Source organism: Chelon labrosus (genome assembly GCF_963514085.1).
Source record: "Chelon labrosus genome assembly, chromosome: 20".
In the NCBI taxonomy this organism is placed as follows: domain Eukaryota; kingdom Metazoa; phylum Chordata; class Actinopteri; order Mugiliformes; family Mugilidae; genus Chelon; species Chelon labrosus.
The window spans coordinates 18,184,192-18,328,370 of NC_140353.1; the positions used below are offsets into that span (position 1 = coordinate 18,184,192).

The following is a 144,179-nucleotide window of genomic DNA, read 5'->3' on the forward strand; positions in this document are numbered from 1 at the left end:
TTTTGTTCCAACTCCTTGGACTTGTCTTCTGTTAAGCTTGCATTGTTACCCTTTTTACAGGATAGCTTCCCTGCCAGCATGTCCACTGCATCAGATATCTAGAGAAAGAAATGGATGGATCCACTGGCATGGATTAATGTCAGCAACTGGACACTAGGGGGTGTCACTTCTCAACATTGACAGTCACAGGTTACAAAAATGATTGTGTTTCAGGGACATTTTGGAGGTACTCGTAATGTAAATTTTAAAAATATTCTGTTTACCCTGTGACTGGTATCTTGTAGATCTTTTGCATTGCAAGTGTCCTGGAAACCATTGCTTTGAGTGGTAGCAGTCCTTTAAAAACAAAATAAAGCAGAATAAAGTCAATAATTATTGAAATTATACACCTGCTGAACAGGACTGTGTGAATGTAATAGAAATGCACATGCTGACCTGTTTTCAGATGTTGATATACCTGGCCCAACAACAATGTATTATAATGACAGAGAACAGAATTGGAATTAGAATTAGAATTAGAATTAGAATAAGAATAAGAATTAGAACTAACACTCTTAATAATTTCATCAAAGTGTATTAAACATCTCTCTTTTTAGTTGTTGTAAAATGTATCAGTGATTAATCAAAGTTTTTTTTCCTTACCTGATGTTGTGTTTGACTGTAATATAAATTTACATTTATATTATATTCAACAGAATATTAGTTATTTATTTAAAAGATTTTAACAGATTCTTTTTTTTAACTTTGCACTGAAAAAAAACACCAAAACAGACTTACGTTTGCTGAGGCCAGTGTCGCCATGCATACTAATAAGGGGATGAGAGATAAATGGGTATATGGATTTTAATTAAAATGTACATATTTTATTCTGGGAAAAATCCTTTTCTAACTTTTGGGGGACACTTACTAACTCCGACAAGCAGAACCTGCACCGACGTCCTGGGGCCGCCCATCTTGAGAGCCCAGGTCTGCTCCCCCTTTCGTTTGTTCACTTCAAGTAATCTTCAGTTTTATTTTATTGGTACTTTAGACAAAAAAGAATAGTAGGCAACACTGGGAAAGGAAAAAGAATTGAAATAAGTCGAAAGAGAGCATTTTAACCATTGCATTGCATTGGATCAAACAATTGTTAATTGTCAAACAGTTTAAATAACCAAAAAAACTTAAATGAGCAAAATAATAATAATAATGGTCTCTTTATGAATGATTAATTTCATATTTATTTATAAACGCCAACCGTAGTCTGCAGATACGGTAAAATTAGCAAAAACAAAATCTATGAAAACAACACCACAAAGCCCTGGTTACCCCTGAACTAAAACTCCAAGGACTCAAATGTGGCCCAGGCAGGAGTGGTGGTGAAAACCAGAAGGAAATGGCATGCCCAGGCTGCCGTGCTGGATGCAGAGGCACAACTGCACCACAAAGATCTGGTGGGAGTGGTGGCCCGGGACAGAGTGAGCCTGGGAATGTTCCCTACACCACCTCGGCACAGGGTTAGGGTTAGGAGAAGGGGAAGGAGAAGCGCAGGCAAGTGCAGGAGGAGGTCAGGACTGCAGTGGAAGAAGGAAGGACAAGCAGAGCGGCTGGTCTGAGGCAGCGGGGCACCTCGACCAGGTGGGAGCAGGCCATGGACCTGTCACCTGGACGGATCTCTGGCAAAGTCAGCCGCATCACCTTCCTGATTTGGGCAGTGTATGATGTCCTGCCTAGCCCAGCAAAGCTCTTCACCTGGGGAAAAGTGGAGACCCCAAACTGCCTTCTATGTTTAGCAAGAGGCACTCTGGAACACATTCTGAGCTCCTGCCAAAAGCGCCACAACCAGGTGCTGAAACTGATCGCAGAATCTATCAGCAAAGGCATCAGCTACTGCAGCCGAGGGCGCGACACCACCCACGCAATTGCTTTTGTTAAGGCAGGAGAGCAGCCATGGGCAGGAAAGAGGGAGGCAGCAGGGATCCTGGCAACTGCTAAGGACTGGCAGAGCACGGGAGGACTGGAGAGCACCAAGAACATTATCATCATGGAGCTGACAGTGCCTTGGGAGGACTGCTTGGGAGAAGCTCACGAAAGAAAGAGGACCAAGTACAAACATCTGGTCATAAACTGCAGAGCACAGGGCTGGAAGGCGAGATGTATGCCCAGCTAGGTTGGCTGCAGAGGGTTTGTGGGGCACTCACTCCACAAAGCCACAAAGTGCATTAGGCATTACAGGGACAGCAAGGAGCCTGCGAGACAGTGTCTGATAGTTGAAAGACCCGAAACACCCGATAACCCCAGGTTACATCAGTGATGATGTGTCAGGTCCATCAGAAGATGTATTCAAGAACCATATATTTTAAACTGTAAATATTTATCTTAAAAAAAATCTCCTAAATGCATTGAAAATCCAGTTTTGTATTTTAACAATGGTGAAGGAAACTCTTTTAAAATTATCTTTCACTTACAGCGACTGCAGGTTAACAGCGGAGTATGTCAGAAGGATAAGATATATTACGCTGTGAAGGAAAAAAAGCTGCAGCAGGTTGAACTCACCTTTCTGAATCCTTTGCTCTGTCAGAGAAAAATGAGCTCTGGGAGAAAGCGTTGAAGCAGGTATACACAGGGTGGAGCAAACAAATCACTGATGAAAGGAAATGAAGATGAACCTAAAGCATGACCTTGATGCTCAACATGTTTTGTAAGATTCCATTTGAATGAAATCACTCCGGTGTTGAGTGTAGCACTCAATTTTAAAATTACATGAACAACAAAATTCACAGAAATAGTAAGAATAACAATAACAATCACTCTCTTCTGTGCCCTTTTTTTCTATTGGGCATCAAGGATTTGCCAAATGACTGATATGATGAGAAACTGAAGTAAAAACAATAATAATAAAAAAAGCATTGATAAGGTGTTGGGCCACCACTTGCCACCAGAGCGGCTTCAGTACACCTTGGTACTGAATTTACAAGTGTCTGAAACTCTTCTGGAACAAAGACAACACAAAATGCCACTGGATGTCCTCACTGAGGATGTCAAGCATTCAGCCCTGTATTGTTCTCTCGGTGAACGGCACACATTCCCCGGGCCACACTTGTCGTGAACGTGGTGAAGGATGACTCTTATGACCGCTCTGAAGATCAACCTATATATCAATCATTGCTCCTCTTAATTGTCAGATGTGCATTCATAAGGGATTTGTGCTCTGCAACCTCAATACAATATCACCCTCTGCATAGTTGTTGAGGGACTGGTCCTTCTACCAGTACGATTCATTTCTGCACTGAAAACTTCAGTCATGTGAAAAGTCTCTCATATCACAGCAATGCATGAGCATCGCAGTCATCAAAATGACTCCTGCCATTCTAGGCGCAATAAAAAAAGCTTCTCCCAAAGTCAAATTTTGGGTTTAAATTAACTTGACCTGCATTTGTATACAACTTCATTCTTCACATTACAAGAAGCACATATTTAGTATGTTGTTTTAACAGAGCTTTAAAGGAATATGTGGAAGCAAAACAACGACACCAGCTCACGAGAAATGAAATAGATAAGCAGCGGGTACAGTTTCTTCTGCTGTAGATGAAGAGAGAGCTAACTTGCCTGTAAGCAATGAACACAACTGTCAGCATTCCTCTGTACTTCTACCTTTGTGATCCATGTAAATGTTATGACTTTGGCACGCCCATGCTAAAATTGCTGTCAGACAAGAACTGCATTTTCATGTGTTTTACAAGTCACTGCTGTGTCTTTATTCCATTGGTGGAAAAGTTATTGTTCTCGACCTCTGAGAAACTCAAGTGTGAAAGTGGCGTGACCCTGTCTTCCAAGAAAATATGGTAAATACCAACAACATCCAGTGATTTATGAATACAGTGACGCAGCTGTCACAGAAGAACAGATTCTTCAAGATGCTTGGAACAACCAACATGCCACGTGCCTTGAAGCGTTGTTTTCATCTCCATGGTACACAGAGTACTCAGAGGGTGAATCCCAGATAGATTACTGAGAAGTTACTGTAAAGTTCATGATGGATGGAAACGCTTATTTCTACTTGAGAGAAATTTACGTCTTTGCAGATGAGTGCCAAGCTGCATTGGACTGTTCTTATATTGTTTGACTTAAAATAATTTTCGTCATCTGTCAGTGATTTTTATGTAACATGACCACATATTGACATCTGTTGCTTGCTCTTGAGAAGGTGTGAACTGTGTGCTAAATATTTGGCGGTTACCATTAATTACTACCTCGCTGTATAGTGTGAGATATCTCTACATCACTTTTCCATAAGGTAGATATTAACATGGGGGCATGTGGATATTTAGAGACATTCTAATCTTCTTTTGGCGTAAATCATTTTAAGCAACAGTGAATAGCAAACTCTCTCAGCAATTATCGTCTGGAAAGAAGGCAACAGGTCTGGCATACTACACCCCCTATGTGGTAAAAAAAACTGGAGATTGGAAAGAATAGGTGCTAAAGGAACTTTTTAACATATAGAAATATATAGATTATTATTATTATTGTTTTGTGGGTTTTTTTGCCACAACATTAGGGCCTATCTATATTCAAAGGAAGCTTTGTCAAGAAGCCGATCATTTTCCTCTGCTGATGGGGTGTGCTGAGGTTAAAAACCGTGAGAAAGAAAGAAATCTAGGGGTGTGGAAGCATCTACAGACTGCTTGAGGCTAGAAACTCAAGACTGCAATAAACGCTGCTGCAAGCATCGCACACCCAAACCACCAATCATTGTGCTGATTGGTGGAGTTGCATTGTGGGTAAGATCGAAAACATTTTCACAAGGAGAAATGAACTGTTGTGTAAATTTGTTTTGATACTGTTACATATACAGTCATGTGAAACCATAAGTACTGTCCATGGAAATCCATGTGGCTTTTCCAACATATCTGGACAAGCAAACATTTAATGTCCTCTGAAGCCAAAGCTACAAGTACAGATTGTGTAATTGGACAACACTAGAAGTAAACTTTTTTTTTTTAATGGTTCAAATAGAAGAGGTTTTTTTTGTATCGAAGCCTCTCTGCTCTTAGGACGAATATGCTGGGGCATCCTGTCCTTGACACACTGGACAATGTTTGAGTGTGCCTTCCTTTACAGTGGGATGATTTCTTTCAAACAATTTGGAGATTTGCAACGCCTGTTGGGTCATACACCCTCACCCAGGTGACCCAGCCAGGACTGATCAGGCCCCTACTTGCGTCCCAGCAGCATTTAATCACAGGTCCCCCACTTTTTATCCGCAGCCACCTGGAGGATTTCTCAGCTGCCTATGTTGCCGTCCTGATTGCTCTTGTCCTTAGTGACCCTTTCACGCCCAACATGGTGTAAACTGTGTGGAGAGAGGAACCTGTGAAGCCTCTAAATCCCACCACCACTGGGTAAAGTGCAGCGGAGGGCCATTTGATCTTACTAGGGCACAGAATATGTTGACTGTGTGGCAAAAGCCAATGATTTCCACACAATGTACTTTTTTTTCGCATTACTTTGGAAATGTAACGTGGAATTGGGGAAGTTGGCGAACAAGCCCTTCAATTTTTAGTAATTAATTGTGTATCAATCATATCTGCTTTGACAAATTAGTTTAGCAGCTGTGGTTATTGGTACGGCCAAGGTCGTAAATGTTTGGAGATTGATATCAAATTGGTATCACTGTTTAACAAACTTTGTTATCTCACAATAACGCTTTTTTCTTATGACACTAAGTTATTTTTATATCTAACTTTATCTCATTGGAAAGAGTTCTGGTTCCCAGACACTCCCTAAATGTTGTCCTCTCTGACTCTATAATTAGGTCGTGGCATACAAAGATCACTCTGTTTTCGTTGTGCTTACATATGTAGAGACAATCAACCAATCAAATGTAGTTGTATGTCCTTGTTGTGGACCTTGGACCTAATTTTCAGTAGCAGGTGGGTTTGATGCTCAGTCTTTGACCATTTTTTTGACAATATTGTCACTTGTTCATAAATGACTCTAAAACCTGTCTAAAGACAAGCACCTTACTAGTGACAATGAGTTGTATGGCATTGGTAGACAGCTTAGCAAAATAACTCAGAAGCCTCAGGACTAATCACATGTCAAAGGTAGGAGTGCACCAAGAGACACAGACTAGTCCCTAATACATATTTACATGAAGATTCACGAACAGGTGCACTCAGGTATAATAATATGCACAAAAAGGGTGGAGGCCACAGACGTCCTCAAACTTGACAGCATATCTTGACAGGGTACATCCTACTTTTGGCTGTTTTCCACCATGTGTCTCCCCACATTTTTATGCTTTGTTTTCTCTTACTGCTGCCAGTGAGTTGTTAGAGTGCAAAGTCTAAATGCTGAGAGAGAAGCCGCATGCATCACCAAGGGGTTGATCAGGCTGCATCTGTATGGAGGGAGGGATCAAGGCTATTGTTAGCATGTTTCTTTTCTTTGTACTCTATGTACCCTCTCTATGTTTAAGATTAGGCTGAAAACCTTCTGTTGTTCTAAAGCCAATAGTTAGGGATGGCTCGGTTGATCCTGAACCATCCCTTGGTTCTACTACTATAGGTCTAGGCTGCTGTGGGACTTTCTATGATGCACTGAACACCTGTCCTCCACTTTCTTCCCTTTCCTGTCCCCCTCCACTCCCACCTCCACTCCCACCTCCACTCTCTCCTCTCTTTCTTTTTGTCTCTACCAGGTTTGCCTCAGGCAGATGGCTCACCCCATCTGAGCTAAGTTCTAACGCTGCTAACCCTTTAGGGCGAGGAACCATATTTGGTAACTTCAGCACATATTTTAAATTGCGTCCCGGTACCTCTCAGTGAGGTTGAGAAGCATGTGGTTTTCACCCAGCCAATCAGCAAAGATCAAGGCAACAATCTCAGATCAAATCAGGGTCAAATGTGGTCCACAATGTCCAAGGGTTTTTCAGGCTCTTTCTGGGCTCTGTAATGTACCTTGAGAAAATTTGTATTGTTATTGACACTTTTTGATTTGAATTGAACTGAACCAAACTGAACCGAACCGAAGCGAAGTGAAGTGGTGAATGGATGACTGAATGAATGAATGAATGAATGAATGAACAGAGCTTGAATGAGTCTAACAAAGTCAACCAGAACTTTTCTTCATTTCAGCCATCAGAGTGACTTTGATCTTGACTTGGTTGCTCTATCATATGCATGAATAAAACTTGATGTTAGATCACAGGATAAATATCAGGTACATCTAAAAGGAACCTATTTCTTTCTTTACAGATCTGTTGTGTGAATGACTTTTTGAAATCCCCAAACACTTCTACCGCTGTCCACCACCACAGAAACAGTGTGAGGAAGTGTGTGTGACGGTGAGTACCCACTGGACATGAAGCAGTTCTTTTGACATCTTCTCTGTCTCCTCTTACTTGCTGCTGTAGAAAAGCTTGCACGTTACAAAAAGGGAAAAGGTGGCAGAAGTGTTTCTCTTGAAAGCCAAGGAATAAGAAAAGGGGGATTTTTCCCTCCAAAGATGGAAGTCTTTGGAGGATTCATTTACAGTATGTGCCTTAGAATATAAAATGGTTTGAACAATGTGTCGCACTATGCTTGGTGAATCGGGTTTCCTACAACTTCTGACAAAAACTAGAACTCCCATACCAGTTTAATATTTTAGTAATATGGTAGTTTTGAAGCTGAGCCTTTACGCTAATTTCCAGCTTGAAATTCTTATTCTACTCCACTAGGGTAGCTTTACAGTTAAAAAAAAACATGATAAAAATCCTTATCAGCTTAAACTGATCCATTATGCAGCTTCTTAGTTTATCTACTATCTGAAACAAACAATTTTAGCTATTCAGTCTTTAAGGACCTAACTCCCTAAAAGTCCACTTTCATCTGACTGGCAGGGTTTACTGAGGCTTTCAGCTAATGGGCGCATGGTAATAGTGTGGACGTTCTTTTCAACCTTTCTCTCAAAATGAAGTGTTTGAGGCATTACAAGCTATTGACACTAGGAGTGCTACTGGAGAAGATAATTTAGATCCTTTTTTCCTTAAATTGTCTGCTCCTATTATCACAAAGCATATAGTGCATATATTTAATCTTTCCATTGTGATGGGCATATTTCCTAGTGCATGGAAACTAGCCCATGTGACACCTTTGTACAAAGGGGGTGATAGAGATGATTTAAATAATTACTGTCCAATCTCCAAATTACCCTGTTTATCAAAGATTTTTGAATCACTGGTTAATAACCAACTCAAGTCATTTCTTTCATGTCATCACATTTTAAATCCACAACAATCTGGGTTTAGAACAAACCACAGCACCATCACAGCTACCACATTAGTTACTAATAATATAATATCTGCCTTAGACGTTAAGAAGCACTGTGCTGCCCTTTTTGTTGATTTGTCAAAAGCATTTGATACAGTTGATCATCCCTTACTCTTACAAAGATTACATAATATTGGTTTGGATGATAAGGCATGTGAATGGTTTTGGAATTATTTGTCTCAGAGGTTTCAGTGTGTGAAGTCAGGAAATGTCAAGTCAGAGTTTTTGCCAGTCACAAAGGGTGTTCCACAAGGGTCCATTTTGGGCCCAGTTCTCTTCACCATCTATATTAATGATATTGTCTCTACCTTAAATGGTTGTCAAGTCCACCTTTATGCTGATGACACTATTTTGTATTGTATTGCTGACTCTGTTCAACTTGCCATGGATAATCTTCAGGTTTCATTTAATGTTCTTCAAGAAGCTCTCATTGATCTTAAATTAGTACTAAATGAAAAGAAAACTAAATATATGCTATTTACTAGAGCAAGGAATATTGAGGTTAATGATGTTGACTGGTTCCAGCATTGATAGAGTTTCTGAGTACAAATATCTTGGTATATGGCTGGATGACAAACTCACATTTAATTACCATATAGCCATCCTAGTAAAAAAAACTGAGACAAAAAATTGGTTTCTTCTACAGAAACAAAGCCAACCTCCCTATGGAATGTAGAAAACAAGTTGTTGAAGCAGTTTTTATGTCAGTTCTAGACTATGGTGATGTGATTTATAGAAATGCTACTGCTTGCTCACTTAAAGCCCTGGACTCAGTCTACCACTCTGCTCTGAGATTCATTACTGGTGATGGCTATAGCACTCATCATTGTGTCCTCTATGGTAAAGTGGGTTGGTCATCTTTGTCTGAGAGGAGACTTAATCATTGGTACCTGTTTATTTACAAAGGTATTATTGGAAAATTACCAGGTTATATTTCAAACATGCTTGTTTGGAATTCTGGTCCCTATCAGACCAGATCAAATGACTGTTTGATGCTCAAGGTTCCTCGTATCCACAATGAGTTGGGAAAGTCGGCCTTTTGTTATGGTGCCCCTACTTCCTGGAATAATCTCCAATGTAACATAAAAATGAACTCTCTACTTTCCTATAATCAATTCAGATCTGTAATCACAAACCTTCCTATGTCAAATTGTACCTGTTTTATGTAAATGTTATTTCATTATTATTATTATTATTATTATTTTATTATTTTACTATTAATATTTTCTGTATCTTTATTTTTCCCTTCCTTCCTCCTTTATAATGTTATGTAGGTTATCTTATTATTTGTTTTATTTTGTTTTATTTTCCACAATTATTATACTATATCTATTGTTATCCCATTGTTACTGTGTAATCTCGGCTTCACTGAAAATGAGGACTACCCTCAATGAACCTCAGAGAATAAATAAAGATTGAATTAATGAATGAATGAAAAACCAAACTGCAAAGTGACATAAGTGTTGGTATGGATTGGAAATGCCAACTTCTCAAATGCTGGCATGTTCAAGCCCAAATCCTTTCTGAAATATGAGAATGAAAAGTTCCAATATATGCAACGAGGATTACACCAGGACATCTGTTTGGTGACTATTGCTCCTGTTAACTGTTTATTGTGTGATATAACAGAGGTTATTGGTATGGTGGAGTGCTTTAAATGCCTATAATCATACTCAGGCAGTCAGTTTTGTGAGAATGAATTTGCAATTTCAAGTTCGCAATTTCTTGGAATGCTGTTGTCATGTCAAAGTCATCACTTCTCCATGGCAGCTTGTGAGCTGTGGCATGTGTGAGGGCCGCCTGTTGCTGTAGGGCCTGTTCTGCATTTTCCCCTCTGATTTTGTTGCTTGTCTGTTTTCTGCAGGTACCTTAGTGGGCAGGTCTCAATTTGGGTTACCTGGAGCAGCGTTGATCTTTTGAGCTTCGCTGTTTTTTTTTTTTTTGGGCCGTGGTGTATGGGTATGTTGCCAGTGAATGGTCATTTCCATGCCAACAGTCTCCAGCCAGCGCATAAATACCTGCCGCAAGTAGCCACATGAAGACTAGGGGTAAGTACAGTTTTAGTTTTTGGTCAGTTAGATACGATTGTGTGCTCTGTTTGCAGTCCTGTTGGGCTTTGTGTTCTGCTGTCACTCACTTTGTCTTGTGTTTGAGAGAAGTGACTGCGGACTTTTCTCTGGTGTGTGTGTGTGTGTGTGTGCCATGCCTGAAGTAGCTGAATTTGTTAAGGCTCCGTCTGAGGAGTGCACAAAGGAGCAGCTATTAAAGATAGCGGATCATTGTGAGGTTGAGATATCCGACAAAAGGTTAAAGGACACCGTAAAGGGCATTTTGAAGGTTAATTTGAGTAAAATGGGTGAGTTAACTGCTGGCGGGGAGCAACCTCCTTGCTCCACTAACGCGGGTGGCTTGGCTCCATTGTTTGTGACTAATCTGAAAGAGCTTATGTGTTTCCTCGGTTTAGTGGGGTACTATAGGAGTTTTTGTAGGAACTTCTTTGAAGTACTAGCACCGCTGACCGACTTGCTAAGATGGAAAGCAACGGAAACTTTTGTCTGGTCTCCTGTGTGTCAGCAGGCTTTTGAGCGAAGATGTGTAATGCTCCGGTTCTTGCAGCCCTGTGGTCTGATCGCCCGTTCTCCTTGCAGGTGGGCGCCAGTCATCTGGGTGCGACATGTGTGTGGGGTCCGGCGTTATGCCTGTGGCGGTCTACACCGTCCACAATCCTTTGACCTTTCTCAATTCTCTGAAGTGTCCATCCGAATCGGAGATTAATCCGGTGGTCTTGTTACAATCATACTGGTTCGACATTAGGCACATTAAGGGCTCTGACAACGTGGTGGCGGAAGGGGTAAGAGCAGTAACCCTTTAGGTGTTTAACTTCCATTGCTGATGCGTGTTTATTTCCTTGTGTCCTTGTTTTTCCCCTTTTCATTCTTAAATTGTTTCCCTTGGTACCAGGTTGCTGGGGGGGGGGGGGGGGGGGGGGGACAGCGAGTGCTAGGGTGTATAAGAGCTTCAGGTTAGTTGTCTCTGATTTTGTTTGTTTACGATTAAAAATGTTGTCCACTGTGGGCGGCACAGTGGAGAGGTGGTTAGCAATGATGCCTCACAGCGAGAAGGTTCCGGGTTCGAATCCATGGGCCGACTGGGCCTTTCTGTGTGGAGATTGCATGTTCTCCCTGTGTCTGTGTGGACTCTCTCCGGGTACTCCGGCTTCCTCCCACTGTCCAAAGACATGCTTGTTAGGTTAATTGGTGATTCTAAATTGGCCGTAGGTGTGAATGCTTGTCTGTCTCTCTGTGTTAGACTGGCGACCTGTCCAGGGTGTACCCCACCTCTCGCCTGATGACAGCTGGGATAGGCTCCAGCAGACCCCGTGACCCTTAACAGGAACAAGCGGCTACAGGAGATGAATGACTGAATGAATGTAGTCCACTGGTTTGTTTTACACAACATACCTTGTGTATAGTCTATATAGGGTAAGTAAAGATTGGATATTCTATAATGTCATAGCTACGTACTTTACTTGGGTTCCGGGGTTGGAATCCGTTCTTATGTAGGGCCTGTTCTGTGTTTTCACCTCTTGTCTGTTTTCTGCAGGTACCTTAGTGGGCGGGTCTCAATTTGGGTTACCTGGAGCACCTGGCCAGTCTCCCCAATCCTTTAAGATCTGGCAGTCGCAGACCTCACTCTCTCGCCTCTCAACCTCCAGCGTCAAGTTTTTGCTGTGTTGGCTTCGGCCTAGTTACTTGATTTTTCCAACAATACGCACGCACACACACTATCATGCACCAATCGACAGACATGCTGATACGCTCACTCAAACCTCATTTGGCTCTTATGGGATGGGTTGCTTACTTTGTTGTTTAAATAAATTTGTTAACCTTTACGTTTAACCTGTGTAATTTTTTTTTTTATGTCATGGTTTATGAGCCAGGACGTGACTCATGCCAAAATGTGCAGGTGCTGTTGTGGGACATTCTTTAATGGCATGTATTTATATACCTTTTAAAGATAATAGTATCCTTAGTTTGGTCCTCAACAGTATCACCCTGGCTGTGAGCCCTGCCCAAGCTGTAATATCAGGTTTGTTTCTCTACTTTTACAGTGTTTTGGTGTCTGATACTTACAGCTGCCTGCCTGCAAATAGAATTGGCTGCTATTTCAGCATCTTTCCTCAAAATTGGATGTGATACTCTCATCTTTAGTTTGAGAGTATTATGATGTTAGTCTCGATTCCTGTCAGAAAGAGTCTGGTAATATCAAATTCATTATGGGGGAAAAAATACTTTTGCATGTAACTGGATAGTTTAATCAATCCGAGCCATTCTGTTGTAAATCATAGGGTTATGGTCTGCCCTGGCAGACCATAACCAGTTCCCAAAACAGGGGCTACAAACCACTCTTCCGCTAGAACTAAAAACTAAAACTGCGTCAGTGTAAAAACATATACTACCTACTGTAACTGTATGATGGACAAAGCAAATAGTGTTCCCAAAGCTTACTTCAAAAAGTGATTAAAAACTCAAAGTATTTTCAGTAGAAAACAAGTTAAAGCTCTCCTGTCTTTTCTGTATCAGTTCAGTATTTGTACCCCTCAGAATTTTCTACATTTCTGCTTAAAAATTCAACACATCAGCAGATTTTCACAAGTCCTGACAGCAAACAAGAGGAGCCCAATCAAACAAATGACACAGAAAAATTATGCTTTTGTGTTTCTTGATTTGGGAAAATGAGACCATATTACATATGTGTGAGGTGCATCTGTTCAGAAGGGTTTCCAATCAATGTACTGAGACTCAGGTCTTGTTCTGTGCTCTATTTTGTTTAAAAAGCCTGGGATTTGTCACAGTCTCATATTCACAATACGTGTTTGTGGAAGATGGCACAGACAAAGGAGCTTTCTGAGGAGCTCAGAGAAAGAGTTGTTATCTGGCTGAAAAGGGTTACAAAGCCACCTCTAAAGAGTTTGGAATCCACCAATCCACAGTCAGACTGTGAACAAATGAAGGAGATTTATGACACCTGCTACTGTCCACAGAAGTGGTCAACCAACGAAAATCAATCCAAAAGCAAGACACAAAATAGTCCAAGAGGTCACAAAGGAATTCAAGGTAACAACAAAAGAACTCTCTCACATTGGCTAATGTTAATGTTTATGAAGCCACCCTCAGGGGAACACTGAACAACCATAGTGTGCATGGCAGAGTGGTAAGGACAAAGCCACTGCTCTCCAAAAATAATATTTCTGCCCATCTAAATATCATGTGGACAAGCCAGAAGACTAGTGGGAAAATGTTTTGTGAATGGATGAAACCAAAGTAGAATTATTTGGTTTAAACAATCACGCATCACGCCTGAAGACCAACCAACGCTGCACTGAAGTGACCAGTGAATTACTAGTGAATTCTAAAAGAAAATGTCAGGACATCTGTCTGTGAGCTGAATCTTAAGAGAAACTGGGTCATGCAGCAAGACAACGCCCCCAAGAAGACAAATTATTTTACAAAAGAATTGTTGAAGAAGAACTAAATGAATGTTTTGAAATGACCAAGTCAAAGTCCCAACCTTGATCCAATGGAAATGTTGTGGAAGGACCTGAAGCAAGCAGTTCATGTAAGGAAACAGACCAACATCTAAATTGAAATGGGCTGAAATTCTTCCTAGCAGCTGTAGACAACTTATCAGAAGTTACAGGAGATGCTTAGTTGCTGTTATTGCTGATACTGAAAACAAGGGATCACATACTTTTGAATCTTACAGATATAAAGAATAAATAAACACAAAAGCATAATATTTCTTTATAATTTGTTCTGAGTGATTTCTATGCAGAAATGCATGCCCTAATTATACCGCATGTATAATGAGTTCTTTACTTTAAAGCTGTGTCCTTTTCTCAATTGATATATTATTTGAAAACTTGCAACTTCTGTACTTAAACAAAAAAGCAGTTAAGTCACTGAAACTAGCTTCACTTCATTTTTAAGTTCTCATTTTGACCTCGTCACCATGTCAGTTGCGAGCCTGTAAATTCTGCAGGTGCACGTGTACATTTCTCAGTGACATGTGTGACTTTTGCTTTATAGTACTTTGGTCCTCTCAGCATCGCCCTGACCGAGAGCCCTGCCAGAAAGCTGTAAAATCAGACCCGTTTCTACTGTTTTGCAGGGTTTCAGCATCTGTTATGTTATCTATATTTGGTGCAGTGGTGCACCTTTCTTAACTGCTGGTGGCGTGCTGTTTTCTCAATGCTTTTGTAATATATATGCATTTTCTCACATGGCACCATCCGTGTGACAAGCCACTTAATTCTTTAAATTGCAACTCAAAGTGGAATCTTATGGCAAAATAACTTGAACAACTTGCTGTCACCAGTGCAGCCCCAGGCACTGTTTTAATTCAGCGCTTTTTTTAGTTTCCTGTCTTGTCACATAATACTTGGACGGCTTGTACTGTTGACTGTTTCACACAGGCTCCTGACTAGTCTAGGATAAAATGACAGAGTGAGCAAGCAAGAGAAATTAAACTTGTCACTTGTCATCTTTTAATCATTTGTGAAATTCGTTTCACAATCTGCAACATGGTTATGTGAAGAGACGTGCAAAGATGACTTCCAGGGCGTCTCTAGTTCAATTGCAATTATGTTAGCAGAAAACAGAGCATGACAACATTTTATAATTTTGGCTGTCTGACTGGGCATTCTGGTTCCACTTCAAGGCAGACCGGTAACTCCATCATGTCCTTATAAACCATTTGATTTTGTTTATGCACGTATTTCGTAACGGGTGGCTTGGATGAGTAACTTGGCCAGATTTCAACAAGGAAATGTCTTTTGTTAATGCTACTTTTAATGCTTTTCCTGCATGAAAGCATCAGCAACTAATAATAGAATACTAATGATTTAGCAAATTGTAGTTGCTTCTAAAGAAATATATCATCAGAAAGGTGACAGCAAGGCTGTAAAGGTAAAACATGTCATGTAAATGTAAGCAAGGACAGCAATGTTTCCCTGAGCTTGGTTCCAGAACTGTGAATTTCTGGGTCTGCTGCATCGCTAACATCTTAAGGAGGATTCACTGGGGGAAAACAAACAAACAAAAGAAACATTAGTCACACAGCACAATAATGACACCAAACATGTAGCGGCATGAACGTCATTCTTCAGAGACTGACTTGTAACACCCAAAGCATCTGTAACACCTACCTTACTGGAGCAAACCAAAACTTATATTGCGTTGGTCTGGTCTTGACATTTTTAAAATGTATTACTGCAGGTAGACTTCCATTTACAGATAGCATTGCATGGGACCAGGGTCCCATGCATTCACATTGAACTATTGAGGTGAAACCTGCCATATACAGTATAATACAGTATATAATGTGACATGCAACACGTCTGAAAACCCACTACAATATACAAGGTTAAACTGCAATTTCGGTGACCATTAGAATAAATCACAGGTGTCAAACTGATCCGTGAAAGGTCCGCTGTGGCTGCAGGTTTTCATTCCAACCATGCAGCAGCACACCTGACTTGGCTCAATCAATCAACTGAACTGCCTTAACGCAGTCATTTCAGGTGTCCTCTTGCTTGATTGGAACAAAAACCTGCCAGCCACACCCACTGCATGGGTGCTGCATGGTTGGAATGAAAACCTGCAGCCACAGCGGCCCTTTCACGGATCAGTTTGACACACCTGGAATAAATGAAGGTGTTTGTAATTTTACTGGATCTGGAGTTCGAGAAATTTGAAAGATTTAGACCTGTTTGCTTCCCCGTTGAGAGTCAGATGAGATGACTGCAACCCCTGCAGTGTCAATTGGATAAATTGAAGGCTACAGCCATTAGATGGGGAGCTTAGCACACAGACTGGGAAGAAAACGGGATATAGCAAGCATGACTCTATCTAAAAAGCCATTCTCATCTGGTTCATTAATTACCACATTTTATTTTGTTTATTTAATCTGCACAAAAACCACAGCGTAAACCACCTACCACTACCAGATATTGTATAAGGCCAGAGAATCCGGTTAGCTTAGCACAAAGACTGGAAGCAGGATCGTACTAGTACAGCTTTGTTCAAAAGTAACAAAATCCACCTACTAGCACATCTACAGCTCCCTAAATGACAAAATATATTATATTTGTTACATCTGCACATAAAACAATGTATAAAAAAGACAACTACTGTTATGTGGTGAATGATCTTTTATATGGCAATTAGGGGTTAGCCAAAGACATTTGGGGAAAATATACTGACATTGCTTTACATTATTTTACAGAGTATTTAAAGGTTGGCGTTCCTTGGAAAGCCCTTGAAGTTCCAAAGTTCAAAAGAAACTGAACTTGAAGCCATGAATCCATGCTGTAAATCAATCCACTTGACAAACTGCTAGAGCACTAACATGAGCCTTGTGTGAATACTCTGAATGACACAAGATACTGGAACAATGCAGACATAATAATGATGGACCCACCTACATTTCATGTACAGACATGTTACATCTCCAACAATGGCTGCACTTTGACTGTTAGGATTACGGCGGTTTCTTGTTTTTAATGTGTGTAACCAGTTTCCTTTAACTAGCAGTGTACTATAATTGGCCTGGCCTAACCCACCAACTGTTCATATGGATCAGAAGTTAATGCAAAAAAAAGTGAGCGACAAAACACAAAACTTAGTAGTCATCAAAGAATGCTTGCTGTGACTTTCCAAGGGATGTGTACAATTACAAGCTGCTTGAACAAGATTATAAAATACAGAAATCACGAGTGAAAGAAAGTCGCTCTTTTCTTTGGTGAGTGCCAAGTTCTCTAAAAAGCCCCTGCCCTTAAATGCAATGATCAAACTTTAAAAAATAGGAGAGAACATTTTGTTTAGTATGATTAGCTGTCCAAACTAAGATGCTAAGTGTCTGGATGGTGTTATTTGTGCTCCTGATCTAAACCACATGAAAAACACTCACAATACATCCAGCTTTTTTATGAAGATCTGATTCAAAATATCCACTTCGGTGATTACACTCTTCATAAGAGGAGTCATTTTCCCACTATACTTGTATTTCCTCCTGGAACACTTCCTTTTCTCCACTAGAGCCAGCAGATAGCAGTAATGCTCCACTCAGACTGGAGCACAACAGCTCTGCATGCCTGAGCATACATACATTTTTCATCTGCTCTGTGATGTTTGTGCTACTGAGGCCATTCCTACAAAGGCAGATTTACATTACACAACATGTTTCAATATGTAGCAGTTCACTCATTGAGCATATGACGTTAATTAATAACCAGCCGACAGTGGAATCTCATAATCATTTTAAAACTATTTACCACAGACAGAACATACAGTGGACAACAGAGCTCATGAAACCCATCCACGTTAAAAATGGTTCATATACCTGTGCATTGGTATATGCATTCCATCACGAACTATTGCAGCAGCACCCTCTAATTTGAAACCATGGTAACAGGAGTACAGAGCAAGCGGTTTGCCAAATATAGAGGACAATATATAATCCCCATTCTTTATCTTGCTTGGAGAGCCACACTGTTGTAAGTCTGGAATTGACTGATAAAAGTTTTTCACTTCAACAATAAAATTCAAAGGAATAAGTTGTCATAATAAAGGGACAAGGATTAGCCCAGCGTTTTCTCTGGCCCACCTCAGTTCTTCTCTTCTCTCCAAGCTTCCAAATTCATTGATGGTATAGAATCACAAGAGACATAATCAGAGGGGTATTTCCCAAATCTGAAAGAATCAGGAAGGACTTCCCCTATGTCGCTGTTGTCACAGATGAGACGAGACAAAGAACTTTTTAGGAGCTCATCCTTTTGTTGCGGGGTGAAGACATCCTCAGCTTCCCACCAAAACCTGGAAAATCAAAGAAGTTAATCTAAACATATTTAACTGAAGCCTTAATTTCATTGTATAAACCGAGCAAATCTTAACGTACCTATCACCGTCACGCAGTGCTTTCATCTGCTTTCCAATCAGGCAAGCAAAGAGTGAGCCTGTTCTTGATCCCGGCAATAAATATTCAACGAGTCCTCCAAGCCATACGTCGATGTTGTCCGGATGTTTGTATAGATTTAATATCTTCTCTGCCACCTTGTGATCCCTCACAACCACTATGAGATCGTCCAGTGTCTCAATGCGCTTCAGTCCACAGAATTCCCTCCAGTCATTGTATCCTGAAAAATAATTTCAGCAGTGTCAGTTGATAAGAGAGCACGTTCATTCGCATTTTGTTTCTTGTCAAGAGTTCAGAGTGAGGATTGATACTAGTTTCAAGTCAGAAAGGGAGAAACGGCTTCCTAGCTGCCCAAACAAAAACCACATGCTAAAGCCTCTAGGGGTTACTAATGTTGTATTTAGTTTGTTTGAGTCTCACAAAAAAATGCAAGATTGACCAGCTGTGGTTACGCAGTGAAATCCTGGCCACTAAGTTTTTTAACTGTCTTCTTGTTAGGACTTCAAGATTGTTTTTACCTTTGGGTATACCAGGTTATCTGTTTCTCCAGTTTCCAAGCTTCTTAACTCATAATTCATAACTGCCAACTGGCACAAAGAAGTCCCTAGCTTGATTTGAACCTATTTAGGGACCCTCAACAACTTTGTTAAAGGCAGCACAGAGATCCAGAAGCATCTAAATAAACTTTTTTTTTTACATGTCACTTCTTATATAAGTCTTATTTAAAAACTTTAACAAGTGCAGTCCCGGCTGTGTTGTGGCCAAAATACAGACAAAAGATTTAATTAGTTCTGTTTCCTGAACACATTAGGTTTGCTAGAGTTCTTTAGTTACTTGTTAGTGAGGAATCGTGTTTAGAGTTTTTAAAGAATGGCCCAAGGTCGCCAGGGACCTTGGAAAAGGGCCTGACTGAAAAGAACCATTCACTATCTGATGCTATGCAGTTGAAATCAGTGTGAAGATAGAAGTTTGTAGGTAAACTGTCGAGGTAGCAGGCCCAAAGTGTTAAACAATTTCTGTCAAGATGCATAGGGGGTGAAATTGAGCTAACTTACAGTATCTAGAGTGGTCTTATTGGAAAAACTGACAAGATGGTGCCCACTGTGTACACCGAGTTTAATATCCTCCATAAATACATTGCCGCCAGACTGGACATTGCTAAGCTGAAGTACAACACAGCATTAATCAGATTCACTGTATTAACCTGGACTTCACTGGGCACCCCAAGCCATGCTCCTTCTAAGAAGGCCTTCCAGTAAACAACTTTGATGAGCTGAGAACTCAGTGTGAAACTTGAGACTGCTGTGTTTTCACCTCCATCTTTATCTGAATGACTACAGGCTCCTTGCACTCGAAACATTGTTAAGTTCTAGCAGAGTGGCTCTAGCCCACATCCACGTTAATGGCACCTGAATCACCGGACCCTCTGCAGTATGTGAACCACCCCAACAGATCCACTGGGGACAATTTCTCTGCAGCTTTTTACACAGCAATCTCCCAACCTGGAAAACAGACACTCTTACACCAGAATGCTTTTCATCGATTACAGCTCAGCCCTTCCCTCCCCACAAGCTTACAAACAAACTGTGCAACTTTGGCCCCACACTCTCCACCTGGTTTCCTCACTGGCAGACTGCAGTCTGTGAGTAATGAAAATCTAACCTCAAACCATGTGGTAATGAACACTAGCACCCCATTACTGTACACACTATTACAGTAGTACAGACCTAGCCTTAATCCAAACCATGGACAACGTCACATGGGATGACTTGGCAGCATAGAAAAGAGGGGTGGCAAATCTGGCTACATGGTATGTCAGCAACTGCACAGATACGATCAAGGGGATGACGATAGACACGTTTAAGAAGAAGAGACACCATCAACCACCGACAAACTGAGTGTGAAGTGCAGAGGGTGAGCAACTTTAAAGTCCTCGCATCCACATAAGTAGCAAAGGAAGGATGAGAGCTGCTGTTCTCTCCAAGGAGACTAAGAAAATTCAACATGTCACAGAGGATCTTCTGATCTGTGATCAGTCCCTGCCTCTGCCCACACCCTAACATACAGGGCCATAGAGGAAGATTCTCTCTGCCCCCACCTCTCCCTCATGCCCATTCTGTACATACGCACACTGATCCACAGAGAGACTTGACAATGCACAGCCCTTTACTTCCCCCAAGATTAGAACTGAACTAAACTGCAACTGACAACGTTGTCCTTTGTAGCTGCGTCATTAAGAACAGTTATAACTTTAGAACATAAACTGTTTATATGATCATTGGCAGGAATTGATGGGAGAAGTTTTATGGGTGCAAATGCCCTATTTTTGGATGGCTATAGATGCTCGACAGGAGGACCTCAACTGAAACACAAGACATTCAAAAAAGACTAATTTTCAATTTGAAAAACTATCTGCATAGGCAGAAATTAATAAATAAAATGAATCCTCCACTACTTTCACTAAGTTTGGGGAATCAGATTTGAAAGAGATTGCCAAGTTTTAGCAAAAAACATAAAATAGCGATTTTTCTTGATAATAACATTGTTAAATAAAAGTAACTTGGCAAACAGACACATGGTGCTCAATAAATCTAAATTTGGTCGACTAAAGGTACTGTCTGATGCAGTCTGTGGCTGGCACAGCTGTGCTCTTGGCATACACTTTGTTTATCCTGAGACAGATCAAAACAGGGAGTGGCAGACACTGGAGACGCTGCAGACAGTCTGGGGTGGGCTGTATCAAACATCAGTACGTGCATACTCAGTAAATGTAAAGGGACGTGACCTTAAGGGCAGGTTGGGGTAATGACAATCCTACATGTCAGCATGCCCTGTAATGCTGACTAGATTGCCTTGTCTTTGCTTGGGTAAATGGGGACTCCGGGTGCCACATAGTTATATTCTCAGTCCCTTTCATCCCTTTTATTTTATTGAATGAAATATCTATCAGAGTCAAGGAGGAAGAGATGTCAATAACAGCACTTTCTAACACAATAGAGTGCCCAGTCTAAGTTGGCATTAAGCATAGGAGCCCCACTCTGTTTAAATGCCAGCCATCCACTCTATAATGGTTTTGTTAAACCTGGAACAAGGCTCAGTTCTGGAGTGGTACATGTAGAGAAAAGCCAGGTATTTAATGGCAACAAAGGGCTAAAATGTTCAATGACTTTTCCTTAAGTAATGACCGAACCTCAGACAAGGAGCAAGAGTTGCAACTCATGGGCTTTGCTTATGGGCTCCATAATCGTTCGTCTCGCCCAGAAACACATATCTATTTTCCAGTGGTGTGGCGCTTGTTTTTCAGACTCTTTTTGTTTGTGCTTGTTGTTCAGACAGTGTCTGTCCAGAGCTCCGGGTTTGATACGACAGAGGTAGAATAGATTAGCCAGTAGCTCATGTACAGGTCCATTGTGGTGTCAGTCTCAAGTGGGCTTGGACCTGACCAGAGAATAACGTCTGCATAGTTGTTGGCATGGCGCTCATTATGTCTGAAAGCTGCTCCACATCAACTTTTCCTGCATCTGATTGTCAGTCTGTTCAGGGACAGCAGCACGGAAAGCAGCAAACAGAGTGTCAATAGGTTTTTCACTTTCTTGTGTGTGGTGGAGTTGAGAGAGCTTGACACTACCGGGAGAAGGAAGAAGAGAAAGGAGGCACTGCAGCACAGTGGAAGGCAGTAGACATGGTGCTTCATGTATGGGAAATATCCTGTAAAAATAGGTTGTCTGAAAACAGCCAACATATGAAGACATTCATGCGGTCCAACTCGTCCAAGCTTCTCCTGGTTTCCGATTAGTGATGAGAATTCCCGTGACTTTTCTTTTCAGTCACTCAGCAATGAGAACCGTCTCATTCAGCTCCCAAACAACTCTTCACTTAGTACTACTTTCGGATTTTATTATTCAGCCATATTTGTCAGTGTTTTGACCAATGCTTGGTAAATATAAATTAAATAGGTTTAATTAACCGGTATACTTGTCAAGACAATGATAGAAAAGGCATGGTCACAGAGGATAAAAGAAAATGGTAATTAAACAAATGTCCTTCTTACACGTACACTCTCAGGCATCCTGGAACACTTCTGGTGCAGCAGTTCTGGAATTTCACACCTGCATTGTTTTTTTTTGCAACCCATAGATACCAAGGTTTATAATGACACTTTGTTCACAGTAACAACATTGTTAATCTCCAAAAGTCACCACTGAAAAGATCCAGGAGGCAGAAGAAACAAACTGAATGGATTCATTGTCATCCACTCAAATAATGAGTACATATAAACAAACCATGTGAATGGTTTGACAGGTAGGTTTGTGTGTAGGTGAAAGACCTTGTTCTTAAGTTTACAGGATTTAACGGGGCATTGACTGGAGATTGTCAGTCTGATTGACAAGGCTTAACTTAGTGGCAGTGATTGAGAGTCCTGACTCCCTGCCAAGACCTTACCTGGAAGGCCGTGATCGCGTCCTCTCTGCAGGTTAAGGGAAGCCAGATCCAGTTGATGTGGTGCATTAAGGACGACCAGCCTCTCTGTTATCTCCTCTGTCAACAGCATATTTGGGCTAACAGCTGATGCTGCAGTACCAATCACACCTCTCAGGATTGGTTCAATCCCACCTGGACACAAAAACAGTATTACTTGCATTTCCATAGCTATTATTTTATGTGTATGCATTTTTGTGGAATGCCGATAAGGCCGTAGCTTTACTTTTTTATTTGCTTAAAAGGTCACACACCTTGTGACGTCGCATTGCAAAAATTGCAATGCAATGTCCAGTCTGTATAAAATCTAGGGGCTTAACCCAATTCACAAGAAAAACAACAGATGGTTGGTGAGTACCAGTGTTTCTCTGGATGGAATACTTTCTTTGTTACTGCTCAGAAAACAGGTTGGTATTTCCTGGATTTGCCGCTTCCCAAGGGTTCGCTGTTGTCCAAGCAATTTAATTTGAGGAAACAGGATGAACAGACGGTTGGGGATAAATAGGCTATTTATCATAACAATACATTGTTTTATAAAAAGTAATGCACTTGGCGCTCGGTGGTAAGAATACTAAACACTGATAAGAACATCAGCCTCAGCAAGTCAGCAAAGCATCTCAGCAAGTTAGTATTTAAAGTAGAATGATTTATTTAAATGTGAAGTGAACAAATGCATAAATGAACTGTGTTTTAATTATATGACTGTAATAGAGAGGCACCTCGATCTGGCACCTTTAACCTCATTTCAAGCATGTTCTCCACCCATCAAAGATTTCTGTTGGTCTGTGATCGTTCTGGATCTGCTGGACCAATCAAATCGTTTGGTTGGGCTTTATAGGTGATGGACAGAAGGGTAACAGCTACGTAGCCATACTGGTCATCTGAGTGTCATGGAGTTGAAGTCTCGATTGGTTGTGTGACTCTCTGATTGCATGCAGAGATATTTTTCCTCTGTATCAGTTGAAACATGACCAAAAAGAAATCCCAATGGTGTGTTACCAGACTCATATTCTGATAAGAATTAAATGTGGCTATGTCAGACTAGAACTGCATCTAACAATTGAGCACCACTGAGACAAAGTGTTCTTTTCTAGAAAAATATGTATATGTATGTATTTGTATACATGTAAAATATCTATCCGTGTGTTGTCAGGCAGCTTCTTATTGCCACATTAACTGCTGATAACACAGTATGTAAAATGGTGATGCATAGCAGCACTGTGAAACCTTTAACCTTGTAGAGAAGTTAGAGCAGTAAAAACAATCTGCCCAGATGACATTTCTCAGCAGGGAGGTTGTTCCCACAGAGGGAGTAGCTCACTTAGGGCCTCTGCAGGGAAAAGGCAACATAAGGCTGGCAGCGCATATAAATCAACTGTAATCAAACTGCCTTTGGATGATGCGCAGATGAATCATAGGCAGTAATTCTATTCTTTATTGCAAGTGTTTGATATTCCTTTTCTCCGTCTCCATTTATTTGCACGAATAATATAACATTCATTTAATGATACTGAAGTTTTTAAGTTATTATAACCATTATTTTATTAAAAAAATAAATCATTAAAGGACAATGTGACAATAAGGTTTCTCAGAGTGTTGAACCTAATAAGCATGTCACAAGGACAAGATTGTAGCATGGTAATGGTACCATGACGGTACTTATTTTTCTGTGGTATCTAGGGCACTGAAGGGACCATAGCATACCGGAGATACTGGACAATAACAACATGAGAAACTGGCTGCAGCAAATGCAGGCGTAGCAACACAGCCACTGAAGTCTCTGAAAGAACAACACAGCAATCATGACGCCAATTATCAAGCTTTCTGGGAATGCTTTACAATATTGGCCCTATACCTATTCTCATTACTTAAAGGGGAACTACTGTTTTTTACAATCTGGACCTTATTTTTGGCATAAAATACGATTGTTTACTCACCCATATAACTTTTGTGTAATTTGTATTCCTTCAGGAGATAATTACATTAGCGTATATCCATGTAGTGGGAGTGACTGGGGCACCGAGATGCAGCCTCTAAATAACGCATTATCTGCAACAAAACTCATTACTTTCACCAATATTTTGTTATAGTATGCTAGTGCTATTCCCCGTTGAGTCCGGAGTTAGCTGTTATCATCATCCGGGGTCTGTGGGTCAATCTACAGATATATTCTGACGCGGATGATGTCGTCTCGGAGCGCCACGCGCACCCGCAACGGTCGGCTTGTTTACCTGTAATTTGCTACTGCTATGGTTCGTCCACAACCTCAGAATCGGAAAAATATTCAGCCATGTTGTAAAAAACTAGCAGTAGCAAATTACAGGTAAACAAGCCGACCGTCGCGGGTGCGCGTGGCGCTCAGAGACAACATCATCCGGGTCAGAAGACATCATCCGGGGTCTGTAGGTCAATCTACAGACCCCGGGCGATGATAACAGCTAACTCCGGACTCAATGGGGAATAGCATTAGCGTACGATAACAAAATATTGGTGAAATTAATAAGTTTCGCGGCAGATAATGCGTTATTTAGAGGCTGCGTTTCGGTGCCCTCGAGGCTGCGTTTCGGTGCCCCAGTCACTCCCATTCTGGGAAATATATATTATGCATATACACTGATCTAATTATCTCACGAAGGAATACAAATTACACAAAAGTCATATGGGTGAGTAAATGGTTGTATTTTATGCCAGAAATAAGGTCCAGGTGGTAAAAACAGTAGTTCCCCTTTAACTTTAAGATTGTTTAAGTTACACAAGATGTTCTAATAGTATGTGCTCTCTTGCTGCACTTTCGGTTTCCTGAATCATATCATCGAAGGTGTAGATTTAGTAAGACCTAAAGTCTGAATGATCACAGGGGTGAGAATAAATCCCAGGTGGTTGAAAAATATCATGACTTCCAACTACAAGTATGCCTTTAACAGCACATCTGGTGCATATGACAGATATTAAGAGCTACATAAGTAAGTAATAAGTAATAAATAATGTAGAGATAATGAATGGAAAAGGTCCCTGCAGCCTCTAAGATAGATTAGCACACCTTTTATAATGAATTTCATGTGACTGGGTTCAGATGGTAAAGTTCGTGCATGAGGTGTGACATATTGGTGCAGGTTTTCATAGTCAGTTTATAAAAATACTGTATGTGAGCAGTGTAGGTTACGAGAATCACTTGAATCACATGCAAGCTGTTATTTCACTAAGACAGACTTTCGATACTGCAGCTGACCTAAATCAAGTGTTCTTTTTTCCTCCTTCCTTGTGTCTTTAGTGTGCTCGCGAGATACGTCTTTAGTTCCAATCGGCAGCTTCTTAAGAGTGCACTGACCTTCTTTGACTATTCTCCACGGACTGAAGGAAGAAGTGTGCAGTCTCAAGTGGGGGAAGTGCTTGTGGTCCTGGAAGCTCTCGTTTAGTCTCCGGGTGATGGGTGAGATGGTAGCATGGCCGAACCTGAATGCGGCTGTGGCAAACACGTTGGAGGCTGAGGGGTCCACAGCTGGATCGTATCCTCTGTAGGTTCCAATGTAATATTCAAAAGACTCCGGGCCAATAATTTTTGGAACATAATCTCTCATGGTTATGATCTGGGAGTCAAAAACAGAGAAGGGGTTCATCACAAGGAAGGAAAAAGACTTTCTCTTGGGCAGCCTTGAAAGATTTTCAGTGTATTTCAATGCAGTCCCAAAATTTTGTTTTAATGAGAATATTTCTTCAGAAAGAAATACAAAATATCCTTGGTGGAAATTGTTAACAATATCTTAAGCATGTGTGTGTGCACAGCTAACAATAATCCCAGGAGGATTCCCAGTGAAATGACTATTTTTGTAATAACCCCTCAGCAGTGGTCATACGATTACACATTTGTTCCCTCACGGTTCACCGCAGCAAATTCCAACAGTCCTCATAACTATTTATAAAGGCCTGAGCTCAGCACCTGAATTTTAAAACATGTCACACAAACAGATGCAAACATACACATTAATAGATTATATCTGGTGTCTTGACGTTTTAATGCAACCTGGAGGATTGGAACAAGATGTCTCTGTGGCTTCGATGAGACTAAATGTACCAACAGCTGCACATAAGAAAATCTGTTTGAGATGATCTTGTTGAGGTGGGAATGAGGGTGAAGATTTTTCTTAATTAGATTGCACGACTCAGATAAAATGAGAATATTAGATCAGGTATTCCTCTCGGGTTTCATTCGGACAAAATCTTTATTTATCCTGACTTGCAGATCTGTTACCACTATGAGCTGACAGTAATAACTAATGACTTGGAAGACTGTATCAACATTCTTATGAGCCTGGATTTTCTTAAATCTGGATTGAGTTAGGAAACACCAGATTTATGTCCATAACTATGTAGTATATGTATAAGTACCAACAGTGGTGGTTCTACATTGAATTGCGCCCCGGGCGAGACCACCTGCGATCAATTTCACACAATTCATAAAAACAAAAACATGCAGGAATTATAGGCTTGTATTTATAATATTATGAATGAAATGTGCGTTATATGGAAGAAAGTCAAGGTGTGACTGACTTTAGCCCTATATACAGTGGACCCCCCGTCCGTCCGTCCGTTCGTTCGTTCATTCAATTTGGGAGAGACCCAGGTGAACTGTCCCCTTCCACCCCTTTCTCACACACAGTTTCTGTGCACGGCACCTTCTCAGCAAGCTAGGGGCGCCTGCAGCTGCAGGGGGCGACAATGTGCCAGTTCCCCACACAGATATGACAGATAATGGAAAACCATGTAGCGGTGCAGATTTATTTATTTTTTATTTTCCAAGTGCTCGTGCCGCCCCCCTTGTGTCATGAAAAAATGACACAAATGACACAAATGATTATGTTCGCCCGTGTCTAAAACCGCTACTGGCGGTAGTCTAGAAAACTGGCGAGTTTTTTTTTTTTTTTGAAGGCGCTCGTGCGCCCTCACATAGATTGCGCCCTGGGCGGTCGCCCACATAGCCCATAGCAAAAACCGGCCCTCAGTACCAATAACACTACAACCGGCCACAAAAGTAACATACTGCCGTAACAATCTAGCACGGAAGCCAGACCAACTTTCCAGCCTACAACATTTTTGTAGCTTGGTTGTGGAACACCACACCACCATTGAACAGATGATGCTCCAGAAAAGATCTGCGGGCCAATCAAGAGAAAATGCAACATAGCCATAAACATCATCAGAGTTGCAGAAGTGGCCTGTTTGGATTCCACTATCGCGACGGTAGTAAAAGATGCAACTTTAAAGGACGAACAGTTAATGGCGAGAATATTTGTGGAGAATGACTCAATCACATTCTTCGTTGCTCTGATTGGTTGCAGGACCATCTAATTACGTGCCGAGGTATTGCTTTCTTCATAGAGGTCGAAACAAAAAAGTGCATAAAGTGCCTTTACTGAAGTAAGACTTTTACTTATAGTGGACCATTTTAAGATTCTGATAAGTAAATGTTCATTGATTGTGATATGCTGTGTGTGCTGCACTATAAATTGTAGCCCACTGACTATAAAACTACACTTTGGGTAAACTTTATGAAGCATAGCGTATATTTTTAGAAAACCTTTCAACTGCTTTCTATTTATTTCAGTTACAGTACACAAATCACCTTAGAGCTGCAGTTTACTACTCAGCTTGTAATACAGTCTCTTTACCTTATAAGAAGTTTAGGTGCCAGTGTTTTGGGGAATGTGATAAATACAGTCCTCAATGCTGAAATATCTCAAGTCCCCAAATTTCATGAAGACGCAATACTGCATTTCTAGGGTGTCCCTTCAATATAATTTTCATATTATTGTGCTCACCTGGTGTTCATGTTCATATTTGCTTGTTTTTTTCCACTCAATGTAATGTTCTGACAGCTGAGCTTACAGATAAGGAGTCTCTCAATTAATGGACTGAAACACACTCAGCAAGGCAGGTCAGGCCTTTTAAACTGTTGTTGAATTGATGTCCTGCTATGTCCTGACACTTTAAAGCTAAGGAGGAAATAATGATATTACCTATCTGCACTTGAGGTTGGTTAAGTAATAGTGTGCACACTTACACACTATGAATGAAATGCAAGTCAGAATGAAACCTGATGTTGTCGGGCAATCATTTTGATTTCTTGTTTCCTGCAAATGTTAGGCTGTCAATCCGTAGTGAAATGGCTCCTGACCTTTGCGTCTGTTTTTTCTACAAGTCTTGCAGAGTGATATTTTGAAGTGGCTGCCCACAGACCGTCTGCTGGAAAGAAAGTATGAACAGTTACTCCAGTTTCTCTCACCGGATGAGCTGCAGATTTACAGTTGGATACTTTTTATACAGCAGAAATATATAATGATTCAAAGAATAAAAAAATGTATCCATAAAGCTGCTCAGTGAAATGTGACCTGGTGATCTTTGTAACAGTTTTCTCCTAATTAGTGTACAGCAGGAGCTTATCTAGGTTGTTGTATGACTCTTATGTCACTACCAGAAACCATATTCTTCAGAGGGAATGAATGATATTTTCTCTGTATTTAAATACAGCTACTGTCTCGATTAGTGCACGGTGAAACCTGGTGTGGGGGAGGCAATGTCTGGGGTTGGGGAATTCCAGTGTCATCTCAGAACCATCCCCAATTCTAAAAGCATTATGAATAGATATTTTTCTTTGTATCATGCATTGCAGACATTGTCACACTCAATTCTTATGAGAATATGAGTCTGGTAACACTCCATTGGGATTTTATTATGGGGTTTCAACCAACACAGAAAACAAACGTAACAAGTATGTGACATGAAGCGAGTAAGGCATTCTCTACAATTTCCTTTATCGCAGTTATTTCACTGTCAATATCTTTTACAAAAGATGTGATAGTGGACTCTAAACAGCTCACTAGTGGCCATTTTGTTGTAAACAAATTGATTCCACAGCGCTGAGGTGCTGTTTCTCTTTCAAAAACATTTGATTGCTCTGGAAATATTTGCAGGAGCATAGTCAGTTCCCAACGGAACGGTTCCACAACAACTTAGCACCACAAAGAAACGTGTGGTCGCGGAAGTTTCCAGACTATCAGAAACAGACATTATGACAAGAAAGAAATAGTAAATATGTTTTTTTTTTTGTTTTTTTTTAGCAGTTTTTCAAGAGAACAAGGAAATAGCCACAGCTGATTGACTGTACGGTACAAATGGTGAAATAGAGTTCTCAAATGTTCCTTTTTGATTTTACTGGGATTTTTGATACTGGAATTATAACTGAATGCTTCAGGAAGTAGGTCAGCTGACAATTAGAGCTTTATTCCGATCTTTGAGAGAATCATCTGCCTGGTTTCTCCACAGCTCGCACACGGAATTCCCCAGAGTTCATTCCTTGGCCCGTTACTATTCTCCATTTATACATACGTTACAGTGTCATTAAGACAAAAAATGCTGAAATCACCATTCCATTCATTGCCTATGTAAATTATTTCTCTGTCGACATTAACAACACCACGGATTGACTATATCTTAGAGTTACCTGCAATAGCGTCCATTGCAGTAGTCAAAGATTTTTCTGTGACAACAAGCTTAGCGGTAAAGTTTTTGTGTAGTAACAACTTCAGGTAAGATTTCTGTATGACACAAATACTTGTATAGCTTGAGTTACAAAATTATTTTCTGTTTATTTAAATATGGTTAATAATGTACAAAGACTGGGGTGGGAGAAGAAGAATGCAGCAGTAGGTGGGCCTTCAATGCCATATAACAGTGTGTTGCTGCAGAATTTAAGATTTAAATCTACAACTGTCCAAACAACTAACATTTCTATATTGTATATCTATAAATGTCATAAGAAGTCTGAAATCAGTCTTCTGTTACAAACCGAAAGGAGGGCACAACCAACCCTACATACAATACTACTAAGCATACTAACAACATACTACTAAATATCTGACACATATGCGCAGTAAACTCTTCAAGTTGTGTTTAGCATATGCAGCAACACATTGCATTAGCAGGTACACATCCACTGTGTCCAACTCACAGCTTTAAAAAAAACCTGTTAACAGTAATGTTTTATTCCCTGCCTAATTGCACATTACCTTTGGCTTTAAGTGTTTTTTCCTATCTTAATGCATTAAAGTAGTGCTTTTACAGTGACTTGTCAAGAATAATTCATACTGAAAACAGACTTCTCCATAATTCTAGTCCTGTGTGAGCTTGTTTGCTGGGAACAGCTGCTGGAGGTATTTAAACGGTTGCTGAGAGCTGTTGGGATTCAACCATATGGACCGAAACCCACAACAAGGAGCTGAAAGCTGCAAAGGGCTGCATTTCAATGTTTTTTTTTGTTTTGTTTTTTTCCAGTAGCATAAAAATAAAAAATAAATAGTAAACGTTTCTGATTAAAGGCAGACATTTAAAATATTATAGAGAATCACTAAAACATTACATTATTTAACCGTGCGAGTCTATGTATATAGATTTTGAATTCATTTCCGGCACTAATGTGTTAATGACTAACATTAATGATGTCTGCATTCCATTTAGGTGATCCAGTTCATTGCTTATTGGGGACGCTTGATGGAACGGAGTCATTTTTAACTAAATGTGTCTCACCTATTACAACAAGTGAAAACATATGTGAAAAGACCCTATGTGCTTAAGTGTAAGGATTTTTCCGTAATCAAAAATTTGTGACATCACCTGAAAGCCAGAAGCATGTTGTCGCAGAAAAGATAACTTACATACTCAGTCAAGGATACAGGCCATCTGTTTGGATTAGTGAAATTCCAATAAGTTTTGAACTTCAGTAAAGTATTGTTAAACTAAATCAAAATATAAGAAGTGTCCTGTGTCCTGTTTGTCAGTTCTCATATGAAGCTAATCACCAACTGATTCAAAGCTATAAATCAAATGTTGGGGTTGAATACTAGACATTTGTACTTAGGTCATTTTAATGAGGAGCAATGGATATGCATAAGGATCTGTGACGTGTGGTTAAACGACGACCTTCCATAAAAGTGCGTGATTATGTTCTGAGTTCAATAATCTTGTCCCAGCTACCATCTACTGGTACTGTTAGTTATAGGCAATAAAAATGGCATAAAAGTCTCTTGAGAAACAAAAACACAAAGCCTCATCTTAGCTGTGACAGTTTGCCTCTGAAAAGTTAACAAAGTTACACTCTGCCGGCTTGCAGCTTGGTCAGACCAGAGAATCCCTCACTTTGCCCTTCACTTCCAATAAAGGATTTTTCCAAACTAGTGGAACATGGTTATAGCTACAGTGTAAATCTTGTACCTGCCTTTTATGCTACAGTCCCACATATTATTTACAGAATCCCTCCATCATGGACCATCTCTTTTAAATATTGTAAATCTTTTCTCCCTTGGCATTGAGTCATCTGAAATAGGTCATTTCTAGAGCCTGGCTGTCATGTGTTGCTACTGAGAGGGTAACGAGGTAAAAAAACAAAAAGCCATAAATCCTGGCTTCATGAATTAAAAAATAGCAAATTCAAACATTTGTAAAAGCACGGAGAAACCAATGTTTTTGTCAACTGATGCGACTGAGTGAGTGTTGGGCAAGAAACTGTTTACACGACGAAGGATTATGACTTGCCAATCTTCGTCACAGTCTCTCCCTGTTAGGAAAACCCTGATGTAATCCAAGTAGAAACAGGGAAAGGGTTTGCACTGAGCAAAGCAGCAGAGCTGCATTCACAGCTAGAGGAGAAAAATACCAAAACAATATTCAAAGCAACTTAAGAAGCTGCTTCTGATTTAAAAAGAAAGAAGGTGAAAAGGCTATGGTTAATATCGTTATGATGCATTATTTGACTCCACTCAACTAGAAACCAAAGGATGGAAACAATGTGTTGCGTGGCTCATAGAGAACCGATGGGAAACAAGGCATGAATAGAACATGACACCCTATTATGACCTGTTAACACACTGGTTTAGAGTTTACAACACTTAAGGAGTGATTAACATTTATTTGAGGTGATGCTTCTTGACCACATGATGAATGTAACTCTGGTTTGGTCTCCACCAACCAAATGTGGACTACACGTCTGTGAATGCTCTCAGTCATCCAGATCATGGTATATTAAAAAATAAAATAAAATACAAGCAAAACTCTCTGAATAGGTTAGGTGGACTGAGATATAATCTTCCATCAGTTTACAACACATCTTTACATCTGTCCCCAAGAAGTTTCAGTCCCCATCCTCACCTTGTGACCGGAGTCTACGGCCAATAATGGGCCGTTGGAGTACTTTTCATTGGATTAGATTCCACGAATCACAGGTAAGTAACAGACCCTAGTCATGCAAGTTTCTGGTTGGCAACACCCACAGATGTTAGCATTTAAACCAAGCTATACATAGGTAAGTGTTGAAATGTCTTTAAGAATCTTTGCAAGTCCAGTTGCCTTCGTTTCAGCTTGTCTTTTTTATTTGAAAATATTACACCTATTTCCAATTTAATGGAGGATTCTACAGGCAAAAACACGGCTGTGCAATGGGGTCACCTGTGTCGCCTATTGTGGCCAATCTCTACATGGAGGAGGTCGAGACCAGAACCCTGAACTCATTCACAGGAAACACCCCCACCCACTGGTTCAGGTACGTGGACGACACTTGGGTTAAAATCAAGACGCAGGAAGTGGAATCTTTCACAGAGCACATCAATGCAGTGGACAGCAACATCAAGTTCACTCGGGAGGACATCAGCGGAGGTAGTCTGGCTTTCCTGGACTGTCTGGTGCATGTGGAAGAAGACCGAAGCCTCAACATTGAAGTGTATAGAAAACCCACCCACACTGATCAGCACTTATTATTTGATTCCCACCACCCTCTGGAACACAAACTAGGGGTCAAAATTCGAAAACGAGAGGATTCCTCTCAAGGGGTTTATCCTATTAAATAAAATTTCTGATGATGATGTTGAGTTGATCTACAACTGTAGGGTCGGGTACAAATTTACCATACAAGTTTTCAGTTTTGGGTATGCTGCTTTGTCAATAAGCTTCCAAGCAGGCTTCACAAAATGTCAGAACAGTGGAGCTGGTAATCAGAATTTATCCAGGTATTGATTTTGTAAAGTTTTTCTGTATGCCTGCCAGTTATGTGCAATTCATAGTTCCAGGAATATATGCAAGAATTCTCTTTCCATGCAACCCTGAGTCACGATGCACTTCACAATGGAACTATTCTCTTGTTCTCTTTAAAAAGCCCCTCTCCACATCACGTCGGTTTGTCTTTCTTTAATGGCATGTAAATGTAACATGCGTGGAGTCCTGGCAACAGTGGATTCTAAAATCACCACCATGCTCATAAATGGTAGATTAGTTTGTTTCCCCTCAGGCGTCATTTGTGTTCCTGAATAGGAGCTTTATAGGTGTGAATCACACTGGCTTTTATTTTCATCATACAGCTCTTCACCCAGAGTATCTAATAATAATGGTGATCCAGTGCAGTAGTCAAGATTGTAGGGCCCGAAATGTCTCTCTACATGAATTGTTCAATATTCAAGTAGTCCTGGCTTCATATCAACCAGAGTACAGCCCATATTTAATTTCCCATCATTATCTGCTCTGAACCTAAATTAGCTTTCATGCTATCATTCTCTAATTTGGTTTTTTAGACCCTTGAAGGTTTTAAAAAAAAATGGGGATTCATATGCATATGGACTCATTATGTTATGCTAGATTGTAAGTATGGGCTCTTTTTTTTGTTGTACTTTGTCACGAAAAACCAGTTAATAATTAAACTTCACGTCTCAGAACAAACGTTTGCTTAAAAAAAAAAAAAAAAAAAAAAAAAAAAAAACAGGAACAAGTGAAACAGTAACAGTAATATTTTAGTCAAATATTTGCATTTGATTTCAGACTTCTGAAGGGATGATGTACCGATTTGTGATCATATAATGTGAACCAAGTATTTCAGCCATCAAGGGTAAATCCGGTTTAGCATGGGTCAGCTGACAGAGAAGCAGCTGTTAGTGCTTGTTTAAAATGACAAAACGGGAACGATTAGAGCTGACTTAACTGATAAAACTTGCGTTTAAACTATTAGTTAAGCAGTTGAATGATAACTGGCAAATATTCATTCATTCATTCATTCATTCATTCATTCATCCATTCATTCATCTATAATTATTCCTGTTAAGGGTCGCGGGGTCTGCTGGAGCCTATCCCAGCTGTCATCGGGCGAGAGGCGGGGTACACCCTGGACAGGTCGACTGGCAAATATTATGAAATTTAAAACCATTTACGTAAATTCACATTAAAGTCAAATACTGACAAATGTGAATGTAATCTTTTTTTTTAGCCTTGTAATAAATCAAAAACTTCCTGGTTCTGGATTGTCCACCAGAAAAATCAATTTGAGTCAAATAAAGCAGGTTATTCACTTTCTTGCTAAGGCCTAGATAAAACACCAATGCCATTCTCTTATCTGTATGCTAACCTTGAACTAGGAAGCATTCAGCTTAGCTTAACATACGACCAGAGAAGGAGGAAACTGCTAGCTTGGGTTAGCTAGGACCATCTTGTCACAGGAAAGTTTCCAGGCTACTCTTAAACCACAACTTGTTTTTTGTTTCGCCCAGGGTTTAATCTCTATGCTGAGCTAATACTAAGGTAAGCTAACTTTGCAGTGATATCACATTTAGTATACCCAAACAAGAGAGTTCTCTTCTTAGTTTAACTTTGGCGAGAAAGCAAATTAGTATATTTCTTGAAATGTTCGTGTGTATTGTGGTGCACTGCTTTTAAATTTGACACATCTCTTAACTATGTGTGCTGGTCACATACCTGGTGCAGAGCGCCAATAATCTTGCGGGTCTCTTGGTATATAGTCTCTGGGCTCCAGTGACCATTGATGTGTTTCAGTGCCTCTGCAATTCGATTGTGTTCCCTGAGCCACAGCGTATGCAGAGTGGTTAGAGGCAGACCCTCGTTGACCCGGGTGTCTCCAGCAGCAAAACACTCCACTCTATCCCCCTGCTCATCCTGGAGGCAGGCCGACGGTAGCATGGCTACAAAGGGAAGGTAGGGCCTCCCTTTTGGATCCTTGAACTTGCCATTGACAGCAAGTTTCCCATTAAGGCCAGAAAGGTCCCGAAGGAAGCTCTCCATGTTCTGAGTGTGCCCATACACGACTGAAGCGTCCATGAACGACGTGATGGCGTTCATCTGCTGTCTTTGCAGGGCCTGTGCCATATCAGACCCAAAGACAACGCAGGCTGGTGCGGAGCGGTGAAAAGGCATGCAGTCTTGTGCACCAGAGAGCATGTCATCAGTCTGTGGAGAAGACAGACTCATTTACAACAAGCTGCTTCAGCTGCATCTTAATCTCCTTTTGCATTATCAAATGCATTGTGTCTTTGTGTATGCTGTCACAGTAAGGGAATTTTAAAAGAATCGTTCACATCTAAGCCTTTGCAATGTCTGTTGTTTTAACATGGAGCTGGAGTTAGCTTAACTTACCTTAAACACTTTAAACGGGTCAACAGAAAGACGGTGTCTTTCTAAAGGTAACAAAATTTACTTACTAGCACCTGTATTTGTTTAATCCACACAAACACAGTTTGTGGATTAAATAATGTTCTTTATTTAAACTAGTGCAATCATGCGATCATGCTCCAACAGGTCACAGCTGACTGAAGGCCAATGTCACTGCCGACAGTGGACGGTCAAGCCTTGCTTTGGGGAGAAAGGGATGGACTGTTGACCACGTCTTGTCAGAACAATGTGAGCCATCATCTGATTTGTGTCTAGATGAACGACTGTAACACCTGCAAGCGAGATACAGGTAAGGAAATTGTACTGAAAATGGGGAGGGCTTTTAGCTTACCTCAATGGGAAAGAATGAGAATGTCTTTTCACAGTTCATTTGAGTCCAAAGAGCAGCGCTGCCACTGCTTTGAGGGGTAAAGGTTATGTCGTGATCAATGTACTGCCCCCACTCCACCAACAGCTGGGAATAGAAACAATCTTCCGCCTTACAAGAGCTCCTCATTATTTCTCTGCTGACCGTCCGAGGCTGTTGAAAAAGTAGGATATCTTATTTTGGATGAGTACAGCGTGCAACTGGCTGTGCGGGTGTTTTTGTTACGTCACCCTTACCAGAAATTAGTGTATTTTCAGGGGAAGCCCTAATTAGGTCATACTTTAATTAATGAACTTGTGTTATAAATAGATAAAGTGCCCAAGCTCAACAAAGGGCTGTGATGTGTTCAAACTTATCTTAATCTCTAAAACAAAAAGAAGTCGTGACAACTGATTAAGATGAGTTATGAAATACGTTAAGTGTCGAGGATGAAAGCTAATCAGTCTCTGTCAATAAGAAATGGAATAATGAGAATCAAACATTATTAATCATCTTTTATATTGTAGTTCTCCTATACGGAGGTAGACTGGAGACTGGATACAACTGATGCCTATTAGATTAGTTCTTCCACTTACAAACCTCGCTCTGTGTAACAAGTGTATAAATTAAGACTGAAATTAAATGCAAGCACCAGTTTCCTCTGCTGTTGGAAAGAAATGTTTATCTGCACGACTGGACACCAACTAATTTCAAGCTGTGTCGATGTATGTTAAAGCCGAGGCTGCAATATTCAAATGCAGCAGCAGTCTGCGTCATCTCGTACATTCTTGTGCTCTTCCTAAATTGCTGTGGACTTTAGCTAACGTAAAACATGTTAGGAAAATAAATGAAATGCTACATTAACTTGGGTTTTGCAGGGTGAGCTCATGAGCTCACTTGATTCCTGCTGTAGTTTCTCTACAGAGACTTTTTGTGTCCATTTGACAAGCATTTTGTAGATTACCAGGGGAAGTTGGAATCCATTATGGAGCCGGCCTCGGTTCCAGCCCTTGGGTTCGCTCTGCCCGTCTTCATATTCAGCTGGAAGCCATCTGACCAAGGCGGTGTTGGCCGCTCCCCAGAGAGGATTTTGCCTGACAAACGGAACCAAGAAGTGTGTCTAAATATACTGCAGTGCAAAACAGTATGTGCCTTCAACCTCATTTATTTTATTCCAAAAGGGTCATCAGGAGTTTAAAATGCAGCATTTTTTACCAACATCAGTATGCTGAGAGGTTTGCTAACTATCTACTTTCATATTGCCTGACAGAGCACAGTCACATCCTAAGCTTTTCTATTTGGGTAATGAAGATGTCAGAAGATCTTCCTTGATCCGGAGTCACACCACTGATTTAGCATGGCACTCCTATAACATTGCCTGACTTATAGCTGACAGTTTTTTTAAAAAAATGAAAGCATTCCAGTCAGTGCAGCAGAATCAGAGATACTGCCTCCCCTAGTCCATGCATTCCAATAGCCCTACATTATACGCAAGGTATCTCGTCAGCTGACAAACATGTCACACTGAGAATGTGCATTAGTAATATTGGTGGATATTTATATGTTTATGTATATATATTTTTTTTTAAAAACAACTAGTTCAGTTGATCAAGAATCGATCAATCAATCAGATGAATTCTGTTGGAAAAATAATTAAAATAATGCTTTTTATCTATCTATAAATCAAGAAGCGTCTGTGTGTCTGTCTGTGGCACGCATATCTCGCGAACCGTTGGCCCGATTGATTTGAAACTGGGCAGGTGTCTCGCTACGGGCACGAAGATGTGCACTGCTAAGTTTGACGTTGTTTGGATAAGAAATGTAAAATATATCCTAATATTTCCACTACTCCGGTTGCCATGGCATCAAAAACAGCCACTTTCAAAAATTCACCAAAAACGGAGAGGAAGAGGCGGAGCATGCGCACAAATCTTGAGCACTGTTTACAAATCGGCTTTAGAAGAAACCAAACTAAAGGAGAAATGATATCTTGCCCTGGTAACCCTAATAGGCTCAATATCTTCTCCAGCAGGAAAACTAGCATGTAGTCCGCCATCTATCTATAAATCAAGAAGCGTCTGTGTGTCTGTCTGTCTGTCTGTCTGTCTGTGGCACGCATATCTCGCGAACCGTTGGCCCGATTGATTTGAAACTGGGCAGGTGACTCGCTACGGGCACGAAGATGTGCACTGCTAAGTTTGACGTTGTTTGGATAAGAAATGTAAAATATATCGGTAAAATAGGTTTTCTCCGCTCTAATATTTCCACTAATCCTCATACACAGCACCTGTAGGCTCCCACTATAGGAATACATAACAGGGCTCTCAAGTGTCACGCATTGAGCGTGACAGTCACTCATTTCGGTCTTTTGTCACGCACTCCCGCCACACATTGAATTTCTCACGCAGAAAAAATATTTATAATATATTTAATATGCCGCAGCGCCCAAAATTTCTCTGGTCGCTCCTCTCTCACTATGGAACCGGCAGAAAGTGTGTGCAGTGAGAGATCGTCAGGTGTGCCGTGGCAAATTATCCAGTTTCACCTAATTGATCTAAAAATATTGGCCTGTATTCCATTAGCGGCCGGGTCTCGCTGTCAGCGGAGGTAAATAAAGGCCGGTCTCTAATAGCGGCCTGGGCTATTATTAGAACCATCTCGGCGGGTCAGGGTTTCAGCGGCACGGTGTGGGAGGATCCCCTCAGCGGGACCTCTCCCCGGCGTCGGCCGGCCCCCGCCGGGCGCATTTCCTCCGTGGCGATGCGCGGCCTGTAAGTGCTCGGGGCGAAGGTGGCTCGTCGGCTCCGGCCGCGAGCTTTACAGCGACCCCCCGCATCTCACCTCACCGCTTCCCTGGGGTCGTGGAATCAGTGCTCACTGCGCCCTCTCTCCCTGCGGGGAGGGACGGGTCCCACTCGCTCCCGGCGCGACTGCCGACCTGCAGCGGACTCACTGTCCTCAGTGCGCTCCGACCGTGTCGCGCCGCTCATTTGTTAATGTTCTGTATGCATACCATGTTATGGTAACTGTACGTTTTTAATAAATGAACCTAGTATTTTATAGGTTCAAATAGACACAAAATCTTGTTTTTATTCATTCTACTCGTAGTTCGTTTTGCTGAAATAGAAATTAAGGCCTGCCTCTAATTCTGGCCTCCTTCCAATAAAAATCGGATATGAGAAGGAATCAGATTTGATTGATTTGGTGGATGTCACTCTTGCCTGTCTTCAAAACTTGAGAGCCCTGACATAATTCCGACGGGCACTGCACTAGTATTAAGTAATAGCCTACTAATCAACAAGGGACACGGTCTCTACACCGACTACTTACTACTTAAAATTTAAGTAACCTTTAATATTTTATATGTGCATATGTATGTACATGGGTTTATGATAAAATATTTATGTCACTGGAGAGACAAGCTGTATGTTGTTGTGTTTACAGTGTACAAAACCTTGTAACCTGACTCTCTTTTGGTTTGGGATGTGGTAAGCTGCTTTAATAAAATGATGTCGTAAAACAACTTTTACATTTGTTTGTTTTCATGAGAAGAGAGAGCTCGCAGCATCTAAGATAGTCTGCAGGTGTTAATCTAACATGGAGATGAGCAGATTACAGGTGCATGGTAAATTTACATCTTGGAAATATCACATCCCCAAAATTTCTTCAAACGTGTGGTCTGTTTCTCCATCCGACCGTGACTCAAATGATAGCACGTTGAGGCTTTAAATATTAGTAGTAAGTGGATGGAGGTTCTCTATAATTCATTACAAAAACTGTGACTTGAGACTCTTGTTAAGATTTTTCAATCAAAAAAAATGTGTCTCTTTTGTTTCAAAATGGAATTTTCAAGAATTAAAACATTGCACCGGTAGTATTGCTTTGCATATGAGTAGTACTATCATTGATTCACTGACATATTGAAGTCATATGTAAAATAGTCAAGTGTAATGTAAAGATCCATGCTTTATCTTAATTTTCACACATTATTACTGCGCACGCTGACTTATCTTTGGCGCTATAAAACTGAATGAACGAGAAGTGGATTTTTCATTTAAAGTTGAGTGCAGAATAGATTTCCTACATTTTCAAAGGCAGTGTTTGCATATTTAACTCGAGAATTTCTTTTCTCAATTTTACCTTTCCACTAAGTGCTCCAATAACAGTTTCTATATTTCAACTCGTAATTTTTGGTTCTTACATTGTATATATTTAATTTTATACATAACATTTGGAGGCTTGGCTCTTTGACTCATTAGAGGTCATTTAGTTACCTGTTGTTGAAGACTCCTGATATGGTGCGGTACTTGCCGAGATGATAGGAGGCTGGATGTGCCACGTGAGGATACTGAGACATCTCTGCAATCAGCTCCAAATCTTCCCAGGACAAAAGCTCTAGTAAAATGTGAAGAAGTGAATGGGATTTCAAGTTGTCAGATCTGGAAAGTCACACACTATTAAATGAGAAACAATGATTAGAATGTCTCTTTTTATTTTAGTCTACTTAAAAGTTCTGACTACTGACATAGAAGTCAGAATAGTGGAAAGGGACCAATTAGAAATGCTGTTTTAATTAAGAAGTTATTTTGACTGCAGTGTCCAACTGTTTTCATTTAAGAAGCGACTGGATTTAATGAAAGAAAGCCAGTCTACCTTGTGCCGTGAAATCTCTCTTATATCTCTGTTTTGCTCTGCTCTTTAGGACTTGCAGAGTTGTTTGAAAAACCTCTGCGGCTCGGGAAATCTCCAGAGTCTCAGGCTCACTTTGCCGAAGGAATGAGAAACCATGTGTGGAAGACGAGTTTGTGCTCCGTCTGTGTACAGAAAGTGGCAGATAAAAGGAACGCTTTGATTCTTTTTGTTCTTTCTTGGACCAGTGGTCTTGGTTAGAACAGAGGCGCACAATTTGATAATTTATCTGATTTAGTACCGTTGTCTGGGGTGAAGTAAGGCTTCTGCAACAATTTGAAGGCTTTCTTGATGTGATGAGATAAGCAGTTCTCTAATAGATGAAGCTGCAGCATGAAAACAAAGAAAATGACATTACATACTCAGATTTTTTAATCAGAAGATCAAAACATTTATTATTCAACTAGAATATTTCACTGCATTTCATGTTACTCGCTTCAAACTAGTATCACCTCAGCCTGCCACATTAGTATAACTGATCTAATAATGTAATTCATTGTTCCTTTATCCTCAATATCACTACGTTTACTTGAGCACAGAATCAGATGTATATTCCCTGTAACTTCTGAATTAGTTTCCTATATATTAAATGTTATATATATTAAATACATACTTTGGGTTGTAAAGGTCTGAGGCCACATGAGTTTTTTCCGGAAAACAATCAAAAAAGTTATGGATATGAAAACGTCATAACAAGAGAAACTATGACACGTGAAATAAAGCAGATATCTTTCAGATGCTACGCTATTTTGGTTTCAGCAATAGCACTTAAGTACATTTTTATTATTCACCACAAAAGGTCAGAATTCCATGAAGCAGTGTTCAGATGACACTCAGGTGGATATGATCGACCCATCAAGGGGTTGTTCAAGTGAATAAACTTGCAGACATCGTTGACTGTTACTCTATAGCTGTGCTTCATACCAGCAGAACACTCCTTACTTAAGTAACTGTGATAGTGGCAACTGACAGAGGAATCAAACTAAGTGAAAGCGTCAGAATTCAAATTGTTATTCTAAGCCAGAATCTTTCTCAGAGGCACATCCGGTTTCTATGACGGGAGAGCAGGGAGCTCCTAAACGTTTTAAGGAAATGGGATCATTTGCATCTAAATCATCCAGATCAGGAGCAGCAAGAGTGACCACGCCATCAGAAGATCAATACATCAAGCTTTGTTTACTGAGAGAGAGAAAAGAACCGTCATAAGAGATGCTCCATTGACTGAATAAAGAAGGCTGTTCTTGGAGGATGAGCGGAATCTCTAAAACACTTCTCAGGAGGAAAAACGAGAGAAAAAAGTCATAATTGATAAATGACAGTTAAGAGATTTGCAGCAGAAGGGTATATGTGAGGAGAAAGAGAAAATAATACAACATGGTTTGGGGAATATTCAAGTCTTGGTTTGCTACCGTGGAGCTGGTAACTGAATTGACCAATGCATTCCATCCTTCAGAACAACATGCTCGCCCTCTGGATCGCATCTCTGAGGAGTAGCTTTCACACTGCAGCAGGACAGTGAGGCCAAACATGGCTCAAAGCTTTGAGAAATGACCTGAAGACCAACAGCCAAAGAGAGACGACTGTCATGAATCATCCTCCGCAGTCACACGACCTCAACCCCACTGATCATTAACGGAGCGCTAGAACACTGGACCATTGAGACATCATGCTGGGATAACATGAGTTATTAATTGAACAAACCTGTAATTAAAGTGTCACTGAAGCTGAAGGAGGACAAACAAAGATATTCTGAAATCCAAGGATATTTTTCCATTCAACTCTTTATTCTCATTTGTAATAAAACATATTTTAGAAAAGAGAAATGAAAAATGGAAGCATCCTTACTGGTGGTCTCACACTTTTGGCATGATATGAGACAGTTGACTAAACAGCTGAGTATAGAGTATATGATGGTCCTGCACATAACACAGCATTCGAATCCATTACTTTAAAGTGTATATTTTAACATTATTATTATTTGATTACTACCCATACATGATGGAACATTTTAGATGGTTTTGAACAGATCATGAATAAAAGCGCATACTTACAGTTGAAACTTGTGTCTTCATCGGCTGAAAAACTTGGCTGAACAATCCAGACAAGCATTATGAAGAAAACTGGACAGAAGTGACGAGCCATTTCTAGGTGAAGTTTACAGCACAAGTGTCGCTTTAACAATCCAAGGTGTATCCGTGTGCACTGTGGAACTCTTCCTTATATACCGAGATAACGCAGATAAACGGCGAGCGCAACGCCAAGGTTAAGTAAACTGTCTCTCTTGTTGTCAGTTGACTGATTTTACTTTTTTTCTCCCCCCCTCCCATTCTTTCTGCCACTTGGATTTTTGGCAGGTCCTTTCAAACACCATGGCGAGACACTCTGTCTCTCTTGCATATAGACACTGATACGGCTTATCTGTACGGGTTTGATTGGTGTTCACAATCTGTGAAATGACGAGAAAAGATGTCCCTATCCACTCAAAAATGTGTGTTACAGGGGAACTTTAGAATGTCGTGGAATTCTTGGCTTAAATTTGACAATGTACTTTGGATGATTTTTACATTTTGTAAGTAAATATAAATAAGAAAAACATTGGACCAGAAATGTAATTTAAAAACGATGACCCATAGGCACATGTATGGCAACCTTTGGTTTGATCACAACATTAACTTCATTCATTTAAAACAGTTGTCCTTGTCTTTAACTCTCTTATCATAGACCTCACTCTAAAAAGTTACTTTTGAATGTACTGTAACTACTTTCTGGATATGTGACCCCAAGGGCAGAATTGTTTTTATAAAACATACACATTATCAGCTGCAGTCACAGCAGATAATGGGCTCACGTCCTTGCTTCCCCTGCTTTCTCTCAAGTTTTAGGCGGAGACTGCAGGGATCACTGACAGTTGTGAAGGTCACAGCAGTGGCCCCGACGTTGCCCTGGAGACATCTCATCACAAATACTTCAGTTAGCACTCAGCTTCCAGTGCCGCCAGAGGAGCCAACTGTGAGAGAGAAGTCACGGCCCATTGACAGCTGAACAGAGCGCTCCAAATTCATGCTTGACGTGGTGCTGATGCAACCTTGTGATGCGGCGTGTGTGGCAGTGACTTAAGCAGCGAGCTGAGGATCATCTCAGCCGTGGCTCTCCGTGCGCTCTTGCTGACACGGTGGCTGGTTTATCTCCTAGTGCGAAAAGAAGGTTTAAGCCCAAACTTCTCAATGAAGGAATCTCTGACTTTGTGGAGAACGTAGCACATCACATCCAGAGGTACAAGAGGACAGACGAAACAATGACGTCAGTGTAACATCGAGCAGCCCAGTAGTACAACACATGGTAGATATCAGAATTTTAGCACTATTCAACTTTTCATTGTGAGGAAGTGTTGAATAAGTATCATTCACTGGGTTTTAGTGAGTCTCTTTCTGACCACTGTTGCTTTCTGCACTTTCCACATTCATTGTTGCGTCCTTTAAGAATAATGGACAATGGACCGGCAGTAGCAGCAATACTCTGGCCTCTTTTTACATTAAATAATTATAAAAGGTGACAATCAAAACGGAAACATTGGTAGTCAACTTACCAAGGCTACAGATACACAGGGTTTTTGGAAATACATTCTTCATGCACGTCTTAGAAAACTTTAGGTGACGCCTTTTTTTAGTTTTTAGTTTTACAGTTTAATGTATACCTTCAATAAGAATTCAGAAATGATTGGCTCTATAAGCTGCAGTGATGTTCACAAATCTGATAAACAATGAATGTCGGCAGCTGACTGACATTTTACTGATGTTAAATAACATACACTTCAGAAAGGATGTGCTGCTCAGTAATGGTTCTACCTATCTAAATCTAGTGATGTTTGCTTTACATTGTCAGGTTTTGTAACTTGGTAATGTAAATACCTTAAGGATTCGGACAAGTCATTGTACAATACAGCACATCTGAAGGCATCTATGGAGGACCCCAAGTGGGAAAATAAATGCACACGTAAGCAAGATGAGACAGAAATATTAATTTGCTGTGGCTAATAGATGGATTAATACCTGCAGTTAATAATATTTGGGTGGTTTTAGTCCTCTATCTAACTTAAAGTGTATTTTTGCTATTTGGTCCATCTTCTAGACACAAGAAATGATTGACGGAATAACGAATCATAAAAATATTACTTAGTTTCAGACCGAATGACCACTGAATCCTTCAGGAAGAATTAAAATATCTTACTTCACTTGTGGGAGTATGACAGACCAGGTTGTGGCTACCTCTGAAAATATCATCACAGCTCTGTTTCAGGGAATATAACGATTTAAACTGCTCCGTTTTCTAGAACTTATATTTACTATACTAAATGAAATATTTTTTTGATCTGGCAATGTTTGAACCTACAGGGCTTTGAGATAGTGTAGACAATTTACAGAAAATATAATTTGCCAAATGGAATAATACAATTTCTTAAGGTGGGCTGTCTGATTCTGGTATTATGACCTGAATATTTTTCAAGTACCCTACAATAATATGTGAATCTCTATATAGTGATGGATTTATAAATGTCATTCTGTGCATCCAGAATCCAAATGACAGTTTAATGTTCAACAAAGTGAAGTTGATTCACGACAGATCACGCCATTGATGGAAATGTCTGAGCCCAAAATAGGCTATTCCAAACAATGGATGAATCATCAAGGAGAATAAAGGCTCCCAAAGCTGGCCCGGCCCACAGGGCAGGAACCTGTTCACAGAATGAAAACTGACGTCTCTGGTCCTGTCATTATTGTCCAATAACATTCCGGGCAGAGGACAGATTCTCTGCATTTCTGTGTGGTTGCCACACCAATGCTATCAGTGCACCACAACAACCTAAAATACACTGCCTCGACAGGTAACACAGGTAAGTAATGAAGCCATCGAGCAATTTGGGTCATAACTGATCCAGTGTCACCATTAATCATTTCAGCTACCTCTTATGTGATTTTTAACTGTCTGGGCCCATGTTTATATGCGACACTAGGTAATGAAACACCACCCATGAATGCTTCTCCACTGTCCCGACAATTCTAGTGATTTAATTCCACATTAGCAATGTAATAAATGGTAATAAGAGTAAAAATATGATTTCAAATTAAATGTATTGGCACTAAAGTTTCCTGCCAACATTTTAACTAATGTCCTTGTGTCATGATAACACTTGGTGTGTAAATATACGGGGGGCTGACAGAAATCTGAAGGTCAAAATAAGCAGTCTCTCCAGCTTGGCTGGACCCCACCTATCAAACACAATCTTCGTTCACTCATCTGCGGGAAGCTATTGATGGGTCATGTCCTTAATTCTACACTAGCAACACATACTGTTGGGTCAGGTTGTATACCTGTATTTTACACCCAGTAGACTGTTGTTATTCGCTTTCATGCCAAAATTCTGGTGAAAAATCAATACATCTCTCACAGCTGCCCTTTAAATATTAACCTTCAGAAGGTAGGAACGTTGGTGGATCGGTAGGTAGTTCAGTACTAGGAAATTAGGAAGGAAGCTTCATAGTTTAGTTCAGTTGTTCAATAGTTTGACAGTTTACTGGCTTGTTTCGTAGTTCAGTATACTGTATAGTTTGGTAGGCTGTTTAGTACTTCAGTAGATAGTTATACAGTATAGTGTGGTAGTTCTCTAGCTAGCCACGTAGTTTGGTATAGAGCGATAGTTCTCTAGCTAGTGTGGTAGTTTGGTATAGCGTGGTAGTTCTCTAGCTAGGCAGGTAGTTTGCTATACTTTACTGTGTGTTAGTTCTCTAGCTAGTCTGGTAGTTTGCTATACTTTATAGTGTGGTAGTTCTCTTGCTAGTCTGGTAGTTTGGTATAGTGTGGTAGTTCTCTAGCTAGGCAGGTAGTTTGATATATGGTATAGTGTGGTAGTTCTCTCGCTAGTCTGGTAGCGTGATATATGGTATAGTGTGGTAGTTCTCTCGCTCTGGTAGCTTGGTATAGTGTAGTCTGGTAGTTTGGTATACTGTACAGTGTAGTAGTTCAGTAGTTTAGCAGATGGGAAGATGCAGTATTTCAGCAGTACAGCAACAAAAAACTTTTACCTGATGCCATGTAGCAAGTGTAATGAAAAAAAAAATCACAACTACTTCATGGAATGAGTACAGGGCCACAGATCATTGTATAACAGCTAATGACTGGGACAGGGTGATCCAGAGGAATCAAGACATCCATCCTGCAGAAACTGTTTGGAAAAGAAAGTCAGTGTATGTTCTGCAAGCAGCAAATACAATGCTAAGATTTAAAAAAAAAGTGAGATAAGCAGTTTAGTTAAAGTCACAACCAAACCACCCTTCAGAAACAGATAATTGACAGGAGCTCTGACATATCTCGTATAGTTGACACGTGTGCTTTGTAGGCAATTTATTGAAAATACAGCAAATATATAATTTAACACCGAAACCTTTACATAAAGCAACTGAAGACATACAGTATCTTTCACTGTATCAGTGTGAGAATTGATAAAAATTGCCTGGAACGATACTTTGAAGTTGTCACTCTTTGCCAGAAAAATTTAAAAATCCAGGACTCTTGGGTTTATTAGATACAAAGATGGACACACAATAGTACAAACAAATTACAGTTTAATCCAAGACAGTAAATATGTCTTTCCACAAATGCTGCCTTTGTGAAGTGTTGTATATTTATTTTACTTGGGTCCCTATGAGATGAGTGTTGACTCTTTATCTTCAGTAGCTACTTGGAGGCTTATTGGACTGCATTATATTGTAAGGTGTTTGTGTATCAGTCTCTTCATGGACATGACTAAACATTCTGAAAAATGACTGTTCACCTTTGAATTTGAAAGAAAGAAAATCCCTGTTGAACTCCTCTGTGACGGTAACCCGCTATTTCATCAGTTAGAAAATATTTACTAGATAGGTAGCCAGAGTCTGAAGTCTTTATATTTTTATGCAAAGCTCACTGGCAGTTACTGTGTTTGGTGTCAAGTGATGTCAAATGTATAGCTTTCGCGACCTTTGACTCCGAGTCACTGTCCAATGAAATGAAAGAAAAAAAACCTTAAAGAAATGGAAGAACTGTGAATCTTTTCCCAGGGTGTTACTCTACTTGCCCAAATTTAAATAACGCTATTTTCCATCAGTAGTTTGTATATTATCTACCTGTAGATTAGTTCATACAAAAATAGCAAGAACAAGATATACATATCATTCGGCTCTGTGCATAAAGTACTGCTGATTTGCTTCAGGTGCACATCAGGACCAGGACGTGTCTTCTTAACTGTTCATGTAATTTCCGGGGAAGCTTTGACTGCACATGAAGTGAGGGTCCATGGAGGCCACTTTGGCAGCGATAAAAGAATGTATACAGTGGAGGACGGCTGTCAGATTAGCAAACTCTAGTTCCTGTATAGAACAAATCAAGAACAAGACACATGTCGATTAGTAAGATGTTCCGAATTTAAATCACAACACGTCAAAAGAATATTTCAGGGTTATTTCAACCTGCCGTACTTTGTATTAATGCAGAGGCTGTAGTGTCTTACCGTGAGTAAATGTCGAAATTAGCTGGATTGGCCATTTTGCTAACGACAGAGAGGGTTACAATCAAGGGATACTTGCGGTTGACCTAATCACGGGTGTATTCTACCCTGTCTGCCAATTTGTTTAAATCTGTGAGGCAGTGTGAGGACAATCTTAATCATTAGAACGATGATCAAAAGTCATTTCAGACTGATCGATATTTTTTGGAATTGGAGTCCACAGATGAGAAGCAACATAGAGTGAAGGACAAGACAGAGAAGACGGAAGCAGAAAGACGAAAAGGAATTTCCCAAAAGGCAACATACCTCAGAAAACTGGTGGTATTCCAGCGGCCATAGCTCTCCTGCTGACTAAGGAAGCAAACCTTTGCTTCAAAGATTGATGCCAGCCTTAGTAATCCCAGCTGTGGGTGTACAACTAACGAACTGGCAGTTCTGATAAACATTTCAGTCCTGGACATGGTGCTTCATCTGCCCAAAATCAACTTGAAGAAAAGATAGAGACCAGCTCTACTGAATGCTTAGCTCTACACGCGGTGAATAAAAGCAGTTATAGAACAAATAAAGCTGTTTTATGTGCTGGATGTGTTGTTTTCTACGGCCTCTGCAGCACAAACGCACATTAACGGCAAAGCTATCCACAGCCTCACACACACAATCTGGCGTGTGAAGAGTCAGCTGGCAAGTATCCCCGATGGAGATTCCTAATGAAGTTAGCAAATTGGCTGTCAAGGAGGCTAACCTCTTGTTGTACTTTGATTCAGACTTCAAATCAAACTTTAATAAATCATTTAAAGGATTGGTATTTTGTAAAATTTCAGGGTTTTTGCACTTGTTGTCCTCCTAGTTTCCTTGAATCTCTACAACAAATAGGAAAGACTTCAAAGCTAGCACGGCCCATAGAGCTCAGAGAAAAAGACTTTCTGGTGTTCTGGATTTATTTAATGAGCTCTAGAAAGAGTACCTCATTAAATGTTCACTCTTGATTTAGTGCCTTGTAAGGAAAAACTTAACACTGTATACGTCATTACATGCCTTGAAATGAAAAACAAACATTTGATTACCTTCATTTCTATTTGATTGCTTTCAGCATTCTTGAAAAGGAGTTTTACCCTGGTTTTCCCATCATCAGAGGAGCCTTTAAGTTGAGAGAACTTATACCGCCACAGTATGATCTACAAAGAAGGAAAGGGATTTTAAAACATGCACAGGGATTTCGATAATAAGCAACACGTTTTACTACATAGAGGCTTGTTTGATCAGGAAGTGACATGTTAATGTGCAATAGTACTTGGAGGAAGCGTATAATATATATTAAAAAAAAAAAAAAAAACACAATGCTACTCTGTAAATGAGTATTGTACCATACTAGCAGTGATTCAGTGATGAATTTTAAGCACTGCAGAGTTAAAAGTTAATTATGAATTCAAAATGTTTAATAAAAATAGCAGCAGCAACATTGGCTAATATTTACATTACTATACAATACAAGCAGCAGTTTCAAGAGCCATTAACATAAGAACATTAAAGGTGTTAACAAGAATTAAACTTTACCTTTGAAGCACCTTCTGAGCAGGTGAACCCTGATCCAAAATCTATGGTGAAGCACAGTACATTCCCCTGGCTGCTGCACATGTAGCTTTTGGACTGGTGAGAGAGAATTGATCATCATTAATAATTCGCATTACATGTGTCTATAATGCCAAACACTACCGACAGTACTATGGTGGATTAAATCTGTATGAGCATTCGAGATGGCAGCCATACTTGAAGGCCACAGGAGTATGTTACTGTACGTGTGTAGTGCCGTTTAAAAGATCAGAATGTTCTACATTACCGTATAAAAATGATTCAAGACATCAGCAAATTTTCATACACAGTAGACAAACAGTATTATCTGTGAAGTGCAAAAGTATGTGGACTCGTTTTCAGGGTCTGGTGCAGCAATAAAAGCTACTAAATGTTTCCGGTAACTGCTGATCAGTCACCTACAGCAGCTTGGAGGAATTTTAGTCCATTCCTCAGAACAGAACACTTTCACTTCTGGGATGGTAGTGGGTTTCCCCACATGAACTGTTTGCTTCAGGTCCTTCCACAAAATTCAGGACTTTGACTTGGCAATTCCAAAACATTCATTTTGTTCTTGTAAAACCACTCTTTTGTAGACTGACTTGTGTGCTTGGAGTCGTTACTTTGGTGCAGTTTCGCTTTAGATTCAGCTCATGGACAGATGTCCTGATATTTTCTTTTAGATTGCTGGTCTAATTCAGAATTCATTGGTCCATCAAAAATCACAAAAAGAATTTAAGCGCCACTGTATATTTGTAGCAAGTAAATGCAGCCCGCTTTCTTGGGAGGAGAATAAAGAACTCACTTAGTATTCACCATACATCTTAGTGTTAGCACTCATTTACTGTCTTCTTGGTGATCAAAGAAAACAGGCTTTACTTCCCGCAGATGTTCCGATTTGTCATACTGAGAAAAGCACAGGTGTAACTAATACCTTTAACAATAGCTGTGTTCCATTTAGGTGTGTCAGTAAGACATGTCACCGAGCCAGACTTCACAAAAGAACCACCACAGGACTGGCACGCTGAAGGGGAATACTGACTTTATTCATGTAAACACGCCATGACAAGTTAAAATAGCCACCGTGAGAAACATTTAGGAGGACATTACTCAATTGTTGAATAATCAAGCAATGAGCACTCAGTGAAAGCAGATAGTCTACAGCCTTAATGGAGAATTTCTATCTAACTTGGGGTGCATTTGCAGCTATTCTGCCAACAGACTGTTGATGTGTAGGTAGTTGTGCCCAGTGGGAGATCTGTATCCAAAATATACTGGGTATGTCTAACTCAGAATAACAAGTCAAGAGCTGATAAGATTTCTCCTAGCCAGCTAACATAAAGAACACATCTTTTGAACATGTACAGCCACACAGTATAGGTTATTTGTCCCAATCCTCTGAGTGCAGTCCGTAAGAGCATCAATTACCGCCCCTTCCAGAAGCGGGAAATTTCGGGTAGACCTATACCTCTGTTTGGGAAGATTTGGGGAATGATCAGAATTTGAGTTTTAATAAAGGACCTTTGCTGGCATGGTTATAACAAAGACAATGGTTAAGACCATGGACTGGGCATGCTTCAAAGAAACATTGAATTTTGGTTTTAAGCAGGAATTAATACCAGTTTCTTTAAATTCCAATGTACTGTCGACCAATTTATCCACCCCAGCCAAATACTTGGAGCCAAGTACGTCACTTTCTCTTTTGTTCCTATTGTAATTCTGCCCAGTACAGGGCTTTTTTTTTTTTTTTGAGTAAAAGCTCTTTATGGATTGTAGTAAGCCGATCGCACAAATGACCTGCAGTGTTATTCTTTACGTTAGCATTACGAAAATTTTGCAAAATGATAGGTTATTTCATCACTGGCATTTCTCTATTAGAGTATGAAGTCCTCTGCAAAGAAATGACTCATGGAAAGTTGTGAGAGACACAAACACACACACACAAAAAAGGGGGGGGGGGGGGGGGGTCTAACTACTGCAAGCACATTCCAGAATAGCCCTTAAATTATCAGCCTTATTGAACTCCATACACTTATTTCACACAGATGCTCTGATGCATTACTTAGTGTAAGTGCAAATATTCTGAAGAGAGAAAAGCCACTGAAGCCCCAGAAACTTAACTTATTCAGATTTCTTATATACTTGCATACTTTACAAGTGTAACTGGCATTTTGTTTGTGGCGTCCTTTTGGTGGAGTATAATTATAAAGCATCATATACTGTCTCACACCCATGAAGCAGTAAGCTCAAGGTTCCAGGTTTTCCTTCTCTGGGTATTGATGATTGATATTATTGTTTTAATAGCTTCTTTTTAAAGCTGCAAGAGTTGGACAGAGAGTGCAAATATTGAGCTTCTTGGTCATTGGAGACATCACAAAACATTCTCATTAAGGGGACATCAAAAACACGTGAATTAATTTTTTATAAAAGCTGGCATGGGCAGTCTGATTATCATTCAATCCTGCACGTGAATTCTGTCTAATAATGCCAAGACACACAACGGAGGAAATCTATTTCAGAAGCTGAGAATCTTTAACATTCTATTTTACTGCTGCAACACAAACAAGCACATGTCTCACAATTCTTTTCACAGGTCTTTTCAAAGCCCTGATGAGAGTTTTTCAGCCTCCGAGGAGCATTACGCCTCTGAAGGCTTTTCTTGCCTCACGACTGCATTTTTCGGTCGTGTTCTCCATTCAGTCGAAATACCAAGAAGTAAATTCAGTTTATTTCTTTTTCTGTTGTTGTTATATTTGCATTTTATTACCACCTCTTTTTTTTGTGCACACAGTTGAGGCTATGTTGATTTGAATTATGGAGTACAGTGTGCAATGAATTTGGCACAGGACTGTACATTCCTTTTACTGAAAGTGTTTTCTGCTCACAGACCTCAACCCCCTCCCCATCTATAGTGGTGTCTGAATTCAGCTGTGACAGGGATGAAGAAAAAAAAGAAAAAAAAGCAGTGGCAGGCCAGCTGCTAAGTTCTTGCTGTCACCAAATGTAAGACTGTGTTATGACATGGTGAGCAGTGACTACACTTGACTAATTGGAAGGGATTATTATTTATTTATTTTTTTTTTCAGTGGGAATTAGCAATGTGAAATATTTTCTGAAGAGAATCTCCTTAGCGAAGTCTGACAGAAGTAAGGGCATGTGTGCGTAATGGAACATAACGTAACAAATGGGAGGATATGTGCAACACGCTGGCACACGTGCAGCGCTGCTCTGTCCTTTTATAACGTGGTCACAAAGAGTGACAAGTGACGGAAAACAGTGGGAGACAGGTCACAGAAATGCAAAAAGGAAGCAACAAACTGTGTGAACACAGCAAGCCTTGTCATTATTTCACCCATCTGTGACCACACCCTTAAACAGTGGCACAAGTATGCTTTGTCATGCTTGGAACTACACCTCACAGTGCGAGTCAATAAGGGCATACAGGATTTCAACCGCAGTACGTCAGCCAAAGATTTTCACCAGGTGTTAAGCTGCTCTTAGTGAAAGTGGTATGTCATAATGTTTTTCCAAAGCCACAAGCTCTGGAACTGTTTACAGGTTGGTTTGATATAAACTTAGCCGCAGACCACATTATGTCAACAATGATTAGATGAGTTGCTGTGACATTTGGTACACACACGAATGTGTCAATCAGGCGATCGGCAGAATGAAACTGGGTATGCCTTAAAAAGCAGCAGTCAGCCTACACTGTACTTGTCTTTAAGTGCTAGATATTAAATGCTTACATGCCAACACACGCAGAGGTGCGGCTTGTCATCAGGCAACACAGGCAACTGCTGGGGGAGCACAGGCTAGTAGTAGCAGTAGGTCTAACAAACATTAAACTACAACAGTGACAGCAGGAGACCTCCCCAAGAAGCCCCCACCACAAAACTGTCATGTACATGACTCTTTGCAGTCGTCATGAATGACAACAGCGCCCTATTCAAAATGAAAAAAAAGTATGCCCCTATGAGTGATAAAAGAATGGGGAAAAAAAGCATGAGGAGACAGCAAAAGAAGACAGTGGTAAGTGAAGCAGATTAATCCCGGGGGCCCAGCTTTAACCGTGGACATCAGATTATTTCGATTCTTCTTTTAAAACAGTAGTCAACTCAGCTGGTCGAACATTGTGTCCAGATCTGGCGTCCAAGGCCAAATCTAGTGTGTGCATCAGCATTTTACCTGCCGTTTATAGGATGCTGGAGGGGGAAAATAAGATAATAAGGACAATTAGTTTACTGCATTCTTAGTTACCTGCCAATTGTTTTGCTAGGGCCCAGATGTAGCCTAGAATAACCTCTAAATCTACCTTGAATTTAAATGAACACGATAAACATGATACACGTTAATGATGTTAGCATTTAGCTTGAAGATGTGCATTAGTCTTTTTTCTAATGCCTAAGAAAAAACAACATATTTTTCATCATAAAATTAAAATTAAACAAAAACTATAACCCGATTTTTTTTGTAGCAAATGCAAACCAAACAGTAATGTTCAAGACAGTTGTACAAAAGAAATTTGAACTTTTTTAAGTCTTGGTGACCTTCGCTGAAACTCCTCATTAATAAAATTAGTTAAATTGCTTAAAAATGTAAAAAAGTGTCACAGATTTATTTTTTGACTAAATCCAATTCATGTTTTTGTCAAAAGCCTACAAAGGACAGCAATGACACTGAGCTCCAAAATTAACAATGCAGTATAAATATTAAATGGTGATTGAAATATAACATAAGAATTTATATAACTACACTATTAAAATCCTAATTGTTAAGGATGATTTATTTAATGGTCACTGATTAAAAGTGCCTGAACCTGGGCCAGTCATTATTGAAAGAAGTTAAAGCAGCAGCTGTACTAATGTGCCGAGTGAACCACCCACAGGCAAAGAAAGTAAAAGTCTTGTTCCACCTGCAGGTAATGTGGGGAAACAACTTAAATGATTTTTAAATTTGTGGACCATATGTTTGTGCTTATAAGATATTGTATGATCTTAACAGGCAAATTAATCAAATAATAATTAATGAAATAAACAACAATTTTTCCACGGTGTCATCTGTCCAGTCGGACTCTAATGCTCAGAAAGGGGTCGTCACAAGATTTTATTTGTCCAAAATAAAAACAAAAAATAGACCAAATAAGGAATAAAGAAAAAGTGTAAACTAATGTGACTTTCATAAGTTCTGTCTTTGGTGCTAAATACTAAAAACTGACTTTGGATAACTGGTTTAACTGACTTACACTGACCTATGTTCAGGACTCACTGCCTTAAAATAAGGACATAGAAAATATCACCAAATTTCAGAACATGTGTGTCATTTGAGCCTCTAGAAAGTCCCTACAGTGAAATATTACTCAACTTTACTGCTTGCTGAGAGCTAAAAGACCCCATCACTACCACGTTGGGTTTCATCATCATCTCCAAAAAAACAAGAAAGGACAAACTGAGAGAGAAAATGCAGGCTGGACATTTTTGTCAGCTATACCCCCTACTTTTACCCCATCAGCAATGTTTATGCAATGCCCAGATCCAGTCAGTTTGAAGGTTAGCCTACGTTGGACTCTGCTGAGAGCTCCTCGGGAGGCCACAGGAGGATTACCTAATTGGCTGGAGAACAGAGGATCACAGGCAAATTGAAATCCTTCATCGCTACATTGGCTTCCCAAAGGATGGTGTCCCACATTTGCATCATTAAAGACTGAAAAAAAAAAAATGCAACATTATCATATTTTCTGGTGTTTGCCTTTATACCAAGGGGATGAAAACTTCCCATGCAGCACTGACTTGATGAGATGTATGGAGTCCATCCTAGTGCACAGACCAGTCAGGAATATTACCTGGTCAGTACTCAGTACTTAGACATCACTTCAAATAACATTGTTTGAGGTGTGTGTCAGTCAGATTCTTAGACTGGATTTCAAACTGCACTGAATGTCACTTGCAACTTGACAGTTGCACTGATCGGATTCAGCCCACCATTAGCTGGCTAGGAGCTAAGTGTGTGACTGCATCATCAAACACCCCTGCATATTATCATCCCCCTTTGAAGCCAATGTTGTCTGGCCCAGCGGTGGAATGAGATATAGTTCCATAAAGAGAGAATAGAAACATGTCCATTATTCATTTAATCTGCAGCTTTGGTTTTTCTTCTGTGCTAGAAACACACACAGCCATTTAATGTAAATGTAGAAGACCACAAGCAAATATACTGTGTGACCTAAACACATAAATTACACCAGTTCACTTGAACTTCATTTCTGAATTTCCTCCTTTTGCTTCAGCACACACGTCATACAGGGTTCTTATCTTGGCTGTGCGCTGACACCTTGGCTCCGTACCTCTTTATCACCCCACTGTGCTGGTAACATCTATCACCGAGCACAAGCTGCACAGAGGAGAAAGAAAATGGGCTCATCCAATTAAGGAGCCACTGCCAAGTTAACAATATAATCTTAATGTGGCATTACTGAATAGAATAGCTTTCACCAACAACGCACCTCGTTAACATTCTCATTAAGATCATTATTTCATAGAAATGTAACCAATGATGCCAGCGTCACGCAGCAACTCCATTTTAGCACATGCAAATTAAAGCAGAAAGTTTCAGCGACATGTATTACTGTATAGCTGTTGTCAGCGTGTAATTTGAAAATGTAACTGGCTCTGCTCTGCTCTCCCTATTTAGTTAGTGTAGCTAAGTCAGGTGGAATTACAAAAACAACAGCTCCTTGAGTTCAGACACTGGTAGAAAAAGCACGATTCTCAGTGATGCCAACGGGAGAAATTATTTGTTGTAGCTAATTAGCTTAGATAGTATCACGTCTATCAGTTGGTTGAAAATTGCTTTTGGCTGATTCCCGAGTTTCCAGCCGATTGGTTACCGTGGAAACCGAGTAAAGAAAGCCATGGTTCGTCCACCACCTCAGAATCTGAAAAATATTCAGCCATGTTGCAAAAAACTAGCAGCAGCAAATTACAGGTAAACAAGCCGACCGTCGCGGGTGCGCACGGCGCTCAGAGATGACATCATCCAGGTCAGAAGACATCATGATGATGATAAGAGGTAACTCCGGACTCAATGGAGAATAGCGCTAGCGTACAATAAAAAAACATTGGTGAAATGAACGAGTTCCGTGGCAGATAATGCGTTTTAGAGGCTGCGTTTCGGTGCCCCAGTCACTCCCACTATATGGATATACGCAGATCTAATTATCTCCCGAAGGACGACAAATTACATAAAAGTTATACGAGTGAGTAAACAATCGTGTTTTATGCCAGAAATAAGGTCCAGGTTGTAAAAAACGGTAGTTCCCCTTTAATAGTTAAAAGAAATGAAATACTTAAAAATTAAAAAAACCCAAAGGTTTGAGTGAGGCAAGTGAAGCACTGCTAGGGTATGGACGGAAGTAGCTCTTTTTGACTGCTCTCAGTTTGAAAATACCAGCTGTGTTCACCAGATGCGCCAAGCCTGCTATCAGCATGCTGAATTTTGCAGTAGGAACCAAAGTCCTGGATGGCGTTCAGTCAGTTGCATCAGACTCTAACATTGGTTGCCACTTCAAAGTTGGGATTAGTTCAACTAGTAGAAACCAAGTATATTCTTGCCTGCCATAGCTAGAACTCACTCAATTTCACTCAAATTCCATTGTCTCTGGTCGACATATACACCGTTCAAAGGCCTTAAATGGCCACTTGAGACTGGCTCCAACAGCGAGTCATTCACGCCCATTTTTGAAACAGCTGGGTGTCAAGCGGAGATGGGCACTACCAAGATGGCAAAAACCATCAACTGTAGTCAACACCAGTCCAAAACTTAAGCACGGTTTATGCTTCTGCAGGACATAGACAGCGCACGTAACCTACACCTGTGCGAGCCATTTATACTTGTGCACTCATCAGTCTGGCTCGCTCTGTAAAAACGCCACCCAAATGCTAGTCGGCGGTGTGTCTTTTTTGTCAGTTGGGTTAATTTTTGTTTCTACTTCCTGCTTCACTTTCAACAATGGTGAATGAAACCTCTGCCGAAATTCAAGTCATACAAATCTCCGAACCTCATCAGTTAACCTTTCCTCAATGTGTTCCATCTGTATTGATACAAAACAAAACAATCAATTCTAAAACAGCGGAGATAGAGAAGCAGCTGGAAATACTAAAGTGGAAATACGCTATGACCGAGCTGACCAGTCACCGCTCTCGTGATCTGCGGCCACGACACGTAGTTACCTTTCTCGGGAGGTGCGCGTCAGGCTATGGTGTTATGGTCTGTGCAGGGCCTAGGCGGTCCCCGTAGCTATGGCGTCAAATTGACGCAGAAGCATAAACCATGCATCACACTGAAAAACATTCCGTCCAAAACATAATAATCACCCCATCATGTGGAGGTTCATCATTTACAGCAGATGTCTGTATCACTGTCATTACGACACAATGCGGCACTGACTCCCAGACAAATGAAAACACAATCTTGAAACAGTCTATATCATTGAAACTGTAACAGAGCTCAGCCACTCGGCACAGCAGGCAGCATCATCTCTTCACATAAAAGTGGCTTTGAACCCTGTGATAAGCTCATTGAAAATATATATTTTCAACATTAAAGACGCGTCCAAGGCCTTTTTGTGTGTGGCATTATATCTTCAAACATTTAACTACACACACTGTTACTAACAAAGCACACTAACGGTTTCTCACTCATGAAATCTGAATTCGCCACTGTAAATGAGCCAGTCTGTGCTCCTTGTCAGGTTTGTTGGCGGATCCCTTTTTTTTTTGTTTTGGCTGTGCTTAAAGAGATGACACTGCGCCGTGTTTAAATAGTGCAGCGCCCACTGAGCCTCGCATAAGCTCAGTGTGCGCTGATTTTCCAAGTGTAGCCGAGAAGTCAAACAAATGAATTAAACATGTTGCTCTGCGGTTCTCCTCGTTACAGTGGTGGTCACAGGTGGAGTGTTTTAAGTCAACACTCACTCCAGTCGTGCACATGTGAACGCCCAGAGAGCGCAGGCACTTGTTAAATATTGATACTGTTGGGTTTGAGCAGTAATAGTTCTAAGCTGGGAAAATGATTCGTTCCTCATACGCGAGGCCAATACATTTATTCATATTAGCATCCCTTTTGTTGGGACTCATTACAGTATATTTATGGTGTCTGCATCTGTGAGCACTGAACTGACTCATTATGTGTATTAAAGACAGGGCCAGATGCTTCTCTCTGAAAATGATCACCAAATAAGCTTTTATCTCTTGCGCAAATCTCCCCTAAAAAGTGAAATAACTCTAAAACTACTAAAATACTCATACAGATGAAGCATGAATCTCATCTTTATAGGGTTTGTCCAGCTTATACCACTTTCAGCAGATCAACTGGCTAATATGTAGTTAGCATGAGGCACTGTGCACTGCGGGAGGCAAGTAATCCTGCAAAGCACATAGTTATTTGCTTTGCGGGATTATGTTTTACTTGACAAGAGCACACTTTTTTTTTTAATTCCTCCCCGTCACTTTTTTTTTGTATGCTATGCAGTGGAGGTCAACATACTTCAGGTCAGATTTGTTATTTACTTCAACTCTGGTTGAAATAACTGTGCATAAAGTTTTACAGCTTAATTTTTCTTGTACTGTAGCTGCCCAGTAGAGCACATTTAGTGGGATCGACTTATCTTTTCTCATCAGCTACTTTAACATATATCCTTTGTTTAGGTGCAATCTTTTAGCTGCCATAATCATAGACCCACTGTGGTTTGGCCTCAAGCACACAGATTAAAGCCTGTCAAGATGAATTCTTGGGTGATCTCGTAATTCAATAATGCAATTTAATGGACGGAATGACTGAACTATTCAAGATTTCAGATTCATATCAGCCAGTAGAAAAGCTGCGCGGTAGCAAAGCCATATGCAAGATGTGCCAACTAGAGTTAAAATAACGTGGAATTCTCTTTGATAAACGGTAATATCTCAAAATGAAATGATAGTGTATCGAATATCGAAACCTTGTGAATCAGACTCGAATCGATTCAGGATATCAGTAGTGATACCTAGCCCCAGCACGAGCACCTTAGTGCAGTATTTTTCCTAGAAGGCCACTGTGTTGCCATCTTTACGCTGTTAGGCCAAATGAAATGTGAAATGTGATGGCGAAAACGTGTGAAAAACCACAGCAACGCCTTGCAAACAGCTTTACAATTTTTTTACGAGGGAAGGGATGAAGCAAAGTATTCAACAAGTTTGTCCAATCTCTGGGGAACTTGTTTTTTTTTTTTTGTGAGCAACCGTAAACGCTCATCTGCTTTCCCACATCCAGCAACGTCTACACAGTGTATGAAACGCTCCCCAACAGCGCAAGCACTCCCACATTTACTGATTGGTGGAATTTCAATCTGAATAGCATCAACAAATAACAAAAGCATCGTGGGTTGCGGGTGGTTCACTCAAACTGCATAACTGTAACACTACGCTCTTTGATGAAACAGGCAGCAACAGAAGTTTCTCAGATAATTTAACCTCAAGTGACGGAAACAATAATACAGCAGCACCTAATGTTAGAAAATGTGAGTTTTGAGTTTCACTTGTGTGGAATACAAATGTCGTGTAGCCGAGTATTAGGCAGTCAGGTCTCTCCTATGTTAAAACTGCTATTTAGGCTTTGGAATTAGCATGCGCTGAATTATGTGGAGAATGTAATGAGTCCAGTGGAATTATGACTCTAAACTCTCAGTGACCACATGAACCTTCCTAACATAAAGGGATTAAACATGGTTCCTAAGACTTCCAGATTGATGGTGTTTGCCTGTGTCAGACTCAACGACGCTCTGTGCTGGTATAATACCCACATGCAGCATCCCATTCCGCTGGTGGAATAAGAAGTCCTTTAATTATATCGTCTTCCCACGTTGACCCGGAAAGGATTTCAGTCTGCGAGTGATTTAAACATCTTGTGACAGGTGCTCTGCTTTGTAATATTTATAAATGTCCCTACTTAAGGGTCCCGAGCACCAAAGCCCTCAGGCTTCATTGCATTTTTTAGCCTTTATCTTTGGTTGGCTGCACCAGAGGGGTGAAAGGCTTGGATTGGGGTAAAATTAAAAAAGACACCGCTGGCCATTTCGTGAGGAGTCCGACCTGACGTGTGGCATACTTTTTTAATTCGGGAACACAATGTGCGATCATGGCTACGTGGAAGGTTTGTGACACAGATAATTGCAATTATGAAGCAGACATCTGCGCTTGTGATTGAGCTTATTTGCAGAAGGTGAGTCTCAGTAGTACAGCTCAGACGAAAAAATAAATCATGAATGAATTAAGCAGAGGCACGTGTCATGCTGTCTGTTATTCAGAGTTTTAGTATACGTTGGCCTCCAGTGATATTTGACAATTCATTGTTACCAGAATTCTTCTTCGGATGATTCATTTAATGTGACCAACTAATTTGTTGTATTAAATTAACGTGGAAACAGGATGACTGGCCTCGTTTTATTCCGCGTTCCATTTCCATGAGGCGAGGAAGGTTTTCAGAGCTGCTGAGCAGGTTTCACTAAACAAATAAATAAAAAATACATGCTGGAGTCAGATGCTGCACACTGTTTAATTTAAATAATGTAATAGCTTATACTTTTTTATCATTTAAACATTAACCTTATTCAATAATTCACAACATGTGTAATATGCAATGCACAGATTGGAGAAAGAGCAAATAATAAGATGAGACTTCCCAGGTCCCAAAAGGGGAAATTGACATAAAATGTAATTTGTATGTACATGGGGCTGCAATAACATGTCACCCTCAATAATGTTATTCATTTCCCCCAGAAAACTAATTCTGAATAAAAATAATTACATATGTTCCTTCTTTATATACAAATAATTAGTTTTTGAATGGCTATTATTTTTCTTTTGTGACTTAATTGTGAAGAGTTTGTCCTGCTGTTACATATGCGAGGAAAAACTCTCCTCTTTTCAGGTGGTCCTTACCTCGTCCATTACAATCACAGCACATAAAGACACAGAAAATACTCACCAACAAAACTCCACATGCAATCAAACTAAAACTCTCAGACATTAATTAAGCTTATTTTATCTTGCTTTCCTATTTTAAACACTGTAAAGTACAGCCCTCTATTTAGCTTGATGCTGCTGGACAACATCTCTAGAAAGAAGTTAATGAGGCTTAGCAAAGAGTAAACAGAATGATTTAAAACAGGAAACGTTTTTCACTGATTGTGGAATATTAGTTGGTTTGTTGAGATAATGGCGACTCTAATTTTTCAGTTTTGTCCCATGAACCACTGGAGAAGAGGATGCAATAAAAGGAAGTCAAACAGTGTAAGGAATACAGAAAGCAAAATGGAAATAAGGCTTTTTTGCCTTTTGTGTTATGTTAATTGCGTTCTAATCTTTGTCTTTTACTAAATAGCTGCTGTTCACCACACTATACCCTTCTACAGTTCAAGCAACCGAACCTCTACCATTCAAAATCTGCACTGAAGCATTTCCTTGATAACCATGGATGAAATATTTCCTTCTTGTGTATTATTTTTATATCCCTCATCCTGACATTTTAAACCATCTGTGCATTTAGCGGACATTTTTTGCTTATCTTAGGAACTATTTGTTGAATTACTATCATTTAATATTTAATACCTGAAGCTATTGACTTTGCCAGACTCCCTGCTGTGTTTACACTCATGTTAAAATTCTTCCCCAGTAAATAATGCCTGGTGAGTCTGCCTTTTTAAAAAAAAAAAAAAAAAAAAATCCCTGTGGGTATCTAACAGTAAAAAAAAAAAAAAAAAAAGGAAATATTTCACATACACATTTACTGAGCAGTCTCAAATCGGATACATGCATATTGTAGTGAGGTGCAAAACGTTGTGCTGAAAGTGTTTTTATGTATGTGTCTACTAAAAAGTAAATGGGAGTTAAGTCAAAATGTTAACATGTTAAAACAAAGAAAATTAAAATTAGGAAACTAAGACCTGGACAATTCCTTTGCATCTTTAACTGGACCCTTAGTGTTGATGCTTGAGCCTCTTGACGGACATAAGACAGTTGCTTCCTAAAATTGCTTAACGAAGCACATGCTACAAGAGCTTTACACTTTAAACATGTTTTCTTAAGAAGCAATTTAATGGCTCATTGATGTGAGGACTAATTCCTTAGGTTCCTTGTGCTAAATGCATTTTAACTTGAAAAAAAAAAAACATTTATGGAAAACAGAGCGCTGGCTGCCCTTTCAGTTTTCAAATTTTAATTAATTCCTTAATAGGAACAAATGAAATCAACAAAAAGAATACTTCATCGCATGCAAATCACTTCTTGCCGCTCAAGCATTAAATTAGTAGGAAGAGGCAGTCAAGTTCTAAAAAATGAAAGTTTTACACTTACTAACTAGAGTTTAACTAACACTATTGTGTTGTTCTGACAAAATCTTAAGTTCACGAAATAGGTTACACGTGGCGACACTGAATAGTTTGTATAGCGGATAGTGAAGTGACTCTGGATGTATATGACAATAATGGGTTTGAATTTGAAATCAAAAGGTGACTGAGAAACAAAAAAAAAAGAAGCCATTATTGACTTTAATGACTAGCCAACCTTTCGCCCTTCATCCTAAAATTGTAAATGCATCCGTGAATGCTGAAGTTATCCATCAGTTATCCATCACGATGAGACCTACATTGGGACACTCAATAAACCAGACGTACCCTTAAATAAAACAATGACTCTACCACCTCCCATTCCAGCTCAGCTACATTCACAAAATTTAAATTAGCAGATGCCAACTCAGTGAGAACTTTTATATCATTATTTTAGTTCAACTGTGTTTCCGTTACAGACATAAAATACAGTTTAAAATCCGTTCAATTTCAGACAAACCCAGTCAGGTTTAAGCCAGTCAAAAACATTCTGAAATCGTAAGCAAACATTATCATGTGGGTGGGCACACTGATGTCAGCTGCGTATGTAGGCCAAGGTGTCCGCTAAAGACCCAAGGTTAGAATTGGGCCTGAGATTAAAACATTTTGTGACCGACAGCTTGGTTATACAGCCCCTTATCAGAATAGTGGCTTATCAGGTGCAGGGTGTGCCAATGTTTCTTCAGGCCTGTGGTTTTGGTTGGCCTTTAGTACGTTAGTGGTGTGATAACATTCCCTCGAGTCTTAGTAGAGTTTCATATTTTTGTTCAGTTAGTGTTGGCAGTGAGATTTCTTACTGAATTTGCCTCTGCAAACAATCCTCCACACCAAATCCAGTGTCATTTAGGGTCTGTTCATACTTTGCATTAAACTCCAATCTGGGATATCCAATCGCAAGTGGCGAGCGTAAAAGACAGGAGTGAACACGCCCAGTTGCACTGAGATTGCTTTTGAGAGATCTGATCTGTGAGCATATTTGGAGTTGGTCTGGGTGGCATGTCTCTACATTTGTCCACATTCTTTTGGTATGGTGTGAATGCAATGTGTCGTGAGTTGCATTAAAGGCCTCCTACTAAACAGGTGCTCCTGTGTCCGTGGAGTTTTGCTTCGTTCATTCAGAAAAAAAAACAACCATATGACCTCCATTATAAATGATCGCCTAAAAGGGAAAAAGCACCAAGTGATGTTTGATCATTAGTAATGAGAGCCTTTTAAAATAGTCTGTCCTTGTAGCTGTTAACTTATTAAATATTAAATGAATCAAAGCAAGAATTTACAAATGAAAGTATTAATATGAGTGCACAAGTGTGATTCTGCCATTAAACAGCATATTAGCACGAGGTTAACTATTGATGCGATCATGTTGATGTATAAGGAGCCGTGTGTGGTTAATTTATATATTTCCTCAATAATTACAGATGTCTTTATTTTCCCTTTAATACCAGAGATAATGGTGCGTATGGAGTTGGAGTTATAATGTGAGTTTTGTGCAGGTCTAGCGTCAGGGTGGAGATCAGTATATAATAACTTACTGGGTGTACCAAAGTCATGACGTACACACATAAAACAGAGCTGTTCTCAGTTCTGGAGCAGCGGTAGAGACCCATTAGACAAATCAGCTGTTAGAATATTCTACTGAGTCCCAGATGATGTTGGTGTTTATATGGATACAGACCATGAAAGTGAGACTGGATCTGGAGCCGCATGTTAATGCCAAGTCTGAAAGGACGTACCTGAAGCTGGTTTATATAGCCCAGGTCTGAACAGGGCCCGAAGACACAACCAGGATAGCGTCAACCTGGTCTGTGATTTTCATCGCATGTATGAAAAACACATGTGATTTCATTGTCCTTTAATATTTTGTGGTTCTGCATCTTGCACTTACCTAGCTTGGCAAATAAACTGTCACAGGACTGCTGAGCTCAAGAGATCACATGATGATCCATCTACCCAGGCTTGTAGCTGATCCAAGCTGATTAAAGGTGTCAGAGTCGTGAGGAACTACAAGCATCTATGGACAGGTTTTAAGTGTATGTGCACGTCTTCCTTCCAAAGACTACTGAAACGCTAACTACATGGCCATCTACAGTAAATGCTTGCTGCGGTTCAGCCTGTCGTAGATAGCTCATCCAATCACCTGCCAAGTACTTTTAGAAGTGCTTTCCATTTTCCGAGAAGTTTCCATGGATCACTTCCCAGATGCTTCCATGAAACAAATCATCTGGTGCATCAGGTTAACCTTGTACACCTTGTATTTTGCTGGGTTTGGGGACACAGTTTTTACGTCGTCTTTTGCCAGTCTTTCCGTAGAAAGGCTTTCAAACTGTTCCCAGTCCCAAACAAAATTGTGGGATGGACAAACACAGGCTGAACACATCATACCGACAGATACTGAATGTATTACAATATAGGAATAAGGCAAGAACACTTCAGGATAATATACTATACAATATAGAGAGTGATATTTTTAATCAGAGAAATGAAAAAAGTGTGATAAAAGCCTGTCTGCAGAATTGCTTTAATATCAAAGATCTGTCTCTCAGTGCCACACACAGAGTAAATACATTTTCCAATAGATGGTCTAGAAATGCACTCAGTGCAACACAAAGATAATTCTCCACTTACATCAGCCCATCTATCGTGCCTCATAGACTCAGCCCTGACCAGTGACAGCAATAGCCCACTGTGGATCAGGGTTTATAATGATCCACTTTAAATATGAAGTGCAGCTCACAGCAGGCATTAGATGGCCAGCGCCGCATAAAGACAAAGCCTCCAATCATCTGCCCTCTGATGAGGCACAGCCGACTACAAAGAGAGCAACAGAACAGCAGCAGGTGTTTACAAAAGCAAAACTAACCCCCGAAGTATTTACTACAAAGCCATGAAAACCACTGTGCTTATGCAGCCCGGTCTTTACACTGCAAAACATTAGCAGTTCATTCACAAGTGGACTTGAAAAATCCATCTACGAAGAGGGGAATATGAAGAACACACAGTTGTCTTTGCAAATGCCAAGAGTGTATTCAGGGCCGTTGTCTTTTTATTAGCAGTATATGCGTCAGTGCTGGGTTAACGGGACAGAGGTTATCTTGACGCTTTGATGCCATCGCAATCATGGCTGAAACACTATAGATCTTGACCAGTTATAGCTTATGTGCTGGGAAAAGCCAATAAACAAGAAAGACAATGACTGGGAACACATAGCATCTATGGGTTGGACTAAGAGGACAGTACAGGTCGTATATCCTTTAAGGATTTTTTTCAACATGTTCTCTGCGGATGATTTCTGCCCTGCTATTGGTCGACGCCACTGACGAAAGAAAGCGGCTTTTTATATGTTTATATGTTTATTTATTGTGACACACTAACACCGATATAATTACAAAAGTTCAGTCACCTTCAGGTTTGTCATTTTAGAATAATTAAAATATGGACAGTTAAGGCCCTTTTAGAGTACTGCGGGACATAGACGCTGTAGCCTACGTCGGTGCGAGCCATTTATACTTGTGAGCTTGTCAGTCTGGCTTGCTCTGTAACAACGCGACCCAAATGCTAGTCAGCACCGTGTCTTTTTTGCCAGGCGGGCTAATTTTTGTTTCTACTTCCTGCTTCACTTTCAACAATGGCGACTGAAACTTTTGCAGTAATTGTGCCGAAGACCAGCCATACAAGTGTTTGTATACCCAAACCTCCTCAGTTAACCTTTCCTCGATGCGCTCCAAAACAATCAATTTGAAAATTGTGGAGATGGAGAAGCAGACGGAAATACTAAAGCAGAAACACGCTACCACCAAGCGGACCAATCACAGCTCTTCCGATCTGCTTCGCCTTGCCGTGTAGTTACATTTCCGGGGAGGTGCACGTCAGTTATGGCGCTAGGGTCTGTGCAGGGTCTGCGTATGCTCTGCGCTGTTGCCGTAGCCACGTCGTAAACTTGACGCAGAAGTCTAAACTAAAAGTCTAAAGAAAAAAGTAACTTTATTGTTATTTAGCAACCTTAATCAAACTATCTTATCTCTGTTCACAGTTGCCAGCTACCAGGGACAAGTGATCAACATCAGCAAGCCAGCTGAACTCACCTGCATCAGTTAAGGCCTGATCATTTTCTTGAGTGGCAGCCAAGGCACTAGCTGGACTGAAATGGAATGAAATCTAACCTAATTATTTTACCAGAAGTACCTGTTCAATTCTTTCACTGGATACTGCATATGCTAGCAAATGTGTGCAAAAAGTGTCTATACATTAATGTATAGATGGACATTATGTCATTCCATTTTTTATTTTTGTTATTGTTACATTAATGTCTATAAGAATGGAGCTGTTGTAATACCATGTTAAATAAATAGACATGATCACAGACAATAACAGGATTATTTACTGTGCAATAAAATGCAATTAAATACACTCCTGCATGAAAACTTGCATTTTGAAACATGTTTGTGTTCTTCAGAGCACATATTAGCTGTCATCCAGGACTGCTGATGGTACTTATCTGCCTGCCGACTCTAAAAACCCAACTAAAAGCACACAAAGTAGTGCTGTGGTCTTAATTTCCACCAACATCAAATGCTTCGTGTCGTCTCTTTGAGGTTGGGAAAAGGTGCTTTGAACTCCTTTAATCCAGGCGGTGTTCAAAACATTTCAAAAAGAGTAACAATCTAAAACAGGGACAGACTCTTTTACTTGAGAAAATTTGCCGTGGTGTATGTGGAAATACTCACTCGTATTCGCTGCACTTCCAAGAAGACAGCTCTTTGGAAGGACTTCTCCCAGATAGCCAGGTCGGTGGCCAGCTCTACCCTGAAGGTGTGGCTCTGGCCGTGGCCGACCAGAATACTGAAGCACAGAGACTCATTGTCCTGCTGCTCAGGTGAATGCTCCAATCCCAAGTACAGCCTTGCCTGGAGCCAGCAGTCCTCTGCCATCCATAGCTGCAACGCAAAAATTATAATTAAAACATTTTGGGGGAAAAGGCTCCGCTGTATCTTCACGTTCTAATGCTTCTGTGGGCAGAATCAAGAGAAAATTCATATGTTCTCTGGTTAATCAGTAAAACATTCACAGTGTTCATATCCTGGTTTTTGGACCGGGTTAATCAGAGTTGAGAAGACTCCATGGTATACTACACTATCTGCTTCGTGATAGAAAAATGTCTTATCTATACAGGGGTGAAAATATCAGTGATAAAAATGTGACACATCGCAGCGCCCTCCTCTTAACGTACCTTGTGAACCTTGAAAAGAACCTCATAGAGGTTATAAGTCGTCTCAGCTTGTCCCCAGTCAGCGGCACTGATCTGAGAAATAAACATCAAGGAGTGTGAGGAGAAGAGGCAGCATATCAAAACAAGCTTTATTGCACTTGTTAGCGGCACCTACTTATCCAAAAGCTAAATGCAAATGAAAGTTAGGCAGGTAGCTTAGCTGAATGAATGGCTGGATGACTGCCAGTGTCAGGGAACAGAATTCATTCATTCTGTTGCACTGTGCAAGGGGAGGAGATTTGCAGTGAGCCTTGTGCCAAGCTTTAATTAGTGGCTTGAAAGGCAACAAATAATGCAGCTAATACACACACGCGCACACACACAGACACACACACTGATAAGCCACAACAATAAAACCACTGATAGGAGAAGTAAATAACATTAACCATCTTGACCAACTTTTGGACCTGACATTCATGTAGATGTTACTTAGACATGTACCACCCACCTAGACCAGACCAGGAACCCCCACCCCATAACAATGACACTACAGCCATCCCCATCCGGATGCAGCCTGACACACACACACACACACAAAAAGCGGTTTAGGAACAACTCAAAAAACATGAAAAACAGTACAAGGTGTTGACCTGGCCTCCAAATTCACTAGTTTCCAAACTGATCAAGTATGTGTGGGATGATCCACAGAGGTCCCTCCCCTCAACCCATAGGACCCAAAGGCCCCAAAGGCCCCCACTAACAACAATCTGTTGCCAGACACCACAGGACACCCTCAGAAGGCCCATGTCCATTCTCTGATGAGTAACAACTGTTTTGGAGACACAAGGGAGACCAACACAATATTAGGAAGGTGGTCATAATGTTATACCTGATCGATGTATATATTTACCCATAATACAGTAAACACAGCTACATTTCTCATATGAGATGGCAGTACAGGCTATAAACTCAAGACCATTTCTTTGGATGGCCAGATCCACTTCTTTTTCAGATTCTTTTTAGGCAGTTCAGCCTGTAATCAAAAGATGCAGCAGAGAGAAACGAGAAATACTAGGACAGAGAGCAGGGAAATGACAAACAGCAAAGGACCAACTGGCCAGTAATCGAAACATGCCCCGACCACTCCGCTTGAAACCACAAACTTTGATCCATGGGTCCATGGGTTTGGGCAAAGTGACGGGGATTTCCATTTCCACATCAAACAAGCAATACTTTCATTCCGGCATTAACAGTTAGAGCGGATCTCCTGTTGTGTCTGGGCTGTGTGGCTCCCACGGACTAAACAGGAAGACCATGTTTATAAAGTAAATCCCAGAGTCACACAACTCGGCTTAAAAAGTCTGCAGAGGGAACTTTGGCTCTCTACAGCATGTGTACCATATGTGGATCCAAACTGCTACACATGGAAGATCATTAGGTATTCTTTTTCGCTTGTATCAGTAGCCACTGCTTTTCTATGCACATTAATATGGCAACTGTATAGAACCTTCATGTTATTATAGATATGGCACTAATTGATTTATCCCTGAGTTAGAGAAAACAAAGATGTGAGGGGATCCTAGATATTCTAAAGTATGTCAGTAAAAGGATGATAATTAGGTGAATTTAATTGCTTGGAATTTATCTTTGTATGACCCAGATTTAAAGTCTGCACCACTCTTTTCACATCTTGATGTGCAAACAAACCCATTTCTCTGTAAGTAAAGTATACCTTTTGCTATTCTTCTTTGTCTCCACTTTTACCAGTTCTAATTAAGCGCTCATACGGTACTAGTGCTGAGTTCAGACGGTGTAGTTTATTTTGAGCCAAGCCCACATACACCTTTCAAGTTCTGTCGATACCAATGTTCCAAAATGTGTTTCAATGCAAACCTCTGAGTAGTCCTCATGGAAACACAATAATCAGTTAAAGGTGCAGTAGGCAACTTTTATAAAACTAACTTTCTGTCATATTTGCTGAAACTGACCCTATGTTCAAGTATAATTGCATAAAGCAGGTAATTTAAAAAAAAAATCGGCTCCTCTGGCCCCTCCTAGAGCCTGTAGCGCGATTTGCAAGACATCCACCGCTCCACATCCAGATGCACCAATCACGTCCAGGGGTGTATCTAACAGAGTGTCAATCACTGCTCATGGACACGCATTACCATTGCGCCCTCCCCTCCCTCCACCACCTCGCACCACTTGGCCGCGGGCGTGTAGAAGGAGCCGGGACGTAATCCTCCTCCGAGCCCTGTGCCTCAGCTTCACTCTCAAACGTCTAACCACATCAACAGGTAGCGGTCATATATCTACCACATAGCAAATTGATAAGTCTAAACTGTGGAATAAAACGCCACAATGAATGCTTCTAACTGTTATTGATAGCAAACATCACAGATGTAGGCTACTTTCAGAAACATCCTAACCTTGGTTTTGTCCTAAAGTTGACTATTGCTAAATATTTTGACCTAAAATTATTTAGCAATAACGAAGGGTATTATAAAAACTATTTTGTTGTTCTTACGTCGGTGTGTTCCATGCTAGTTTGTTTACTCGCTCTCTCTCGGTTCTCTGCTCGTGCACAGTATTCCAGGGCCAATATGCACGCGCTCTATCGTGCACAGCTCTCCCTTGTGGGGGGAGGGGCTTGGGACACCGTTTTGGGCTTTAGCGGAAAGTGGGGAGGGACTGAGAAGTTGTCGATGTAAAAAATTTTTGGCTAAGTCCTGGATCTTCGCAATCCTGCCTACTGCACCTTTAACTGTTGGAGTAACATTTTGGTGAAATTGACAATGCCCAGCTTTTTGTGAAGCTTTGGTTTATCTCAATAATGAACTAAAGGTTTTGAGATAAACGGATTGTTAGTTTTGACATTATTTCGTGAGTTTCGGATTATGACCAACCTTTTTACCTTTAAGTACTTATTTGCGGGTGTGAGAAAAGTTGAGAAAAGTTCCACTGTACTGTCAAGCAAGATTTACAATACATAGTAAAAAACAAAACAAAAAAAACATAGTTTATTTCGTAAAAGTAAGGTCTGGAATGACGTTGGAGGGTTATTTTTATTCAAGGTTCAAGGTGAAAATGGAACGCTAAGATGGAAGTTTTCACCTGCTACTGAGTACTTTTTGACGCATGCTAACCGAGAATGAAAATAGCCAATAGACTTTGATTTCTAGGGTGTGATTTATACAACTAAACGCACTAAAAAATTTTCGTTGCATATTTAAGGCCGCTCTACCTCAGGGATCTTGGCCACTGCCATTATTCAGCAATGGCCAGAGGACTCGTCTGGTATTTCACGATCCACCAGCTGCATATTGCCTTCAGTTTTTGTAGCCACAGCTTCAGTGACTCCACAAAACATCTAATGTAACTCATCAAAATTATTGCTCACAACTTGTCTCGCCAACATCTTGTTAATTTGATTTGTTGGTCCCATTTGATCTGTCTGTTTCAAGTAAGTGTGGATACTACTTTTCATTTTTGTTCTGCAGTCAGGTAAAGTTTACAGCAGCTCACCTGCTCCCGGGCTGTAGATATTTTTCTTTTAGTTAAAGCACTAGGCTTCAAGGTTTCAAAAAGTCCTTTTCTCTACCTTGACTCCACACAACATGCCTGTGGCATGTTCCTGGTTAAAGAGACTTAAGTGACTTTAACTACAAAATGTCAAGAACTCTTGTATCACATATATGGTTTGTGAAGGCCATTCCTTTATGTCAACAACTATCTTTGCAGACGCTTTATGATGCTTTAGAATGAGCAATAATTTGCACAGCAGCCTCAGAACGGAGTATGCACATTAATACATGCCATGTTTTGCACAAATGTCAATTTACATCCATCTATTGGAATAAGTTGTACATAACATCCCTGAGGTCTCTAGAGAAATGCAGGCATCATCCAGAATGTGGCGGAGAAATTTCTAACAGCGAAGGTTCTCTCTTTGTTGTAGTGATGCTCCAAGCAGAATGAAAGACAGCCTGCAACTACAAAAGGCCTGTTTGATGGCATCAACAAGCCCAGTGTGAGAGTCTCCGCTTATACAAGGCCAGACTCTCCTTGCCATGGTAACAAACAGCATGAGTGACCATCACTAATCTTACCACACAGAATCGGTGTAGAGAGGGAATTGCCGACACGTGCTGCTCAGACAGGCGTGTAATATTCTACAGAAAGGAGGTCTTCTCTAGGTCGTGCTTGAGCACGCAGGAAGAGACAGAACTGCAATGCACTGGTCTCCAGCAGACACATAATCCTACGCTATAAATGGCTACAAGAGTTGCCAAAAACAGCCACATTGTGCTGGACGGATACAGCATTATTTCTTTAACAAGACAGTGAAGCAAGAAAAGGAAAATGCAGGAAGGGACATGGTCATGCAGTAAGGACTGTTGGCATTTATGCCCATGTGGTATGCATAGGTTAGCTTTATTTGGTTAATAATTATTTGGTTGGAGAGGTGAAGCAAACTTCTGAAGTTTTCACATCACCATGAAGTGGTCAGGCAACTAGTGAAGACTTTAGGAAGACAATGCCGCTTCACAAGAAATATGGACGAATGGAAGACACTAGAACATGTTGAGCTGCAAGCCTTAGAGATAGACCGATCTTGTAAACTTTGGTTAGCCAACTTGGGCCCCTTCAAGCAGGAACTCCACATTTATTCAACAGGAGAGAGCAGCATCGATCTACTCATCTAAAGGTGTGGTATGGTCAGAACTAGTTCCTTAAGATATAAACACACCAAACTGACATTGTCAATGAAGGCTGACTACGATACCAGCACATGACACCTGTGTCTGAGCCAAATAATTGCCCTTGAACACACCAAAAAGACTACAGTCTTCATTTGACAATCTTGTGAAAGGAAAGAACACCTCTGGGAAGAGCTACTATTTGCTGGGAGGCTAGGTAGAGTTACAAGCCATCGTACAGGGCTGGACTCTCCTGAATCAGGCAAAGTTGGTCAGAATTGTATTCATTGTGGATGATCAGGCCAATCACAGTGATCTCTCGCAACATCGTGCAAAGCTTTGCTCTGTACAATCTGAAGAGTCAGTCCTGTTACATGTGTGCACAACTCTTTACAATAGTTAGGTATGTTGTAGGTTATGGCTCTGGGAGTGAAAAACATAAAGAAAAGGGGAGAAGCAAAAAGCAAGATGAAACAGCTAACCGACTGTGGGGGAAAGATAAAACGAAAAAAAAAACTTCCTCTAGCATCCCATCACTTTGTTTGTTCTTTCTGTGACGGTTAACTTCACTTAAGTAGAGCGGTGTGTCCAGCTCTGGTGTCCGTGACCAAACCTAATGTGTGCACCACCAGCAGGGGCCGAGACCATGCCGACACCAGACATGTTAACTTACTTAGCTAGGAGGCTGAAAGAAGTAGACACGTTCCAGGGATTAGATAACACTGTATTATCATAAATGTTTCAAGAATTTATGGCCACATATGTTCACACACATTAGATTTAGACACCAGAGATGGACACACCGCTCTACTTAACTGATATCAACCGTCACCGTCAGAAAGAATAAATCCGTAAACATGAATCTGTAAAATTGAACAATACAAGAAGTATACAAAAACATAAATAGTGATGGTATCATTTTGCTGCACTCTGTTTGAGATCCAGTATGTGTAATAAGGACATACTAACACCCCCAACAATTGCAATATTTGGAATAACTCCAGGAGCGACTGCACTTATAGTTTGCACAGTGTCAAGTTTTAGACTTGGCCTATCATTACCGGCCCACCAGTAATCACACTGTAAATGGGTGCCAAGTGCTGTGGCACATCTCAAGCATGAAAGCTCACACTCCACGCAGAGACCAGCTAAGACATTTATATTTTTTTTTGGTCTGAAAACCTTTACTCCACTATTTTGAACAAGTATAAAAGTCCCTTTCGTCGCCCACTGGCAGCTTTGTCTGGGTTTCTGATGGAAAATAAGAAATCAGAATATTCTGGTTTTTCTGCGTGTTTAATCCAGCATTTGGAGATGGGATCACAGTATGGACAAAGCATCAAGCACAGAGAGTGGCAAATGAGGAAAGAATATACAGTGTAGATCTGCTTTATACTTCATATCTACTGGAGGTCACACTGTTAACCATTTATGGGTTCAAGCAGAAGCTAAACCATGTGTATTGATTGTGTGAAAGACTTCCATTCTAATCCCTTCTTGGAGCACTTAATGCACAAGTGATTAAATTTATCACACAATGTGAATTAAACACAATCAGAAAGATTTAAGACATAAAATGTAAGAATGAAAAGACAAAAGTAAGTATGTGAATGAGCATAGCAACTACATGTCACATTTAAGCTGTAAAATCACTTTCATCATACCGGACGAGCCCCCACAGAATAGAATAGATCCCAGAACTCATTCTGGGGAAAGTGTAAGTATTGTCCCATGACAGAGTTAATCACTGCATTGGTCAGGACTTTCAAACTTGGTAGAACAAAAAAATTAAACTCAAATTACAGCAATCAGACCGAACTCTCATCAGCACTTAAACCACCAGCTCCATCCTACAGAAGTCTGTTCTCTGCTTTTCTCATCATGCAGCAGATCATTCAGAGGAAAGAACATGTTGTTCTTTGAATCTACACTTCATCAATCTGTATCAAATTCCCAGCAAATATCTCCCCTACTGACACTCTCCAGTCATTGGAGCCCTTTACCATATGAGGCACATAATAATGAGCATAGTTAGAGTGATAATATGCAAGGTCAGACAACATTGTAAATGAAGGGAAAAATTTAGCAAGGTAAAAATACCAAGCCATCCCGATAAGGCCACAGTACTAAAGATTCAGTTAAACAATGCATGTATGTTGATACTTGCATGTGTGCGTTCATATGGTCCCTTCCTTTGCATGTGGCCTAAACTTTCTAGTCACAGGATGATTTGCTTGGTGTGTAACTGTCTCTTTTCTTTTCTTGGATTCGTCGTCCCCCACAGGTTGTTGAACTTTCTGGTTCATTATTGAAGATACATTCCAGAATCCAGCAATAAACCCTCCATGGATTAGTACTAATATTGAGCAAATTAAATTCCTCTATCGGGTCTTTTATACAACGATAAAACTTCTAAGTTGTACGAACTCCACGGGGACGTTGGAGAGGATTTAACAACTCTCATTTGTTCTCTTCCAAGCAGTAGTCAGACCAACAACTGTCCTCAGGTCATCAGTAAGGTTGTTTGGAAGCTTTTCACTCTTTGACTTTTTTGTAACTGGAACTATTTGGGGCATGCTGTTGTTAATCATCTATCAAGTTTTCTGGTCGTGCAAGTCTATAAGAGAGTAAAAGGAAAGTGTTGAACTTTCCACCGTCGGGCCACAGAAGTGCTCATCTCTCTCCGTCACCAGTCCTTCACCAGCCTTGACATACAGCCTATTGGAGCTCAGAGTGCAGGCAGAGCCCAATCAGCACTCCTCCCCCTTCTTTATCTCAGCTGTCACTTTGTCCAAGCTTGGCAAGCTCGGTTGTCATGTCAACGGGTTCAGGAACACGTCTGCAGCAACCATTTACTGCCGTCTCTGGTCAGCAGTGTCACCTAAATTCAGGTCATGCGGTTTCTTTTTTCTGTGGCCTTCACAAGAGTGTCCTTCACCTGAATATCTGAGAGCAGAGAGGACAGCTTTGCACAGTAATGCAACATTTCATCCTCATACTGACTGCGTGAGGATGGAGTTTCCTTTTACCAGGTTCAACTCCTGTTGCAAAACTTTTTTTTTTTTTTTTTTTTTTGGGAACAGACGCATCTGTCACCATCCCTCCAGATGGTTTGACTGTGTGTCAGCTTAGCATAGTGAAAAAGGAGACACAAGCATGGCTTACCATTTGAACCATACCAAACTTCCTCAGTTACTGAACAGCGATTTCTTCCAACGAGTTCTCATTTCTGCAGCAGTTCCCATTTGTATTTCCCGTAGATAGTTGGAACAGGATCAGGAAAAGAGACACATTGTTCAGTGGGACTGTTAAAGGACTGTTTTGTAGCCGCCTTAGCAGCTTTGTTTTGGCAGCAGCAGAGCATCAAGGAGAGCAGCAACCAAGATATGATGAGCAATAGGCTAGCCTGTCGATGTTAAAAAGTTCCCGTTGACCCAAAGGCAGCCAAAACCATGCACAAGGCTTATCTGCCGTCTGCGAAAGAGCTGCCGTCCCTCTGCGTGCTTATGTGTTTACTCTGATATATTTGACAGTGACGTCAGTTACAAATGGAAACAACCGTAAAAACGTGAGAAAAAAGTCTTTTTTGTTTGGAGGTATACGTTTCTGTGCTCTAAACGCCACATTCAGGAGAGGCTCCACAGATCTGACTGCATGTGCCATAGAAGAAAATAATTTTCAGGAATCTCTTAAGGAAATCAACTTCAGGGTCTGCAGTATTTTCTTAGCACACTAATTTAATGCTTTGACCCAAGGTTGCAAGTCTGTTGACTGATAAAAATTGTGGATGCATTTGTAAATTGACAAAAACTGTGTGAGGGAGCTATCTTTGTTCTGACTTTCTCTGTACCACTTGTTCTTATCATTGAAGTCTGCTTCCAAGGAGACATGTGAAGTGCAACATTTGTGTGGTGTGAACTTTGTGCTTTGTGTACCATAGCATTAACAGAACTGAGAGTCACAACTTGAAGTTTCATTGGTATACTGTACATTCATTCCTTAATCCTATATGTTACAAGAGAGCAAATTTCAGTTCAGAACAGTTATTGTAACAACCAGGACAATGATACTTTGTAGACATCAATACAATGACTGATTCACACAATGGACCTTAATTTAATCATGACATTTCAATGGAGCGGTGTATCGGTTGCTCCAACAGTTTTCATGTTTCATGAATGTGTAGCTCCAGAAACTACCAACAAGGTGACGTTTCTACCATTTCCAGAAAGTGTAAGACACATCATTTGTTTATCTGCTTCATCCGAGCATGTAGTATAAAGGTCAACAATCTTAAGCAGATTTTTATGCAGATTCAACACCTTCAATTGTCTGATTAATCAAGTGTACAAGAGCATAATCAGTGTTTGTACAGGTGTCCTCACGTGTCTGATGTGTAGGTTGATTTCTCGTCTCCAGCTCTCTGTCACAACCAGGTAGATCTTTCCCCGACCCCACCGCTCAGGCCATCCATTGACGATTCTCTGGACAGTCCCGCGCCCAGTGTCCCACCTTTCCGCACTTGAAACAGGCTTTAGTTCTTCCACAAAGTCTCTTTCCCAAGTCCAGTCTGTTCAGAGGAGTCTCTTCTATTCTTCTACACGGAGATCTTCCAACGCATCTCTGTATAGACCATTATCTCCATGACTACATACTGGTATACATACGTATTAATTCAAGAAATCGCCTTCCACTCTGGCTCACTGCATCTCCATCTGGCTCTTCAGAAGTCTTTGCAGCTTTACAGCTATAGGTCTGGGTTCCTTATATTAAAGCTCCAGCTTTTCAACAGCTGAAGCCTCATTGTTGAATGTTAGTGGAGCCTTGATGTCACCTGTGTTCAAATACAGTCCTTCAGCCCTTTCCTGAGTGTGGATGGAACGGTCCAACTTGCTGTGCTGGTCTTCTGGGTGGAGCCGAGTCCAGATCTAGATCTAGTTTAAGACACTGAGATGGAGAGGAGGGTAAAGCTTCTCGCGCTGTCTGAACCTTTCTGTCCCTGATGTTTGCTTCTCGCTGCCAGACAGAAAAAGCTTCCCATTCTGCTTTGAATACATTTTTTTCCCCAATTTCTCAAAAAAAACTGTATACAAAATAATCATGAAATTATCATAAATTATGGGTTTGAATCATCTTCATCTTCCAGGTCAGATGTTGCACCTGACATAATACCATACACCTTTCAGTTGAAATTCTCATCCTCATCATCCTCAAGTCATGCTTGCCACAAGGTGAAAGTTTGTCCTCAAACACAAGGTCTTAAAAATGTCACGAGACATGACTGCCAGCCTCAAATTACGCTTACCAGTAATTTGAGGCAGCAAATACACAGGCTGAAATCTTCCTCCAAGTGCCACTTAAACATGATTGAAAGCCCGTAGCAGTTTGAACTTTAAAAGACAAAACAGAAAACGTGAGCCACAACAGCTTGTCGGAATTGGTTTAAAGAGCCGCAACAGGCTCATAGTGCAGCTTGTCCACCCGACCTTGGCATTGAAAATCCCAGCCTCCAGTGAGGAAGAGCGAATAACCTGCAGGAAGTCTCTCTACGTTAAGGAAGACGATGAAAAAGCAATATTTTAGGCTACAATAAGAACAGAGCTTTTCACATGTCACAAACAGAGATAACACAAAACGCCAAATCCTTCATTCCTTAAACCCCTGATTGTCAGGAAGGAACATTTCATGCCACTACTGGACACTGAACCTGCATTAAACATGACCTAATGGCTGATTTCTTTTTCTCTCAGTTTATTTTCATAGCACATCAGTTCTTTTTTTATAGTTTGCTGTTGAAATCTGTAGTTTAGGCAACTAAATTATGCACCACCTCAGATGACTCATGACAGTATTAAAAATGTTGTGAAGCACAGTGCTTCTTGGATGCTGGCAGGTTTTCAAGAGCACAGAACACCATATGTATATGTAGTGTACATATGGATACAGTCACATCGACACTCGTGTCTGGTGCATGTCTTGGAAGAAACTTTAATGTATTTTACATGTGTTGAAACCTTCTGGGGGACTAATGTTCTTGAGGGCATTAATTAGCATGACTCTGGGTACTCTGATGATGCCGATGAGCCGCACGTTGCACCAGTGTTGCCACTGTCACGCTGGGGATTGGGGTTATGAATGTCAGTAGGGCTGCATTCGGTTTGAGTTGAGAAAAGAAACACCCTTGAGCTCATTTGAATGGAACCAGTCCATGGTTGCCCATGCAGCAAAAATGTCAAATCGGTACCGTTATATCAAAAAAGCATATGAATGGGTGCACTTGTATTCCAGGCATTGTTAGGAGCGAGCTACATGGCTATCCTTTGCAATTCAGCATTGGATGGAAAAGCTTGAAAGAGAGCTCGGCTGTGATTTTTGACTCCATAATGCACTTCATACAACAGCTGCAGATAAAGCTTTGTCCAACCGTAACAGCAGCGGTGGGATTACGCAGTCAGATCTTCAGTCCAACCTTTGTCACGCTTATTCTCAGTACAATGGTGTTGATGAGATGAAAGGCTGTTGAAACGCGGTCGAAGATTATTAAGTGGTGAGCAAGACAATACACAAAAGCAGCTGATAAGCCATTAGAAATTTAAGCCTTGTACATGTCCCGATCAGAGACGTTTAAGGTGTTACTGGCAGCAGATGAAGTGATGCGCATTAATCCGTGTAGCACAAAGAATGCACATTTAAAATAAGTCATGACTAAAGGCTGTGTAATTGAGCGAGGTTTGGAGAACTCTATGCTAGACTCTTAAGATGTGTCTTGTTGCTACATTTAATGCGCTGCTTGGCTCAAGCAGATCGAGCTCCCACACCATGCCCCTTCTTAAAGCCAACCACCCGAAGTCTGTGTGTGTGTGGAAATGATTTGATTCATTCTAGAAGATTTAAATGAGGGAAAAGTATGGTATCTTTATGTTTAAAGGATTGGACATACACCGATCAGCCACAACATTAAAACCACTGACAGAAGAAGTACATAACATTGACCATCTTGTGACAATACAATGTTCTGCTGGTAAACTTTTGGACCTGGTATTCATGTGGATGTTACTGAGACATGTACCACCCACCTAGACCAGACCAGGCACCCCCACCCCATAGCAATGACACTCCTTGATGGCAGCAGCCATCCCCAGCAGGATGCAGCCTGACACAGGCACACACACAAAAACGGTTTAGGAACAACTCAAAAAAACATGACGAACACCACAAGGTGTTGACCTGGCCTCCAAATTCACTAGACCCCAAACTGATCAAGTATTTGTGGGATGATCCACAGAGGCACGTCCCCTCAACCCATAGGACCCAAAGGCCCCCACTAACAACAATCTGTTGCCAGACACCACAGGACACCCTCAGAAGGCCCATGTCCATTCTCTGATGAGTCACAACTGTTTTGGAGGCACAAGGGAGACCTACACAATATTAGGAAGGTGGTCATAATGTTACGCCTGATCAGTATGAACAATGAAAATAACCATGTTGTTGACAGCAGCACAGCTCATTTCCCTGGCACTTACCTTACTAGTCAACAACTACCACAACAGATACACACTCATCAGCAGTCACTGCATGCATATCTTCTCTTACTCAGTTTTAACAGAAGCATTCCGGATTTTACAGATGCTACCAACTTGTTTTAAAAACATGAAACATGGAGCACGGTGAGGGACTACCACAGATCAGTGAGCAGCAGCATGAAATCGTCCCAATTCTTATGTACAAAAACACATTCTGAAAAAAGGTCCTGAACCATTCTTACGCTGAGCCGAGTCCAGACAACTAATGAGTCACCTGAACCTGATTTCTGAGTGTGAGCCAAGGGGGCCGGAGAGATTTTTCTTTAGGTTTTCAACAAAACCATTTCAAATGAGCTTGATATCAAACCCTTTTATTTCTTTTAAATGGATTTCTAAAGAGCTGAATGACAAAAGAAAAGCATTCTGAATGGGGAAATGATGAAAGACTAATTACCGGGGGACTTCTGAAGATATAAAAATATGGTCCTCTCAGGGCCAGGAACTTGAATGTGGACGTTCGCCCGGCGGCACTGCCCTCGGGGCTTTCACATGCCCAACCCATGTGAACAATCTGCAGGGATGGAGAGAAGAACATTAACACAATTTCACTACTTGATTTAAAAACACAGCGAGAAAACACACACAACTGTATGTGAACTGCCCAAATAATTGAATTAAGCGAGGAACGGACCGCATCTGAATCCTCCTCACTACAGTGGTGCTGCAGTCTCAGCTGCACTGCAACAATTTACCTTTGATCTACACTAGATTGACTTGGGGTGTTTCTCTGCTCTCATCTGAGTTGAGGGAAGCAGAGAGGCATCCCAAATAATACTGAGCTGCACTGCTTCATCCACTACACTCACTAAATCATGATTTATGATGATTCAGCCTGTAGAAATCCATTGATTTCTACAGGCTGGTCTTGACTCTTTACTGGCAGCATCGTCTCATTTGCTGTACTGCATACAGTGATGAAGATCTGTTCCAAAATGTTTCCAGATGGCTAATTGGCCTAAAGATGTATCTAACTGGCACATTGCCCCATAGATTTAGCACAGAGCTACTGAAGCAGCTGACAATTGTATGCAGATGAACAGATTAGTGCCATTTCTTCAATGATAGTCTGAACACCAGACATTTGGAGAGAACTTAAGAAAAATAAATTAAAGCAGTCTCAACGTGAGTTTGGCAGGGTCGTGTAGCGTGATACAATAAACTAGAGAGTACTAACAATATATAGAGGAAGGCCATGGCGAATATCAGCGTCCAACAAAACACTGTCAGTTATCGGAAGCAGTCTCCAGCACTTCCTCACAGATCGCTGCTCTTACAGCCAAGATACAAACTGGTGTTGTCCGAGTGGTTAAGCGGCACATGATAAAACCGCAGCATTTTCAGCTCGATTCCGGCCTCTCCCGCTGTTTACTGTTCCGCTTCTCCACAATCCCTTTCAACTGTACTGACAGAAGTGATTTAATGGGGCTACTGGGCTTGCGGCAATTAGGCACCAGTTCTCAAAAAGATATGTTGGGTTGGAACGCGGAGCTCAGCCAGTGGCAGCGTACCTGATCATCCGAAGAGCAGTATTTGTTGACGATTTTTATCTGTGGGAGAAATAGGAATAAAAGAGTGATGAATAATTACAAAAGGTTATTTCACAGATTTTATTACATTTAATATCTCATAGCACACAGACTCAACCTTAGATCGACCTTATGTATACAGATGGCTGTATATTCCATATATCTGGAAGGTTTTGGTCAATTAACCATTAGAATACTATACAACTGAGATACAGTAGCTTGGAAGCCAGACTGACTTTATTGATCACAATTCGTTTGTTGCGGAAAATTGCTCTGGAATCTCTCTGCTGGGAACTGATAATGCTCCGGCAAAGACCTGGTAGGCCAGTCACACAGTTTTACTGATGGACAGAAGAGTAACTGTGTCGTAGTTGTACATGTCATCAGTAGAGTTGAAATAGCTTACTACAAATGACTCCAATTGGTTGTATGACTATCCAACTGCGTGCAGTTGTAGACTTCTTTTTTTTTAATTTCCACCATCTGTGTACAGGTTGAAACATGTGGCATAATGAAATCCCAAAGGCGTATTTCATCTTTTCTATATTCTGATAAGAATTCAGCCTGGCCAAGGCAGGATACAGCCTACAGCAAATGAACATCAATAGTATAACATTTAATTATTAGAAATAACAAATACCCCTTCAACTGGCAGTATACCTGGGAAAGTACAGTATGTTTCACTATGTTTATTTTTCATTAATTTTTATCTGTTCTCATAGTAACTGCGTGGACTTCTTACAAATCACACTGAATACACAGAAATACTAAATACATGTATAAAATATCAGTATGTATAGAATGTCTGATTCAGTCCCATGTCACATAAATGTTTTGGTTAAAAACCACCTTGAGAGAATATAGTTTAAAAACGGTTCCATGAGACGCTAAGCCTGTTGCCATATGTGCACCCTTCTCTGGAGGGTTATCACTCAGCCAGAAAAATATTGCAAACCAGTGCAAAACATTTTCTTATTGAAAGCACATCTGGTGTGTCAGCATATCACACTCAGCATGGTGCTTGCTACTGGCTCTTTCCCTCTCAGCTACACTGAAAAGGTTCGTTGTCACCTGCAATCTGTGTATTACAACTAACAAGTTGTTAGCGTTGAGTCCTTCTAAAAGAACATAAAAAAACCCCGAACTAGTTATCCTCCACTATGGCAGGCGACACTCCTCCACATGGAAACTCATGAGGGACCCCAAGGGTGTCACGGAATCTATTTAAAGGTTGTAGGTCATCAAAACAAAAGTTCTGCTATCTCCCAAAGCGGGCACACAATTACATCCTGATTGGCCATTTAGCAATCACACTCCACGTCCGTAATTAGGTGATGCAGACATGAATTAATCACACTTTTTAAAAAAGGCAGCTGTGCAATCGACGAGCACGGGCAATACAGTACATCTGCACCCTCACCAAAAATGCTCCGCATCATCAGCGTGATAATCAAAGTGGAATAGGAGGAAATGAGAGAGAGAGAGAGGGAGAAGAGCACATGGCGAATGACTACTTAGCAGTCATTAATTAGGTACGAGAGAGCCTCTGATTTTTGTCAGCATAGGGGGAGAGGTGCCACTGCGAGTCAATGAGTGCTTGTCAGGAAGGGTCTATTAAAACCATGTTAACGTCTGTGAGGGGAAAAATACATCCAACTGTGGGCAAAACATATCCCATTACAAGTCTCAATGTTTTCTTTATTAAGTTGTTTTTCTGACTTTTATTAAGATTAGTTGGTAATAATTCACTGGCAGAATTTTTAAGATTCCTTCAATAGATACATTGAAATTATTTTAAATAAACTTGCAAATACAACCAGATTTCAAGTTCAAATTACAGGTTTTCTTTTCACCCCAGTTTTAAGTAAGAAGAAAATCCAGCCAAGCCTTTAATGCTCAGAGACGGACTTACGTTCTCCTGCGTCAAGTCATTGATATTTGTAGATATTGCTTGGAGCCAGTCTGTGCTTTCTGCTGCAGTGCAAAACTGAAGAATATTGGTGCTGGCTCCGTCCAAGGCAAAGACTTCAAAACAGTTGGACCTGGAGGAGCGCAGAGGACAAAATTAGACAGAAACAGAGGAGAAGATTGAAGGTGAAGCCGGAGCAGTTTGCTACTTCTGTCAAGTCCTTAAGCTGCGAGGCTTGTATTGCTCCATTACATACAGTAGAGCATCCTCCGTGATGTTCAACTGACACTTAAGTATAAAACAACAATGCTGGGCACATTTGTGTAGGTAGATGTTTAAATTAAATGGACCTGTAATATAAAAAAACACAACTCTGCTAAACGGAAAAAAAACATTGGCAGGGAACACAATAAACAAAGATGGGAAAAAGAATTAGGTGTGGATATTTCTGTTGATGAATGGTTGGAATGGAAAACACAATATTCTACAATGCCATCACATATTTAGAGTACTGGTAGAAAAATTTAATAAGATTCTTTGTCACCCCCAAAATTAGAAGTAACGATGCAGCCATGTTGGAGACATTGTGGAGAAGTGAATGTAGCTCGTTCACATATCTCGTGGCATAGTATAGGAGACAGCTCATTTAATTACTGTAGAAGTTTTGGGACAGGATATACCCAAGTCATGTCAAGTATTTTGGCAGAATCAGTGGAAATATGGTGTCAGGAGAAGATAAATAACTGTTCAAAAAAGCTATCATAGAGAGATGGTAAAAGCCAGTCCACCAGCAATAGATGAATGGCTCAAACTAGTGAGTGAAATATATGTTATAGAGCAGCTGGCTCATGAGATAAGAATACAAGAGGAGCAATGTCGAGTGAAACAGGAAAACATGGACTATGCATGTACATCAACGACAGAATGAGGACTGAAATATGGATATGCTATAGTAACAAACAATCCAGATTGTTGTTCTGTCAGAGTATTGAGTTTTGTGTGTATATTTTGTGACAATGTACTAAAAAAAAAAAGAAGAACAAAGCTAGATTATAATATCGACACCAATCTCATGTTTTTGCAGCAAATATGATTCTAGCCAGCAGGTTAGTTTAGCTTAGCACAAATGCTGAAAACGGGGGAACCGCTAGCCTAGTTCTGTTTTATGTTAACAAAAAACAAATACCAGAACCCCTGAAGCTTATAAAAAAATAAAGAAATACCAATTTGTCATTTACTAGGGAGTTATGTGCCCAACTACTTCTTAGCTAGGAGCAGTAGCTTCCTGCTGCCTCCCTGGACACAGTCATGCTAGCACTTTGCCACTGTCTGTACTGCATTAGCCAAGCTAAGCTAACCATGTGTTGGATGTAGCTTCAGAGAGAGTGATATTAACCATCCCATCAAAATGTTCTCAATAAGTCACATACTCCTAACTTGGATGTATGCACACCATTATTCCAGTCGTCCATAAAGTAGTAAAGAGCAATAACAGATGAAATAAGATCACAATACTGTGTTTAAATGCTAACTATACATGTCTCTCCTTACACAATCATTATCATCAGTCGACATGTTTGCTTTGCATTCTGCAGGGCTCCTGTTTTACACGATGTTGCTGGTAGGCTTTTCGTGTTTAGGGCAAGTAACTTGCAGTAACTGCAGTAGAGTACGTAACAAAGACCAGGTGGGTTGCTTTTGGGACAGAGTCTGCAAAGCTGGGACATGGAGGAAATCCAGTACTTCAAATGGCGGAATGTGTCCCAAAAGGAACCTAAGTAACTTCTTTCTGTGTGTGACAAACACAGAAAACTGCTTTTGGGACCACCACTCAGAACCAACCTTGCATTGCAGAAACTCATGGATCATGAGACCCCAGTGTAGGCTTTAGGTTAGGTGCCCTCCATGGAGATTCTGAAATTTCTGGTTTCTCATTCTGATCTATAATCAGATTACTCGTTTTGATTAGCTCCATTATTGTGTTAATTGTTGCTGCTGATGGTGCACCAATGATTTGGTCAGATCAGGCAAGGAAACAAAGAATTTGAAGCTATTTAAAGCCCTGTTTTTCACCACAAAGGACATTCTATAAACACCTAATATAAAACATTTTTGAAAAGACATCATTGTAACATGTACTATACATCAATAGACTGAGTATGGGCTAAAATTGTAGAAATTCTCAAACTCCAGTTTTGCAGGGCCTCAGGATGTATATCAATGATATACATAGTTTTACTTGGTCGTACAATGAAAAATATATATTAAAAAAAAAAAAAAAAAAATTTGAAAAAAAACATCCTGCATCCTGAAGATGTCAGATTAAATCACTGTAGTTGAGGCTGGAATGGAAAACCTTCACAAACCATTTAGTTGTTATGTTGTAACATATTTAACTTAATTTGGATCCCTTTTTAAAAATCTGCCATTTCCTTTTGAGTGCCTTTAGGTTAAGTGCATTGCTTTTCAAACACTATTAAATTTCTCTGTTGATGGGGCGTTGATGAGGTCATCTAAGAGGGATCACACTCATCAGCAAAGTGTAATTCTGTCTGACATTTAATTTCAGTGCATTTGCACGCTGCTGACACTTTTAGCTTCAGAGATGTTGACAAGTAAAAATGATAGAAAGAGTTGTGTTTGTGATGGCTGTTAATAACAATGCCGTCGGAGTGGAGAATTCGCAACATTAGGGAAAAAATTTAAAGGCTGCAAAGAAGCAGCGGCAGGGAGACGTTGTGAAGGTACGTGACATGAAGACTGATAAACGCAGGGAAACAATAGAGAGCTTCCAAAGCAGGGTGCGAAGGGGGAAATCTTCTAAGACGACTCCTAAAGCAAACAGTTCTTCTGCACTCGAAGAAACAGCAGCTACTCGAAGGTTAGATGTTACAAAGTCAGCATTCCTAACAAATCCTCTGGTGAGCATGACTTTCATACTGGATCTGCAATAGGCTTGTTAAAATCTTATGTTCCGCTGCCTGTGTACTGACCCAGTGACTCTCCTGGGGTGATTTTGACCGCTCTCAAATGCTGATTTTTGATTTAACAAGGGTACAAACTCTTTCTGTGTCAGCGTGCCTCATCCAAATTAGCTTTATACTGTGATTTGTATTAGTATAAATCATCACTAATGAATATTGAGAATTTCTTTGCCATGAAAACCAGCAAACACCAAAATCTCTCACTTCTACTTGCCTTTCAGCGAGACCGCAGACATAAAGAGAGCGACTGATGAAATGCCATTAGACACAGAACGTACAGTACACCAGTAAGATCCCAGTCAATTAATGTAAAACCTTTGAGGCTTTGCAGTAATGGGGGAAATGCAAAAAAAAAAGAGGATGAAAGTGTAATGAATGAAGAGCTCCGAATGCAGAGATTAATCAAAGGAACGGACAGCTGGCGGATCAATGTCAGGAGAACACAACCCTGTCAGGAGGAGCTGCTAAAGCTCTTCCACCTTCAGTGAGCAGGACAGAAATCCTCACTGAGAGATGGGATCTGGGGAGAGTGTGATTCTTTCATACATCTGCACCATTCCCAACGGCACAAATTATTGTGCCTTGCCTGCTGACTAGGCAGTAATAAATCCACCAAGACAGAGCATGGACACATCACCCAGTCAACATGCAGGATACGTGAGGAATCTACAGGGAGAAACTTTTTTTTTTTTTTTTTTAGGTGAATCGAGCCATTTGTTACAGTACTATGCGAACGGCAAAGGGAGGGGAAAATGTGCTTTGGCTGCTGATTAGCGAAGCAGGAAAAGGGGCAGGCTTAGAGGCATTTTAGTTAGCAGCATATTAAATGAGAAACGTGTTAGTTTAAATCTGTGACACTGATCAAACACAGCTGGAATAAAACATAAAATGGGATCATTAATGTGCAATGTCATAATATCACAGTATTTTAATTAAAGATTTTCATGAAATTAAATTAATGTCTTGCATATTCCTGCGACAGCCATTTATTGTCCATCATTATTTCTTAGTTTAGTGTCCTCAGTAGTGGTCCACCATTCACACACTGCCTTTATGGGTATAGAGGTTCTCATGGAACTGATGGAAGCCTCACTCATTGCCATTAGCCTTATTATTAGACTTAAACCATATATATGACTAGGTCAGGCCCTAATCATGGGGCAATCTACCATTGCATTGAGTTTCTAGACATTCAGCCTCTGCCAGCCAGCCACATGTAAACCAACTGGAGTGCACAAAATGAATGACGAGGTCAGATGACAAAATGGTCGTCCCAGGCAGCAAACTTCTTTTTACTTTGGTTCAGACTCGAAAACTCAATTTCGTAATGATTCATCTAAAAATCACGTTTCATACGTCCCTCACATGTTGTTTTGTTCCACCCCTGGATCACCCCAATCTCTGCAATGGAAGTGGAATGGAAGGGCGAAGTCCTAGAGCCACAGTGGAATGAATAATAAACATTCCTAAATTTGTGAGAACTGCAACAGAAAAACCCGCACATTACAGGCATCCGTCTCAGGTAATTGAGTCCCTGCCCAATGGTAAGGCATGTGAATTACTAGTTTGATGTCAAATCTTGGAGCAAATTCTTCTCAACAAACATGGGAGACTGTCTGACCTCCAGCTGTGACCTCAGAGTCATGGCGTTGATAGTTGTGTCTTTGTTTTGAAGGATTTTAATCCACGATTATAAATGATTGTCAGTGCCTTGTTTTCTAGAAGCCCTAAGCATTTGACAGCAATCCACTGTTTTATCTACCATTACAACACCTAGGATTCAGTGATACACAAACAGTTGCCTTAGTCATCTTCTAAGGTAAGAAAAAAGCTATGCTAAGATCAATCCAGTGTTGTGTTGTAAATCTTTGGCCAGCAATGGGGCATCATGTTATAACAATTTGGTGTACAGTGTTGCATTTAATGTTTCATTTATGTTGATGATCTGAGTTGCTAATTAAGTGAACGGGGCCAGGGGATTTGTCAAAGTTGACAACAAAGTCGCCTATATTCCTGCCCCCAGTTTTGGGAGCTTTGTCAGGATTTAGGTGGAAACCAAAACTGGCTGTATGTACTTTCCTTGCCCTAGATTTTTGCCCTTTCTGGACCATGACCTCCCATCAGACTCTTGAAAATAAACTTGCAATATGCTGAATCCACTAATTATCTTGGCAATGTGCTTAACATGAGCAGATATGAGGACAGCTGAACTAAGCGCCAGAGTCACTCACTGTACATCTGTGCTAGGACAGTATTGTTCAAGTTCCGGCAATGCTCAGTGAAGCTGATTTGTATGTCTGCATCTTGGATACTGAGAATATATACAACAAATGTTTTAGCCAACTATATGGATTATTAGTATAGTTGGTGTAGGAGGAATGTGACCAACTAATTTGATGTCTAATTTGTTGCACAGCATTTACATGCCTCTACAAGTCATGCCACTGATAGACTGTTCCAATCAGCTGCAGCTGAATTCGTCCCCTACTGGGCCCACTCGTTGTATGTGTGAAGCAGCTACCATTCTGTTAGCATTTAGCGCAAACTGTAATTTTTAGATCAACTGTCAGCAGATCAGCTTTTTAATTTCAACAGAAGGGTACAAAAGTACCGTGCATTCAGTAGCATGCCATGAAATCAATGCAATTAACATCGAGTGACTTCTAAAGACCGTCTAACGGACATGCTAGTTGTTTATCTGTTATGTTTTCCTTTTCATTTCTGAGTAGGTGCCAGTCTGGCTGCCAGACTGTTAATTGCAATTGCATGCAATCGACCTGGGATGAAACTCAGAGCATTACATTTCTCTGTAACTGATGGATAATACTTTATGCAACTAACTGCTTTCTTTTAGATGAGAAACCAACCAGTAAGACACAGCATGGTGGGCAAAGCCCTATTCATTGTAAAGGTTTCTTCCCTTTCAAATGTATCCATTTTGACAACTTAAACAAAAGGCGGAGAATACTTCACTATCAGACCGAGGAGCAGCTCTGACACCTCAGACTTTGGAGGGAAAATGTGTGTAAAAGAAGGAAACAAGGTCTGCCCTCTGCTTCATCACTGTCAGCTATACACGTGGCTTCTCTCCTCTTTTACACAAGGGGATTTAAATTCAGTAAACAAGAGAAGAACTATTTGGCATCCCAGTTCAGAACAAATGTTCAAACAAAGATTACTAGGACATGGTCTAACTTTCCAGACACAAAAACATCATAGTCTGCAGAGTCCACATCAACATTAAATGAGAACATGCAAGTCAACAACACCTTCCCATCAACAATATGGCAGAACTTGGATTTGAAAACACCTCAGAACATACTTACCAGTACCCTGGTTTTGAACACTACATTTTGTTGGAACATCATGGAACATACCAGTTTTCAGAAATCATACAACTAACTTCTTATAATTATATTACCCTGAATAACCGGTTGATTTTGGTTGCAAAAACGTTACCCTGTTCTGGTCTATCCAAATCCAGATCCCATCCATTTCCATGGTTCAATTTAACCTTCATAATGATTTCAAATGGTCACACAATTTACACATTGCCGCCATAAACGTCTGCCTAAGACGAACCAATGAAATACATTGTATACAGTAACTGCTGGACGTGAGAAGTTCACTGGGTCATGATTCGACCCAAACTAGCTGTGATACCACAAAATTATGCTTGTAGCTGTACAACTTTAAGTCAAACACAGAAACTTTCCCCTCTCAGCGGACGCATGTTCCTCATCATTCTGCACAGTGAAGCTGCAACATCTAAGTGAACAGGCAAAATACATTTTGAGTGGAAGGGGGCTCCAGGTGAGCTTAGGAAATAGAAACAAAGATAAAAAAAAAAAACTGGGGTTTGGAATAACATCCTGAATCTCACTGAAAATATTCTTGCCATACAGCTATATCGCGGTTTTCTAAAAAATATTAGAACCAACAAATCAGGCGTAGCATTCTGCTTTGGGTAAATAAAATCCAAATGAACTGGACACAAGTGTAATTTACTAATTAACAAGCAAAAGAAAATTTATGATTTGGGGTACACAATTGCAAAAACCCAGGGCTGCAGTTGCCACAACAGATTTTAATTGCACTGGATCAATGAAACAAATTCATAGAAAAAGATGATCTAATTTAGCAACACGTACAGTAGGTTCGACAGCGCACCCTTGAGATAATGTCAGAGTATCAGATGCTTATCCTCAGTTAACACCCACACTGATCCGATCTGTATTTGTGTACTCTAACAGACAGACATCAGCTGCGTTTCATAGAGTAAACTCTGAACAGTGATATTGATGTTGCTCTCTGCCTCCAGGGCTCAGTATTGACCAAACTTTGCTATTTCTGATTCAGCCTCAGATTATTAGGTTTAGTGGCACTAAGCTCCAAATCTCCTCAACACGTTCCTACAAAATATCACTCCCACTAAGCAATCATTACACTACTGATTGGACTAAACTTTTGACGGAAGTAGGATTGCAAGATTGTTGCTCCAATAAAACCTAGAAGTACAGAAACATTGCTTGGGCGTCTCCACACAGTGATGTGGAGAGTGCTAAAGATGAGAGCAGCTGCTAGTGATACGTTAGTAGACAATATGGATAGATAAATGGGCGAAAGATGTGGAAGTGGTTAGCTCAAGGTAATGGACAAAAACTAAGTAGTTTTCAAATGCATACATAACTAGTGAATATTGTTAACTAAAAGTAATGGATAAATAGTTAAAGTGAGCAGAAATAGTAGTAGTAGAGGACATTCAGAAATATTCAGAAAAATTTAAAACATGTTCTTATCACTGGCAGCTGCCTTGGGCTTGAAATTGGTTAATAGCCAATGCACTGGCCAAAAAAATAAGCTTAATATTTTTAGTTTATTGTTTAGAGTAAAGTTCATCTTTTTTTTTTCCTTACATATATAATTCTGCAGTTTGACATGCCCTAAAGTGTAAAAGACTTGTCTCCGACCACAGCATAAGGGAAAGGAAAGATCAGGAAAGCTGGTGAAGGTTAATCATTTACAATTAGAATGCAAGATTTGTAAAATTTGTTAAAAGGTTAGTTCATGGATATTTAGAGTATATGCACAAGTACTTAAACCCATGGTAGTTTAATTGTAAGTACTGGTATATATAATGCTGTTCTGCAGCAGCTGCTCTAAGCTCGTATCTAAATCTTTGAAGCATGTAGCTCATATGAACATCTGTGAACTTGTGGTAATGGCATAAATTCAAGAAGACCCTTGTACCATTCAATGTATGAACGCGATTTACATCATTATCTTTAACTGGACAATGTTGTGCATTATTTGATAGTAAATGTATTTGGAGATCTGCAGTTGTACAATACAGACATCACTTGTAGTTAATAAGCTATTTGGTCCACGTATGAACAAAATGTAGATGCTTGTATCAACAAATCATGGCTTACTGCTGAATACGTACTATTAGAACATTGTGCCTTTATACTAGGAAAGTTACCAAAGAATAAGATATGTTCAAACGTGCTAAAAATGCATTTGTGTTAATAGTCTTTTCATGTTACGAGATTAGTGTACAACTACACCTATAAACACAAAAAACACAAAGGTAATAAAATAAACCAAAGCAGAATCAACATCATTGAAATTATATGAATAAATGCAAAAATTATAACATAATAAAATGTTATACGTGCGAAGTAAAGGAGATTGACCCTTGTATATTAGCAAGCTATATGGGATTTGTAGGTCATGAGTGACAAATGCTTAACGATGTCAACGCTTCACCTCTTCGTCCTATAGATTGGCCTAGATGGATGGCGCTAAATGAAAAAGCTTCTGGAGAAAAAAAAAAAAACACTTGTGAAATTACAGTTCACGTGAAAATCAATAAGAAAATGACAGGCATAATAACCGAAAGCATTTACAAGTTCGACCGGCGTTCTCACAGTTCGCACCTTCGGAGCCGCAGCCACAAGCTGAGGTGACCTTTTAAGCCGTTTATGCCTGTGCATAGATATTGGCATTAACATCCTCCTGCTTAAATCAAAAGTGCTTGCTAAGCCAACAACTGTGTTTAGTGAACTGTGCACCTCAGAGGTGAATTATATCATGCTGGATTACCCTTACCTTAATTTATCTGTGCCAGCTTTGTATCTGGAGACTCTGGCCATCAACAAGGGCAGGCAGACGGCATCCAGCCAGCGTTTCTCATACTTTGGTTCATTAGCTGAGGGCGAGGGGGGTGATGGAGCCTGCGTGGAATACATGAACAACGCAATGAGTTTCCTCTGCCATGTCTTTCTGATTACTGAGGATGCGACCTGGAGGCTGCACTTGCACCATTGACACACACACAGATATTCATTCTTAAACTGTGTTTATACTGTACATAAGAATCAAAATAATGTACTATAGTACTAGTACTAGTAGTACTCTATAACTGAGGCAGGTAGAATTGTAGAAAGTGGCTACATTTACATGGTCACTAGTATTCCATGTATAATCTGAATTATAGCTCAATCAGATTAAAAATATTTCATGTAACCAATTGGACAATATTTTTAAATCAGATTTACTGCAGCAGCTTAAACCTTTTATCATCTGTTCAGCACGAAAGCATTTGAGCCCAATAGCCGTGTAATAAAATACCTTAGAAATAGAGAATAAATTCATTCTTTCTGAGCATGTTCACCTCACTTGGGGTGAACCTCTGCGACGGTTTCGGGAAACATAATGGTAAGTTATTCAAACAAGTGTGCGAAAAAAAACAGAATTGATCCGGGCAACAATGTGGGTCCATCCTCTTTAACATTTCCAGCAGATTTGACGCTCCATGGTGGGCTAAACCACTTTGCATATTCTGATTAATGTTTTAAGGCATGTAAACCTGGACTCTCTAGAAGACTGTAACCTGCGTCCGTAGACTCCACAGCCACACGGTTTTAGCCGAGTTATCTAACTGAACTGATGTGAGAGAAACCTGATATATCTTCTATCACAGACCAAACTGGGATGCATTTAAACCCTGGAGTGAAAGGAAGAGTACAGTTTGCTCCCAAAACGTGTTCTGTTCACCATGGTGAACAGTTAATAGTATTATTGTAGTATCTCTTCTGGCGGAGCAAACAGGCTTGAGAGCCCCGACAGACGTTATAGATTAACCGACTTTTGTGGTCTAGAGGACAGAACTACATGATTCTCTCTGGAAAAAGAAAAACAACGTCTGTTGCAAGAAATGCTATGAAACAGAACAAGAACCAATCCATTTTATGTAAACTGAAGTACATCTTATTTACTATCACCAAAAAAAGTGGATACAGCATTGAATCATACTGAAAGTGGAAGCCCACTGAGGAAACACAACCTGATTTGCCCATAATTTATTAATCGAGCACACACTTTTTTTTTCTTTTTTTTTTCACTTCAGTGATGGAACCGAGCTGTGGCTTAAGTGTGGTGGTAATTTGGTGCATTATTTCCATTTAGTGCTGAAGCAGTTCAATGATTAACCAGTTTGACAGAAAGACTTATTGCAGTATTAGCTATGCACTCAACACATTTTGGCTTGGCTGCTACAAGGGAAGGGAGTGTTTCAGTGTTTCCTATATGTACAGTTTTCAACCCTGCAATCTACAGACACAAAACGGTTTGTGTAGGTGCCAGTCCAAGCCCCTTAAGTGAAATATTGGAATTTAATTTCTAGTTTTATTGCCCGAGTAGAAGTACCATTTATGTTGTTTACTATATTTAATTACTTTTATTTCACCTTCTTCAAGGCATCACGTTTATGACACACACACACTATATATAAACATATGGGGTCAATATCCTTATAATCTCCCTTGGTAGTTTCAGCTTCAAAAGGGTTTTTAACCTGCTGATTGTTTGCTTGTTCTGCTTGAAACCAGTGGATGAGTTAACCAAGCTGACAGAATTAAAATGAAAATCATCACCATTTGCCGTTTCAAAAAAACTTCTCGCACTGGCAGTGCACAAAACCGCATTCTGTTGAGCCACCAAAACTGTTCCTCTATAAGACATCATCATATCCACAGCAATCCTGTAAGCCGTGATTCAGAACCACCACATGTTGCCGTTTCATGGTGTGTCAGTCCTCAGAAAACTGTCAGTAGGTATTGTTACATCAAATCAAATAAAATTTTATTTATATGGCACCTTTCATACTTTAAAAGCAATACAAAGTGCCTCACAGAGGCTAAAAACAGCAAACAGAGGCTAAAAACAGCAATGTGACAGCAACACGATCTGTCACACACAGTATACACCTTTTCTTAAAAGCCCCAGAGGTTGCAACACCACTAAGCGCGTGGCACCACTAACCAAATAAAACTATGAAGACCAAGGAGCTCTCCACACAAGTCAGGGACAAAGTTGTTGAGAAATACAAGTCAGGCAGGGTTGGGTTATAAAAAAAATAAAAATATTCAAATCTTTGATGATCCCCCGAGGCACCATCAAATCAATGACCACAATAAGCCATAAACTCCACAGAGCTGGGCTTAATGGACAAGTGGCCAGAAAAACAACATTACTTAAAGATAAAAATAGGAAAGAACATTTTGTGTTTGCCAAAAGGCACGTTGGAGACTGCCCAAATGTATGGAGGAAGGTGCTGTGTTCAGAAGAAACTAAAATGTAACTTTTTGGCCACCAAGGAAAATGTTATGTCTGGCACAATCCCAACACATCTTATTACATGAAAGTACACCACCCTGCTCCATGCTGTGGGGATGTTTTTCAGTTTCAGGGACTGGGGAACTGGTCAGAATTGAGGAAAAGATATATTCTTTAGCAAAACCTGTTTCAGTCCGCCAGTGATTTGAGACTGGGATGGATGTTCACGTTCCAGCAGGACAATGACCTCAAGCATACTGCTAAAGCAACACTGGATTTAACGACACTGGTTTAAGGGGAAACCGTTAAATGTGTGGGCTAGTCAAAGCAAAGGCGGTTCAATTGAAAATCTGTGGTCAGACAAGTCCGCTAGTGACTTGCTGTTCACTAGCGGAACCTAACTTGAAGGAGCTGGACCACGCATTGCCTTGAGGAATGGGCAAAAGATCGCAATGGCTACATGTGGCAAGATCATAGAGACTCATCCAAAGTGACTTGTAGGTATAACTGCCACAAATGGTGGCTCTACAAAGTACTGACTGTAGGGGGTGAATAGTTATGCACATTGAGTTTTCTGTTATTTTGTCCTATTTGTCCTCTATGTTTAAAACTGTAGGCATGTTCTGTAAATGAAAGGATGCAAACCCTCAAACAATCCACTGATGTTTTCCAAAATGCCAAGGGTGGTGAATACTTCTGCAAGGCACTATAAATGCAGTGTCCAAATTTGCCTAAGCATATCATACCAAGGGGCAAAACTAAGTCCAGTTCAACTGGATACGACTTGACTAAACAAGGCACAAAAAAAGCCTCCAGATCTCCATTAATGTATAGAACTGGAAACTGAATACCTCAATAGATTAAGACTGTTGAAATGTTGAGCCGTTGCAACTGTGATGTGATGGGCACTGACAGCCTGTCTTTTTATAGACAAAGCCATTACTCAAAAAAAAAAAAAAAAAAAAAAAAACACCAAAAAAGCAACGAACTACGAGACTAAGAGAGCAGTTAAAGCCCAAATTCATTTCGGCTCGGAGCTGACAGGACAATCAAACAATCCACCAAGCCACAGGTCTGGCAATATCTACTCTTTGATATCAAAAAAGGATATCAAGAGGATAGTATATATTTATTAACTGTCAACAGAGAAACAGCTAGTCTTCCAGGAAAAACAATACGTCTGTTTGAATACACACATATCCAAAGATATCCTTACTACAGAGAAAGTTAAGTATATTCGAAATAAGATCTAGCCATTTCATTTCAACATTACAGATAATGAATAATAGATAATATGTAGTTTATTTCCCACTGGCCACCCAAATTGGATCAAATCAACAGAAAATGTCCCATTGATGTTAATAACAAAACTAGTGAGTTCAAATATAATTGCTGAAAACAGTGTGCCTTCAGTATATTTGACTGCAGCAAACGCACAGGTGCATTCAGACTTTTGAGAGGTAGTAATGAGCCATGGAAAAATAACTGCTTAATAAAGATGCCCAGTTTAGAGCAATAACAAAGACGTTAATGTGGCATGGAAACGGCTTTTGTTTGTGGAAACTGCGGGTTATGTGTACATGCTGGTGGTGGCATTACTGTATAGATAGCAGCATGAGAGACTTCAGATTAGCACATAATGCTCTTCAGAGCAATTCAATATCACCATAATGGTCAATTCTTCCTTTTCTATATTGGAACCTGCTAAAAAGGGGTATGGCTGGGAAACGTGTGCAATAGCTCGGCCTCTAGGTGCGACGTCTCAGTTTGTACAACATCAAAAGTTTGAGCTCTTTATATAACCCATATGAAATTATGGCTGTATACTATTCTTTAAACAGAAATATGTGTTGATGTAATGTGTTAAATGAATAGTACTTTAATATCGTTGCAAAATCTTGACTTCTTTGTCATATATATTCAAGTTTAATTCCTTAATTTTGTCTGCACCCTGAAATTCTATTACACTGTCTCATCTCATGGGTTTGAATTAGGAGGAAAAGAGGTCTGCAGTGTGGTTTTGGAAAGTGGACTGCAGCATCTATTAACCAGTCAAGCATTAAACTGGAATTCAGTTGCTTAAATTGGTGCCAGGTGCTGGCAGCAATAGCTGTTTGTAAGTTAAATCTTAGCAAACGCTTGTTTTAAATCTAACCCAAGTGGAGGTTTTATGCATGTCTAAATTACCACCAGATGAAAGTTACTAATAAATATTTACACTTTCTAACTGCTAGGTGTAACCGCTAGGTCTGTTTAGCCAAATGGCAGAGCCACAGATGGCAGTTGTATGGCACTTATAAATATGCAGTTATGACTCCCTCCCCATTCATTTAGTCACAGGCCTGGGCTTGTTAACTCCAAGTAAGGGCCCAACGACATACATGGATCCTGGTAAATACCTTACCAGCGAATAGGAGTAGCTGATGCAACCTAATCCTGACATCAACTTCAAATGTAGTAAAGCAAAGAATACACACATAATATAATGGGCTTGATGAAACAAATGGAGTAATGAGACTGTGAGAAAGAGCCCGTCCCTTCAAAGGCTACTAAGGCGACTAGCATTTCTGCTGAAGACCAATTCACGACATATTGTCACCGTTATGGACAGGCCAAAGAAAAGTGCCCTCTAGGAATATGGATTTCAGTGTCTGAAGCTGCCAACAGTTTGGTGTACCTTGGCCTATAGCTCACAAAGAAGGCTGATTAAATACTGCAGACGATGTGTGTCTCAAAAAGGATTAAGAACTATTCTCAAATTCTTGATTGTCTGGCTCTGAGAAATTATGCAAACAACAGATCCATGCCTGGCTTGACCAAGCAACATTCAGACTTTCACACATTCTGATGGAATTGTAAAAAGCAACTTTCTAGCTCTCATCACAATTTGGGAGGAGTCACTGTGTGCCAAGTGCAAATTTATGTTATGTATGTATTTTGAAAACAGAATGTAGCACACATAGAACAAAAGTTGTCCTAGTAGAGATCCATGTGGAACACCGTGTTAAAGAGTATACAGTATTACTGCACACAACACTATGTTCTCAAGACGCTCCAGGATGGCGTCACGGTTCCATGGCGCAAAACCGCTGCCCTGATCAGTGCAAGTTTGAAACGCTGTTTGGATTTGAATTTCGAGTCTCTCTACTGAGTGTAAGCATCTTCTTGAGAAGTTTGAGTTTAAGACGGGGATTTGTTCGGTTTGCAAGTGTGTTGCAAAAGCCACACTTTTCTGTGTTGAGTTGAATCTGAGGGCTGATGTTAGGCCTTTTAAGTAGATGTAGTAACTGACGATTTTCACAACTGTTGTTTTGGGGCTGCCTGACACATCGAGGATAGTTTTCTAAAATCGTTGACAATTTTAGAAAAGTACTATTCAATAATTGCAGACCAAGAGATAAAAAAAAAAAAAAAAAGTTTTCTGAGACGGTGAACATACGGTAAACCACCACCATATGTTCCTCCTTCAACTACTATCCAAGTATCCAAGACTGAATTGTGGCATTGTAGCCAAAAACACCAGACTGTGACATTTTCAAAATGCCCCTTAAACTGTTCAAAATTCCAAGACTTAATAAAGTTCCCCCCGAGATTGACGCACTGCATCAAAATGCATTCAATCTAAAGGTCCTGCAGCACAATATGTTAACAAAAGCCTTGATGGCAGAAAGTGCACCACATTTAAATGCAAATCACACCTCACTTAATGAAGAACAGATGCATTACACATTATCTAATGAGTTACAAGCTTAGGGATCAGATGAGTGAAGCTGAGTGAACATCAAACAGTGAATCATTCCTGGAGCTAAAGATTATCCGTCAGCACAACATCCCAAAACTCCTCAAAACAATCTGACGTAGCTTCTTTATCATCACACAGACAGTACAGGAAAGTGTGTGGTTATAACACAGGAACCAAATCATCTGCCTTGCTCCGGGTTCACAACGGCTGAACATATTACCGGAGCATTAAAATAGCCTCCGGGTGGACTGTAGTGGAGAGTGAACAGGAGGGGAAAAAGTGCCTACCTTTGCAAAGAAGTGAGCTCTACATCAGTGCTGAACTACAACATGTCGCATGCAGACCCCTGTCAACTCCTCACTGGTAATTACTACATTTCTAAAGAAATTATCATCCTTTGCTCCAATTATGTCAACCCAGAACAAAATGTTTTAGTTAACTCTCAAGTGGAGCTCTACAGGGAGTAGGTGAGGTGGCAGGAAATGGAAAACTATCAGGCTGTCAGAGTGGATTACACTGACAAAGTACCTTCCTGTACTGCAGAGCCGGAAAGCAGGAGGTAAAGCCACAGAGCTCTTCTTGACATTAGTCAGCCACTCCTTCATGGATACTGATGTTTTCAGAGGTGACATGGACCAAGAATAATTATTTGAAAGCAGGCAAGTGAATCACAGAGGTTAATAGTCCAGGGGGGACCCCGTTCGTCATTTCAAAGTCAAGAGAACCTACTGAAGACGAAGCTCTGTGAATTCCAATTCCCTACACAAGAGAGACGTTTCTAAATTACGAGCGCTACGGCAGTTCATTGGCATAGCTTTCCTTTCAGCCAGATTCTAATGTCAGCACGCAAATATTCATCCAACAGCTCATGTAATGAAATGCAGAGGACAAATCAGTAAACATATTTAGAGGAACTTTGACGTTTGCACCGAATTTCATGGTATTGCACTAAAAAAAAAAAAAAATAGAAATGTCATCTGAATGGTGGCTCGAGAGGGAAAGCCATACATTGTTTGGATATATCACAACAATGAATGTCAGGTCCAGATTTTATTAAAAGCATATTTTTCACTGGATATGAGAAGACTTTGACCGCCCAGTGGTACTACATCAAAAAGTCATCAGGAGTCCTCTCTGTACTGAATGTCACGCCAATCAATCCTGCAGCCAAGAAATTTGGCAAAAAACTAGAAATGTCGACCTCGTGGAGGTGCTACAGGGTCAAAAGATCTCCAACATTAGTGAGATTTATCCCCTGGGGACCATAAATGGAAATAAAATCAGTCAGTTTGATCGAGATGTTTTTGGACTCGGTAACGCCAAACCAACACTGGAATGACAAAAATGTGGCACTGGGAATTATTATCTACATTTTGACTGAGCTTTGTTTTAACAGTGCTGGGTGAAAACTAAAGGTCTGACAAGACACTGAAAAAGGTTGGACAAATGTATGTTGTCATGGTATTGAGATCCTCTTTGGTTTTCCTCGTTTCCCGTTTTATTTTGAAATGGTCCCTTACCCTTTGCCGTTCGGTTAGTTGTACTGCCTGTCCCGGTCTTTTCCAGCCACGTGTCAGCCAGAGGGTATACATCGATCAAGCGCAACATTATGACCACCTTCCTAATATTGTGTAGGTCTCCCTTGTTCCTCCAAAACAGTTGTGACTCATCAGAGAATGGGCATGGGCCTTCTGAGGGTGTCCTGTGGTGTTTGGCAACAGAATGTTGTTAGTGGGGGCCTTTGGGTCCTATGGGTTGAGGGGAGGGGCCTCTGTGGATCATCCCACAGATACTAGATCAGTTTGGGATCTAGTGAATTTGGAGGCCAGGTCAACACCTTGTGCTGTTCTCCATGTTTTTTTTGAGTCGTTCCTAAAGCGTTTTTGTGTGTGTGTCTGTGTCAGACTGCATCCTGCTGGGGATGGCTGCTGTTATCAAGGAGTGTCATTGCTATGGGGTGGGGGTGCCTGGTCAGGTTTAGGTGTGTGGTACATGTGTGAGTAACATCCACATGAATGCCAGGTCCAAAAGTTTCCCAGCAGAACATTGGATTGTCACAAGATGGTCAATGCTATTCTCTGGTCAGTGGTCATAATGTTATGCCTGATCAGTGTATATAGTCATGTCTTTCCTTTGGTTTCTTGTCAGTCCATCTGTACACTTACAAAGGTCTTTCTATCCGGCTTTCCCAGATGCACCTGCTGTGCTTACCTGCAGTTCCTCATGTTTTTCTTGCTCCTCGTGTTCTCAACCCCTTTTGGGTTTCTCTTCTGGTTTTGTATCGTCTCGGCACTTCTGTTGGATTACGTTATTGCCTGGACTTTGATTGCTTGAATAACCCTACTTTATCGCTGCAGCACTCACAGAGTAAGTGTCGTTAAAGTTTCCTGTTCCTGCATTTGGGTCTAACCTCCTTGCAACACAAACGACACAATGTGTTGTACAACCCTAATCCACTGCGTAACTAATAAATGCAATTAGCAAAATTATTTAGATTTAGTTTGCAGGTCAGGTCTGGCTGTTATCTCATTATGGGTAATTACTGGTGGACGCATATGAGAATGAACAAATCAGCACAGGCACTATTACGTGTGGTGAAAGAAATGCTGGTGCAGTCATGCAGCACAGCATTCTTTTCTGTGATGAGGTGTGGCAACTTGCTTTTTTTGTTGTACCTCAACTTGCCTCCACCATTTTTCCAGAACAAGTTTCGACATCCTCCCGTGAACTCGGCTGGCCTGGCAGCATACAGCCGTTTAATGTACAAGTACAGAGAGCGATATGAACCTCAAAAAAAAAAAGCAATGTCTTCTCGGCGGAGAAAATAGGAGCATCATGCACCTCACCCCGCCTGCCCCACCGTGCCCCTTGTGGCTGCTCTGCATTTGGGTTTAGCGGGTCTGCTGTCAGTGGAGAAACTGGAGTCTCTTACTCTCTCCACCATCTCTCCCTACACGGAGCATTAATGAAAAATAGTGAGCCTAGAAAGAGGTCTTTCCTCAGGTCTGAGTCATTAAAAGCATTTCTTGCTTATACTTTGGGTGTTCATGTTGTAACGTATCTGGACGTCAGAAACAATAAAGAAAGGACATCGCTCCTGCCTTCATACAAGTTCCAACGTGTTTTGTTCCCTCCTTTGGTGGTTGTCATCGAGCATCAAGGTCACAACTAAGGAAAAAAAAACAATATCCTCAACCACGGCACAGAAAAACTCTTCAGCTTCAGGCACTAAGTTCTTAAAAACTTTTACCCCGTTAGCTTCCGAGCTCTTGAACAATGAGGTCATTGTTTTTAATATGCATGGTTGCCCCGGCATGCTATGATACAGAATGCCTTTCCCACTCCTTGATGGCAGGATGCAGCTCGACACAGACACACACACAAAAATGGTTTAGGAACAACTCAAAAAAACATGAAGAACAGCACAACGTTTTGACCTGGCCTTCAAATTCACTCCGCTGTACTTACAGAGCAGTTGTGAATGCCGTATTTATTCTGAAGTGTGTTATCTAATTCAACCATGTAATTAATCACAGGATCCCGAACAGACTTGTAGGTTGCCCCTTCAAGTTACTACCAAAGTGGCCACTCCTGCACACAGTGTCAACGCAATGTTTAAAGGCTCAGCTAGAGGTTAATGCCTTTGTGAGGATATTTTAATACTTTTTCTTTTCAGATCCATCACATTTCTTTCATCATGGTCACACTTGACATAAATCACAACAAAACCAGAGACAAGGTGCTGATTTAAACATGCCAGAATGAAATTTCCATTTCAGCACCATGGACAGCGCCACTCGGCCAGGAGTGCAGTAAAAAAAATGTGCCCTCGTATCACTAATGTCAGAGCTAAGCATCCTGCTCAGAATATATATTTTTTTTTTTAGTTTTTTTTTCATGTGGCTAATTTGACTAGGAGTTGGTTTTGAGCCTAGACACACAATCAGTGTTTGGTGACATTCTGACCAGCTGAGTGTTGATCAGCACAGATCACTGATGTGTCATATTTGTAACATTTACTTGTGAGATAACTCAAGCATATTTGTGCAAAGAATTTACATTGGCACCTAATTAATCTTTGCTTTACAACAAAGACCGCACAAAAGCTGCGAGGTTCATCCGAGGTCAGTTACCATGCAAACTGTCGGCCAACTACAGGCTTAACGAACTCCTGAATACCATGAAGTGTCAGTTTTGTTTTTCTCTTTCAGGAAAATAAATAAATAAATAAAAATAAAGTTACGGGTTGGCCTACTTTCCTTCAAACCTCTATCTTCAGGCTTCCTATCATACTCTTGAACGTGAACTGATGCCTTACACTGGACTGCAGACAAACTCAGCACAACAAGCAATTACTCTTACAACAAAAACAACCCCTCACATAATAGCCCTTACTTGTGAGAAGAGAAAAAACTCTCCGGAGCCCCAGCTTTTGCAGCTTTGTGTTTTTCTGCTCTAAAATGTTGTTTCAGGAGTGAGGACACCGGCTGGCTAATTGCATTCGTCAGGCGCACTGTTTTCAACCAGGGAATTGAATGTAAAGATCGCTGCCGGAGCCGGCTGACCCGTCGTGTCACACGGAGTCATACCGAGCTTTTGCATAGGTAAGCATGTGTCAGGATCTACCGTTTACCTCAGACAAACCATGTGCACACGGTGGGAACTGAGAGAACTGCAGATCGTGCGAGGACCCAGCGTACGGGGATGTTTTGCCTTCTCCGGCGCCCGCTTGGGTTTTAAATGGAAACACTTTAAATCTGGATTATCTGTGAAAGGTTAAAATGGCCACCTGCTGTCCTTCATGCTTTCTCTGAATAATTCATGTGAAATGGCGAGCCAGACAAGCAGTCTTTAAGGCCACTCTTTTCATTATACATTACCGTATTAATATGCAATTTATTGAAGCATTAACATTAAAAGTGAGAGATACTGGCTTCGGGGAAAAATTAAACATTTATATTATGTTTTGTCAGAGTAGCTCTACAACTGAACTACTGCAGCTAACTACCATACATTCATTTGGTCATTAAATGTTTATTTGAACAGTTCTTTCATGGGCTCGTCAATACAGTGCATTTACCATATGTTTTTAGAGCGAACAGTGAGCTGGCTGTATCACCATTGAAATACCCCCATGAAATCAGCTGCTTCTACAGTGAAGCTACTCCCACCTATAATCCCAGCAGTATACACTGTAATCACAGACATCAGCACTCCAAGATCAAGCAAGCTCAAGGAGCCAGTGGCAGCTTTGTGGGGACGACACGGAACTAAATGAATGATTCTGACTGTTCGTTCTTCCCTTTTGACCCTTTCCACCCTGCAAAACCACAGCCGCTGATTGAACTGCTGCAGTGTTTTTACACATGAGATCAAACGGGCACTTGTGTTGCTGCGAGCAGAGGTCGGACCCAGATTGTGTGGCTGTAGATACGAAATCAATATGAAAAACCTTAAACGTTTTGGTCCATTTTGCTGCTGAGCTATTGAAAAAAAGGGCCAGTTTATGCTTGACATCTGAGAAAATTGTGTATAAAGCTGTAGCCTAAGAGCCATCTAAAAGTAAATGAAGGATGAATTAATTTAAAAGAAACATGTCCTTCTTTAGGGGGCCTCCACGTCTATATTTTGTTCTGATTCAGGGAGTTGTTCATACAATGTTGTATTTAACCTTGGCTCAGTTCATGTTTACAGTCGAGATAAAGTTCTGAAACCATCAACACAATGTCCTTGTAAATAATGTTGTGATTGGTCATAATTTTGCTGGAAAACTTATTTCCAGAAATCAGGAAATAATCTAATCGAAAGTGGAGCAGGAGCAGAGGCATTTACTGCAGTTCTGTGGTTCATGTAGTAGTCTTCTGTACTTGAACAACATGTTCAGTTTGAGCGAGAGAACATTAACATATAGACTATATGATGAGAAGGTGCACTGCTGCTGCCACACACCTGTCGGGTGGGCACTCTTCCAAAGATGCATCAAGTAAACTACTTGGTTACATAGAGAGTCGTACCAGTTTGTGGGCAACATGTGTTATGCGCTGCGAACCAACCGCTCCGCTGAGTGCATGAAACCCGGCTGAGACCACCCTCTCTACCAAGGCTCAGCTCGGTTCATTTGTTCCAGGACAGAGTGCGATTGCTGTTGTCACAGCAGCACAAACAAACCGACCTGAGGGATAAATGCTTCCAGTTTTGGAACAATGAAAGAGGTGTGAAAGCACCCATAAAAGGAAAACAACTCATTTTCAACACTAGCCTGTATTGCTTATAAGTCAGAAGAGTTAATGAACATTTTCCGGTGTTCTCTGCATGTCTGCAACACAGAAGTGTCACAGTTTGACCTATTCTGACATCAGTGAAGGGAAGAAGAACAAAAGGAAAAATTTGTCTGAGATAACATTCCCCCCCCTCCGCCAGGCCCCCTTTTGGTTCCAGAATAGTCTGCCATCAGGGCTGGGACCAACATTGCGGAGAGCTCAAAACCGTCCTAGCACACACACACACATATATATATATATATATATATATATATATATATGCGTAGAGGACATTAAGGATTACTTCAGATTTAATAACATGTCAAAGTCACAGTGGATTTGTATCAGAGTACCACAAAGAGAGGCAGAAGATCGGACAGCAGCTGATAGCACCGCTGCTGCCTGGCTAATGGTCAGTCCTGCTGAGCAAGCTATGATAAATACGGAGAGTTTCCACAGCCAGAGATCAGAGTTGATTTTCTCCTACTGTCCTCCAGTCCAAATGAAATTTATTCACTAATACAGTGAGATTAGCTGTAAGTGGATGGTTTCTATGATTTTGGAGCAGACACTGAAGCACAGACTAGATGTTTTCTTAGTGAAAAAGTATTACTTTACTTTTTGCTCAACAGTAAAACTACTTATTTGTTACATGATTTCTTGAAAAGGTGATGTCTCAACTACAAATCAGATATACAGATGATAAAGCAAGCAGGCTAGAATCTAAAGGCATAAGACGTAAACTGCTCCATGTTATTAAATGGAACAAGAGTTAAAGTTGACAACAAATTTAACTAACTTTACCAAAATATGGTTTTATGTTATATTTAATACTTTTACTATTTTTTTGTTTTGACAGCTTAGCTAACTTAGCTAGTATTAATGTTGTTGCTAGCTACCAATCTATGGGGCTAAAGTACTTGCTTTATAGTTAGCTAACTAGCCTAGCAACTTACTAATTTTGACAATTTAAAGGTTAAAACGTGAATTACTCCGTCAGTGCAAGACACCTGAACTCATTAACACAGTAAACTATCTTCACATACTGAGTGGTATATAAAGATGAAATACAATATGAAAACCAGTTTAAACAATGGGGAGGCTATGGCTACCATCAACAGCTAATCTAGCCATAGTGACAGATTAGTTTTGACTAAACTAGCAGCCAAACAAGCAATAATGGTAAAGAAGCAGGAAAGATTGTCACATTGCTATAAAATAGTAATAAATTAAGTCCCAACACATGACCAATGGATATAATATAAGCGCTAGTACAGCACAGCTACTGAGACTTGATGCTAAAGCTCACCCTGGTGGTCATTGCTGTAGTGCAACAAACATTTTGCCATTTCAACAGAAACCTTTCTACAAGAGACCATTTTTTCACAGTGCACGTCCAGCTTCAAACAAGGTTTGCAAACATGTTACTAATTCCTTATCCGTACGTTTCCATATCTGTAAAAACCTACGGCTGAATGGTGTTCCTTGTGTGGACACAAAAGGAGCAACAGAGCTGCTGGTGGCCGGTCCCCTAACGTGCTGCTCACAACCTACACCTTCTTCAATTTTTATTAGTTAATGGACTTCGGTGACCCCACGTAAATCCCTGTATCCGTCTGCCTGACTGTACCTTAGCCAGGGGGTAAAAGCCGGTCTCAATGTGTGGGTGTGTTGGTTCTTCAATATTTGATATGCAAGCCACCTTTTTCACAGAAGACATTTTTAAATTCCATAACAGGAAACACTCAAGTAGACCGAGCAGCATCAGGGTCTTGGTTTACAGGCATTGCTCTCTAGAACAGTGGACGGAGATGAAGACATCTAACAGTCTGTCATTAAAGATCAGTTCATCGTACTAACTGGAATCAGAAGAAGGCTTATTTTTTGTATGAAGCAGTTCCAGGTCCACATGTATATCAAACATTCCCAAACCATTTGTGCTTATATATGCTGCTTCATTACTGAAAGGAGGATTTGTCACTATGAACGGCACCAAATGGCACCAACAGCCTTAATGGACATACTGCACCACCAGTACTAACGCTTTGTTTGTTTGAACACAGCATCTTGTACATCATGGCTGTATTTCCAGTTATGTGGCTTTCAAAATATAATAAAAAAAACTAGAAACATAAAGCAAAGAGGCTCCTTTAAAAGGACTGCATGTTCAAAAGCCTTCATTATCTTACAATTTGGTAGAACACTACTCAGAAGGTGTTAATTATTTTTATGAATGAACCCCTCAGATCAAAATCTTCACACTCACAAGCTCATTTTCCCTGGTGCTGTAAGCATCAGTCGCCTTTCAAATCCGAGAAGATCTAACTCCTGATCGGGAGACAAGTCAAAAGCGTTCCAGTCAAATAGCCGCATGCAACATCAAAAAGATCTTTCTTACTGTGCCGTTTCCATTTCCATTCAAGTGTAAGCCACTGTCGAAGAGCGGGGAGGACACTCGACTGTGATCCAGCCCTGGAGAACCTGAGGATAAAAAAAAAAAAAAATTAAAAAAACAGAATGATTTATGTTCTGTGCCCCTTTCCAAAAAAATAAAAAAGCCTTCTGAAGAATCACAGTTAAACATTTAGTCTGACTTCATGTCTATGACTATTTTATCCCTTCAGAAACAAAGAAAAGTAATTGGGAAGTGCACATTATGTCACATAGTGAGGCCCAGTACACAGAGTTACATTTTAAGGGTTATTATTGACATGATTCTGCTGCCCTGCCTCTAAGCCATGCAGTGTACATCACAGGCAGCATCCAAAAAAGACGAATGCTGCTCTTTGATATGATATTAGCCTGGTGTTGGGGAGGGGGGGACCTGCTTTGTGATCCGGTCACACTCTGTAAAGTGTGGCAAGCGGCTTCTGGCCTCTCCTGCTTGTCATTTGTGCCATGGTACAACAAAGGACGGCTTAGAGAGAATACGGCATGAACCTTTCTCGCTCTCGGGCAACAAAACCACAATTCGACGGGCCAAACAGCCTACAGCGAAAGCTGTCTCTGCACTGACGCCTTCCTATGAATGTTAACCTCCCACAACAAGATGTGAAGGCTGGATTTCTCACGGCGCTCGCTTTGAATTTAGCAATATGTACGGGTTTATCAACTGAGCCATAAATATTTATGTATGCCTATTAGTATTAATTATTCTTCTACATCTGTGTGCTCTTCGTAATTAGGTAAATTGTACAAAATGATTATCATGTTTGCTAGTGGAGACTGAATGGTTTGTATTACATGGAGCTTCATTTCTTCTATTTGCTTACAGCTGAGACAAGAAATATTGGTAGCTCAGCAGTGTGGGTGTTATAAATCAATGTCCCAGATGCTAGTCACACAACGTGCTACAGACTGGAATAATAATAATAATAACAATAATAATAATAATAATAATTAGTTTATTGCTACCTATACATTCACTATGAGGTCAAAGGAAAAGGCTTCTTGCCGATAGTCAGATCAGTACTAGATTCACATCTGTCTGTTCAAAATGAAGCTGGAGCCAAGAGAAATAAGACAGCTGGCCTAGCCCTGCCAAACATGATCAAAACCAGCTTCCAGAAGCTATAGAGCCTACTAACTCACCTTACGTATTAAAAGAGAAGTAAAAAGACATTTCGGTATAGGAGAAGTTTGACAGATTTAGCTACTCTAAGCAGAAATTTTAGTGGCGTCCATCTAAAGGTGTGTGCAGGCTACTGGTGAATAAGCTGCCTCCAAGTCATTTTCAAGGGGAGCCACTCCCTGCAACTCTGTGACAATGTAGCTGGACACAACTTAGTAACTTTGCTAACAAATCTCATACCATTTCTTTGAAGACAAACCTATGTAATGTTGAGTTTGTCGTGCTTTACCTCATTAATCATTTAGCCTATAAATCAAAAACAAGTCGATCAATTAATTATTTAAATTGATCGGACCACTGTAGTTGTACAATGAGTCGGATCAAACCATACCCACACAGTCCTGACAAACTGGATGCGACAGATTATTTAGTTTTTTGGAATTAAAAGATGCCACAACTATGAAATCACATGGGTATTTACAGCATGCGGTAAGCAGAAGAAGTGTAAACCAAGCTAAATATGTTTTAAATTTTAGATTGTTCCTCATTTTGCTTCTCACAGCTTCCATAAACAGAAATGGCTTCATGAGGTCCAAAGAAGTTTGTATGCTTAGAAAACAGTGGCTGCTTTTACTCTGCAGTCCAAATCTTGTATTTTTATAGCGCTTTCCTACCCAATGGCACTCAAAGCACTTCCCATTCACAGCGACCCATTCATGCACACAAGCACACACCGGCGTGGCCAAGAACTGTGAGGAACTTGGGTATCAGTGTCTTGCTCAAGAACACTTCAGCATGCGCTAAATGTCCCAGGGATCAAACCGCTCGCGATCATGGTTTGAGGACAATCGGCTGTAGCTACTGAGCCACAGCCGATTGATGTGTCGTTCTGCTGGATATTCTCAATGTGTTTTGTGCTTAATGTCCCGGAGATCTAACCACGAACCATCTGGATACCTACTGAGCCACAGCCGTCCCCACTGATCATTTAATTTCAATGCAATGTTCTGCTTGGAAACCTCTTGTACCGGCATTCATATGGAAGTTACTTAGACACATAGCACTCACCTAAACAATGTTGCTGACCAGGCATAACCACACCATAGAAACTATATACACAATGGCAGCAGCTATCCCCCGATGCAGGAGAACGTGGTCTGCCACACCACAAAAACGGCTCAAAAATCTGAAAAATAGGCTATGGGTTACCCCAGCCTCCAAACTCCCCAGATCCCAAACCGACTTAGTAACTGTGAGATGCGCTGGAACAAGCCCTAGCCCCCTCAACCCATAGGACCCAGAGACTTCCACTACCTAGTGTCCTTGCGTAAGACACCACAGGACACCCTCAGGAGGCCCATGTCCATTCTCTGATGAGTCAGAACTGTTTCGGAGGCACAAGGGAGACTTAGGCATTAATGGGCAGGTAGTTTTAATCTCGAGGCTGATCGGTGTATATCATGGAGCCGTTTAAGGTAATCACCACTTTGCGGCACTTCATCAATCCTCCACTTAATATAAAAAAGACAAAGTGAACCCACTTAACATAAGAGTGTTCCACACAATTTATTATTTGCTTTTAGCCTTTTAAACAGCTTTCTGTTGGTTTTCTCTCTGGCTATCACTTTCTCATCCCCTCTCACCTACATCCTTCACTTTTCCCCGGCTCCGCATGGATGATTTTAGTGTCTCTGATTTCATCTTTTCAAGCTGCTGAAGGTAAAAGCAGCTCTGGGTGTTTCTGACATTACAGCTCGCCTCAGGCCACCGAGCGTGACAATTTATCACTCTGAAATAAATGCTCATCTATTGAACCGCTTTAACGCGTTAACTTGAGCACAAAACACAATCTCCCATAAATGCTGGTTTACCTCTCTGTTGCTAAGAATGCTCAGCGAAATGAAGTTTATTGCGAGCTCGAGCAGGGGAGGCTTACCTAGAGGCAGTTTTAGAAATGATGGAACTTCTCGCAGGTAGCGGACGGTGATGGTGACCTCATCTCCAGCGGTGCGCAAGAGGTGAACCTGGCAGGAGTGAGAGAGATTGAAAAAGATAGTGAGAGAGAGAGAGGGAGGGAGGGGGATTGTGAGCGATGCAACGAGATAAAATTTAATCTTGCATAAATGAAACAAGCCACATTCATGTCAAGCTGTACACTGCCTGAGCAAACAAAATGTAACAGGAGATGAGTGAGGAATATTTAATCAGAAGTTAAAGCCCGACTGAAGTGGTTTCACTTGGATCATCAAAAGGCGGAAGATGAAGGCCGGCATTTACCTCGTGACAGGCGTCGGCAAAGTGACAGCTGACACCACGAGGTAATTATGCTTTCAGTGTCTGGTTATCTAAGTGATGTAAAACGTGTCCTCAGAGATTACAAGTTGCAAAGATGCACTCGTGCAAGGCGAGGTTTAAATGACGAAGTGTTGCATTTGCCTCTTTTCAGCGCATCTCGCACAAAGGAGAAAATAAAAGAGCAAATCAGACACTTGAACGCAAAGCAAGGTCACACCGCGCGCGCACACACACACACACACACACGCACGCACATCGGCTTCCAGTTCCCTCACCATCCTCCCCTGCAGCGTGCGGTAGCCCTTGCTACTTTAGCCCGAGCATCTGTCAGCGCCGACGCCGTGACAGGCTGCCATTAAAAAGCTCTGGATTTTGTTCTGAAGAGAAACCGCTCATTATGCGTTTTGACGCGTTGGAGGTGAATACAGAGAACAGCTGTTTGGGCCGAGGGAGATGGAACACCGGAGGAGGGCGTTTGTGTGTGTGAATGTGTGTGTGGAGGACTAGGGGGATGGTGGCAATAAACAGCGAAGGGAGAAAAGCTCGAGTCCATGTAGGAAAAACACTACCACTATTGCCACGTAGCTCCAGATACCCATCTACTCCTTTTCATGCTTTTCAGTTTGTCTGTGCAAACCAAAAGAAAAACTGCTTGATACCAAGATGAGAACTCAGATTGATGAGGATTTGGTGTTAAACATAGAAGATGGATAGAGGGTGACTGACTGATGGATGGATGGATGAGGCAGGGTGTTGGCTTTTGGCAAAATTAGAAATATACTCACAACTTCCTCATGAGTACAGTGCTCTACATTTATGCCATTGACCTAAAGAAACCAACAGAGAGAGGAAAAGCAAATAAGTGAAAACACAGATGAGGAATTGTTACACACTTTTATGGTCATTTGCAGGGGTGGGGCACTGGGTGTCACAGGCCCTGAAATATGACGATGACTCTACCAGACTCAGAACGTCATAGGAGTTCCATGGTTGATTACTGAGTAGGTCTACGCTCCTGGGCTAATCCTCTGTATGAAGTATAAAAATAAAAAAAAAGCCCCCACATGATGAGAAACACATGCGCACACACAACGGGCTCAAAGACACACGAAATAACTAAAAGAGCCAAAAAAATAACAAAAAAACAACACTGAAATACAAAATGACACTACAGATAAAGCACAGCCACTTAGAACACAAGAAACAGACATTCCTCGTAGAATACCAAATCAAAAAACACAAAGAGAGATGAGACATGAAACGTTACGAGGGCCTCAAAGACTCTATGAGGAGACCAAAAAAAAAACTACAGAGAGACACAAGCACAAAGAAATAAAAATATATATAAAAAAATATGCAAACGGATCATAGAGGAAAATAAAAGGATGTAAAAAGAACTGTTAAGAGGAAACAAAAGGCCACAATAAAACACAGCCACGTGATTTGTAGTCATTCTGAGCCGTTTCAGAACACAGTGCAGCTTTAGGGTTTTTGGATTCTTCGCTATTTTCTAATCCTACATAGATCTGTATATCTTCTGTTTAGAAAATCTTTTTGGAGAGTAGTAGAGTAGTACGGCAGTAGCTGCACTTCTAGTAGTTACTGTGTGTGTCTCGTCAGCATATATGTAGCACAGTGGGACCAGGAGAAACAGCATCTCACCCCTATGTACGCTTTTATTAACGTATCGTGGAAGTGACAATAAAAAGGTGTTGAATTTTGAATCTGATTCAGCATATTTCTGTTTTCATTCGCTGGATTTGGTTCTCTATGTCTACTTTAAGGACTTGCTGATGTTTAGAGTCATTTTTGTGCTGAAATGTTGAAAGCTCTTTGGGGGGGGGGGGCACTTCACATGTCTGTCTCTTAATCCCTCCATGGCTGCAGGATATTTAGAGCTACAAATAGCAGATATTTATTCATATCATTTCATATTACAAAAATCTAAAGTTGCTCATTTGGTGTCCGGTGACCATTACTTTACATTTGAGTCTTAAAAATGTTTGCTCATTTTACAGACTCAGCCTTCTAATTCATGCTTCCGACCCTCGGCCCTGCCCCTAATTGGTTGCAATAATCTACATTGTGACACACTGCAGATAAAAATAAAAACTCTGCTGATACGAAGGTGGAAGCAGTAGCAATTCTATCTTTATTACAATACCCAATAACTTCCAGTAGGAATGTTAATATTGCCTTGCTGTCCATTCAATCTACTTGATATTCTAGATAAACAGCACATCCAATAAACCTGCCAGACAGATTCAAATTAACTTTTTGTAAGATTAAATGAATATAATTATTAAATACTAGACCACTTTGACAGCTACTATTATAAGGAATGCCATCAATTATTTATTGGTGACCTTCGTAATAATCCACCACAGACACTCTGATAATGAGATCTTTTCGTTAAGGTGACGTGAAATTCTACAGCGATGTATTTGTACCACAATACATGTCTCTTACAGAGACATTAAATGACTCATTTGATTAAAATCATGGAGTTCAGACTTCTAAATATTCTGCCCCCATTCCCTCAAATTAATTACACTGTCAAAGCAAAAGAGGGCTGAAATTAAGATGCAACAAGTTGCCACTCTTGGCTGTGACCCGAACTAGCCTCGAAGCAAATAAGTCACGAACTGATGTACCAACCTGCAACACGGCGTCCCCGACGAATAGCTTCCCCGTCTGATCGGCTGCAGGCGTCAATTGTCAAGTGTCAGAGGTTAATGAAAACATTACGAAATAATTGCTCATTTCATACATGGTAATGTGGCGGAAATAGCAACCCCTGTCTCTGTCGGACTAATCTCGGGCAACATCCTGCGGCTCGGAGAAAGAACACAGGCAAAGCGTGAAATTTGAAACTAATCAGGATATAAACTCATTTGCGGCGGCACGAGTGGAAACAATGAATGCCCTGTTTGTGAAAAGATTCGTAAAGCTCTGTGAGGAGGGCTCTTAATGTCTTCGGGATATGAAGACATGATTCACTTGCGCCCCCAAAAAAATATTAAAGGGAGCGCGTGGGCAAAAAAAGAGAAATTACAGAGAAATGATTCACATGACACTCTGATATTGCATCATAGCGGGATCCTGAGAGGTCATTAGTTCTTACAATTTAACTGACAAAGACGATTAAAGTATGTTTTTTCTGCCGTCTAGCTAACAGCATGATAGCATTACCCTTCCAGTCTGGCTTCTGTTTACTTCTGCGCAGCATTTCATGCTCAGTGGTTATGGATAACTGCCTTGTTGGACTCCTAATTAACAGTAAGTGTAGTGTAAGGTTACAACAGCTTATCATTTACTTGGTGCCTACCAGCAGGTGTACATAAACAGCCTAACCAAGGAAAATTGTTTTAAAGGTGCAGATAGATATTTTGGGGAACATTTGTGCTTGGTAACACAAGGCCATTTACCAGTTAAAAATATGTCTTTGTTCTAAAGACGATGGGGAATACGTTTGATTTAACGGGAAACAAAACTTTTGTCAGGATTTCTGTACATTTTAACTAACAAAGAAAATAACAAAGGAAAACCAACGGTCGTATTTTTAAGAGGCAGATTAATAGTGGTCCTACGTTTCCACCATTTATGCTAAACTAGGCTAATCTCTGCCGGACAAGCTGCATAAAGTGGTCCAAATTTTACAGCTACAATGTACATTTCGCTTTGAACCGTGTAATGTCTTTTGTAGTTTCATATTCTGGATGCATTGTGGGTAATTTTACATACATTTCCCTAAAAATTCAACTTTAAACACACGGCAGCTTTGTTATGTTTAATAGATTTCATATATTCCATGAGGACAGTAGCTCACTCATTGCCATAGCGCCGGCTCTAATCCAGACCATTGTTGTGTGTCGTCCCGTCTCTTACCCTATTACTTACCGTCTCTCTCCACTAATACCTTGAATTAAAGGTCTTAAAGCCCGTAAAAATAACTTTTACACTAGTCTAGTGTGTAACCTACTGTGGTGAAAGGAGTTTGGCATCAATCCTCTCTTATAGAAGCTGACGTATTCTATTAAATCAAGGCGAAGTTACATTCCCAAAGTGATACCTTCTTCTTAAGTATGTCCTGTGGCAATGCCATTAGGTTTGTCTCAGTCAGTGGTTGTGTCAAAGGAGGACATAACTGAATTATATTGCCTTACTGAATTGTGGGAAATGTGGGCTCCACTGTTTTAGCCTATTCCAATTATTCTTGGAAAGAAAGAAGCAAAATTATTGCGTTTCATGTTAATAATCTACTGGGATGACGACGTTTAACACGGCATTGAAAACACATTTCTAGATCCAGGATACAGTAGTGAGATTAAATACTTTCTTACCTACTTGATCTTTAAAAATCTTTGAAATAACCACCGGCACGTTGTGCTCCGCGCCTCCCTGAAAGCAGGACAGAGAAGATGAGGATGAACTCTGCGGTGCCTCAGTGGGGGAATTTGCTGCTAAACAAACAGTCATCTCCGCCAACCAAATCCCTTTTCATTCCCACTGTAGTTCCCCCCACCCCCACCATAATCAAAACTTATCTGCTTACTTTGATGCTTAAGCCCAGACCGCCAGTCGCTTGTCTTCGCAGTACAACAGTTCTGTGCTTTAGAAAGTGGGAGTTTCTTATTGGCAAAAGGATATTGTGAACACTGAAACAGTATTATGGAGTTATGCAGGATGAATTACAAAGTAAGTCTGGAGCCCTCGGGCGCACTTACATTTACTTGGGATTCACTTCCACTTGTACAAACCACATCCAGCTTCTGTATGGTTAATACCTCTTTGGTCAATTTCAGGCAGACATCATAGGTATTGTTGGTCTCCTCTTTGTACAGCAAAGCAATTCCAGATTTTGTCTGTTGGAATTGAGAAGAGCATTGACATTTCTCCTTTCTTCCAAGCAGAGCAATTACGTACACAATGAACATTTTAATCCTCTTTTCTCAACGTGTCACTTGTGTATCGTGTTCTACTGGTCTAGTTTGGGTTAATTGGTTTTGTTTGACATTGTGAAACCTTAGCGCAAGAAGAAAAAATAAATAAAAAAAATAATTTCAAACTTCGAATTCCCTCACAAAACAAAGGATACGTAAAAAGCTCAGGTGATTGTACTGGCCAATTTCACTTTGAAGACAAATTACAACTTTGATAAAAGAGCACGTTCTCTTTGTAGAAGGAGAATTACAAAATACCTGAAAACAAAACGGGGCAGCTCAATCAAACCCTTAACCCTGTGTAGGGCATTCACTGAAATACCTGAAAATTCTAAATTTCAATCCTACAGTGTTACTGTAAAGCGTAACAAGACCTTACCTTACCTTGGTGGCATTTTCAAAACTTTTTTTTTTGTTTGTTTTTTGCCCGGGTCATGCAGAGCTGAAAAAGCTACGCAGATAAAGTTGCGAAACACCTGCAAGAAAACTCGAATAGTCCAGCTGCCTTTGGTTTAGCATCTTTGCAACGTGTGCCACCATTAGCATTTAGCAGGCAGATTTGTCTAGCTTTAATTTATCTACTTCAGTCTTTCAGCGTACGTCCTGGGAAGTTCTGCCAAGTGGGAAGGGGTTATCGCCACAAGGCACCTCCATTAGTTTAACAGATTTGTGGATTAAACTAATGAAGGTGAGCGTAAAGTCAACATAAATATGCTACGCTCCACACAATGACGCTCAGTCATTTTTTTTCCCCAAGTATGTTGAGATCCAATGTTCACACAGGTCTAGTTATGAAACCATTTGTGAGGTCTAAAATATTACACAGACAAGCAGTTAAGCTATCTCAAAGCCCTTCCTGTGATACTGGTCCATCTTTTGAAAAAGCTCTATTGATGTTGCGGGTTACAATATTTCTCCAAGCCTCATCAAAATCCAGCCACAAGAGTCAATAAGGGTGATGGATGACCTGACATACAGTATAAACAAATGAAAGAACAGACTAATATATATGACAGGAAAACAATAGCTCATTGGACTGAGGTGACAGCAGAGTAAAGAGTTTCATGTACACAGAGTGGACGGTGGAATGACAGGAACACGAATGTAACGTGGCCCAAAGCACCCTTGTAACTTTGAAAGCTTAGGACAGAGTTCCATCAACTGTCTCATTAGAAGTAAAGCATTTTAGGCTTCATTTGGTAGGGTAGATTTAATTCTCTAGGTTTCCCATTACCTCAAGTATTATCAAACACCTCCTACGACACTGTTGATAATAGTGTGATGTAGAGTGCTTTACTAATCTAATCCTTTTAGCAGTGCTTTACTCTTCTCAGTGGTGTTCCAATACTTAAAGATCAAAGTTCTCATACTCCAACATTACACAGAACAGGAATTCACTCTGAACTCACAAGCAGTGAAACATGAGGGTTGATCCAGTATTTAGAGAAAGCATCTATTATTTCACATAACAACAATGACTGGAAGCATGGCAGCATTACCAATACACCTCCTCATAAAGTGACGGGTTGAAGGATAAAATAACAACTGGTGGATTGTTGTTGTATTGTTGTGAAGGCAATGTCTGTATTTCTGTGGAATAGCACCTGTTCGTAGATGATGTGCTCCTGAGTGACAATCAGTGCGTCGGTGTGGTCGACCAATTTCTTTTAAGAAACTTGGAAATGAAGGTCGTGCTCTTTTCTCCACCAGGACAGACGATAAATTAAGGCTTTGTGGAAATGTGGCTGCTGCTGCAGCACAGCGGCTACGCCGAGGGGACAAATAACGAGTCTGAAAGTTTTGCGGCGCACAAAGCAGAATGTCCGTGTCACCGTGTGCAATCACAAAGGATAGCTGCTTCACCTCCCATTACTTTCTACTTTGTCACTGTGAAACTTTTTTTTATTAATACAACATACTGGGCCTTGTCTGCTGTAAATCACATAAGTCAAACACACGAAGAAAAAAAAATCATGCCGATTAACCAAACTTTGTTGAGGAAGTTGACAGAGCTAGAGAGAAAAGATTGTTTTTCATGTACTTGGTTTGGCTACTGACCAACAAAGTACATGCAAAATCTCTTGACTGAATATAGTGATATAACAGCTATATAGAATGGTCTGCACAGTTGTCCATACCCTGCACATACACAGATGCAATAAATACAAGGTTTCTTGCATTTAGATTTTTTTCTACACTCCGTTGGATAAACTAGGCTCAGCAACAGGAATTGCTCCCAGCACAGACACATGATATTTTTTTCTCTGGTTGAAACACACCTCACAATGAAATCCAAATGGCACGTAACAAGACTCCTATTCTGATACTGGCTCAGTCCGGCTGCACCTGGGCAGACGTTCAAACTAAATTATAAATGCCATTAAAAGACGAAATTGAATTTAAATCAAAGTGATCCCCTACATTACTGTCCTCTAAGGCTAGTGCATCTATGATAGGACTTCAGCACAGATACATTTTTGAGATAATATAATGTAATATAACAATGGTTCATAACACTTTAGTTGCAATAAACGGTCACACAGGCAAAGTACCTTGTGTTCTGTAAGATGTGTGGAGGATACAGGACTACAAGACCACAGTTGTACTTGTTGATGTTTGTATTGGAAGCCTGAATTAGAAACACTAGACAGACCAATGCATTTCAGTAGTGTTGAGTGTATCGAGTGTTGCGATAGATATACTGTTACAAAGTACAATGTCTAACAGCGTAATAGCATAAAAGATTCTCTTCAATATTGTAAAAGGGAAAGTCTGGACTCATAGCTTGCATTGCTAGCTACTGGTCACCCAGAGGACTGAAGCCTAGCAACATTTCCATTGTTTGAAAAACAATGCAAAGTAGAAGTATTGTTACGTGCTGCATCTCCTCCTCCTCAAAAGGTTTCAGCTCAGTCTTAATGCTGAAACACCTATAGCAAATTCGCTGGGAAATTTTTTTCTCAAACCTTAACATGTACCGATGCAGACTGCAGAGCAAACATAATTGGTGTGAACCGAATGAAAAGATTTCTAAAAGGTTTACAAAACTGGACTGACAGGCTAATCCTAAAGGGGGAATCCCTATTTAAAACCATAAAAACAATCCATTACACTTGGTTGGGTTTTCTGTTTGATATCAATGCAAAGGTGGGCGTTTTGGATTCCTACGGTGAGCATGGATTAGTTGCACATTGTGACGCATTCAATGATGTGACCTTCAAAGAAAAGAACCAGAGTGTGGGGAAATGTGTGGGAAGTGGGTACTGATGTCCCCAAATAAAGAAACAGCTCATCTAAGAGCCCTGTGCTTAAGTAAGACAGGCATGTACGACCTGTGGATGTACAGATCAGACTAAAGGTATTTTAAGGCTCTGTGCTTAAGCTCATTGAACTTGAAATAAATTCACGTCTCAAGTCAAATCAATAACTTAAAAGTTGTAGTAACCCAGTTTGGGAACTACACTAAAACAGCCTACCACTGATGGGACCATGAAGAATACTCTACCAACTGTGGTGCTGTCATGCAATCTTATCTCATTGTGTACATAGAAAACAGTGGAGGGAATGAAAGGAGCCCTGTGGGACACCTGTACACAAAACACCAGACGCCACAAGCTGATTGCATATTCTTTTTAGTCCGTCCATCAGAAGGTCTTTAATCCGATGAAAAAAAGTAAAAAGAAAAAAGAAACCATCAACATTCAGATCACACAGTCACAGCGGGAGCACATGCTGAATTGAGTTAAAATCTTGTGACAGCATATCATATTAATCATGCTGACTGTGGTCAAATTGTTTCCTCTTTTCCCTTTAAAGATCTGCCATCCAATCTGTGGGGGTGAGGAAGACAATCAAATGTAATCCAGTACAACAGAGCAACAATAAATTCTGTCACAGAGAAGCTTAAAATGAGCCGCTCCTGTTGTGTTGCTCACTGATTTTGAGTAGGTTTGGAAATCTTAGCGGCTGTAGCTCTTTGGAATATGTGAATGAATTATATCTCCTAAAATCTATTCAGTTTTTGACGGAAAAAAAACATACGGCTTAGAGACCAAAGCTGTTCGAAGAACGTCTCCATACAAAGCACTGCGATGAAGTGACCTCTGATGAATATTCTCAGTGGCAGCTTAGCCTTAAAATAAAATTAAACCTGATGTAAGAAAGAAGCCATTTCAGCCCCCCTATTCAAAGGTATAGTGACAGATGAGCATCGCATTAGGTCTTCACTGGTCTACTTAGTTCCAGCACTACGTCTCAAAGCACTTCTGTACTCACAATTACTATTTTGAGTGGGTGAGTGCATTCCCTCTGAAAAGTACGGCAACATGGATGGTGTGCTCATAATAGTCAAAAGGCTGAGTATGAAAAGCTGGACACCGGTAGCTGTCTTGGCTACGCAGCAGAAGTGGGGGAAACTTAAGGTAATATATAATTTATAATATTAAACTACAGAGTACCTTTGCTGTATCACTCCTTGGATGTATGGTGAATCTGAGATTCTAAAAGTTTCTAATACCTGGTCACCAACAAAATCCTTGCTATGCCCTCATACATGTGAATATAATGGCGGAGGAAGCTGCAGCTATGACACTGCACCATTTAATGTTTGGTACCGCAAAATGCAGCAGCTAGCAATCGATCCGTAAGTCAGCTGGTCAAATGTTGCTACGGTCATTTCTGGTGAGTGCACTACTTGCTGTGCTAAATTTGAAACAATACTACCCGTAGCAGCAAAAGGTTACGATTTTTAAACAGCAACAGTTGGAATTTGTTTTAGAAACGCTCCACCCACAACTCTCAAAGGCTAATGTTTTAATTTTTAGGCTAACATAGCAATAGCTCATAGCACGAGCTAGGTAGAAATGTTAGCCCACCATCCCAAATTTTCGTTCAAAATACAATTATGTTCTTCTCAGCACAATATGTGTAAAGCAGATCTCAACGTTCTTTTGCATACATTAATTTGATTGACGCATGAAATCGAATTTTCAAACTTGGTAGAAAGATTTGTGGAATTTCAGTCACACTAGTAGCAGCTACCGAATTCCTGATATGATGATTCCCTTCCATGTGACATTTTATTTATTTTTTTTGGACAATATATTACCAACATTTGTTTGAAGATGCTTGTAATGTCAGGGAGTTGGCATAATCTATAGATTCATCACTGGACTCGCTGATTGCGGAATGTAAAACATTCAAGTATCATTTGAAACCAGCGACGGTACCTATTTGTACTACAGGTTGATTGATTCTGGCGCCAGTTGCTCTAAGTCTTAGTTTGAGTTGTGACATATTGGATTGGGTTTTGAGTCCCATCCAGAACCACGTTCATTTTGGATCCGGTCCAAACTTTCGACCCAAAGCAAAGTTTTTCAAAAGTTTGAACGGTTATCAGTATTAATTTATGCAGCCAGATCAATCTGAAGTGGGGGAGTGGACTCAATAAATAAAGATTTATAGTGAGCTGTGAGGTTTGATTTGTAGGGTCACCACATCTTCAGTAGTACAGAGAGGAATGTGAACAATACAGAAGTATACGCAAAAAAGTTGTCTGTACACCACAGATGGTGAAAGTATGAACTGTGCCAGAGGGGAAGCATATATAGTTAACTAGCTTAGATGGGGGGTATCTTCACACACAGAAAGGGAGCAAACTCAAAAGATGAAAATATCAGACACATAGCATAAGTTCTAACTAGCTGTCTACAATTCCCTCCAGAACAGTGCTATTAATAATGTAGACAACTTTCAAATAGTGTATCATCTTACCTGTAATAAATTGGTTTATAGTTACAGTGATATTCATATGGTCAAGTTAAGAGGCAATCACCCAGACACATTTACATGTTTTATCTGTAGCCATGTCCTTTTCAAGTATAAATCAGACTAATGAATCTCGGCGTGAGCATCTCAAGTTAAAGAACAGAAGGAACTTGCGGTACACCCGCTGCACTGAAGACGGGAGAAGGTCGAGGCCGAGTGTTTTTCCCCCCGCGTTTGAAGGTTCTTCTTGTGGACGTGGTTCACACTGTCAGGCTTAAATGAATCGGAGTGCAATTTGACCTGACAGCTGGTGATTAGACGGATTGGTCACACTGACTGGAGGAGTGCTCATGAACATGTCACCGGTGGGGATCTCATCAGCGGCGCGCCAGAGGAGAGGCCGAGTTCATGGCGATTTTTGTTGATTTGATGATTTTAATTGCATTACTAATTGATAGAGACGTGCCAGAAATTGCATATAAAGTATAGAAAAAAATCGACTAAATAAAATATTAGGCTCGACATTTTAAGTATATCACACAATTACACGCAGGCCCTTGAAGCATTGCTCTTCAACATTAAGCATTAATGACTAGAAACAATCAAAGTCAAATATGCAAACCCTGTGTTTCAGACAGCATCAGCACCTTAGAGTTTGAAGGCTTAATAAATAAAACCTAAGTGTAAAATCTTTGATCAAATGTGACTGTCAGAAGCCTGGTAACATTTGCAAATTCCTCTTATATGGAATCTATAGAATTTTAATGGTATTTTTGCAGTAACAATAAAAATGATATACATATATTTTCGTTTTTCCCTACAAATGTGATTCACAAATGAAAATTCCAATGAAAGCGCCAAAAACGTAAGACCGTTTGCTAATGGCTGCTGTCAAAATATTTGTAGGCCCAGCTTAGTAAACTTCAGAAGAATATCTCCACACATTTCCTCTCACTTTTCTGTGCTGCAGTAGATTCTAAATACTTTCATCATCAGTTTCTCCAGCAGTGTTTCCCATACATTGTTAATAGTTTGGCAGCCTGCCAGGGTCTAATTTACTCCACCATGGTCTTATAACGAAGTGGAAATACTTTTGCACGTTCCACACAACGTTGTGCTTGCTATTTTTCCTATTGCTCCTGAAAGCATCTCTCTCCACACACACCTACACCAAATTTAACCTGACGGAGAAAACGGCACTAACGTAGCATGTGAGGCTATTTGTGCTGTTCGCTAATAAAATTTAATGTTACCCCGACTTTTTAAAACCCAATGTTAGCGCTCTTGATTTTTTTAGACTATGGAGAATTACAGATATTTAAAGAGAGCTGGTCAAAACCCGAAGGAAACGACTCTAGACGTAACATGACCTAGCTTAACTTTATGAGCTCTAGCTAGCAAAATTAGATAGAAAGTTAACCGTTTACTATAAATTAGATTTATTTGCTGATACTTTATTTAATCGTACATACATTTGTCCATAGAAAGCCAACATTAAAAGAGTTCACAGCCAGTATTAGATTAATAAGTACAATAATCACTTTTAGAGGGTGTCTTCAAAAACAACAACCATTCGAGGGCCTGGCGCAAGTTTCAGCTTGTTGTGATGGATGAGTTTGGTTCAAAGCACAGACAAATGAGAACTCGAGACGAAACAAATGAGTGAGTTTACTAAAAGCAAGGCGTAGGCAATGGTCAAAGCATGACAGTCACTTGTTCAGCATTTCACCACATTAGCGCTACCGTTATGCACACCTGTTTCTTCTTGAATACTTGATACAGTTGTTCAATTCACATCTGGTTTAGTGTAGCCATATCATCTGCAGACAATCAATCAAGGCGATTATTTTTTCAGCATGAACCCTTCCTCAGACTCATGTTTGATCTATGACAAGGATGTCAAACATGTGGCCCGTGGGCCAAAACCAGCCCACCAGAGCGTCCAATTTGGCCCACAGGATGAATTTGCAATGGAAGAGGAGAGGAAGAAGGAGGAAGAGGAAGAGAGAAAGGGGGATGAGGAGGACTAATATTTAACAAGGTGCCACCTAAAAGTAGCAGATATAACACAAACCTGAGAGGCCCAGAACCAAACAGTAGATGCAGCAATGTGACGAAATCACACTTATTTTTTTCCCAAAAATTATACTGGAGATGAATCCATAAAAATCAGTAAACAGAGATAAACAGTCCACACAATGCACGTCCATAGGAAGAGCACTCCACAGTGATGGAGCCACAACAAGAGAAGCAAAATCACCTACTGTTGTTTGAGAAACAACAGGAAATTGTTGAAACAATTTAGATCTTGTCCTGAGCATCTATTTGCACACGCTTGCGTCTTTTCAACTCTATCCAACTCTGTGGCATTTCTGCCACTGTAATGCAAGCGAGGATGGTAAAAGAAGAGACAGCAACAGCGGGCCGATGAGATGACGGGTTGAACATGACTGACACTTCCTGCAGTCTGAGCAAAGACGAGGACTCCGTCAGCAGCCATTTAACGCCACAGGAGAACCATTTAATGTGTCACTTCTCTCGTATGAAACACCCATCTTCACGTGTCCTTTTCTCAACCTCTAAATGCTGAGCTTCAGCTATCCCAGCCAAACGGAAGTTCATCATCAAGATAGACGATAAAAATAAACCCGGGACTCTCTTACTTCACTTTAATACTGTAACTCTTAATGACAGAGTCAAAAGCAGTGCTCTAAACTTGTTTATAATACAGTTTTGAGTTTGCAAGTGGTCACAGAGCTGGAAAAAACTTGGTCTGACTCAATTCAGGACCAATTTGTTTGCTCTATGTGGTTTCTGATCTATGTTGGTAGACAGGGATCATTGGTGATTTACACTGGTAGCCTGTCTGGAATAAAACTAACACAGGCTACCGGTCTGCACACTGTTATTTACAATGTGTGCGGCTGACCAGATTTCAACGGATATCCACAGGGCATTTGCCTTTTACACAGAAACGGAGAGAGAGGATTCCTCTTCTTTCAGAGCGAACAGCACACGCAACACAGCCTTTTTACAACAGGAAGAAACCAGGGAGGTTCAAGAGATATGTCAGGAGCAGTAGGAGCGGTAGCGCCTCTAAATTGTGTGAGACAGAGGCTGCAAACTGTCTAAACCATCATCTCAACTGTTCATAGCTTTTGCACTGAGGTATCACAGTTGTGGCTCCAGTGGGAGTGGGTAAAGTACACTTTCAGAGCTGAAAGAAGCGAACCAGAGCGAGATTTTACTTGCCACAACTGAAGTGGAAAAAAATACAATCACTGTATATGCTGTATATCGTAAGTACCGGGATGCATTTTCTTTTCTGGCTAAAATCTGCTGCTAAGAGCCATTCTTACTGACTATGTCCATAAGTGGCACAGTCCCAGTTCACTGGAAATAAAGCACTCCAGTCATCATTAAGAGTACATTAATGTTCAGAACACAGTATGGATTCCCTGTGGAGCTATAATATTTCCACAGCTGAAAATATATAGTCACTTTTAGCAGGTCCTGCACCATTGCCTAATCTTGAGGCCTGCCTTGAAGGAGCAGTGTTGAGGTTCAGAAGCTTTTTTTTTTTTTTTTTTTTTTTTTTTTAAACCAAAGACAAATCCTTTCAAATCCCCTATCGAAACTAATTAGGATTTTTCCCATTCACAGGTAACTCAAGTAATAAATAACTAAACCTTAAAAGATTCAATTTAGATCTGCAATCAGTTTTTGTTGTCTGGGAGGGAAGAGACTGCTTTTAGTGGCAGCCTAATTAATGTTCTAAACCTGCAGCTCCAATCTGTAAATGAGGAGCAGCTTAAAACATGGGACGTTGATTAAATGCATTTGACATGGTGAAATAACACCCTTATTACTTCACACAACTTATTTTTCACTCCTAATATTGGAAATACAGATGGATAACTATTAAGTTGGGGAGTTTTAAATATTGATATGCAATTGATAAAAGTTTAACCTCAAGGTTGTGCATCTGGCATGATGTAATCAGCCAGCACATTTACTTCTCATCTCACCGAGGCACCCTGATTCATTCATTACGTCACAGTTGATCTCGATGAACTACAAAATGACCAACCCTCGTCCACCCAGTCATACAGAGATTCACTCCAAAAACACCTTATGTATTTATAATATCTCTAAACTGCATTTTGAATAGCCCGAACTTACCAATGATGGATTGGAGGTGTCTGCATGGGAGACTGTGTGTAACCGCTTCTCAAAAGTGAAGCCAAAGCAAGTAGAGCTCCCCCTGGTGACTGGCTGCAGTATAGCTCATAAGCTCCACCTCCTCCATGTTAGTGGATGGGACTTGGGCTGATTTAAACCACTAAAGTGTATGTCAATTTTTTTTCAAGGATGGTTTCTGTCATTTTAGGCAGTTAATATAATGTTGATGCATGTTCAAGTGTCAATTCTTTGTATGAGTTTGGATGACGCGTAGTTATTTGATGTGACAAAATGGCAACCATCAGTTGCTATGCCAACCGCTCCATAAAGTGGTTCTGTGGGAAATTAAAAGTAAGTACAGTGTATAATCCAACATTTCTTGGTAACTTGTGGAGGCAGAGCAGAGCACAGTATTTATTAAACGAAAGTGAGTCTAGAAGAGTGAGTCAAGCGGAAGTGTGGTCGGGGCATCGATAACATGGCTCTGGGTGGCTCCACTCTCGGACCGTACTGCACAGACCACACTGGCTACAAACTCGCAAGATGGCGCTGCCCGTATCCCTGGGAAAATAGTGTCAGTTTGGCCTACGCAAGGAAGTGGTGAGACGTTGTTGTGTATAACAAAATGGCTGCTTTAGATTCCGCTACCGCATCAGTTGTAAAAGATAGTGACGGCAAAATAACTTTAATCGCTTAATGTCACATACATTTATGCTCCGATTTATTGTAGGACTATCCAACCGCGTGCAGAGGTTAAAACATGGCGCATAATGAAATCCGAATGGCGTGTTAGCAGATTACTATTCTTACAGGAATTGAGTTTGGCTATGCGAGGCTAGGACAGCTGTGCAGGGTTTAGATAGCCCAGCTAATAGTAGCTAATAATGCTACTTCTGTGAGATTCCACCAAGGAAATGTGGATTTTTTAGCACAAATGCTAACATCTGCGAGCCAACATGCTCACAATAGAATAGAAATATAACATTGTTTTTAATGTTGAACAACAGGAAGTAGGGTGTCCAACAGTTGCCGCTCAACAGTTGGTTGTGCTCAGGCGGTCAAAGTTGAGATGAATTCTTGAGTGACAATACAGCTAATATTTTTTTTAAAGGTATTTATATAGTCTGAACTGCAAACCTCAAAGAGGACCTAGAGTCAGTAGCAGAAACATCACAGGATGCCGGGCGTTATGAGAATACAGCCTCTGGGGATCAAGAACAACACTACAAAATCTAATGCCAATCTACTGCTTAAAGATATTCCACTCAATAAGTGAAAAGATTGAAAGGTTGATGGAAATAGAGGAAAGGTTGTGGGCTTACCAAACTCATAGGGATTAATCTTCTGAACACCATGAATGACTTAGCATGGAAGACAAACCAAGTTCCTCTTTTTTGTAAAGTTGTTCTGGAACAACCTCCGCTGGGAACCGATTACGCTCCAGCAAAGAACTGCCGGGCCAAGCAAATAGTTTGGGTAGGCTTTAAGTGGTGGAGGTAAGAAGAGTAACAGTGACGTAGACACACTCGTCATCTGAGCTGAATTTGTTCACAACAAAATGGCTTTAAAGTTGAAAGGACTTGAATGCCAAACAGTGAAGGCATTTATCGAGAATGCCTTAATCGCCAATACTTCACATACTTTGTTGTAGGACTATCCAATAGCATCAAGGTATTTTTTTTCCTCTGTATCAGTTGAGACACCCACCGTAATGAAATCCCAGTTGGGTGTACCTAGTCTCAAATTGTAATAAGAAGTGAGGCCAATTAGGTCAGGCAATGAATGACTCGGATTGCCAGGAACTTTCACGGCAACACACCTGATTGAAATAAGTCAGTCTGACTCAAAAGTGTGGTAAAGCTGCTACCTTAACAAATAAAATGTTCTTATCCAGGCATATAAGCTTGTAGATCCACATCAATAATGGAACCAACATTCCATGTTCAATGTTCAAATATTGCTGTTATGAGACAATGTTAGAACAAAAGTTTCAAAGTTTAATGGTGGGAGTTGAGGTTAGTGGTGGGTGGTAAGGATTAACCAACTGCTCAAAAATATTTTTAATACATCAAACATTTTAGACTTAATTATTGAAGTTTCTATTCCCAGTGCAATAGTTTGTCATTTTGAAGGTGGAAGGATACACAAAAACTTCTTTTAGCTCACCAGACATAATCTCTCACAGCTCGGCCTTGAAATTATTTAGCATTGTGCAAGAGCTTTTGAATATCCTGTGCTATTACATAAACGTATTATGAACAGGATGTGGTTGGCTTTCCTCTGCTACACTCTAATAATATGACTGATTGAGGCTCTGATTTATTTATTGGACTTCAATGTGCAGGGCTGGTTGTGTTCATTTACGCAGAACAAATAACTTTCAGCCGTTTCATATAGCAAGGTTTTCCTGTATGTCTTGATGACTCAGACATATCTGCTACCTCAAATTGTCTGATGTACAGATGATTTTTTATTTATTTATTTATGTATTTCGGGCTGCAGTGGAAGCAAAACTTTCCAGACGCTGATAACCTTGAGAAGCACCACAACTGTCAAGTGACAGACACACAAACACGACTGATATACAAACATAGCCGGCAGCCGGAGCTCGGCGCACACTCCCTCCAGGTGCGCATTTATTGTCCGGATCGATCGTATGACGTCTGGAAGAGGCAAAATCTCTATGTAAGGAGAGCGGCGTGGAATGTGGTGAAATATTCTCGACTTCATCCACTCACAGAACCTCCCTGGTGGCTCGCACTTTTAGTCCCATCACTTCAGTTTCACATTAACAAACCCCCCCCCCCCCCCCCCCCCCCCCCCCCCCCCCCCCATGGTGGATTTCTCACGCTTTCAACCATGACTCACAGGTTTTGATCAGTGGGACTGACATCGCTCACAGTTTTCTCTCTCTGGCTACAGGCCAATAAAACTTGACCTGAACCTGGAGGTTTGTTAATGAGCATGAAATATTGAACGGGATGAAAAAATCTATCCAGGGAAAAGTCCCCGAAAAGTTCACATCAGTTAACTCAAGCATGTGCACCATCAAGACAAATTAATACCTTGCGGTTTTAGATATTGACGGCCAGACATTTGGACACACAGAGCCTTGGAAACACGTCCTCTCAAACAGGATATGGCTGAGCTGTATGCACGACAAGCGCCGGATGATGTTGGCAGGTGTCTCGATTGCTACTTTTGTATCAGCGGAGAACTTTCATCTGGATCCTTCAAAAGATTTAACCAAATCTGAAAATAAGAGAGATTTAGAACAAAGGAGAGGAAAGCAAAAGCCTGCTCTGCTCAGCTTGTCCTCTTTCTGGGGTCAATTAAATCTGCCCTGCGGTGGCGTCCACTGGGAAACGGCCATGGATACAGTTACGCAGTTACACAAGAATGATAATCTCCTTAAGAGAAAGGTACCTCATTATTATTATTCATCTTAATAACAATCCAAGCAGGAAAGCTACAAGTTGCTATTCATTATAACATCTATGAGAAATGGATGGATAAGGGGCACATTCTCATTTATTTGCAAATGTTAATATGCAGTTGAGTCTGGCTTCCACAGCAAAAGTGCAAGCACGTAGATTTTAGCCGTGCGCTTGCATTTTTTTGCCGCCCTGCACTTTCCAGAAACTGTGCCGAACTGAGCTTTCGATTGCAAATACTAACATGTAATGCTGCCTGCATTACATGCCTGCCTGCCGCAAAAAAACAGCCCAAAGATACTGCTGCACTGATGAGCATAATCCATCACTTTAAATGAGACAACTTTGGTAATATCTCCTAACGTGGCTTTAACACGTTGCTAATTACCACACTTAGTGGAACTGTTTCCACTTCTTTCAATCAGGATTCGCTCTTACGTAACAGTGGCGAAACTGAATAAAGCGTTTTAACATTCTGTCAATGCAGAACAGACCTACTTTAAATACCGGCACAGCGGCTGGGGCTTTTTCAAAGTCCCATGCTCAGAAGTCATTTAGCAAATTTACAGTGATGGATTATATTCATCAATGCAGCAGCGTGTCTCTGCAAGCTGTTTTTAATGTCTTTTTGAACAGCAGGAGCTTCTGACTCAGACATGTTGGGTAAACCTGCAGCAGCTTCTGACAGTGTCACAGTAAATACACAGTGCGTGACTCTTCACGGGCTTCTTTCTAATTCATGTTATTATCGATATTACACTGTTGAGATGGGCCAGTTTGTCTGGATGGATGGATAGATGGATGGTGAAATTCAGAATTCAATGGACTAAAAATCATTGCTGGTGCTTAAAGGAATAGTTCCACATTGTAGGAAACACAGAGTATGTTCACACGAGCAACAAAGCTACATATCAATCTAGAGAGTCCCCTAAATCCTTTTGCACCCTCCAACAATTTTTGCATAAATATGGCTCAAAACATGAGTGGAGTCCTTAAAGCAGAAAAAGAGAACCCAATCAAGCTAATGGAATAGAAATATTACGCTGAGTATTTGTTTATTCAGGAGGATTAGCCATTATTACATATCTGTGAGGTGCGAAATTAAGTGCACCTCGAAGATTACAAATTAAATCAAATTAGAGCTGTCTGCTCTGTTTAGAAGTGTTTCCAATTGTCATTTGCGATTGGTCATAGTCTGATATTCACAACACTCATTTGTGGAAGTGTGCTGTTGACCATCGGACTGAAAAGGGTTACAAAACCATCTCTAAGCAGTCTGGAATCCACAAATCTATAGTACCAACAAAGATCAATCCAAAAGCAAGACACAGAACAGTTTGAGGGGGTCACAGAGGAACGTCTAAGCGACTAAAGGCCTCTCTCACAATGGCTAATGTTCATAAATCCACTGTCAGGAGAACACTTAACAACCACGGTGTGCACGGTAGAGTGGCAAGAACAAAGCCATTGCCAAAGCCAAAAATAACATTTCAGCCCGTCTGCTGATGCTAAACATCATGTGGACAAGCTTCCAGTGTCCCTGTCATGATTAAGTGCTGCTTCAAGCCCCCGTTGTCGCTATGAGCGCCATGCATTTAAAAATAAACTGATCATACAGTCACATATTGATTGGTTGGCGCGTTGCTGTATCATCAAGGTATCGAAATAAAACATTGACGCCAGTTCAGCTTTGATTTGTAGTGCGTCACAGAGGGACAGGGACCGGGCATTGGTTCAGTAGTTAGAAAAAAAACTGGAAAAAGGGGCAAACAGCTAACCTGGCTCCAAAGATGACAAAACACGCCCATTAGCACCTCCAGCTCACTCAGAGTTACACCAGGTTTTGTGCTGCAACAACACGCCAACATCTTTGATTATGTAAATGGATCAGTTTGCGCAGAATGTCAGTGTTTACGTTTATTGCCAATTATGGCAGCTCCCACTGTCTAGACATATGGAAAAGTGACCAGAAAAAAAACACAGAGCATCACAAGTTTGAGAACAGGGACCTCATTAAATCGACACTTTGTGCATCTGTGGAGGGTCGTTTCATTTCTACAAATGGCTTATGTGAGCATCTCAAAGAAGAACATCGGCCAGTTTTCTGACTTCAAAACGACCAGACAACAGCATTTGCACCAGGACGGGGAGTTTTATATCCGACTCTTGGTTGGTGGTCAGAGCCTGGTTATGTCCTCATCTGTTAGTCCAAATAAACAAACTCAGTTTCAACTACAGTCAACACAAGCCACTGAAATTACGACAGTACAAAAAGGATAAAAATAAAAGTGTAATGAGTAGGGATGCACCGATGCATCGGCTGAACATGGGACTGATGGCAGTGGCCGATGTTTGTTTTTTTAAAATAGTCGGCACTTGCAACAAAAGCTGCAGACCACGATCTCCCCGCCACCCTCAATGCGCACCAGTGGCAATTAATTGAAAACTTTATAACACTCCTCTCCCCGTTTGAACAGCTAAAAAAAGCAGCTAGCTCATCAGAGGCATCAGCTGCTGCCGTCATCCCCTCTGTGAGAGCCCCGAGACGTCTTCTAACCAAGGAAGCTGACACAGACCGCGGTGTTAAAACAACAAAGTCCGCATTATCACGCGCACGAGCAACGCTTGACGCGCACCTGTTGCCTGCTGCCGGTGCCGAGGGCGCACATCACCCTCAGCGCAAGATGCCACGGCCCGAGGGAGCTCAGCCCTGCCTGCATGATGTTTAAAGAGATTCTGGAGGACCACAGAGGTCAGGTACGACTGCATCGCAACAACTGGATGTTTTCTTGGTAGACTCCTATTCCCAGAACTGAGACTGCACTCGGGTACTGGAGAAATAATAACCCTGACCTGACACAAATGGCACGCAAATACCTTTGTGCTCCATGCACCAGCATGGAGAGTGAGAGGCTGTTCAGCTCTGCCTCGCATGTCTTTGATGAGAAGTGAAACACACTTTGCTGCAACAAGGCGGAGATGCTCATCTTTGCAGAGAAAAATAGGCACCTTACTGAAAATTTTTTAAATATGATCTATAGCCCACCGTTTTTACATTTACACTTAATGTATTTTTATTTTCCACAAAAAATATTTTTTATTGGGCAGTGCAGGTACTGAAAGAAAATCTTCTCACTGTTCTATATCAGGCTAAAACCACTAAAATGATTTTGTTGGGCAATCTAATACTGAAGAATTCATTGAGAAGTGAGCTGAGGAATTCTGAAAGTCATTTTGAAGAAAAGAACTTGTGAAGGTTATATTAAATGTCAAACTGACATTTAAGTTTTTTTTGTTTCATGAATTTGTCTAAATTTGTGCTCATTAAAAGATAGGAGGAAGAGCTGAACGACTTAAAAACAGTTCAGTAATGTGTAAATAAAAAGAAAAAACATCGGCATTGGCCAAATTGTTATTTTAAACATGGGTATTGGAATTTCATAGTCGGTACATCCCTAATAATGAGGTAAAATGTATAAAAAGGAAATATAATAAGCCAGTGTTGCATTCACTTTTCATCAAGATCTTGTATTGATGATGGGAGATTTTGACCACTGACCAAAGCCTTCTCCAGCACATCCCAAAGATTCTCAATGGGGTTAAGGTCTGGACTCTGTGGTGGTTAATCCATGTGTCTCATGCTCCCTGAACCACTCTTTCACAATTTGAGTGAAAGAATGAATCCTGGCATTGTCATCTTGGAATATGCCCGTGCCATCAGGGAAGAAAAACTCCATTGATGGAATAACCTGGTCATTCAGTATATTCAGGTAGTCAGCTGACATCATTCTTTGGACACATAATGTTGCTGAACCTAGACCTGAGCAACTGCAGCAACCCCAGATCATAGCACTGCCCCCACAGGCTTGTACAGTAGGCACTAGGCATGATGGGTGCGTCACTTCATCTGCCTCTCTTCTTACCCTGATGCCCCCATCACTCTGGAACAGGGTAAATCTGGACTCATCAGACCACATGACCTTCTTCCATTGCTCCAAAGTCCAATCTTTATGCTCCCTAGCAAATTGAAGCCTTTTTTCTGGTTAGCCTCACTGATTAGTGGTTTTCTTAAGGCTACACAGCTGTTCAGTCCCAATCCCTTGAGTTCCTTTCACATTGTACGTGTGGAAATGCTCTGCCCTGAGTTCTACTGTTCTACTGTCTGAATTCTACTGTTGTTTTTCTTTGATTTGATTTCAACGTTTAAGTGATCACAGATCATGATCAATCAGGATTTTTGGAACTTGGAACTTGTTGCCAGTTGAAAGATAATCGCCCATGTAGTGAGACATATAAATTCTGTATAAAATCCATAATAGTAGTCTGGATATGGCAACGAGAGTCTTTTTTCAGTTACCTGTTTTTACTACATGTGAAAGCATACTTCTACGGTGTAGGTCTGTAAATATGACATACTGTATGTTGACAGAAGTTTAGTTTCACGTAAAAACTGAAAACAAGACAAAGAAACAGCTAGTCTGGCTCAACCCAGAGGAAAAATAAATAAATAAGAGAACGTCTAAAGCTTTCATATTATCACATTATCTTCTTTGCTTGACTCATATAGAAGCAGAGAGATTAGAAATGTAAAGGAGGGATTTGCAGTAAACAGCGAAGCGATTAGATTGTGTAGTGATGTGGGAGTTCACAGTTTTCCACAGCATTTCGCATTTCAGTGTCACAATGACTCTGTAGGTAAATTAGTTTACGTGCGTTTGGCGGATCATTCGTCCCGTGCTTCAGTCGACCTACAGTAGCGCGCTCTGTGTCAACACTCAGGACCGTCAATAAACTGGAGCCACGATGGAGCCTCCCTCATCTGCATAGAACTCCCAGAAATCTGGCGTTATATCTTCTGCAATCGCCTTCGTTCAGTCGCTCCTCTCGGAGTGGCTCCGCGGGGAATCACTTGATGTATTTCCTCTGGATTGTATATTCATTGTTTGAATAGGCTCGTCTCGCAGAGATTTGCTCCTCAAACAGCAGCAAGGCCCGACTCTGGTGTCAGATAGCTACAGCCCCCCCAACCCAAATCAGTGAGATGAACACTGGATAAAGGGAAGTAAATGAAACTAGTTGTCTTACTTTAGGTAAAATTCCATTGTGTTTACTCTCTCTATGTCATATATACCTAATATAGGCACAGACACACAATCTAATAGATAAATATGGTACGGTGCGCTAAATTTAGAGGATTGTGGAGGTTTTTATTTTTTTATTTTTTAATGTTGGCACTTTGGGAGGAGTAATCCGGGGTGACTGTAGATTTTAAGGGGCCTAACGTGAGACCGTTTCCATAATTATTTCAGTCCCAATTCCGGCGCTGAGCTACTTTTACTTTCAGAGCTTTTTTTTTTTTTTGGTCCGGCCGTCTTGAGGTTGCGAGTGCCCCGCAACATTCCACCATGAGCCGGTGAAGGGGCAAGGTAGGTTCCTTCACATCTCGCACGGAAATGAACGGGGACATTAAAATGCATAAGTTTCCCGCGTCGGCTCTAAATAAAAATGCTAATGAAACGCCGTGGGTATTAATAATGTAGAGGGCGAGTTTCCTTTTATTTGCAAAGGAAACGTTTCAAGAAGGCTTCTAAACAGTGACAGCGACGACCTCGTTTTGATGCATCAGGATTTGTGACGCTACATATCCTCTTGATATTTCAAAAAAATAAAAAATAAAATAAAAAATGAAAAGGCCATCTAATTAAGCCTTTAATTACCGCCTGGTTTTGTAGATGGTTGAATAATGGAATATGCATAGTACTGTATTATATATGTATCTTTGCACTTTCTACAGGGACTAATTATAGGCTTAAGAAAAAGACTAATTTATGATATAAGGCTTGAGTCTGCCCTTTGGCCCATTTCACAACTCTCCTGGGCTCCTCGTGTTCCGGGCATTAGCTCATATGCCATAAGGAGATTAACATTAAAACGGTGGAGCCATCCGACAGGAAATTCTATCTATATATAATGATTTTGTTCGCCGCTGCTAAACATTTAACACAGCACAAGGAGGAAATGCTTGAAGGAGTCTAACAACATGTGCCACGTCTTTTGCGCTCTCACTCTAGAGTCATTAAATCACACCATTCATGTTGGAGAGCCTGACTCCGGTGATAGGAGGAAAATTGAATATTGTTCAGCAACGGGGGCAGAGGGGGGTGGGATTTTAGTTTTACAATATAAAGTCTGATTGTTTTGTGTCCTTTCCAATTACCTGAGTGGCTCTGGGAAAATGAAAAGTTGAGGAGAAAGCATGTTCCTGCTCCAACAGGAGTGATTTGGTTAAAATATGATTGACTTCCTGAATACAAAAGCATCGACTTTCACACTCCACTGGGGTATAATTATGCTTCTGCAGCTCCTGCCAAGAGAAACCTTCATGCGTGTGACCACGGGGGGTAGGAAATTTTATTTGACATGCATGTCACTTTTTTTTTTTTCTAACACCTTTAGAAAGGGACAAGCCAGAATTTGATTGCCTGATAATCATTTTTAATCCCATTTGCACTGATCTGACTTTTGGTGTGTCCTTGCTGCCTAGAGGTTATGTTGACCGGCAAGTCAATATGCCCAACAGTCTGTAAAGCTGTAATTATCTTAACATTGTAATTATTTTAAAGTCAATACAGCGTAGCGTGTTTGCTTGCATTGCGGTGACGGAGGAGGCGGTCATGCTTACTTCTCAGGAGGGCTGGCAGCACACACATGGGAAATTGTTAGACACGCTCCACATGGCTCATTCATGTTTGCCTTACATCTTCAGATTGAATAAGCCGGTTTCAAACATTCAAGTCATACCAAAGAGGAGATTAAAGGATGCACAAAGGAGGCTTCTGAGAAGTGGCGACCACAGACCACGGCATTTTAAAACAATTCTATTAATATGTGATAATAAAACCTTTTGCGACACAAAATGGGCACGAACCAAGCTGAACTAATGTCAGCTTTGAGGCAACAACCAATGGGAGCTCTTTATACAGCTCATTGAGAAACGGCGCCCAAAGGTTCCTACCACCATGCTCACGGCAGGCTTCTAGTGTAAATCCAGATGGGGCCGAGGCAGTGTTGACTGCATTCCCTTTCCAAATACAGAGCAGCGACGTCAAAGAAGAGCTAGCTGTGTCCTTACACCAGCAATATTTGTTTTTTACATTGCTTGCTTCTCTGCGAAAGGTGGGAAATATATAGGTGTGTTAACTAGGCCACCAGAGTTTGGAACGTCCACCAGCCACCAATGGTCAAGCTAAAAGCGATGGATGACTCAGTTTATGTGTGGACGGGTCTACTTAATATATCTGTTATATCAAATGACAAAGCTGATGTCCTTATGAAACCAGTTTGCAATCAGAGTTTCACAGTGCTTTAATATTTGTATACACCGTTCAGCCACAACATTAAAACCACTGACAGGAGATGCAACGTTGACCAGTGCACAGTGCACTGACAATACAATGTTTTGCTGGGAAACTTTTGGACCTGGCATTCATGTGGATGTTACTTAGACATGTACCACCCACCTAGACCAGACCAGACACCCCCACCCATATCTATGACACTCCTTGATGGCAGCAGCCATCCCCAGCAGGATGCGCACAACAACCACGGCAACCGCAGTGCTGTGGTTTTTGTATAAACGTCGCTTTTCGTTGCTATAGTCCCACATGAATCATGCACCGATCATGCGTAACATTATGACCACCTTCCTAATATTGTGTTGTGCCCTTGTGTCTCCAAAACTCATCAGAGAATGGACATGGGCCTTCTGAGGGTGTCCTGCGGTGTCTGGCAACAGAATGTTGTTAGCGAGGGCGTTTGGGTCCTATGGGTTGAGGGAAGGGGCCTCTGTGGGTCAGGCAGTGGGATCTGTGGGATCCAGTGCATCCCACAGGTACTTGAGGCTGCATCCTGCAGGGGATGGCGCCTGCCATCAGGAGTGTCATGAGGGTGCCTGGTACATGTCTAAGTAACATTCACACGAATGCCAGATCCACAAGTTTCCCGGCAGAACACCACAAGATAGTCAGTGTTATTCACTTCACCTGTCAGCGGTCATAATGTTATGCCTGATCGGTGTATGTTAAGGCTTTACCAGCTAAGACAACTTCTTAATAACTTAGACTGAACGTAGTCATGGATTTAGGATCAACAGCCCAGAATCTCTGGATCCACTGCAGATACAGCTAATTATATCTAAAAAATTACCCAGTACATTTTCCAAGTTCTCAATAAACAAATATCCTGTTTGAACTAAGTCGGGGATGGAGTCTCTCCCAGCATGCAGCGGCAGGGAAAACTCGCTGCCTGTCTATCACGGCGCTAATACACCCTGACATGCAACCCAAACGCCATGTACTGTAGGCAGAGAGCTGCTTGTGTTTGGACAGCGGGAACCAGTCTACTGTACGTGCTGTGACGGCCCCAACACCTTCAACACAGGCCTGATTTACCTCTCACTTACTGCTGCCGCTACCTGGTTTACAGACGTCTTCAGACTAATCACTGCAGGGACGCTGGCTCATTAGAGGGCAGCTAATATTTGTTGATACACACCAGGAGTGCCATGGGGATAATAAAAAAAAAAAAAAAAAAAAAAGAGGAGACGTGTGCCTTTCTGTCCCTTTTATCCAATTTACCGGGAACATTCAGGGTATTTATGGGTCTCAGAAAGCCAAACTTAGGATTGCTGTTTTCATGTTTCATGCTCATTGAATTTGATTAAAGGAGGTCTGTTAATGGCCGCTTTAACAACAACAAAAAAAAAATTGGTAAAAAAACAGAATACCACTACAGATACAATTTGTGTTAACAAACCAGAGCTTGGGATATTCCATGCAGCGCAAACAGAACAGAACATCTTCAATTATCACAGCTCATTTTTCCGCTGATTAAATCCGTTTAAGGATCTAACATTCAAAGTGTGGTTACCGCTGAAGCACAGCACTCCAAACAGGTGACGTGAATGACAGAGTGGGGGTGCCAACCAAGTACCACTGTATAATTTTAGCCATTACTCTGTGGTAGCCTAAAAGTGGAGTGGGAAATGTGGGAAAAACCGGAGCACACTCTAAACAGAATTAAGCTGCAGACGTGCGTGTCCTTGGAGGCTCAGGCATGCGGTTTTAAAAGCAAATCCTTTTGGTGATGGCGAAGTGCCCGCAACGGAGGACTCTGGGGAGTGGGGAAATTAAAAAGCTGCTGCATGTCCAGCGGAGGTGACAACAGGATAAATGCAGAAACAGATGGGTCAGGGGTTTGAAGTGAAGCAAGCCCTGAAAAGTTGAGGTGAAAACACTGACGGTCACGCCAAGGTAACCATGGAAACGTGTGAAGTTGCATAACGAGTATGTAAAAGTATGCTTGCAAAATATTATAAAAAAAAATGTCATGTATGTTGGAGATTTTATATATATATATATATATATATATATATGTTTTTTTTTTTCCCCCTCCAAGCAGTCCACACACAAAAATGGAAGTCTGTTAAAGGTCAAACCACTTATTTTCTTGTTCAAGTAGCCTCAACACAATACCCAATTAAATATGAAGCTCAGCTCAGCGAATAAATGTCTTTGTGTGACGGAATGAAACTATTTGAACAGTGGGTCATTATAAGAGGGGTGTTGGGGCTGTGCAACTATGCAAGCAGCCGAGACATGCATCAATCTGCCACCGATTAAAACTAATTTATATTTTACCACAGACAAAAGGTGAAATGTGCCGTGTCCACAGTCAAGCATCTCCTTTAATAATGATTTAATGTGTCAAGTTAGAGGAGTTAAGCTGCTTTAGTGTGTCTGTGTAGCACCACTATCCCAAAAAACGCGTCGTTTCATCACAGGGTGGGAAGGTTACAAACCTCCAGTCAAACAATAGGCAAATTAATGTTTAGCTGCTTATCTATAAAACACTCTGCACGTACTTCCGAACAAATTAGATTTGTGACATCAGTAGAGCGTTTTGGAGAATTCGGCATAAGCTTGAGGGTAAATAATACATGTAATACCGGCGTATTTTAACGAGATTTGTTCTAAAATTATAGCATTAGAAACAACAGTCGCTCAAGCCGTAAGGTCAATGTAATGACATTTGACGAGCGGAAAGACATTTATAAAAGTTTTAAGTTTGAGTTAGTTCGAGGGAAACGGTTTGCTAAATATATGCCGGACTGTGCAGATGGTCACACTGCTTTAGAGCCAATAATATATCAAACTGCGTTTAGTGCGGTCAAGGATTTTTAGGCAAGGGAGGATAAATAGGCGTTTTTTTAAAGGGGGTCTGGAGTTGGCTAAGCACGTCAGTAGGATCCAACTGCGTGTGTGGCATTTGTAGCTGCATGCAGCGCACCTCGCGGCAACAAAGCCAGCAGGGCTGGGGTCTGAGTTCATGCATGTGCAAAACGAACGGGGAGGCTGTAGCTACTTGCCGAAGTTGGCACCGGGAGGCTGGCGGGTCGCTCGATCAGCTCAGGTTGCTGTTTCCCGGTCACATTCATCTCCCATGCAGCCGCTTTCTCCGTCCGCTCACTTCGACGAGAGTTTCTCAAGTCATTTATCCAGCGACGGACCGCGAGCGTTATTCACCGGCGTCCCGTTCAACAGAACTGGCAGACGGGGGGAGCATTCCTGGGAGCTCTGCGAGACTTTAAGAAGAAAAGAAAAACAAAAAGAAGCTGTCAGTATCCTGAAATGAGTTTCTGTTCTTCTTGCTGGAGGCACAAACCGAGAGCGGTGGTCGCTGCTTCCTTCTCCCCGGCTCAGCCCCGACTGTCAGCGGCGCACAGTGGCTCCTCTGCTGCTCATCAGTCTGCATGACTCCCCACCTGCTGCCTGTCCTCCTATTAACCATTCCTGCGTCAAAACCACAGCACATTAACCCATTCACTGGCATTCAAATCCTGCCTCTCTAATCAGCACACACCACCGATGCACACATTCATCCCTGCGTCTTTAATTGGGGTTGGCTGGAGAAGTGGAGGTTGCACTGTGCAATCAGCAAAAATGTGCCTTCTTCAAAAACATCTAGCCAAGTCCTTCAGCTGGGGGCGAAGCCTCTGCACTGATCATGTTAAATTTTAAAAGGGATGGTGGAGCAAATTAATTTCTGTGGACATGTGGGAACCCTCAAAGGCCTTCAGGGGAGCAGGCCATGCTCATTTCTTGCTTGTAGAGGGCCAATAGGTCAGATGGAGCAAGAGAGAGAGAGAATCTCGCCAATGATTCCTTTCATCTGGCCCAAGGCTGCCCATACACTCCCACAGCCTCCAGAATCACAGTATATTTTAGTGGTATAGACAGGTTTATAACCAAAATATTATATGATACCTCTTCCAATAACCCTCACTTTGCCAGAAGCGATAGAAGGTTATAAATAGAGCCTTAGTGCACACAGTACCTGAGGGATGGTTTCATTTTTGTACGCTTTCAGGCCTATAATCAGTGACAGACTATGGCTTTGTGTGGTTTTATGTTCGGGATTAGAGCTTTACGCGAATCCGGGAGGGTAACAATGACGAAGCTCCACAGCGCAACATATTACAGCATAGCACTACCCATCAGAGAGCATAATAAGGTATCATCAGAGGACGGGAAGAGGTGCAATTGTTAGGAAAGCTACTTAGACTCCATATTTCAATGGCAGATATCCAGGTCGGCATCCTGTAAAATCTGGTGATTTTATCTGTTTGTTTTTTTGGGGGGTGGGGGGTGGGGGGTGGGGGGGCTGATGGGTAAATTTCACAAAAACAAAAAAGAAAGAAAAAACTAGGCCCTAACTTTATGTCGGTTGCTGCAAATCGAGTAGGCCTTGTGGATTTCAGTGCAGCCTTGAGTTATAGTTGGAGGCAGAGCTCCAACTGTTAAAATGAATTTTTAAACAAATCTCAAAACTCGGAGTAAACACCTCCGCATATATAAACCTCTTACGTGTTTTGAATTGTGTACAGCATTTACATAGAATCATACAATGGCAACAAAATCTAATTCATTTCCGACTACAATAAACCCTTAAAATCACAGGCCATTGTCAGCTTTGTGGTAACGTTTATTAGTGCATAATGGAATTGGTGTGTATTTTTGTGTGGTAATAAAGAACCAGAGCTCACCAATATAAAGTGAATTAGCACAAAGAACACTGAAAGAGGCCATTTTACCGGAGAAGTGATTGAATGACACAAAAGAAGAAGCATAGGTATGAAAAATAAACAGAATGATGGCTGAATTCCATTTAGCTCATTCATTTTCGGGGTCCTGTTATTGTGTATCCCACGTCAAGACACTTGAACCAAACAGAGCCACCGATAAAGTCATAAGTCAAGCTTAGCGTGGTGGCTATGGCCGCCGCCATCTTGTCAGTGTCTGTCTCCGCCTAACTCAAGGCTAATGCTGCTTTTCCTTAATGCAGAGTATTGTCTATGTATTCTTTTGGGATACTTTTCTGAGAATGTGATCTGGTATGCAGCAGTTTTCTGTTTGAAGCAAGGACTTTGGGAGAAAATGAGACCCTGAATGGTTAGAATGAGCGGGCCAGCTGTGGCCTACTGGTTACAGGGTCACTGGCTTGAATCCCCCCTCCTTCCGCAGCTGAAGTGCCCTTGAGCAAGGCATCGTATCTCGCAAAACTGCTCCCCGAGCGCCGCACATGTTGCTTCCCACCGCTCTGAGTGTGTTCATTACGCTTTGTGCGTGTAATAATGGCTGGGTTAAATGCAGTCACCCATAGGCTTTTTGACGAGTGTTTCTGAAGCTTAGCGTGGTGGCTATGGCCGCCGCCATCTTGTCAGTGTCTGTCTCCGCCTAACTCCTGGTTAATGCTGCTTTTCTTTAACGCAAAGTATCGTCAATTTCCAGATAAAAAATGAACAGCTGTGTGGCGTCTCTGGAATCTGTGCTCTCGTCACGTGCAATCGACAAGTCTTTAAGATAGATAGATAGACAGATAGATGTGTTTCTAGACATGTTATCATTGCTGAATGAATGCCCTTTTTTTTTTTTTCAGGCACATTAATCCTGCGACTTTAGTGAGACACTCTTTTATGAAGTCTCCATCTGAGAAAGGTTCCCAGGCGACAAGCCATTGTGGCATTTGCCTGTGTTTTGCTAGCGTGAATAAAAACAGTTGTAGAGCTTAGTTGCCATTTGCTTAACTTTCTGCTCTCGTCCGGCACCAGAGTATGTCCTCAGTGGTCAATCAAGGTGTTTGAAGGCTTCTAATTGTGTCTAACTGTGTTTGCGGACCTTACATTAACATTCGGCCTGTTTGCTCTGTATCCATCCATTGCATGGGTGTCAGTGTATATAAATATTTACCTATTAATTATAAAAGTACAGATCATCAGTACAGTATCATTTATTTTCCACCCTGCTCTCTTTACTTTTCCATGCCAGACATTTTGACTTTGTCACAGTGGGGAAAGTACAGGTGTATTAATGACGGCTCAGTTTGTCCCAGTGAACCAGCACGCTCAAAAAGCATCAGTGAAATGCAGCCATCTTTAAAACACCTTTCTTTCTATAGTGGGAGATCAGAATCTCTGCCATGACAAAGGTCTAATGTACAAAGCTCGCAAATCAACAGGAACCTCTGGATAAATTACCAGAGCTATTCATTTTCCGTGCTTTACTCATTTGTTGCCTGTCGTCTACTCCTGCATCCGAG

General features: G+C 40.7%; 2 protein-coding genes across 2 annotated transcripts; both read right to left on the reverse strand.

The window, feature by feature from the left end:
* Nucleotides 1-16,354: 16,354 nt before the first annotated feature.
* Nucleotides 16,355-40,945, reverse strand: tpo (thyroid peroxidase; the record flags this gene model as incomplete). Its single annotated transcript, XM_084568536.1, has 7 exons — nucleotides 16,355-18,172; nucleotides 18,255-18,492; nucleotides 22,716-22,886; nucleotides 26,080-26,338; nucleotides 35,532-36,020; nucleotides 37,553-37,682; nucleotides 40,863-40,945. The coding sequence occupies 7 exons, from the start codon at nucleotides 40,943-40,945 to the stop codon at nucleotides 17,965-17,967; spliced, it is 1,578 nt and encodes a 525-aa protein (XP_084424662.1). The 3' UTR covers nucleotides 16,355-17,964.
* A 5,922-nt stretch (nucleotides 40,946-46,867) lies between these two features.
* Nucleotides 46,868-117,375, reverse strand: sntg2 (syntrophin, gamma 2). The gene is made up of 16 exons (XM_084569851.1): nucleotides 116,926-117,375; nucleotides 116,754-116,810; nucleotides 116,542-116,599; nucleotides 114,857-114,900; nucleotides 112,984-113,025; nucleotides 111,840-111,927; nucleotides 108,731-108,813; nucleotides 93,823-93,947; nucleotides 84,731-84,860; nucleotides 82,801-82,839; nucleotides 81,687-81,803; nucleotides 69,028-69,099; nucleotides 68,525-68,734; nucleotides 50,372-50,464; nucleotides 49,882-49,992; nucleotides 46,868-48,680 (listed from the first exon to the last, which is right to left on the reverse strand). The coding sequence occupies exons 1-16, from the start codon at nucleotides 117,133-117,135 to the stop codon at nucleotides 48,552-48,554; spliced, it is 1,608 nt and encodes a 535-aa protein (XP_084425977.1). The 5' UTR covers nucleotides 117,136-117,375; the 3' UTR covers nucleotides 46,868-48,551.
* Between the last annotated feature and the right edge of the window lie 26,804 nt (nucleotides 117,376-144,179).

Coding starts and splice junctions, on each gene's coding strand:
- sntg2 (XM_084569851.1), bottom strand. CDS start 117,135: ATGTTCATTGTGTACGTAATTGCTCTGCTTGGAAGAAAGGAGAAATGT. Junction 111,928..112,983: donor ACTGTACTCATGAGGAAGTT/GTGAGTATATTT, acceptor CACTCCTGCCAG/GTTCACCTCTTGCGCACCGC. Junction 69,100..81,686: donor ATATCTTCAGAAGTCCCCCG/GTAATTAGTCTT, acceptor TTTATTTCTCAG/ATCAGTGCCGCTGACTGGGG.